At 37.5% G+C, this 144,179-nt stretch overlaps 1 protein-coding gene across 2 annotated transcripts; it reads right to left on the reverse strand.

Annotated features, from left to right (window-relative positions):
* Positions 1-437: 437 nt before the first annotated feature.
* Positions 438-67,040, reverse strand: TAB3 (TGF-beta activated kinase 1 (MAP3K7) binding protein 3). 2 transcript variants are annotated; one of them, XM_084791075.1, is made up of 10 exons: positions 66,765-67,040; positions 58,079-58,146; positions 45,849-45,951; positions 34,443-34,639; positions 28,635-30,090; positions 27,405-27,565; positions 22,263-22,356; positions 19,661-19,744; positions 15,329-15,430; positions 438-12,227 (listed from the first exon to the last, which is right to left on the reverse strand). In XM_084791075.1, exons 4-10 carry the CDS (start codon positions 34,542-34,544, stop codon positions 12,079-12,081), a joined length of 2,148 nt encoding a protein of 715 aa, XP_084647201.1. In that variant the 5' UTR covers positions 34,545-34,639; positions 45,849-45,951; positions 58,079-58,146; positions 66,765-67,040; the 3' UTR covers positions 438-12,078. The 2 variants fall into 2 exon arrangements, with proteins under 2 accessions (XP_084647201.1, XP_084647200.1); XM_084791074.1 differs by lacking the exon at positions 58,079-58,146.
* Between the last annotated feature and the right edge of the window lie 77,139 nt (positions 67,041-144,179).

Consider the following 144,179-nt stretch of genomic DNA (forward strand, 5'->3'; position numbering starts at 1 on the left):
AATGTTTATTTATCAGACATGTAGAAATTTCTATTTATTTAAAGAAAAGATTATTTATAATCCATCTGTGGTGATTCCTCTGCAGAAAGTGGAAAAGCTCAGAAGACTCAGACACATGTGTTAGGGCCTCTGATTTTTTTACCTTTGAAAAACTAGTTATAAATGATACTTTAAAGAAAAAGAAATCACTCATTTTTTGTAAATAATGTAGAATGGAATGAAGTATTGGATTTTCTGTAATTTTCCAAGCATTCTATAAAACCTATTTATCTATGCTTGGACCATGCTTTCAAGTCAGGGTTAATGGGTACCCAACACGATACTCACTTCAAACCTAACCCTAAAAGATGGGAAATGTACCAATTAGCTCCTGCAATGCAGAACCATGAGTATTTAGAATCAGAACTAGTTCACAGAAAAGATGCAGAATGTAAAGCTTGTTTTTAGTTTATTAATTTATTTTGCAGGTATCTTTGACTTTCTGAATATGTACTGCTTGGAGGTACGGTGCATGCATAGCCTTTTAATATGCCTTTGTACAATTTCTTCTCAAAATAATGTCCTTCACAGCATACACAGAAATCTAAGAGACATGGTATGTACAAGATTGAATTAATTTCTTGCTGCTTTAATGAAGAAACTGACCAATTCTTTTACAGTAGGGAAAGAAACATGGACAATGGATGTTGTTATAAATAACTCAGAACTGTTCAGTCTCAAAGCAACTTTTCATGGCTTTAGAAACTAAAATTGACTCACCATTCTGTTATCTCTGAATGCCCAAGCCATGCACAATTCTACATTTACTAAATATTTGGGGATGCAAATAATACAGAAAAAACTGGTGAATGTGAAACATTGTCAAAATTAACTTTCACAACAGGGAAATACTGTTATTTCTTTCAAAAAAGATACAGTAGTGGTGCAACACAGGCAGTGCCCAGTTCTAAGCTTTTAAAGTAAGATTTCAATTGTCATTTCCCTTTCTCTACAAATATACAGACACACACTGCAACATGGATTCATTCAAGGTCTAACAGTGGTACATTATTAAAATAATTCAATTTGTAATCTTAAAAGGACATCTTCACATTCCAGGATACATCGTTGATATTTCTAAAAGACAGTTCTATGCCACATATTCTTTCTCTTCATACTCTTAGAAATACATAAACAATTACTTTTTTAAAAGACAATATAAAATTGAGTTGCTACAAAGAGTTGGATATGAACCCCTAAATAACTGTGACAAACCAATGACAAAATTTAAGGAAACATTGATTTCTTTTATAATTAGAAAGTACTCAAGTTGAGACCAGCTCCTTAAAAATTAAACTGCATATCACACTTCCCATTTCTTCCTGGGAAATAAACAAATAAGCAATACTTTCCTCCACCATCAATTATCTGTTCTAAAACTACATATTTGTACAAGCATTTCTTGTTTCTTTAATATCCCCTGCCTCTATCTTCTCCCAAACTAGATCAGTATCAATCCAAAACATTTTACAGTGCTTAGAAGTTTGTGGCTCCTCTATTTCCACTTTAAACTTTAACAACTCCAAAATTTCAGGGGACGATTTTTTTTAAACACAATTGCAAACATGCTTTCTAAAAATCCAGCTTACAAAAACAGTGAAATGTAAAATGTAGAGTCAGGTTTGTGTTACCAGATACATCAAGCTAGTATTTTAAGAAAGCAAGCCTCTTACACGAAGAGTGCATCAATTGATCCAAAGGGAATGGACACCTCAGCAGCAGGAATCACCCAAGTTCTATCCTACCATTATATGCCACCCACTTATGTTTACCAATCTGATCAGGAGATCATTCTGAGAAAAAACAAAACCACCTGGAAGGTTCAGTGAGTTATTTGAGCTGGTCGTTGGTAAGGAGCAGTCTATACATGGGACGTCAGTGTCAAGTTGTTTTATTTTTAGGAACTGAATAAAGCCTATGTGGGCATATGAAACTTGTGAACAACTACAACTTAACATGTTCAGAACTTTCTTAATGTCCCTCTGATGTCTCATACCTACCTTCCATACCAAGCCCATCAACTGTTGTTTCTTTTTTTTTCCTGGCAGGTCAAAGAAATGACTGACTAGTTACATCATCAAAGGACTGAAACCATACACCTACTGTATGGTAACAGCTTATTGTCCTTGGTGTTTTTTCATGCAATAGTTTTAATATCATCTAAATGGTTTTAATAAAGCATCAGACTTTTCACAATGCTACTTTCATTTTCAACTGACAAGTACCACACTGTTGGTATTTAAGCATCTTACTTACTCTGAATACTTGTCCATCTTTTAGGTAGATACACGAAGTAGTGTGTATGTTCCCCTAACTTGTTTTGTAACAGCAAGTGGAGTGTTCCATTATGAAGGAAGATATCACACAATGGCAAGGGCACCTTAAAGAACAGTAGGACTGGAAGAAGATTTATCCTCTTTTAACTTGACTCATTGCTATTAATATCAGAATCCATGTCTCAGGAAACCCTCAAATCTTCTAGTGTTCTCCTTGCCAAGCCTCCCTGGGATTGTGACTAAGCTTGGTCTAATCCTTAGCTGACTCTTAACCCAAAAATACACATGAAATGGACTCTTCTTATTCTTATAGTGACAAGAATGGAGGAGCAGAACTTCATGGCATCTTGAATTTCAGCACCCAGCCTGTGGAGTCCTTTGTGTGCGGTTGTAATATTTATTCACTAGAGGTAGCTGATCCAAATGAGCAATGCTCCCCAATTTTTCATGCAATTGAAGCAGGTATTAATTTGGGGAATCTACTAGACAGTTGTCTGCTGACACTATTTCTACACTACGCACATGAGGGTAACCAACAGGCATTTGAAAATAGTGCTGCACGCCGGTACCTGTAAGACAATGGTTTAGTTTTGAAAGTACTGGAGAACAAAGAAAGTAACAATCTTCATGAGTTTTTCCCTATGACTGGTCTAGGGCATTGGACAAAACAGGCACTCTTAACAAGGACCAATAATGGCTCTTCTAGGCGAGGCCCTTATGGCATCTGGGTGCCACGGTTCCTTGGGGCTTTCTGGGAACTATAAAAGAAGTGAAGTTTCCTCCAAGCCAGAGGAATACTGACCAGGTAGTGACCCTGGAGCAGGATCAGAGGCACTGGTGCCTTCCTGGTGCTCATAGAGGCTCTTGGATGTCCAGTGGCCGGATGAGGCATGGGGCGTGATGGGGCTACAGGCCTTGGGGTGGGCAGCCTAGTAAGGATAGAAGTGTGTGCAGGCAAAAATCAAATCCTAGCAGTTCTGCGGATGCTCTTGGACTGCCCTTCAATCACCATTCCTGGCCCCTTCTTGAGTGCACCTGAAAATGGACAGTACCCACAGGTCAGGTTCCCTCAAGGACTTGACTATGGTCTTCATGTGTTAAGAGTGGCAATATCTGGGCCCAGTGCAGTGCCTCTTGTACAGGGACATGATACTGGAGAATTAAGAATAACCTTATCTCAGCGGGGTTTCATATTAACAAACCAGATGTGATCCTAAAATTGGATCAATGAGAAGAAAGAGCCTTGGATAGTGGGAGAATCACAAAGTCAGAACATTTGAAGTAATTTTTTAGTCTTCATTAACAAAATGATGCCAGAAAAAGCCAATCTGTTTGAGAAAACAGTTGCTCATGACATGGATATTGTTTGAGAAAAAAAATGTTCCGTAAATATGATCCAGGTGTAAATGGCTTAAAAACTAATTCAGAACAAACTGTTGCAAAGCAAAGCCAAGCAATGGGAACTGCTGAGCAAGATGGAGTGGGACGCCACCACCCCACACGAAGCCTGACAAAAGTCACTCTAGGAAGAAAATATACAAATGTAATGAAGTTAGGGATGTTAGGAGCGAAGGTAAAGATGTCACTCAACCCCAGAATAACAAGTCTTTAACCCCACTCTCTGAACATAATAAACGTGGGGAGCCTTCTGAGGTGTCAGCCCACTGCAGAATGAAGGAACACACTGAAAGGAAGAGAAATGAACTAAGTGTAGGAAAACGTTTTCTAAGAAGTAGACCCTCATTGTACATCAGAGAATGCATACAGGGGAGAGAGACCCTATGCTTTTAATTACTATAGGAAAATTTTTGTATAAAGGCAAGCCTCACTTGACACCAGCTAATTCATACCAGAAAGAAACCTTACAAATGCAAAGAGTGGGAATCCTTCACTGACAAATCTGTCCTCACTGTGCATCAGAGAATCCATGGAGGGGAGAAGTCTTATAAGTATATCAAATGTGGGAAGACCTTTGGGAAGTCAGTCCTGGCTGAGCACTTCAGGACACACACAGTAGAGAAGCCTTATAAATGCAAGGAGTGTGGGAATGCCTTTGGCAAGAAAGCTTACCTCACTGAGCGCCAAAGAACTCACAGGGGAGAGAAGCAAGTGAATGCAAGGAGTGTGGGGAAACTACTTCTGTCAGCTCTGACAGCACATCAGAGAATCCACACAGGGGAAAAACCCTATGAGTACAACGAGTGTGAGAAAACTTTCTTTTGTCAGCCGACCCTCAACATGCATCTGAGAAGTCATACCAGAGAGGACTATAAGTGTCACCAGTGTGGAAAGTTCCTGTGAACTAACTCTGCCCTCATTGTGCACCACATGAAAGAAGTCTTTGGCATGTAGTAAATACAGGAAGCTTTTCTACTTAAGTCAACACTCACAGCACATCAGAGAACTCACACAGGAGAGAAGCATGCAGTGCTCAGTAAGTGGGGCTGAATGGCCACTGGGAAGGCAAACTGTGGTGAACAGAAAAAAGTAGATGCAAAGGAGAAGCTTTATAAGGCTCACGGACACAAGTGTATAGCCCACAAAACTCACGCTGCTTTGTACACAAGAGAACCATATGGGAGAGGTCTTCCAAATGTTTTGAATGTGGGAGGACCTACTACTGGAAGTCAGCCCTCAGGCACCACCAGAAGACACACACTTGAGAAAGGCCCTGTAAGTGTAAGGAGTGTGGTAAAACCTGCCAGAAGGTCTGTTTTACTGAATCAGCGAACTCATGCTGGGGAAAAACATCATAAATGCAAAGAATGTGGGAAATCTTTCTACCATAAGTCAACCTTAACAGTGCATTGAGAGAATTCACACAGGAAAGAAACCTTATGGATGTAATGAATGTGGGAAAAGCTCCTGTTGGCTTTGGACTGACTAAACATCAGAAAATACATGGTGGGGGGAGAAGCCCTAGGAATGCAACATGTGTAAAGAAGACATTCCGCCACCAATCAGACTTCCTCCTACATCAGAACACTCACAAGTAAGTTCAAGCAGGTTGACAGATAATTTACGTAATGTTCAAGCCCTGAATTACACATAAAAGAATGAGACTGTGTCAGCACAGGGACAATTGGAAGATTTTTTTTTCAAAGTCAGCCATCTCTAAGACCAGAGAGCTCATGTAGATAACATACATAGTTTTTTAAATGAATGTCATACTTTCAGTGTTAACTATGAACACATTCAGCATTTCAGACACTACACTGGGTGTGCTTGCCTCCCCCCTCAGATCATGAAGCGACATTAAGCTCTACTTGTTTAGCCTTCATAGTAGTTAATTTATAGCATGTATGTTGCCTGCTGGATGTAAGGAGCCAGTGCTGACTCCCAGGTCATTTCCAGTTGTTCCTATGACAACTGAGTGCTTTTCATTTATAAGTTTACAGTATTAATAGCTCAGACTACATGACCTGTTCATCTTCTGTCCCATTGTCTAATGACAGACTCTAATCCCCTTAGCTGCAAAGGTGAGGCTGACAAACCATTGTTCACTTGCCCACCTGTAGTGACTCCTACACAGAAGCAAGTGAACATTTGCTAAAGCCAAGTCACTCAATTTTGTCTGATGCAGGTAGAAAGGTACAAGGTAGCTTGTAAGTGCCTTCTGGAGCTTCCAGAAAGAGCAAGAAAACCACAGTTGCAGTTACCATAACAAAAACAAAAACAAAAACCAAAACCAAAACAAGTAACAAGCAGATTTGAATAACAAAGAAGATTGGGGAAGTGTTTGAGTCAGAGCAGTGTCTTTGCTGTTAATGTTCTTAGTGGTTTGATTATGTCAGTGTTGTTTTAAAGTCTCTGTTTTCTAATAAACGTGTTCAGAGGGGTATTATTTAGAATTTACCTATCAGCTTCTTAGAAAAGCTCTCTGTAGTGCCAAATAGAATCACATAGTGTGGATGAGTGCATCTAGCCAGAATGTCTGCAGCTGATAGGGGCTAATGTCAAGTCCTGGTAGTGGAATTTTCCACAGAGCCAGTCCTGCTCTCTGATGTGCTGTGCATGTCCTAGAACAGTGAAGTGAGTTTATTTCATTGACAAAGCCAGAAAGAACCACTGGGCATCTGGCCATGGACCTTACCTGTGACTAAGCAGGCAAACCAACCCTTTGAGTGACCAAAGTAAGTTGTATCGTCCAATTCGGTGATGAGGGTCTCATGCTGCTGTGTGTGCTGCCTCTGCTTATGATGTTGGGTTCTTGGGTTGAGAAAGCTGCCCTTTGTTTGAGACCCATTAGAAACTCCAATATGAACAAGATTATCTGTTTATTCAGTTCTTATTTTCTATCCTTAAGTAAGGTAAACATATTTGTGAATGAACATGTATTTGATATACACTAATGTGCACTAAAACATGAATATATGTGTACATCAATAGTAACCTTTTCTGAAAAATTTAATAATTACTTAAAAGATTTGCTTGCTGTTGTGGATGGAATTTTACCAATCTGTTTTTAAAACAGCTGATAGAGGTCTGACAAGGACCAGCAATCAAAGGTCCCTGGTGGTAAAAGCCTGACCACCTGAGTTTGGTCCTTGGGGACCATCTGACAGGAGAGAACTAATTTTCTTACAAGTTACTCTGACTTCTACAAATGTGATATAGCATGTTCCCACATACAAAATGAGTAAATAAATCAAATGTAAAGTGTGTTAAAGCTCACTGATAGGATTCTTAAGCATTTTTATCAAGTTTGTCAAAAATGTATCCCACGTGCTTTTCTTTGCTTGGTCTTATAAAGTTCACAGCTCCTTATGAAGGAAGTTGGTGGGCGGTCTTGTGTAGGTAGTTTTGCTTTCTGAAGCTCTGTGCCCTAGCCATCTAGTTGTGCCTTCTGCTTGCCATGCAACAAATCACAATCCTGGCATTACTGAACTGTTTACCTTTATTGGTTTGACTTAGTATAGAGAAGGAAGTGCTGTTTGCTGGGTTTTTTTTTCAAGTCTGATGAGCCCCAAACAGAAAAATCACAAGACACATCAATGTAATCCTGAAGGTCCAGTGAGAGTGCTCAGCTGGTAAAGGTGCCTGTGCTGCAAGCTGGCAGCCCAGGAGACTTGTAAAGGTGGATAGGGAGATGGGTCTCCACAAGTTTGTGTCCTCTGACCATACGTGGACTGTGGTGCACCTGTACACACATACAGTAACAGTGTAGTTTTCAAAGTTGTTTTTTAACTTTAAGACATAAAAATCAAACTAATTAAATGTAAAAAAAAAACTTTAAAAACAGCTGAGGGAAGAGCAACATGTAGGGTCTATGAGCATCCTACAGCCGCTGGAAGAAACTGCCACACTGATCAGAAGAACAGATCTCCTAGGACCTAGGAGACAACAGACACTCCCTTCTGGTTGCCAAGGCTGCCTGGGCTTCTCTGGCATGCTCTTCCTGAAGCTTGTGGCAATGTGACTTCAGTTTTTGCATCTGTTCTCACTGTGAACTCTGTCTCCATTTCCATTTTATCAGGACACACCTGAATAGGGTCCCACCTAGGGTCAACCATGACCTTAACAGCCTACTTCTATAAGATCACATTTGGAAGTATTACAGGCTGGGAGGACTTTATCTGTTGGTACTCTAAAAGTTACCCCTATGTTTACCAGATTAAAATTACAGTAGATGTTTAGAAACAAAACAAAACATTGACCAATAACAACATTGAACAAAGATGCACAGGACAGCTGCTGTCATTTTGCAGCCTTTTTCCTCCCTAAATCAGTTGTAGGAGAGAAAGCATGTCAAGAGAAAGCAAGCAAGGTCTTGCACCAAGTTGCCATCCATGCTGAACAAGGGCTGACAAAATACCCAGCAAGTTGGAAGGCCACAGGCTTCATGATTATCACTTTTAGAATAATGTGGGCAAGCTTTAAATTTAAGTTTCTACTTATCTACCAGGGTATCAACGTGGAGGCAGGACATGATGCTGATGACATTAGTATTACAAACTCCACTTCTCAGGTACGATTCTCAGGACTGCTGATAGTGAAAACAATGTTAGATCGTATCTTGCACCATGAAGGTGACCATATTATGCTCCATCCTTTAGTAAGAACTTTTCAGGTAAGGGCCAAAGTCGACAGTTTCTGCCTCACTTTGAAAGGACTAGCCAGGCATAAAGAATATGCCCTTTTTGTTTGTGTCCTTGTCTGGGGTAAACAAATTGGAGCATGGATTTTTTCCACAGTTGTCAGCTATTGCATTAGGAGTTGCCATGGCTCATGGGGGGCACTCTGGCCTGAGTCACTGTTGGAGAGCAGGATCAACAATTAATTACAGGAGGCAGCAAGTGAGGCTGAGCACAAGCTCCAAGAACATGCAGAAGAGCAAAAGATCAAGAGCCTGGGTTTGCATCAGGCTGAAATAAAAATCCACAGTGACTTTCACCGGAAAAAGCATGAAATTGGGAGCCAACAAGCTGAAATCATATTGGCAACTAAGCATGAGAAGCTCCAGCAATTGGCCACCGCAATCAGCAGTGCAGCCATGGGTGGGCTGAGTCAGCCTGCAAACCCATTCACCAGTTTGCCTCCCCAAATGCCCCCTACTAACTTCTCATATGTCTCAGACTACCATAGTGGAAATATTGAAACAAATCTTGATCACATTCTAGGAAGTAGTCCTAGGTGTGAAGGGAAAAGCAGCAGTGGCACTCCACAAAAGGCACCAGATGACTCTTATCCAGATTCTTGATTCAGACAGTGAAGAGGGTGAAGGGGAAGAATACCAAACTCAGTCCAACCCACCACAACTAGTACTTGATCTAGATTTGGAACAGAAAACTCTCTCAATATTTTACCATGTGACCATTCAGCTTCAGAATCTTTCACTTGCTCCCTACATGATCACAATCCAACCCTTTCTCACGAGAGTATCTTTAGTTCCTCAAGCTGGCCTCGATCCATGGGCAGGCACCCATGTTCAGCCAGGGGCATAACCCTTAACAACAAATGATGGACAACTGCCAACAATTCCAGAGTCCCTTCAGGATAACTGGTACCAACTTGTCCTGACAGAACCCCTGCCCCTGCCAACTTATCCATTACAGGCTAAAAATTGTTCAGGTCCTTGTTCACTATTCCTGTATCCCCTAGTGTCCTGAAGCTGTCTCAGAGTGAACAACAGCCTTCCCAGTATGAAACAACAGAAGCATCAAGTCTTAGTTCTGAGCAACTTGAGGATGTAGAAGTAAATTATATGAATATTCTAGACCAGGAAGGGGTGCAAGCCACCTTACTCTATTATCACACCACCACTGGACAACCCCGCAATTTCATTACCCTGTTTGGTACCCTGTTGCAGTACCCTACCAGTCTATTAGGAGAAGTTCCCATTATCACCTCTGAAAGTTGCAGCACTGGTAACAAGAAAACTGTCACTATTAATGGCCAAGAACAAATGGGGGTGACTTAACAATACAATGTCGTTTTGATTACTGTTATGAAAACCTGTAGTGTTGCCATGTTTGTGAAATAAAGCCTACCCACTAATCTTGACAACTTATTCTTATAACCCAAGCCTGGTAAATCCCTTGTTGATTAGCAGCCACTTTCCTTACTGTGTGAATGTTACTATTTCATGGCTATAGCCAAAGATTAGCACAGTATTAGGCTATTACCTCACTTGGTGCCATCTTGAGTCTTGAGCTCCTAAGGGCTATACCTCACAATAGGTGGCAATCATTCCTTTGGGTGGCACTCTTACCTCTTCCTCAAGCAGCTACATACTTAGTAAAACATTAAGAAAGAAAGAAAGAAAGAAAGAAAGAAAGAAAGAAAGAAAGAAAGAAAGAAAGAAAGAAAGAAAGAACAGAAGGACTGCTACTGGTACTGGGGATTGGCAAGAGACCTGTGTCACAAAAGCCTTTCACTCCTTCCAAATCCCTGGTTTTGAGCCTGTCTGCTTTTCCACCATTATTATTTTCACAGTTTTGCCACAGTTGTGTGAGAGATACTTACCAGTAATTACATAATCATACTCTTCATGAGACAAATGGATGTATTTTGGGGCATTCTCCACATATGAAGGCTATATGCAATGTGTAAGATTATGATTCTGATAGAAACCTACACTGAGTTATGCCTTTGGTTTCAAAATGCTATTGAGTGCAGCCTTTTTTTCCAGGTCTGACAGAGATTACTGCTAAATGAGAATATAGTGACAAAGTGGCTGTGTATTCAGAAAGTAGGGAATGGACCTGGTATTCCTACGGTTATGACCTCAGGTAAAATCCTTCAGGACGGGAAAAAACCTACTTTATTGCTGTCTATGTTCACCAAAATGGGGAGAAATTCCAAAATTCAATTTTGAGACAAGAAGGAAATTTAAGGCAAGGAACCTACTTAAATACACTATTATTAATTTTCTCAAGAAACATCATAGCAAGTGGCCTGATCTATTTTTTTCTTCAGTGTATCCACACCTGCACTGTGTTTTTAAAGTAGTGCTTTATATTCCCTGAACTGCCAGAATTCAGTATGATCTGTCTGTTCAACTAAAAAAAAAATTCAACCCCCCTGTATACAACATTCTTTTGATGGTATTTTTTCTTTTTCTTTTCATACCTAGAGCACCTTGTATATGCTAAGCTACTGCACTTACACTGAGCTGCATCCCCAGCCCAGTGTTATTTCTTGAGTAGTCTCTTGTTCTTCCAATAATGCAACTTTATGATGTTAGCCACCTTCAATTTCCCTCTCATTGGCTGGTTAACAAATGTGCAAATAAATAGCTCATACTGACTTTTTCAGCTAAATTAGGACTATGGTACAAAGTATTTTCTGTGTTGTAAACATTATGTATTCATCACAAACCAGAAGTGGGAGCCCTATATACTGCAAGCATTTCTTAAGAACCACAGCCGAGCTTAGGATTTCCAATGGGTTTTGGAATGGATTTGCATTTGGCATACATTCACTGTGCTACTGGCAAAGCACGGTTTTATGAGAATGTGATTTTATAAAACCATACTTCATTACTTTTAAAGTCAATAACCTAAGAAAGTATACAATAATCTATGTGGCATAAGTAGGTCTTAGTTACCAGTGTCAATGCAGCTTGATGAACCATTGTTCGAGCAAAAGAGGTATTACTACCTCTGATTGTACTTCCTCACAAAGGGCATGATATGCCTAATTCCTGACTACTACAAATCACATTTTAAAGTATCCTGTTTGAGTAATGAATGTGTTTGAAATTACCCCTGAAAAAAGCAGCAATTACAAATAAACACATTATTTTGCAAAAAAGAAAATAAAGCATATCCTGGGTGCTTTTCCTGTCCATCTCTTCACAGGAAGCAGCAGGCAGAGGCACAGGGAGCCTTGGTTTCCAGAGAGCTGTGACCAAGTAAGTCTGCTCTGGAATTCACAGTTTGTCTGCATAAACTGTAACACATCCTACCATAATCCAAACTTCACCTTTAGAAAGTAAGAGCCACTCAGCAGTAACTTTAACAATTGGGATTCCACAGAAGAGCCCTTAACTTCTTTGTATACATTCTTTCAGGAGCAAATCCTTTCCCAGTTTCAAGTATCCCCTTCTACCTCTCACTCTGTAATGAGTAAGAAAGGAAAAAAAGAAAGACCTCCCTATTTTTCCTTTTGTGAGCCCAGTGGCCAGAGTGCCATTCCTCCTCCTCTCTCTGTGCAATCAAGAAATGAAAAGGCTGGGTAGATGAACACAATCCCAAGGTTTCCTTTTCTTTCGGTGACTGCTCAAAGTTTCACTCTAAACCTGGTGCCAATTCTTCTGAACTCAGGTGTACCGTGGCATCTCACACTGCTCACAGCGATTCAGTGCAGGGTGGTTGAGAAAGGTACAGCTGTCACAATTCCATGGAGCTCCTTCATAATCCTCATCTCGGGGATGTGTCCGAGGACTCTGTTTACAGCCACCTAAGTGTTCTGAGGAGAGAAAGGGAACCAGATCAAGCTCTTTTTCCAAGCACAATCCAAAATGACCAAAACTGAAATGACAACCACCACAAAGACAAAAAGGAAAAACTTCCTACCTTACCCACTGATTAAGCTAATTAGTAACCACACTACTGAAAAACCATAACTGCACTAAAACTAGATACATGTTCCACTTTGTTCTAAACACACTGATTTTTGTGCTCTAAGACGAGGATGTGGAGAGAAGTCCAGAATAGATGGCTTTCTAGTTCATTACCCATAAATAGTAGATAATTAAGCTATACTCTAGCCAAATGAAAAAAATAGAGAAATATTAGATAGCATATTCAGCAAATTCTGTCTTCTCTATGACTTTCTTCTAAGTACTGTTCATAGAATAATAAATGACTTGCAAAAATGTATACCTTCTTCCATGTCTATTAGCTTCGAGAAATATACATGTGTGTTTTATATTAATGCTTCATCAATGGTGGATAAAATTTAAAACAAAGTTGTTCCCAGAGTAGTGAAAAAAGGAACAAGGATCTACAGCTATTTATAAAGCTAAGATTCATTCTATATATATGATTCTTTTGCTCTCAGAATTATTCCTCTTTAACAAAAAAAAATTGGTTGATCATATATTACTTTTTGAAAAATGCCTATACCTGGCAATATCAAAAGCCAGCAACCCTAGGTTGTTCTTTGGGGTTTTATAGAAACTCAAAACCTGTATTTCTGTTAAAGTCTTAATTCTCTCTGGCCCTAGACTCAAAAGGGATGTGCTCCTAGAGTTCCTTTGGTGACTCTGCCTATTAAGAGTCACTATTAAGCCAGACTTGGTGGCACACACCTTTAATCCCAGCACTTGGGGATGTAGAGGGAAGCAGATCTCTTTGAGTTTGAGGCCAGCCTGGTCTACAAAACAAGTCCTGGACAGCCAAGGCTACGCAGAGAAACCCTGTCTTGAAAAACAAAACAAAACAAAACAACAAAAAACAACATACATATAAAAAAAGAAAAAAAAGAGTCCCTATTGAGGAGGGTCACTAAAAGGAAGGCTACAGAGCTAATAGATTAGCCCTAAAAGTTGAACACAATGTAAGGAGGCTCTGAACACCCATCTAGAGAACACTGGAAAGACTTCCTATTAAGTGGCAATAAAATTAAGGTCTGAGGTAATACTTAATATCCATCTACAAAGTCCAAAAAAAAAAAATGATTACTTGGTGAGGCTTCAGGAGTAAATTTGGACTAATTTTATTTTCCACTCAAAACCAACTAGGTAACTTCCAGTGTACCAAATTATCTCTTTTGTGACTCCACAAAGTCAAATAAACATGTTTAAACCTTGAATTTTGTCCTATAAAAAGATGCTAAGCCTTGATCAGAACTATGATCTTATGTTAGAATAAGTACACAGGGTTATTCAGCCTATGCTTGTGACCATAATTAGCAGCTGGACATGTTTCAGTTCCACCTTTAGCTGCCTCCCTAGTTATTAACTACTGCTATAGATTTTTTTTTGTTAATAAACAGGCTCTAAAATTTCCAATTTTAGCTAGGTGTGGTGGCATATGCCTTTAATCCTAGCACTCAAGGATGCAGAGGCAGGCAGATCTCTGTGAGTTTGAGGACAGCCTAGTCTACAAAGCAAGTCCAGGACAGCCAAGGTTACATAGAACAACCCTGTTTTTAATGGCCCTATTGAAACAATAATAAAATAAAATTCCCAACTTTACTCTTAGGACATTATATTCTTTTTATGTCAATTTCAAATGTAGTCTTCGAAAATAGTATTCAAAATTATGTAAATAAATAAAAAGCCTCTTTGAGCCTTGCAAACTTAGTCTGGTGACTCTCTAAACTGTTAAGTATCATGTTGACTTAACTTAAGTCATGAATCACTATGAGGTAACTGACCAAAAAAATTATTTGTGGTTCTAAGAAACTATACAACTCATTTCAAAGAGAAGCACTATTTTAGAATGCTTATTTTGATTTGCATGAACAAGCCTCTTTATAGTTTACTTAAAAGTAGTTTGCAGACTACCTTGTATAAAATATTTATTAAAAAATAAGAATATTAATATATAAGTAAAAACTAAAGTGAACAATGGGGAGTATGATCAGTGGACATGTATGAAACCCATTATTTTCTACAACAAACACTAAAGAGTGTATAAAGAAATGAAGTAGAGGCTGGAGAGATGGCTCAGAGGTTAAGAGCACTGACTGTTCTTCCAAAGGTCTTGAGTTCAATTCCTAGCAACCACATGGCGGCTCACAACCATCTATAATGAGATCTAGTGCCCTCTTGTAGTATGAAGGTGTACATGCAGGCAGAACATTGTATACATAATAAATAAATCTTTTAAAAAAGAAATGAAGTAGGTTTCTAGTTATATAATAATCTATATTTTCATAAAAATGAAAAGCCTCAGAAGTACTTTACTCAGTATTGCTTGGATAGTATTTATAATACAGAAGACAAACTGTTCAAAAGCATACAATTAAAAATAGTAATAAGAAAAGGTTTCAACAGTAAATGAAAAATTTACTTTTCCTAACATAGTCTAATGGTAAAGGAAAAAATATACTCCATGTATCTTGTTTCTTCTTACAATGTTACCTTTTCATTTGCAAATTAAGGCTGATTTAATATTTATCACGTGGAATACATAAGCATTCCAACACAAAGATGTATTACTATTTTTACAGACCTGCTTTCAATTGGATGGCAGAATATAAAGCTAAAAATTTATTAGACATTTGTGTGAGGAGGTTATAAAATCTAGGACTTAACAACTTATTTGAAAACTATTTTGCCTTGCTTTCTATGTACTATTACTAGAGAGCTGGCCTGTCCAATAAATTATGCATGTGTGGCTACCGAACATATGAAATGTGGCTACTACAAATCAAGATGTGCATATAAAGCACGCAGAAACTAAGAAAAATATCTTTTGAAACAATCTTTAAAAGTACCAAGGAGATACTATTAACATTTAACACTATGCTTTGAACGGTAATTTTCAAAGGTAAATCTAAAGTGTATTTTAGTTATGATAACTTGTATATGTTGACACACTCCAGAGACAGATACAAACCATCTGCAGCTGCTGCCTGGGATTCATGGACATCTGCCTGTACTTTGGAAGTCACACTAATTCTCCGGGCTTTTCTCTCAATTGTACAGGGGTCTGAGGAGTCTGCATAAGAAAAAGCAAAGGTAGTGAGAGGGGATGAACTCATTCTTCAGCAAGAAAAAGGACTGTTCCTGCTACCCACGCAGTTGTGGGAATTTACCTTTTCTATCACTTCATATTACCTTACATTTGGTTCTGAGGTTAAATGCTAAACACAATACTTCTTTACAAGTCACACAGAACATTTGTCCCAAGTAATAAGACATGATGAAAAATTATATTTAGGGTAAAAACTCAGTGACAACTAAATAGAAATGTGAAAGCAAACTGTACTTTAATGATCTTTTGATTAAACCACTCATTTAAAAAGCATTGCATGAAAATAAATTACACATAAAAGGTTGTCTGCCTGGGTTATGTGGGAACCTGTCACAAAGAACCAAAAATAAAAATAAAAAGAAAATGAAGAAGGAAAAAGGAGGAAGAGGAAGGAAGAGAAAGAAGGAGAAGAAAGCAGAGAAGAGAAGGAAGGAGAAAGAAAAAGAAGAGAGGAGAAGGAAGAAGGAGGAAGACAACAAAGCCAATAATGACAACAAAAATACATTCTTGTCATCCCACTATTTAGGAGGCAGAGACTAGACTGGAATGCATAGAAAATACTGTTTCTTGAAAAATGGGAGCAACTCAAAACAATACTATGTAGTAACAAATATGGGCTCCCAACTTACTTCAGGGATTTCAATTTCATGCTACAGTACTGTCCTATATGTTATAAACTTACAGGATATTCATGAGCAACTCTTGCATTAGGTAAAAACAACTAGCACATTACATATTTGCCTTTAAGACCAAAAGAAAAGACCTTGCATTTTCTAATCAGTCTTGGATCCTATATGTAATCTTTTAGTACAAGCCACCTTTGGAAAGCACTGCTCCAGAATTCTAAGAATGGTGGTCATGCACTTAGATGAAATGCTCTTGGAAGAGTAAGAGCAGAGTAAATGTTTCCTTAGGCTGCAAAGGTGGGGGAATCCCCTTTTCTGAGAAAGGGAGGGGGAAGAGGGAGATGGGACCAAGAAGAGAAGAGGGAGGGGGCTGTGATTGAGATGTGGAGTCAATAAATAAGGAAAACATAAAAGAAAGAAGATAATGAAGCTCTCTCTTAGATTTGGAATGCACCTTAACATCACATGCCTTCACTGAGTCACACAGGTCAATCGGTATTTGAACAGATCACCTCTCTGTGATCTAAATATGGTCAGCTAGGCCACTGCTCAGGTCCTATGACACCTAGGTCATTCATTGTTCTTGCAATGAGGGTACAGAGAGATTTGCTGAGTTACCCAAAGAATTGTATTGTTTAACTGCAGATGCCAATCCAAAGATTTCTGTTACCTCTTTTTCTTCTGTCCTCTAATTCTCTAGCACATTCATTATTCAATCTTATAGAGTGTTCTTAGATTTCCAACATATATCTAATTATTAGCAGTTTAATGTTTGGCTTTTAAGTGAATGGTACTGCACGCCAATTTGCACTACTTTTAGAAGTACTTTCAGAAAAATTATGCCAGGTATGTTGGTGCACATCTGTAAATCTAGTAGCTAGCATATAGTTTATGATAAGACTATTTTAAAAGGGGGAAAGGTGCTTAACAGAAAACAAATCTGATTTCAAACTGAAAGCTGTTCATAAATATATGAATGTTTAAAATCACTTGGCAAAAAATAGTACCATTTTATACTCTCATCAATAATCAACAAGACGTACTTTAAGCCCATCTCAACTAAATTTTTAGTAGAAATTCATTCATAAGGACAGATAGGAATTTACATGTAGAGTATAAATTCCTTGGGACACGAGTGATAGTAGGATCACATATATATATATATATATATATATATATATATATATATATATATATATGAAATCAATGTAACAATTGTGTATTTGATAAATATTTAAGAAATTACTTAAAATTGGACCCATTAGAACTATAAATATAACCCAACCTCAGGATTAGTAAGTTCCACTTGCAATAAATTTGTCATGAAGCAGAGCACTTTACATGCAACTCTAACCTTTTTTTTGTAGGAATGGGTATATAATATAATATTTTTTTTCGAGACAGGGTTTCTCTGTGTAGCCTTGGCTATCCTGGACTCACTCTGTAGACCAGGCTGGCCTTGAACTCACAGAGATCCTCCGGCCTCTGCCTCCCTAAGTGCTGGGATTACAGGTGTGCACTACAGCTCCCATCTTGATATATAGTATCTTTATGGGTAAGGTTTTTAAATCAGGCTCTGCTAACTTCATTAAGAAAGATGGATTCCAACAATGAACTCTAAGATAAATTAAGCTTTGGATATAATGGGGTGATAGGTCCATCAATTTTAACAAATACTTTGCTGGGGAATGTTGCCTAATACAGAAGGTGGGTGGGATGTCAGGGGGAAGAGTCATCTGAAAGGTCAGGGAAAAAAATGGAAAGCAGTTTTTCCTTTTTTAAAAAATTTATTTACATTTATTTTATATGCAATGGTGATTTGCTTGCATGTATGTCTATGTGAGAGTATCAGATCTTGGAGTTAAAAGACAGTTGTGAGCTGCCATGTGGAGATGGGGATTTGAACCTGGGTCCTCTGGAAGAGTAGTCAGTGCCCTTAACTGTTGAGCTATCTCTCCAGCCCTAGTCTTTCCTTTAAAAAAATAAAGTAAAATTATATTTGATATTGTTTTCTTTCCTTTTTAAATGTTTGAAAGAATCTGCTCACCAGCAAACTGTGGTTCTGAAATTGTGTTTCTGAGACTTTTTAAAGTAATTTATTCAGTTTTATTTAGTATATATACAGAGCTATTAACATTTCTTCTTTCACCTATTTATTTTTAAATATTGGGCCTTTTATACTTTGTTGTTTTTTTTAAGAAATGTGTTTATATACATTGCAGTTCACTGGTTTGAATATATTGATCACATTTCTTCATTACCATTTTAATGGATAACCCATCTTTTATTTCTATTTGTAATAGCTTGTATTTTTTCCTCTTTGTAGATCAGTATACCTTGAAATTTCCTGATTTTGTTTTGCTTTTCTCTATTTCATTTATTATAAAATTCTACCATCAAAAAGAAACATCAAATTTCCTTCAAAATAATTAACAACTGAGGGTCAGAAAGACTCAGTTATGATGATCTTCTTAGTACATCTGAAGCCCTGACCTCATTCCTAGCACCAAGAGTAGTTCATTGTCCGTGTACAGGGAAAGGTACGGGTTTGTATCCAGGTCTTAGAGATGACACAATTCAAGAAACTTCAAGATTTTACGTGTGGTGGACCACTTGGATTTTTGGTCATTTCTGATGAGTTTAGTCAATTCTTTTATGACAGCCCTTGAATCATTTAACTATAGTTCATCCACTAGGCTATTTGTAAGATATATCACCTTAGAAGGCACTGGGGCTAAATCAAGTTTAAAGATGCATATTTTATGAACCTAAAAGGCTAAAATGATCAATGATATATAATCCAGAGGCTTTCATCTTGAAATTACATACAATGTTGCCACAATGCCAAATCTAGTATGTGGCAATCATCCACTAAAATTCGTTTTGAGGCATTTTTAGAAATCACTACACTATTTCAAATGTAGATTACATGAAACATTCACAGAAGTATAAAACAATAAAGAGACTAGCTCCTAAATTGCAATCCATAAATGAACTAGAATTTATGCATTCTTTACTATTCACTATGTCTTCATAACCAAACTGTCTTGAATTGCTTAATACAAAAGGATTAAAATATGAACTTTAAACATTAGTCATATATTGTGACTTATGAAACAATATATAGGGTGGAAAAATGAGTGATCAATCTATCTTCAAAACTCACTGTAAGATCTTGAAAACAATTTCAGACTTGTTTTGCTCTTGATGAAAAAACATTTGTGTCCCTATCATTTAGGCTTACTCTCTGTTAACAAGCAGCAAAAGAATTCTTATGTACAAATTCTACTAAGGATTTTTCAAGATACTCATTATTCTAGAAGAATTTTCTTTCAGGAGTGTAGTTTTATTATGTTAAAAAAATTGCCATTCTAACTTAGAATAATTCTAACATTAATTTTAATGTTTTGCAAAAAAAGAATAAAGTTAGGGACTATTTCATTACTGTCACATTATTATGGATAACTTTTTAAAAATGAGGAACACATTCTAATGAATAGTTCAAACAGAAATTTTTTCAGAAATTTATTTAACTTCTACAGTATTCATGCTATGAGCCCCTACTCACCTTTTTTTGATGGCTTTGGTGGTACAACTGGGCCAGGTTCTATGTGGTCATAAAAATTACTCATGGCTTTTGGATCAAAGTTTCCTACAAAGAAAAGAAGAAAACCACAGGTATTTAGGAATCGTTCTTTTGTGATTTTATCTTTTAAAAAGAAAATACATTAATGAAACATATGGGAAGAGAAATTGTTTTCCACGGTTTCAAACGTCATACTATCCTATCCTCTTTTCTTTTTGGTTGTGAGCAAACCAAAAAACCAGTGTGTGTCTACAATGTATTACCTAAAGGAATATTTCTAATTGTAAAGTTAGCACCCTTAGGCTGGATCCAGTACATGGAACACAAGGAATAGCGGACCTGTTTGGTCTAATGAAAAAACAATGTAAAAGAAGACTGTGATTCTTCTTTTCATAATTTATCATAAAACCATCTAAGGAAGAAGCCAAATGCATATGTTACATAACCCTGAGGGCTTACCAATGATGATATTGTGCAAATTTTAGAATAAAAAAATCCTGGGGAACTGTTAATACAAAAATTTCCCTGAACATGCTCACCTGCTGGCTTAATACTTTATCAGTGATATACCCCCTACTGTGATTCCTTCAAGGTCAGACTGCATTAGATGCTGGTTCTGATTCTCACCTTCACTCCTATACTCTGCCGGTTATATCCAAATCCACCTGAACTTGGATACAGAGGATGCTGTACTGTGAGTCTCCTGTTTTTAAGTATTGACTGTTCCTCCCAATGAACAATTCTCTTACTACAAATCAAATATAAGCTGTTTTTCATCAACTCGTGCAATGATTTATTTGCATCTACTTGAAAATGTACTCCCCACCCCGTTGCCAAACCATATTTGGATACTTAAGTATTTCTAAATCTTAAGTACAAAAAGACTCCATTTGGTCAAAACTACATCTCCTTCCATAAAAACACCTTAATAGGTCCTATTAACCAATGTTTCATCCACTTGAATAGGCTATTTCAAAGAGAATATTTAGGAAGTTTTATAGCTCACAAAAGCCACAGTGCTACTCAATATATTAACTGCTGCACGTGTATTTCTTCGATCACTTATGTTACAGTTGATGTTCTGATATGCAGTTCAGAGAACGCTTACTGTAAACACCCTAATCAAATGTTATTGATTTTCACTTTGCTTAAAAAAAACCACATCAGTTTTAAAAAGTTGATGCAATCAGATAGTAGCAGTGGTTGATACACCCTGCACATTATGCATAGTGTTTCTTTCACTGCTTAAATCTAGTAGGCTACATAAGAATATCAAGGCTTTTGAAAATAAGAAGCTGGCTTGATAGCTCAACTTTCATGTTCAAATCGTTCCATACAGTTCAATTGTTTGGCACTGTATTATACATGACTGTTAGGATACTACAGGAGCTCTCTTAGCTGCCATAATTTAGAATATTAAAGTATGGGAGAAGGCAGATTCAAACAAAGGACTGTTATGAAAAATCACACATCATCTTTACTGTAACATAAATACAGCAGTCTTTTCTGTCTTTCTTATGGAATGTTAGGGATTGAAATTGCCAGGAACTGTTTATACTATGCAAACATTCATCACTGCACTGTAACCTCAATACAGCAGTATTTTAATGCTTAACAAAGATATTTCATACTGTCTTAAACAAACTGTTCACGATAACCTATAGCCAAGTGTCATCAAACTTTCTGTCAAAGAGAAGATACTAACTTCAATTTTGTAGACTTTCAATACAATCTGTTACAAGTATCCAATTCTGTCCTTGAAACACAAAGAAGCCATAGACACTAGGTAAACAATTGAACATGCCTATTTCACTAAAATTTTTATTTATAAAAGCAGGCACAAGGATGTTAGTTTGCTGAGCCTTGATTTATAAATTTTGTGCTTTGGTTTCTTCAGAATGCAGTATGTGATATACTAAGGACACTTTCTTACAAATTCCTGTTTTCTACTTGTTTTCATTCAAATCTAATTTATGGTTTCTAGAATTTTATGCTTGGCTCTATATAAAAGCCAAAGACAGGTTTTAAAAGAGAAGAATTCTCATGAGTTCCTGTCAGTTATGAAACATTAATTTTAACTGCAGAAGTATAGCTAACTAGCATATGCAGCACATGCAATCAATGGGAGCAGCAGTATGTGGGAAAGAAAGACCTCTAATCTGATGAAACGGCTAGCTGAAAGGTAAGAGACATTTGACTGTAACCTAGAGAATTTCTTTCAAAACAAAGAACTCAGACATTCTACTATGGGTTATCTTTTGGTCATGGTATTATGGAAGACTATCATATAATATAAAGTATGTGATATAAATAATACTCATCAATTTATTAAATATTCACACTGTGACTAAAAGGATAAATACAATGAATGAAACAACACAAAATGAAGAGAATAAATGATGAAACTGCCAAAATATCATTATTTTTGACACCTTGATCCACAAGTATGGGAATCTCTTTAAAGCCATTCCTATAAAGGATAAAATCTTAAACCCTTAAATCTAGGAAACCAAAATTATTGCCAATTAAGCAGTTTAAAATACCACACTATGATTTATGGTTTACCAAATAATCAAGTCTATACCTCTAGATTGAAGGAGATCAACTTCTTTCAGTGTACAGTCAACATTTATCTGGAGTTGTCTGTTCATGCTTCTCAATCTTGTCATTTCCTCAGGCTAGTAAGAAAGCACCCAAAATAGCAATTGTGGGAAAATCATTATCAAGCCCAACATTTAAGAATTGTGTTTCACGTTAATTGATCTGATTGGGTATTACCAAGAATACTTCCTTGTCTATAAGAAAGCATGACGATGTATGTTCTTGAAGTAAAAGGTATACTTTGAACATTGACGTGGTCACATAGTAACAAAAACTGCATGGTGGCCACGTACAAAAGTGAACTATGTTCTATCATAAAATATACTATCACTATAATAATAGAGCAAATATTTTATTTATGTTTTTGTGGTAAGGTAAAGTGCAACAAACAACCTTTTAAATTAGCAATGTTGATAATTCTAGTCTTGTCTAACCTGGTACAAATTAGTGCTTACTTAGCTTCTAGTACTGGGTTTACCAGAATTCTCTCACTCCTTCTGCTAAAAGGACTTTTAAAGTAGGTAGTATTACATGGATTTACTGATGAGATAACGGCACACAGAGGTTGAATTTTCCAAATGCATAAAGGTAGTAATTGGTAGAGCCAGGACTTAGACAAAAGTTCGATATAAATTCATACAGAAATATTTATTTTTCTAGGTCAAAGAAGTATTTTAACACAGAGAAATATCAGGTACCAATGGCTCATCTGTTTCTTCTACTTTAGCCTGTCCAGCCCATTCCAACTCTTAGGGTCTTTCAGTCACTGAAACATAAACTTCAATTCCCATACAATTCTTAATTTCTTTACAATTTCTGTGTGTGGACTCTAGTGGCATGGATACTGAAGCTTTTTCTTTACAGCCCAGGCATTAGCTCATTTACAAGGGTAATTTCAACTACATAAAGTACAATGTTAAATTACCTATTGAGAGAGAGAGAGAGAGAGAGAGAGAGAGAGAGAGAGAGAGAGAGAGAGAGAGAGAGAGAGAGAGAGACAGACACAGACAGACACTGACTGACTCTGCTAAAAACATGTATTTTGTCAAAGACTAAAAAGGTTAACAGTGCATTAAAAAAGAACAGAAAAGATACTGTATGCTGCTGGGAGATTGCAATAGAATAAGTGGGGATGCTCAGAAACTAGCAGGGACAAAAAGTTCAACACAGTGATGTGAAGAGGTGTTAGAAGCAATTCTGGATATTGTTTGGACATAACCTACTTATTTAAGAGCATTTGATGACTGTTAACTTTTTTGAAAAAGATTTATTACTTATACAATATTCGGCCTGCATGTGAGCCAGCAGGCCAGAAGAGGGAAACAGATCCCATTACAGATGGTAGTGAGCCACCATGTGGTTGCTAGGAATTGAACTCACCACCTTTGGAAGAACAGCCTGTGCTCTTAACCTCTGAGCCATCTCTCAAGCCCGATGATGACAGTTAATTTTACATGGGCCCACTTATCTCACGCCCTCACGAAAGACTATCCTAATTTCATCTCAAATATTTTGAAGAATAAATATCAAACTGAATTTTAACAACAACAAGATCTAAGCCCTCAGAATGCTAGAGGAGCAACAACAAGAATCACCTGGAAACACTGAATTGCTCTTTTTCATTTCTATGGGCAAAGTGTGTAATGTTAATGTGTAAAATGCTTTGCCAAGTGATATTATACAGTTGTAGAACACATGCTTGAACATTAACATAGATGATTTTATCCTAGGAACACATAAGCAAACCCCAACTTTGTGAGTTCAGTACCTTGGTGCTTATCCTTCCTATGTATTTTGCAATAAAAAGAAAGAATTTTTTAGCCATAGTGGCCCCACATAGTGAGTTTTTGTAACTAAGCATGGGAATATTAATAATACATGCTATAGTCAAGAGGTTCCTACTCATTTGCTTTTAACTGAAACCAGTCTCATCAATTCAAATATAGAAATACTTGAATTCACTCAACTTATGGTTTACCTGTTAAGATTCTCTTCTCATAGCTTTGGATTAAACAGGGAGATGAATAGCTGTTTCTGAGAATGGTCATTTACCAAAAGTACATCGTGTTTGCACAGAAGATTCAGATCCATCATAATTTATAATTTAGACTTAAAAGTAGGCCAACAGAATGTTTGTAGCTGACATTTCCAAATAATAGATTCTATGTTATTTTGAAAAGGGAGTAGAAATCCCTTAAGTCAACTGTTTCGGAACTTTAAAAACTGGTCTCATATACACCAATATTGAAGATCACTGATGGGTTTTGGTGCTTTGGCCCCAATTATACATGTAGGACACAGAGCAGTGGGGTAGCACCAAAATTAGAATAGGATGGATCTGGATAAATGACTAACTTGGTGGAGAGAACAATTGGCAGCTCTCTGCATATTAAAATCTTATTTATCTTTCAAGGTAAATGTTAAAACTATCTCCTGTATGAATATTATTAGCAAAAGACTAACATTTTTTCTCACATTCATACCTCTTTGAGAGATGACATATTATTAAACATTTCATAAAATGTGATAAGTAGGCAGGTAAAGAAAAATGACACTATCAATACACTTTTGCTATTATTTGAAAAACATTGTTTCACTGCTACTCAAAAATTTTACAACTATACATATAGCTGGTCAGAAATGCAAATTCTAGTCTCATTAAGCAAGCATTTCTGTCCTATTTTCATGGAAAACTTGGCAAGAAATTTTGTTTGAAACCTGAAAGCAGCAATTCATACACGTTACCCAAAGTGTCAGTTTGATGATCACAGAAACAGCCAGCTCCTTGCTAAGTATCTGATGCCACCTAAGGCACACTGTCTCTTATGTGGACAACATCATAACACACTTGTGACAACTCCCTTTAACGAGAAGTCACATTGCCAGCAAGTGCCACAGGTATTCTCATTTCCAACCCCTTCAAATGATACGCAATTCAAAAACTGGAAATTCTAACTAAATTATGTGTTTCTTCATTTCTTTTCTACCTCTTTATGTGGAAATAAGTTACCTTATTGCTATCTTAAAAGAAAAATGATTTTATAAAATGCTTCAGATTTGTTAATCTATTTCAAGCAAAGATTTTCAGCATTTTTGTTACCAAGCTACTTTATAAAGACTCTTGCTATTTGCTAGACATTGTATAAATGTCTTAACATACTTTATAATTCTAAAGGAAACCCCATGACATAGATATTCTACTATATATATTTTAGAGATGAGAAATAAGCATAGATGTTATTTATCTGAGGATATGTGACTGATACAAGTAGTGGGAGTAATATGCAAATTTGTACTTGAAAACTCACTCACAGTCATAACCTTCATGTACATTGTATGTCCTACTGTTTTCCAACTCACTCTGCGTGTGCAGTCTAAACATAAGGCGCTGAAATGAACTGTAATTTCTATAGGTGAGGGATGGCTACACTTGGTTGATTAAACTATTTTGCTTATTTTATTTATTTTTACCTTTTAAATTATAAGCCATAAACTACAGTCTAGGGGAGGTCTTCAGTTCCTTTCTAAAAGCAAAACCAAAACCAAAAATAAAACAAAAAAACAATGACTTATCAATAAAAACTCCAATTAATGTCACACTAGATAGTTTTCTATTTTCAATTAAAACCAAGGTTTCATTTAGCAGGAGCTATAATATACCACATGTTTCAAAACAAAACTTTGACAGAAAAATAACTACTCTACTGATACCTAAGTGATTAGAAGTTGCCCAACTACCCTTTGCTAGCTTCCCTCAATAGAGGAACCAATGAAGATATTAGAGAAAAATCACAAAAGATATTTGATTTACATTGACATCACTCATTCATTCAGCTTTGTAATTTTTCCAGTGGTTTATATAATTAAAGCTCTTCCTTATAACATTGCCTAAACTGAGGAAAATAGTTATTAGTAGAAAAAGTCATTAGCTTATTGAATATGTCTCTTTCTCAAGCATCTTCTTCCTCAAAAATCCTCTGTTTGTTCCTTGACATAGCAGAATAAAGTTCAAGCACCTTGACACAGTGTTCAAGGTCTACACATCACTCTGCCTTTATGTACATTAACCTCTGTAAACTCAGAAATTTCAGGCCTAGGCAAGAAAACTGTAAAAGTAAGACCATCTTGACTTCAAGCCCTAATTAGCCTATATTCTTTTCCCTTCAAAAATAACTCTCCCTTTCCTTTCTGTCTATAATTCGGGGCAAACTCTCCAAGAAAGTAGCTGCAGCCATCCTGAGGACAAGAAGCCTTACATATATGTTCAAGAGCCAGATCACCCCAGGTTTAGAGAGTGGAAGAAAATGAACACCCTTGAAGACAGACAGGATTTAAACTTGAAGATTTGGAAGGTCATTCCAGAATGATGTAAGAAAGTGGAGATGTGCACCAAGTAGACTCATAAGACAGTTAGTGCATGATTTCTTTCATTACCTGTGAGCGAATACAGCAGTTAACAGTGAAGTCTACTTCTCACTGGCAGATAAGTACTAAGCTGCCTAACAAAGTACCATATTCATTAAGCACACAGAATACAGATAATGAATAGTTTGAAGATCAATTAAATCACAGAAAAGGTGACATTACATAGGAGAGAGATTTTGTAATTTTCAAAGTTATGTGACATTATTAAAACTCAACCTTATTAACAGGCTAAAAATATAGAAAACTCTTTCCCAGAGTATTCTCCTTTATGATTGTTAATGGTCCACACTGAACACCTCAGTTTCTACAGTTACACACTATAAAACTACCATACATCAAGACATTCTACCACCAATACTTTCTCAAAATTAGTTTTTAGCTTATTTAAACTCACTTGAAATACTTAGAATAATAATATACAACTTATGCTTGGGAGAATAATTTATGAAGCCTTTTGTCATCACTCTTGCAATAAATACTGTTCTCTAATTATAACTGTCACTCTTTGAAAATAATCATGGGCCTGTGTAAATGCAAAGGTTAAGAAGCACATAGCTAATCTGACAGTAACTGCTGGGGGCAAATCTCTTGCATTCATTTTTTAAAACTTCAGCCAGGAATAGAATTTAAAAGAAAAACAAATGACTTTTGCAGAGAATGTCCATATTTTCCTATCATTATATTACAACAGATCACTTACCGTGGGGATTGCAGTGGTGCAACTGACCCTTCTGAGCCGTCTCTGCATTAGGTCATGCTCCATACTGTTAACTTCAGCCTTCAATCGCTCCAGCTCCTCTTTTTCAAGTTTCAATTGCTTTGCTAACCTCTCCATTCTTGCTCGCTGATGTAACAGCAAGGCTACAGCATTATAGATAAAAATCATTGTAGAAATCAAGCAAATAATATGCACTGTTAATAAACAGAAGACTTATCTAATCTAGGCATCAGCATTTGCTCTTATGGTATTAGTAATGCTGTGACACATCCATTTCTGCTTTAATTTAGTTCTGAATTGTGTCCAAAATGGCATCATCTGTTCATATCTCTTATTCTGTCACATTTAGTTTTCGTGAGAGCTTCTCTATCTATACTTGTGTGTGTTAAAATGCTTATGGACCAGTGAGATAGCTCAGTAGGTAAACACACTTGCACACAGGCCTGAGTTCCACCTGCAGATTCCACAAGGTGGCAGAGAGAACTGATTCCTAAGAATGGTCCTTTGGCCTTCACATGTGTCACAGCAAGTCCACATTTGCACTCACACACACAGACACAGACACACTTAATAAATAAATACAAGGCTTAACATCAGGCTTTCTGAATCACAATTATATTCTCAAATATTGAAAGAATGCTAAACTGTAATATATTCTGGTACAATTTGAAAGAATAATGGATTTTTTAAACTTCGATTTCCCTAGACAATACAAATTTTTTCATTAATTCCATTTCCTAGACTATCACTTCTAAATAGCACTTAAGCCTTTCCAATGCGGGAGGCAGAGGCTGGCGGATCGCTGTGAGTTCGAGGCCAGCCTGGTCTACAAACTGAGTCAAGGACAGCCAAGGCTACACAGAGAAACCCTATCTCAAAAAACAAAACAAAAAGACTTCATAAATCATATTCCAAGTTGTATGCATCTTTTTCACAATACTCATTATATTTGTCTATATTCTTCTCCAATGAATGATATTCCCCCAATAAAATCTTATTTAGATTACATGGTTACAATGATCAGACTTGTAGTTTCGTATTTAAAAACAGCCAATAGACTCTGAAACAGTAATTTTGCTCATGGTAGTGCTATCACCCAACATTTAATATATACTAAGCATTTACCTGAAACTAAATAGCCAATAGTGTTTTATTTTCAATCAATTACCATACATGACTATAAATAGTAAATTACATCAGTCTAAAGTTTACCTTGTGTATAGGCATAGTCATCTGATCCAGAACTAGAACTTCTCTGATACTTGTGGGTCCCCTTTTCTCCCCCGGAGCCTGGTATCACTGAAATGGGCTGAATAGGTTCTGGTGCTGCAGAGCGTTCTTCTTGGTCCACTAAATTTAAAAGATTTTCAGTTGTTGCTCGGCCTACAGTAATTTTAAAAACTGTGGTTGGGTTTGGTATCACCCGAGGAGATGGTGATGGAGCACATGAAGGTCCAGTTGGCTGTGTATATGTAATATACACAGGATTAACACTAAATGGAGGTTTGGGCTGACTAGATATTCCTCTTGACGGGGAACTTGAAGGTGGCGTGGTGGCTGTATACAGTGAGTGCTGGCTTCTTGGAGATGGTTGATTACTGATGGGTGAAGGACTCCTAGTTATTGCTGTCCCAGGTCGTTGAGAAGGTTCAACTGTAATTTCTATCTTCTTCATGGAACCTTTGGGCAAGCTAGATGCTGGGTAAGGGAGATAGGCAACTGAATGACTTCCTTGTTTCTGATAACTAGGAGGTCCTTGTTGATAAAGGTGAGGTGGAGTTGTTGAAGGACTAGGCGGCATAAACACATGAGAGCTTGGGTGGCCCAGTTGGGGTGGCTGTACTTGATGCTGTGGAGAGCTAAAGGGGGAAGGACACTGAGAAGGAGGTGGTGAATGGTAAGCTGACTGAGGAATCTGCTGTTGTTTGGGAGAATACTGAGAAGGCTGATAGTTCTGTTGATGTGGATAAACAGGTAAAGGACGTTGGTTGTAATGAGGCACAGGGCCTTGTTGTGAGGACTGCCATGGAGCATTCTGAGGAGTCTGCCTTCCTGATGAACTCTGAGATGTCTGTCTAATATAAATAGAACCAGGAGATCCGTAGAGATTGCTTGGAATTTGTGGAAGAATCTGTAAAGCTCTTGGTACAGTCTGTCCAGAAGGGAGGTTTTGGGACACTGTAACAGTAATTGGATTTGTACTATACCGAGGTATGTGCATGTAGGACGGAGGTGGCGGTGGTGAAGGCCCTTGCATAGCAGTTGGATTCATTCCTGTTTGCATGGAAGATGGCTGCTGAGGTGGCTGTGAAGGAGGAGTAGCTGCACTTCTGTTCTGTTCATTCATAAAAAATGGATTATAGTTGGGAGTAGCAGCCACAACAGCTGGAGCTGAGTGTGGTTCCTGAACTAAACATATCAGCTGTTTACCTGCTGTATGCTGAGGATCAATATGTCCATCACTTGAGCTATGTACCAGTGTTCGACCACCATTGAGGTGAGCTCCATCTCCTGGGTGGTAGCTACTAGGAGAATGGATACCCAGATTAATATGCAAAAGGCGATTTCTATTCATTCTATTGTCTTCTGGACTATGGTATTCCATATACAAGTATTTGCTGCTCTCCTGGGAAAGGGCTCGGCAACAGGCTTCTAGGTTGTTGTTATTCTATGGGAGAAAATGGTACAAACAACATTGGCAAAATTAACAAAGGTTAAGAGAGCGGAAGTCAGTTACATAAATACTGTCACAAAGAAGTTGAGAGGAGTATTTTAAGTACAAAAATTGTCATGGTCATCTGTCCTACAGAAGGAATATTAAACAATTTAAAGTATAAGGATTTAGCCCACATTACTAGTACTACCACTACTGCTACAGAAATGTAAAGCACCTACTAATGAACATTGTGACTCAACCCCAAGTTTCCTCATTCCAAATCCAGGGCTCATTTTATACTGGATACAGCTCAACAACTTAAAATGTTGTGCTACTCTTGGATTCACCACAATTGCTGTAACATCCATCATTAATGTTTAACCTGATAAAAATGAAAATAACCGTCCTTTAGTTTACAAAAAGCACCAGAAGCACCAAAAAACAAAACAAAACAAAAACAAAAACAAAACTCCCAAAGATTTTAAACAATAAAAATGTAACAGTCTTTACTTTTCTTTTATCCAAATTTCTCCTCATTTACTTTAACCTGTACCATTAGGAAAGATGTAAGCAAAATAAGTAAAATAAGCAACACACAAAATTCTATTCTTTGACCCAAGCCTTTATGATTTTGCCAGAGTTAATGAGAATTTAACAAGCAACCATATACAGATTGCTTTAATGAATTTAATATAACAAGTCTGTACCAGCTCAATAGTGATTTAATATAATTAGAATAGCTTTTTAATTATGCACAGATAGTAATCAAATGCTTAGCTTAAATTTTTTAAAAATATTACATCAGTTTCCATTAAAATACAGAACTCTCAACTATTTTATTAGAGTAAAACATTCATCACTTTTGAAATAATTAACAAATTTCTTAATGAACAAGGCTGTGTCTGTAACTCAAGCATACAATGTTATTATACATAAGTGCATTTTACATAAAAACAAGAGAAAATACTTGACTTCTGCAGAGAATCAAATAAAATATTGTCTACCACAGGGCATGCAATGCAGTGCTGCTATGTAGTGTTGAGACAAATTTAGAGCTCATCTACAGTCCCACTCACATTGCCTGACATAGAAAAAGAAGCCTGGGAAGTAGCGTGACTTTGTATGAGGCACTGAACTAGTTAACAGTACCAACAATTCTCAGCTCTGGGTCTCAAGTAATTTCAAAAGAAAGGAGTGTGGCTAAAGGACATTACTAAGTTGAAACTTTAGGAAGTCAATAAAAAACCAAACCCATAGTCAAGCAAACATTTGTAAAATGAAATCTAAGGAATTTAAAGAATTTGCTTCATAAAAAAATCAGGTAATTTTATTTTCCTTATACAAAGTATTTGAAAAGTACTATAGAAAAAAGCACTAATTCAAGTTTAGGAATAATTAGACTGCAAAATTAATTTTCTTGTCCTACCTGAAAATCATGCTGAGCAAGGGTGAGAAGCTACATATTAAAACCAGATATGGAGTGACTGGAGACATGGTTCAGCAGTTAAGAGCACTAGCTGCTCGATCTGAGGACCCAGATGCAATTCCCAGCACTCACATCGTAGCTATCACTCATGTAACTCCAGTCCCAAAGATCCAATGCCGCCTTGTGGACTCCATAGGCACCAGGTATGCACATGGTACAGACATGCATGTATGAAAATATTCATAAGCATAACATAAAAGTAGCTTAAAAATAAAGCAAATCTAGAGGCAAAGACTTCAAGATGACTGCCAACTAGCATGTGCCAGTGATAGATACTGGAAAAAAATATTTAAAAATATATCAAATTTATAGCAAATGTATGAGATTAGGGGAGAACATATGTTAGTATTTGGTATTTTTTTTTATGAATAACCTTGAAACTTTATGCTTTACATAACAAAGCTGGGAGCCCAATAGTAGCCTTGCAAAAAGGATCCTAATTCAGGCAATAAAAAGGAAGGCTGCCAGCACATTCACAAGCATGCCTTTGAGTAACTATAAAGAAAAGTTTACACCACAAATACAGACTATGGAAATATTATTATAGAACCACTGTAAAAACAACACTAAAGAGTAGACTCAAATGTCATATTGACTTGCTAAATGTTTTAACAAAAATGAATAAATATGTCTTACTCTTTGTTATTTAGTTGGATAAAATGGTCATAATTTTTAATGAAGAATTAGAGATTGAACCTAGGATTTTATACATGTTCTATCACTAAATATATCCCTAGCTTTCTTTTTTATTTTTGAAACAGGGTATCATTAAGTTCCCCTGGTTGTCCTCTAACTTACAATCCTTTTGCTTTATTCACCCACATAGCTGTGATTACATGTCTGAACCACTGGTTCAGTAACAGGTAAGAATATTTTAAAAGGCTATATCTGGAAAATTGTATGGCTCAGTGGGTAAGATCACAGACTCTGTAAGCACAAGGACCTGAGTTGGGATCCCAGTATCCACATAAAAAGCTGTGTGTGGCTATGTATGTGCCTGTAATCCCTGTGCTACAAGAAATGACAGGAGGATTACTGAGGCATGTTGACCATCAGCTCAGCTTAACATGCTATCAGCTTAGTTCCAGATTTAAGGAGATACCTTGACTTGAAAGAATAAAGTTAAAAGTGATAGAGTAGGGCAAATGATATCCTTTTGTGGTCTCTGATCATACACCAGCATCCACAAACTTTTAAAGGCATAAATAAACACTCCTAAAAGAACTAAGGGAGCAAAGTATCATACTTGTAAAAAGTGATGTAAATTAAAGGAAGATAGATAGTCCAGAGAGGATTTAAGGCCTGTGTTTCAAAAGCAGGTTACTGGGTTTATGTATGTCACTGTATACACAACCACTTTTTGAGTGGTGGAAATTGAGACAAAGTCTTGATATATAGCCCAAGCTAGCCATAAATTTACAGCACTCCTTCTGCCTCAGCCTCTTGATCACAGGCATGTACCATCCCTTAGAGCTTTAACATAGGTACTTCCTAGAGGCAGTATATGGTCAATGTCCACACCAGCATTCTGTTAATATCAATGAAAAAGCAAAAGATTTAGGACAGTGTTCACTGAGCTGAATGTCACATTATATTCCTTTATGTTATGTGGCCATGATAATGTAAATAATGAAAGGCCAAATAAGGTACAACCATGTTGGAGCTAGAAGGGGCCCTCAATAGGTAAAGAAAGTCAATACTAGAGAACAGCTTCAAATAGAAGATTCAAGTCTCGTTTGGGTTTACTGCACTGGGAGGTAGCTTTTTCTCAACTACAAACATAAATGGGCCTAAAGAGCTAAGATTCAGACTGGGAATATGTTACCCAAAACAACCATCTACAGCACAATAATCTTGGGCCCAAATGCTGAGACCTAGTAAAGGATTTGTAAACAGAAATCCTTGGGTTGTCTGTTTTCCACTTGTAATTAGCTTTCCCTATACATAGATTTATGTTATATCCTCAGCTTTTTGCATTGTAGTAAGGGAGTGTGAACATGCTCCCAGTGTCAACCAAATAGGGATTTGTCACAATCTAAAACACTTAGAGATATAATGAAGGAGATAAGAGACAGCTCAGGAAACAGTACTATTTTTTTCTGTTGTCTCTTGAGTAAAAATACAGTCTGTCACTATGAAATAAAAGATTTCAGGGTTGAGAAGAGAAAAAGGGATTATTTCTCAACACAAAGAGTAGTCATACATTTAAACTTAGTAAGGACTTATGAATTAAAAAACTGAAGAAAGGGAGTAACTTAATGAGTTTTAAGGTAGACTTAAAGTATAGACTACTACAGAAGTTGACAGAAGTTTGGAGTTTAAAATAGAACTCTGGGGACTAGGGGTGTAGTTCTGAGGTAAAGATGCATGAAACTTAGGGCTTGATTTCTAGGAATGAACAAAAAAAAAATGAACGCTAAGGATTCAGGGATTAATGGTAACCCCTTTGAAAATTCTTTATTCATTGCAAGAGGGGAATATGCATGTGGAGGTCAGAGGAACTTCTGGGATAGGTACTTTTACCAACTGTTTCTTCTTGCTGGAGGATGGTTTAAAGCTACATATGCTTATTTTTTCCCAATATCAGAAGATTTTAAGTGGGTGAGATTGCATCTCTCATGGACTATGTAACAATTTATAAAGTCATTTTCCACTGTCAAAATGATAAAGATGCTAGTGCTCCATGGATAGAACTCAGAGAAGATGAGAATTTACAAGACAGAGCCCGCCCCTGCAACACAGAATTATCTACCCCACAATATCAAGAGCACCAAGTTTCAGAAATCCTATACAAAATGCACTCCCACAACACAATGTCAGCTCTTCAGGGAAGAATGGAAAATTCTTGTTCTAGCACCATCACTGGCAGAAACTGTACCTGTAACATGCATTGAGATACCACGCTCTCTGGAATTTCAGGAAACCGCTGTCGGAGATCATGGAGAACCTGAATGTCAAGCTGTGGACTGCTTTGCGCCATGCCAGAGGAAATGTTGGTCACGTATCTCTTAGGAAATGGATATTAGCAGATCTCCCAAAAGTAATAATCTTCCAACACCTCTGTCATTTTTTTTACTAAAAGAAAAAAAGATTTGTTAAGTCTAATTCCATATTTTTACTTTACTCAGACACCATCAATTTATTAAAATAACAAAAACTGAAATAATTATACCTAGGCCCAATGTTAGAAAATGGACAAATTCAATTTAGTTCTTTTGATATAATATATCCAATGAAATTAGTGTTTAAAAAAACAACAAAATAGAGAGCCTAAAATCTGCAGTTTTATTTTAATGATGGAAAAAGTAAAGCAATAGATTAAAACCACACTGTATTATATTACCTATCTTATTATTGCTATTGTTATTATTATTCAATAAGACTTTTTAGTCGTCATCATCATCATCATCATCATTCAACAAGGCTTTTTAGCCTTGAGAAATTCTATTTATGTACAGTCACTCACGTTTTCCCAAGGTCTATAACATCACTCTCCAAAGGCAGAGACATCATTTTGATACTTGGAAAAATGAACAGAGAAAAAAGAGCCTAACAATAGTGCCACTGAGAAATTGTACAGTTTGATTTATATTCTCCCTATACTCCGAAGATAAAAGATTTAATAAGTTTGAAATTCATGTCAAGGAAACCCTCTACCTAAATGAAACAAACTTGGAAAATATATTTAAATGTATGAACTTTGCTTTCAAAATGATGCTGGAGACTCATTATTAGCCAGACCTGACGGTCTAGACTTTAACATAGTTGTGATGCCAGTGGAACAATTACTGTAGATGCAGGATGTGTGAGTAGGGTCTGGATAATCAAATGGTCCCTCAATAGTCCCTAGAATTACTCAGACTAAGCACCTATAATAAGACAACTACTGAAACAAATGCTTCATAAATCAAATGGAAAAGAAAACGAACATTTCTTAATTTATAATTATCATCTTTTTTAAAACTAAAAAGTACACAGCATATACTGTGCAGTTTTATATTTCTGCTGTGTTCAGTGACTTATGGTAAAGGAAAAAATGAAAATAAACATCTGCATAGAACATGTGAAGCTTTTTGGCAGTAAAGAACATGCAAGTTACTCATATATATATATGAAATATTGTATATGTGTAAGTACACCGACACTTTTTTTTTAAAACACCAATGAAACAGTCAGTTTTAAGCATTAGAACATTTCAGGCTTCAGATTTTCTAAGTGGGAATATTCAACCAAAATATAAACTCTGTGCAAATACTACAAATCAGAAGAGAAAATTTAGAATCCAGAAAAGTTTTTGGTCCCAAGAATTTTGGCTTAGAGTGATACAATCAGTAAATCTTTTCAGCATATATAACTGACTAGGTACAAAGCCTAGCAGACACTAGGTGTTCAGTAGATTTTAAGTGAAATTAAGAGGAACGGAACAAATTTAATAAGAATGATTTTAATCAAATTTGCTTGTATTTACAGAACTGGTAACAACTTTCTTACCATTGAGGGACTGCCATATTAAAAACAATTCATGACTACTTAACTGAAATTTTAATGAAGAATATCTGAAGCATCCAAAGGCTTAGGATTTCATAGTAGCTTTGAAAAAATTGCTTTTTAAAAATTTCCCGACCCTACTTAGAAGTTCCTACAATATATATAAAGCCAGCATAGTTGTCTTATTACGAGAAAGAAGAAAAGACGAGAACTGCTTTCAAGTGCCGTAACACAGGCTCCATCCATATAGTTTAGAGTGCTCTGTCAGCACAAACTTTCCATTCAATTTATCACTATTATTAGCTCTCATTTACTAAACAACTATGCCCTCAAGGGTAACTATAATTAGCTACACTTTGCAAATGAGAAAATGAATTCAGAGAACACACTTAGGGCAAAATTATAACTCAAATCCAAAGCCTGCATTCTCCATAGTCTGGTTTTACACTATTCCTGGTAGGTATCATTAACAATTCCAGTATACATACTCAAAGATGATGTCCTTTCTCTCACTGGCAGGGAAGAAAAAAGAGAGTGAACTCTCATTGGTTTGTCATCCAAACCAAAGGGAATTCTGGGTACGTCAGAAGGTGGAAGTCTGGGAGCAAAGGAAAGAATTCTTGTACAAACTAGTTAGCTGATTTTAGAGGCTATACAAAATACAGAACTAGAGAAGATACCTTTTGTAACAGGATTATTCACGCATTCTTTATTTCTGCTTTTACTTTTTTACTGTTTATATTTTATTCACTTTTTATTTTTCTAGTGAAAATAGATTTTTTATCAGTTTCCCTTTCTCCAACTCCTCGTCACTTTGCCACTCACTCAAATCTATAACTCTTTATCATTCTCATTAGAAAATCAACAGGCAACTGAAAGGAAAAAAACGTGAAAAAAGAGCCAAAAGTATAGATATGAAACACATACAGATGCACACACACTCGTACATACAGAGATCCAATAAGAACACAAAATCAGAAACCATAATATATAAGCAAGAGACCTACCTGTAAGGTTAAAAGCTATGTATGTGTATGTGTACACACACACACACACACACACACACACACACACACACACACACACACACACACACACACACACACAAAGTATTATGAGGAAATTACTCTCTGTAGACCAGGCTGGCCTCAAACTCAGAGATCTGTCTGCCTTTGACTCTGCTAAGATTAAAGGTTTATGTACACTGTTAGAATTCTGCTGCAGTCTGTTTACTTGTGATATCATTGCCTACCTGCCATGGGGGTGTGGCCCTGCCCAGGGCTATATAAAAGGACAGACCCTCCTCTTGGCTCTCTCTCTTATTCTTTCTCTCTTTTATCCCCTTACTCCCTTGCCCTCTACCTCTTTCTCTCTTCCTCATCTCTGTCTCTCTGTCTCTTTTTCTCTCTGGGGTACCCCTGGCCCTTTCTTCTCTTCCCATGCTCATTTAATAAACCTCATATAATCTAATATCTGGTACCTTATTATCTTATTACCTTATCATATTATTAAATACAAAATTGGTGCCATGACTCATAACTTCTTATCATTTTCTTATTAAACATAAAATTGGTGCTGAAACCCGGGAACACACCACCACCCAAAACAAAACAACAGCAACAACAAAGAAAAACACGCCAAGCATACCACTAAGTTGTTGGCCATCTACAGCTGCACATGCGGCCTGTACTTACATGTGGTTGTATAAACAGTGAGACTCTGCTAGAGAAAATTAATTTTCCTTTGTGAATGGTTGTCAACTGAAGATAGCTTCTGGTAAGGATCAGGGCTTGTGTTCTCTTTCCCTCTCAATGCTGGGACCCCACATGGCTTAGAAGTGTGCATGCTCTGTGCATGCTGACAGTCTCCATGAGTTCATATATGTATCAGTCCTGTTTTGTCTAGAAGGCCCTGTTTCCTTGGTGTCTATAATCCCCACTGGCTCTTAAAATATTTCTGCTTCCAGGGCCTCATGGACAACTCCCCCCCCCCAAATGCAGGCATAAAAATGCCAACATTCAACTTTTCGAAATCAGACTACTTAGCACCTATTGACAATAACTGGCCGAAGCTGAGATATATTTCACCAATTATTTAGAAAGACCAAATCCACTCCAGTTCTACTTGCCAAAAACCACATATATACAGCTCTGTCCTTGCTTCACCTATCTATATGCCTTCTGGATTTGTGCTACCTGAAATGTGTTACAAAGACAGAATCAGTTCAGCATGTCTAATGGTATATTATAATATTGATGCAGCAATGTGAGGAACAGCAATTCATTATATCAAGATTGTCCTATAACAGGCAGACTATTCAGTACACTGGCCCCTTCCATTAGAAATCTCAGTGGCATCGATGTTCATCAGAGAAATTGGTCTGAGATCGGGAATACAAGGCACTTTCCTCAACATAATAAAGGCTATATATAGGAAGCCAATAGCCAAAATCAAAGTAAATGGTGAGATACTTAAGGAAATTCCTCTAAAATCAGGAACAAGGCAAGGCTGCCCACTCTCTCCATATCTCTTCAATATAGTACTCGAAGTTCTAGCCAGAGCAATAAGACAACATAAGGAGATCAAGGGTATTCAAATGGGAAAGGAGGAAGTCAAATTATCCCTATTTGCAGATGATATGATAGTCTACACAAGCGACCCTCAAAATTCCACCAGAGAACTCCTACAGCTGATAAACACCTTCAGCAAATTGGCTGGATACAAAATTAACTCAAAAAAGTCTGTAGCCTTCCTATACAAAAATGATAAGCTTGCAGAGGAAGAAATTAGGAAAACTACACCCTTCACACTAGCCACAAGCAATATAAAGTACTTAGGAGTTACTCTTACTAAGCAAGTGAAGGACCTGTTTGAAAAAAATTTCAAAACCCTAAAGAAAGAGATTGAAGATGACATGAGAAGATGGAAGGATCTACCTTGCTCATGGATAGGGAGAATTAACATAATAAAAATGGCCATCCTACCAAAAGCAATCTACAGATTCAATGCAATCCCTATCAAAATACCTACACAATTTTTTAAAGACATTGAAAGTTCAATTCTGAACTTCATATGGAAAAACAAAAAACCCAGAATAGCTAAAACAATCTTGTACAATAAAAGGTGCTCTGGAGGAGTCTCCATACCTGATCTCAAACTGTACTATAAAGCAATAGTAATTAAAACAGCATGGTACTGGCACAGCAACAGGCCGGTTGATCAGTGGAATCGAATCGAAGACCCAGATATGAATCCACACACATATGGGCATTTGATTTTTGACAAAGAAGCCAAATCCATTCGATGGAAAAGGGATAGCATCTTCAACAAATGGTGCTGGTCTAACTGGATGTCTATGTGTAAAAAAATGCAACTGGACCCATATTTGTCACCTTGTACAAAACTCAAATCCAAGTGGATTAAAGACCTCAACATAAAACCAGAGACACTAAATCACTTAGAAGAAAAAGTGGGGAAGAGCCTGGAACATATTGGCACAGGAGACAACTTCCTGAACAGAACACCAACAGCCCAGGCATTAATGTCAACAATTAATAAATGGGACCTCATGAGGCTGAGAAGCTTCTGTAAGGCAGGTGACACGGTAAAGAGAACAAAGCGACAGCCTACAGACTGGGAAAAGATCTTCACCAACCCCACATCTGACAAAGGTCTAATATCCAAAATATATAAAGAACTCAAGAAATTAAATACCACCAAACCAAATAACCCAATCGAGAAATGGGGCATGGAACTAAACAGAGAATTCTCAACAGAGGAATATCAAAGGGCTGAGAAACACTTAAAGAAATGCTCAACCTCCTTAATCATCAGGGAAATGCAAATCAAAACAACGCTGAGATTCCATCTTACACCCATCAGGATGGCTAAGATCAAAAATTCAAGCGACACCACATGCTGGCAAGGATGTGGGGAGAGAGGAACACTCCTTCATTGCTGGTGGGAATGCAAACTAGTACAAGCACTTTGGAAATCTATCTGGTGCTATCTCAGAAAAAAGGGAATAGGGCTTCCTCAAGACCCAGCTATTCCACTCCTTGGAATATACCCAGAAGATGCTCCAGCACACAGCAAGAAAATTTGCTCAACCATGTTCATAGCAGCATTATTCATAATAGCCAGAACATGGAAACAGCCTAAGTGTCCCTCAATAGAAGAATGGATAAAGAAACTGTGGTACATATACACTATGGAATACTATTCAGCTATTAAAAACAAGGAATTCCCGAAATTTGTGGATAAATGGATTGAGCTAGAAATGATCATAATGAGTGAGTTAACCCAGAAGCAGAAAGACTCAAATGGTATATACTCACTTATATCTGCATATTAGCCCAAGGGGCATGTCCCACGAAAGACTTCACTTACCAGGAAACTGAGACAGAGGAGAGAACATTCTAGTGGGACTCTAGATGAGAGAATCATGGGAGAAAGGCAAAGTAGAAGGACCCAGAGGGTCCTAGAAGTCTACAAGTAGAACATTATGATAGGCAGATTTGGGCCCAGGGGTCCCGCTCAAACTAAGGCACCAGCCAAGGACAATACAGGCGGTAAACCTTAAGCCCCTACCCAGATCTAGCCAATGGACAGAACACTCCCCACAGTAGAGTGGAGAGTGGGATATGACTTTCTCACATACTCTGGTGCCTCACCTTTGACCATGTCCCCTGGACGGGGAGACCTGGTGGCAATCAGAGGAAGGACAGCAAGTTACCAAGAAGAGACTTGATACCCTATGATCATATAGAGGGGGAGGTAATCCCCCTCAGGAACAGTCATAGGGGAGGGGAATAAGGGGAAATTGGGAGGGAGGGAAGAATGGGAGGATACAAGGGATGGGATAACCATTGAGATGTAACAAGAATAAATTAATAAAGGAGAAAAAAAAAGAAATCTCAGTGGCAGCAAATGACCATTAGAGAATATCCTGGCTGACCATCATGACTGGTGAGGCAAGCATTTTCTAGGTTTGAAGGAAAATATACTTTGTTACGAGAGGACTTTTAAGATATTTTTAAATGAATGACTCATTCATTTTTCTCTCTTCTTCTTCTTTTTTTTTTAAGGCAGGTTTTTTTGTAGCCCAGGATGGTCTTGAACTCATGATATTGTTGTAAGCTTTGAACTAATACTCCTGTAAGCTTTGAACTAATACTCCAGCCTCTATCTTCTAAGATATTACAAGTATGCTACTATCTTCAGTTAAGATCCACTCATTTTTGGACTGTTGTGGCCAAGTAATAACTACTGTGCAAAAATCAAATATATATGTTAGCATAATGCCTTGAAACTTTCATTCATTTTCATGCCTCAGTGGAGGTTTTGATTGAAACAGTAGTTATTAAGTCTTATCTACATACCAAGCATTGTACTAAGTCCTTTACCTCATTTAATTCCCTCCCATGAAGGAGGTAATAATACTCCCCCTTTATACATGCAGAAAATTTGAGGTGCAGAGGTGAGTACATAATATTATTAAGTCACAAAGGATAAAAGTAGAAGTTTATGCTCTTAGCTATTAGTTTCCCATCCTGCTATCTGGTAAGATCCTGATGACTCCTTAACTTCATAAAGGAAAATTTAAAACAAATCTTTCTTAGAAACAGGAGTATTTGTACTAGACTGGACTTTTCTTATTAAATGGCAACAGGAAGTGTCTGATACTGGAGGAATTTTTAAAAAAGCAGATCTTTCAAGAACATAGTTCCACTTTCAGGAATTTTTGCACAAGTATGTAAAAAGAGATAGGAAAATTATCATTGTTGTTTCTCCTAAAAGGTTCCCCAAATAATTTCCAAAATAAGCATCCCATAGATTTTCATTATAGTGAAAACTAAATTCAAATAGTCACAGATTTGTCGCACATAACCCAGAGTTTCAAAATAAATGAAACCAAAATAGCATTTGCATTAACATGATCAACTAAACCACGTTCCAGTTAAATATAGCCCGAGAGACAAGGAAAATCATATTCATGTTGAATTTAAATCGAAAACATTCCCAAGTGATTGTTTTTGTTATCTGTAACCTATATGTTGTAATATTTACACATTTGCTTCCCTCCCCCTCTCTCCGTGTGTGTGTGTGTGTGTGTGTGTGTGTGTGTGTGTGTGTATGTGTGTATACAAAATATATAAAATAGACCATAGAATTCCAGCCAGGAAAATCAAGAACAGTAGTTCTCAAGCTGAGGGTCATGACTCCTTTGGAGGTCTAATGACTCTTTCATAGGAATTGCCTAAGACCACTGGAAAACAGGTATTTTTAATTCATAACAGTAGTAAAATTACAGTTATAAAATATTAATGAAAATAATTTTACGGTTGGGAGTCAACACAGCATGAGGAACTGTATTAAGGGGTCACAGCTTAGAAAGGTTGAGAACCACTGATCTAAATGGAATTGACCACATCTAGCAACAAGCCAAGTTTCTAGTAGTACTCTCTAACAGAAGGAATCACAACCCTATAGAGGAATAGATGATTCTAGAACTTGGTCAGGGATTATACACAATAAGCTTGAAGCATCTTATAGTTCCAGGAAGTAAAGAAGTACTCAAAAACCATAGTCCCACAATGACAGCGTCATGTCAAAATAACACAGCAGACAACTGAAAGAACTCTTAGTGACCACAGCTAAAAGAATTGGAATATCAAAATAAAGTAGTATTAGATTATGAACCGGAGTATAAACTAAATTCCCATAAGTGTGCACTGATAAAAGGAAATGCTAAAATAATGAGGGTAGGAAGATACATCTCCCATGCCTAAGAATTCTAAATAGTTTATGCAGATCACTTCTCTCCTTATGTATCATGTAAATACACTACTTTCTCTCCAAAGATCAAAATATAGAACAAGATGAAGACAAAAGGTTGGTGTTACAGCAGAGAAACATGGCAAACACTTTCCCAGCCAGGTGAATCAAGGTCAATATTAGCCATGATAAGCCATACTGATAGCACACACTCTGGATATGATTTAAAAAGAACATCAAATGGTATTTTATCTTTATAGCCGTTCTCTAAAGTAATCCATAACCTCAGTCTAACCATAAGGAAAACATCTGAGGAATATTGTACAAAGTACCTGATCAATTTCCTCTTAAAACTGTCATGGTCTCAAAAAGAAAAAGGAAGAACCTTCAAAAAGTGTCATAACCAAGAGGAACCCAAGGAGACTAAACATCCAAATGTTATATAGTTTCCTGTATGGAAGCTTAAAACAGAAATAAAAATACACATCTAGCTAAATACTAAAAAAAGAAAAAAGAAAAAGAATAAAGCGTAGACTATAGGTAATAATGATATACGTTCACTGGCTCAAAGAAAGACACCATGCTAATGTATGCGGTTAGTAATAGTAGAAACTGAGTACAGGGTATATGGACACTCTGTACTGTACTCTCAAGTCCTCTGTGAAGTAAGTCTGTTCTTAAAATTTAAAGTCAATTTAAAATTAGAGGAAAAAAATACCTCAATAAGATTTATAAGTCCTAGAACAGTTTTTTATTCACATCTCCTGCTCTGAAATGAGATTCTTTTCAGTAGTCCAGGAATCTGAGAAAATGTAAAGATAGTTCTCCTTTTGCTAATTTCCCAACTCAAAATATACCATGGCATCTCTGAGATGCCTTGTGACTTAAAGGGCAGATAAGATGCTACTCTACCTCTTTGCCAAGTATCACAACAAGCTGACTTGTCTTTTTAGATAAATTTTATCTATAGTAATTGAATTCTGCATTGTTTCACAGAAAAAGTTGCAGTTCAAAAGGACAAGAGAATAGTCTACTGCTGGTTTTCTTGAAGCTTTGTGGCACCTGGATGTAACTTACCATTCTGAGCTCTCATTATATCTAGATAAGAAAGGATTAAACCTGGGCCTATGATTAATACTTAGCTTTGAATTATGAGTGACATATTTAATTTGAGAATGCTATTACATGTGACTGTGCCACAAAGAATGATTTACATAGAGAATAGTAATCTCATTCACTTATTTTGATAGTGAACATTTTCCGTAACATAAAAATTATCTTTAGTCTCAGTAAACTTAGTAATTCAAGGATGATATCATATTAGAGTAAGTATCAAATTATATTAAAGATATCACACATACAATTTTCTAATTAATCTTCTGAGTATACCTCATTTCATAAACACAGAAATAAAATATCATATCTCATTTATAACATATTACTAGAACTTTAGTATATATTCTCAAAACTTCTCACTTTATCTTGAATAAAAATGATCTTTATGTATAAGGTACAAGTACTAATCATCCACTTTACTGCTATTTCTACCATATGCAATAGCATCTGATATAATACAAAATCTAGGACACATCGAGAAATACAGTTTCTCCCCTTTTAAATGACTATAAAAATTACCAGCCAGGCGCTGTGGTGCACATCTGTAATCCCAGCACTTGAGGAGGTAGAGGTGGGCAGATCTCTATGAGTTCAACACCACCCTGATCTACAAAATGAGTTCAAGACATCAAGAAACCCTAACTCAAACAAACAAACAAACAAACAAACAAACATTACAGAGTGTTGGATTATTACTTTCAGAATTTCACATAATTTGTATTCTCTCCTAGGTTTTATTAATATAAATTTTGAACAAGACAAAGTACTTGGCTATAAAAGTTTATACATACTCATTAAAAATGTCAAAATAAAGGATTTCAAAGTAGTTAGAAATTTGATATGCTCAGGTTAAGGTATCCTAATATCTTTGTTGGCTCAATTCCTAAATGACATTTTCACAAGGAAGAAAAGAGAACCTATTAGTAACATACTCTAGTGGCAGATAATCTTGATCTTTTATTACTTGTACTTTTCAAATGCTAGGGTCATGACTTATTTCTATATTAGACAAATTTACTGGGTAAGAAAAAAAGATAACAGAAAATAACAAAATACAATTCATATTGACAAGTACTAAATAAAAAACTGGATTCTAGTATGCATATATACATTAGATATAATTAAAATGTGTTTCTTAAAGTTGGAGGATTTGGTAACTGACCCAAAGTGTGATAAGTTAGTCTAGGTTGCTTAGAAGAATATTTACTGGTTTCCCTGCTTACTTCTTTTAAATAAGTAGAAGCTTTCTATACTTGGTTAAAAATCCTCTATGGACCAGTGAGATGGCTCAGTGTTCAAAGGTGCTTGGCTCTAAACCTGATAATCTGAGTTCAATCCCTAGGACCCACATGGTAAAATAAGAGAGCAGACTCTTCCAAGTTGTCCTCTCATATCCACATGCATGTTGTGGCACATATGCACACACATACACACAAATAAAAAATGTGATTAAGAATGTCTGAATAGGTGCCTCATATCTGACCATGTCCCCTGGATGGGGAGACCTGGTGGCACTCAGAGGAAGGACAGCAGGTTACCAAGAAGAGACTTGATACCCTATGAACATATACAGGGGGAGGTAATCCCCCTCAGGAACAGTCATAGGGGAGGGGAATAAGGGGAAAATGGGAGGGAGGGAAGAATGGGAGGATACAAGGGAGGGGATAACCATTGAGACATAACAAGAATAAATTAATAAAAAAAAAGAGTAATACAGATCCACTGTCCATTTGAGGGGACAGAGACAGGTGAGGATCTCTGTGAGTTTGAGACCAGCCTGGTCTACAAAGCAAGTCCAGGACAGCCAAGCCTACACAAAGAAACTCTGTCTCGAAAAACAAAGACAAAATGAACAAACAAACAAAACAGAACCACTGTCAACAAAGATATATTAATGTCTTACCTTCAACTTCTCAATTGTCAAAACTCCAACTAAGACACCTTGTAAAGTTGAACACACTATAACTCACGGCGAATAACTTGAAGAAAATGCTGCCAACACTGTCCTAAAAATGCAAGAATGACCGAAGAGGTAAGGTTAAAACAGCAAAAGGCTTAAAAGGAGCATGAATAAATGATAACCATGTGCGATGAAATGAAAGGCTATAAAAATGTAAACAGTCATTTGACTACATGAAATTCTATTGAATTAAGTTTACGTTACATTTAATCACCATTGAGGAAAAAGTTCCCTTGGCTGCCTGAGATAGGTTGCTCCCATCAGTCACCTTTAGGGCCCAAGGCAAAGGGCCAAATTGCTAAGGCACAGAGCTTTGCTGAGATTCTGGCTTCAGAGAAAGGTAGCAAGAGGAGTAAGCCATCAAGGGGTCCCTGCAGCTTCCCAAGATAAAGTAGTCATTAAAATTTAATGCATTTGATTACAAAACTGTGCTGGGGCCCTTTAAAGGCCACGGGTCTTTAAAATTTAAATGACTTCATAGTGAGCTTGATTTAGTCTCCAGTAAATTACAGGACTTGGTGCATTCCCACAGCTCAAATGAGCACCATACCCTAACTGCAAGGCAGCAGCATGAAGTAGGTACAAGGTGTTTTCCTTCTGTTTTGGCCATTCGATCTCAGTAAAATAGGATAACTCACTCAGAACTAAGAGACTAGACACTTCTGTATAACCCACAAAAATCAATGATATGCCATTTTTGGAGTGACTGTTAACTCCTTTCAGAAGGAAGAAAATTACTTTACCATAAACTTTAGTGAAACAATACAAAGCATTAAAGATGAAAGCAGTCTTTAGTTACCCAAACTAGTACTTTTAACAACTCATAACTGACAAGAGATGGCCTGTTAAACAAACAGCATGAGTGAAGGAGAATAAGGATCTTCCACAGAGAAAAACATTAGCTAATAATGACAGAAGTGAACAAATTATATATTATGTGCTCTCAGGTATGATGTTAATGAAATGACAGCAAGTGCCTTTACCACATCTCCAAATATATAACCTGAACCTAATTAAGCAGATAATCACCAGCCCATTTGAAATACAGAAACTAAAATAGCAAACTAACCCTCACCAGAATGGGACTCTATAAAAGAAGTGAGAGCTGATACAGATCATAAGAAAATTATGAAGAGACTTAACTGGGGAAACTTTCAGATGGACTAGGTGTTGCCTTTGCTGCTAGGGTATTACAGGTATGCTGTAATAATAATGCCATTGAAGTTATGTAAGAAAATGTGTTGAGAAGCACATTAACTTTGGTGTACAATTATGCTTATTTATATGTTAAGTTCTTGAAAAAAGAAAAAGCAATGGGGAAAAACAAATATAGTAATATGTTGCCACCTACAGCAATTAGAAGTTTGCTGAACTTTTTATTTGTGTGCATTTGGAAATACTCATTAAGTTAAAAATGAAAAGAAGTAAGAGTCACTATAGATATTAAAGAAAAAAAATACACTTCAAGTAATATCTGAAAGATGATCATGTTAACTGAGCGTGGTAGCTCATACTTATAATCCAAGTAATTGGGAGGCTAAGGAAGGGTCAATATCATCTTCAAGACCAGCCTGGGCCAAATAGAAAGACCTTGACTCAATGTAAGAAAAAAAATGTAGAAGGAAAACAGATCATTTTAATTACCTCATACAGAATATAGAAAAAAAGCTAGGAATAGAAAAAGCAAACCAGTGTATTTAAATATTTGTTAGAACTTCAGTAAGTCACTTGTCTCTTGAGAGTAATCAAGAACTGTCTAATTGTACCCAAAACTCATTCAATTGGAAGAAAATCAAGTATGGCACAACCTGTGGTAAGTTCATGGGCCATACTGGAGAGCCTACTACTAGCACGCTACTTAAGCAATATAGTTTCTAACTTCTTCTAAATACTTATTCTTACTGCTAGATAGGTACAGCTCTTGTTAATGCCTCTTCAAAGCTTTTTTTTTTTTCAGTAGGGAGAGGCTATGTGGACAGCGGTCCACAATTGACCAACCAAAAAGAAGCGAATAAGTGATCATGGAGTACCTAGCCCCAAATGGGACACCTATAACACAGCTACACCTATATAGTTCAGGGAACACTGAGGAAGAGGGGGAGAAAAACTAAGAGCCTGGCATTAAGATAGGACAGGAACGTGGTAGCACCTATAAACTCCCAGCAATATGGTGCCTATTTAAAATCTGCAAAGACCACACCAGTTAACATACAAAGATGGATAGAGGAAAAATTCATGAGGCCCCATCCGCAGATAAAGTACTATAGGCAGTCAATAGCTGTTGAAGGAAGGAGAATTAGATTTCTTTAAGAATGAGCTCCAAATCCTAAGTGGTCAGCTCCAAACACTTGTGCATTCAACTTAGAGGTATATGTGCATACTTCTATAACATACAACAATAATTATAAAAGAGGTCATGAATTTAGTGGAGGAGTTGGAGGGGCAGAGGGAGCTGTGGGAATGATGAAGTACAGTGTACTCATACATGGATTTCTCAAATAAACTTGCAGTAAGTGATGAGTCTCACAAGTATAAACTGATTCTCTTGAGCTGGTGAAGTGTAGCACACTTTGTATGCTACTGAGACAGACATTTATGGAAGGGAAAATTTGATTCAGTAAGTAAGTTTGCTGAAGGAAAATAACCAAAGTAACCACAGAAAAAAATGCATGATTAAAGGGTAAAAAAGGCACCATGTAAAAGCACCAAACCAGTATATTCAAAAGGATTTGGTACAAGTTAGAGTGTTTTCAACACTTTTAAACATAAGTGCTTTGCTCTCACAAAACACGGGAACATGTGAGAAAACTAATGAATGTACATCCCTCCCCAACTCCCTGCCAAAGAATCCTTAAACATGGATAAAAAATATTTCAAGAAAGAACCGAAATACAGAATTTAGAGGAGAAAGCATACCCATATCTTAAAACTGCAGGAACTGAGTGTCATGCTGTTGAATATATGGCAAGTAAGTAAAAGCATCAATGTACACAGGGGTAATCAGGACTACCATAGCATCAGGGCTACCAGAGCACAGGAGGTGAAAATGAGACATGAGGGATACTGACCTCAAAGTACAAATACCACCACACATACAGAAGTGTTAAGTATTGCTGGAATAGTTGTCAGAAGCAGCTCAGCTTTTGGCTGTTACCATTGAGAAGGATAAAACAAACGGGATTTTGGCTAAGATTCCATTAAGAGTGGCTGAAGAAGCAAACAAGGAAGGCTTACATAAGATATTCATAAAGATAGGAAGGACATCTGAGTTTAACCATAAAGGTGACAAATGTAATGGAAAGCAGGGAGACAGCATCTTTAGAATTGGACATGGGGAAGGAGTGATGCATGCTGGGAAGAGAAGAAAGAGTAGCACAGCAAGCTTTCAAACAGGGCACAAAGGTTGGTAAACCTCAGAGCCAGTAAAATAATGCTCTAGAAGTAGGGTAGTATGAGGGTCAGTGACAATAAGATAGCAAAGTGTCATTTCTTAACCATATCTAACTTTAGGACATGAGTCATGGGGTCTTGATATTAGGGTTTACAGTGGAAAAAAACATAAAAAGATAAAACTGAAGTCAATGAGTCCATAGAAACTGAAATAAAAGCTGTACTAATAAAAGACAACATATGTCTTTTCCCAGGTGTAGGGCCACAGATAAATTACTTGCTTAATACTACACCTAATTAGACACCAACTTCAAATGCAATTGTAGAAATTAATATACATAAAAGAGATGTGATTGGTAATGTGTCATATTTATTCACTGTGTTGGGTGCTCCTATGGTAGCAAACCTAAGCCTCCCAGAATTTCTTTCTATGTTTTATTTCTTACAAGTAGATGTACATTATAACCACATAGAGGTGCACCAGCAAATCATGGTAAAAGGATAAGTAGGATAGTATTCTTCTCCTTGAGAGTAATAAAAATTGGTTGCTGTTAGGCATCCCCATTTTAAAAGCAATCCAGAGGAATTTTACATTCTGATAATCATTCCAGATACTATGTTTAGCTAAAATGTCAATATAATAAAGTTATCTATGCTAAGGACTAGGAACTGCCACGGTTAAAAGGACTCAAAACTGTTGATGAACAGTCAGGAAATAATTTGCTAATATTTATACATATATAGAATATGGTAACCTTTGAATAAAATTATATAATTATACATATGAGTACAGCTATTTAAAACAAAGCTTATACACAACTAGGAAAATAGCCTGAGGTCTTGGAGAAAAGAAAGTCACTGACATTCATAAGTAAAATCTGCCCATGAAGACTCAATCAAAAGCCTTCTCATCCCTAAGATACTGGGTTATTTAAATCAATCTTCATACCAAAGACAACTAATAGAATTAGATAATACATTTAAAAAAGCTTTTTCTTAAAGGATCAAAGCCATATTAGTAAAGTACTTTGAGATTTAGCAAAGTAAGGAATTTATAAACTTTATCTGACAGCTTGATAGGCCACATCCACAAGAGTGGTGGGCACTCTTTTCCTACCTTCAGCTTAGAACCAACACTTTAGAAATAAATGTAAATCAGAAATTAATCACAGAATATAATATGGTCTTGAGTCATCTGACTGACTTAGCATTAGAATGCTTGCTTAGCATGTACTAGGCCTTAGATTCAATCTCTAATACTACCACTACCACCATCAAAAATAAAAAAATAAAAATAAAAACAAAACAAAACAAAAAAAGAAACAACAAAAAAAGAAGTACCTGAAATTTAGTTAAGTAATGTCTGGATTTGCACAAGCAAATTCACGCACACACACACAGAGACACACACACACTTTTCTGAAAGGTATCAACCTTTGGTTTTAAATGATTTCTAAAGTAGTTCTTGAATAAATGTCCATCATAAAATGAAAGAAAACCAAGCATAAAAGATGACCAAAACCATAACAACCACTGCCACCACTACCACCACCACTGCAAAAACAAACAGATCAGAACAGATTCACAGGGGCTGCAGTTATTATAGCAATATTGGGCTACAGGTTTTAAATTATGCTTGCTATTTTCAAGACCAAAACCAAATAAACAAAAATGTCACCAGCAAACCTGAAAACCATAAAAAGTAGCAAAACAAAACAAAACAAAACAGCGAAGTATAGCCATTATGTTACAGCTAAAAACACAGAGAACTTTTAAGATATGAATCATTGTATAGATGATGTACATGCAAGGTAACAAGTCTATGGCATTATTGTACAATATAATTTTAAGGTATAGAAACTGTATACATAGTTGGAGCATGACTGCCACAAATAATAATATGCACTAAATGATTATAGATTTTTTAAAAAGAAAAGCAACTGTTTCTAATAGCCCAAAGCTCACTGAAATCCCAAGAAGGAAAAACTAAAGAAGCATTATGTACATGACTGAAAAGTTTCCAAAACGGATGAAAGATGTCAAACCTCATACTTAATAATTTCAATAAATTACTGGTTGAAAGATTCACAGAGGAAAGAAAATTTAAAAGCATCCTTACGGTTAAGAGGCTGCTTTTGAAGAAACAAATGGCTAGCTGAAGGCTTTATTCTTGGGGGAAAAAACCCTTAAAAACTGTGTATCTAATCCAAGATGAGACTTGACAGCCTATGACCATATCATGGGGGAGGAAGTCCCCCTCAGTCTTAGATCTTGGGGAGGGGAGTAGGGTGAAAGCGGGAGGAAAGGAGGAACGGAGGATACAAGTGATGGGGTAGCAATTGAGTTGTGATCTGAATAAGTTAATAAAATTAAAAGAAAAAGAAAACTGTGTATCTCCAAAGAGCAAACTTATCCATGAAGAATGAAATCTCAGGACTACAACTGCAGTATTCATGTTTCAAATTAAAAAAACATAAAAATAAAAAGAATAGATCTCAGTGGTTATCTATATAGTACCCATGTATGAATTTTTTTTATTTTTTATTAATTTATTCAGATTACATCTCAATTGTTCTGCCAGCACTCATATCCTCCCGTTCCTCCTACCCACCCAGTCTCACCCATTTACCCTTCCTTAGGTTATGTGGAGAGCAGGGACTAACTCTGACAACATGAGATGCGGTGCCCTATATTTGATGACCTCCCTTTGGTGGGGAGCCCTGGTGGCACTCAAAGAAAGAATAGGCAGACTACCAAGATGAGACTTGTTAGTCTGAGACCATAAAGTGGGGAAGGAGAGACCCATGTATGAATTTTTTAAAAACGAATTTCAGGGCCCAAGTGAGATGGCTTAACTGAGTAAAAGTGTTTGGAATACAAGACTGACAACCTGAGTTTCATCTGACTTCTAAAGCCCACCATGAAAGGAAGAACTAAAAGTTGTCAGGCGCAAATGCTAAAGCACATGCTCAAGCACACGCATGTGCATGCATACACACAAACATGTATACTCCATATATTAATATATTTTTAAAAAATGAAACTGATACACATTCATAAATAAAAACCGAAAATACAGATAGCCAATCCTAACTAAATAGTAATAAAGCTAAACAAAACTGACCCAAGAAGTGTAACAGATGCAAAGTAAGGAGGCATATGAAAAATCTAAAGAAACAGTGACATCACAAAACAATTAGTACCCACAGAGTTAAAAATGCACATAGAATTACAGGACATCTGCATAAATGTCAGGAAAAAGATAATAAACAGAACTAAAGTGCTGCAATGTACTTGCCCCAAACAGTAGGGAAGCAAAAGTATCATAAGACACATGCTGGAAATGCTACAGTAATTTCATAAAGAATATACATGAATATATAATATTAAAAGTAATAAAAGAAATATGACATAAAAAGAATCAGAGGAGAAAAAGAAATAGAGCTACAAGAAACAGGGTTGTGATATGTGGCTCTGGCTAACTTGGCATTCATTATGTAGCCAGAATAATCTTGACCTTGACAGTCCTCTTTGCTTCCACTTCCTAAGTGATGGATTCCAGGCATGAAGTACCTTCCTCAGTTATGTATTGCTAATGACTGAGTGGAGGACATCATGCATATTACTCACTCTACCAAGCAAAGTCCCTAATCCCTACCAATACAGTTTTTAAAAACTGAACTTGTGACTGAAGTTTCCCATAACATAACTCTATATCTAAATAGCTTCACTACTGAATTAGCATGCACTAAAAAAACACAAAACCAACTGTAAAACTCCTATGAAGAACTTCTTAAAAGTATACTCCTTAATTCATCATACATCACTCAAAATGTGACAAGAATAGGAGAAAAACCAGTAATTCAAGGCCATCTTGCTCATGAACAAAGATCTAAAATTCCTAAGTAAAGTTAAAAAAAAATGTTTTGTTTACCCAGCTGGGTTGTAAACTTGATTTACCAATTGGTAATCAATAAATTTCATTTGAGGAACAAATTGATATGGTTATTTTGCCAGGAAGAGTACCTGATGAGATTCCATCACTCATAATATAAACATTTACTAATATAAGAACAAACCAAAGCTTCCTTGTTCTTAAAAAAAAGCTAGGAAAAAATTAAACACAAGTATCTTAAGGCAAAAATGGGAATTTTTTTCTTTGAGAAGTGAAACAAAGCCAGTACCCACTAATACTAATTCTAGTCAATATCAGAGAACTTGCCAATGCAGTAACACAAAAATCATAAGAAATTCGAGAGGAAGAGTAAAATTTTCTTTATTTACAGATAAGGTGATGGACTACCTAGTAAAAGATTCCAAAGATAAGTACTAAAGGTAATGAAAGTTTAACACAATGGTTATACATAAGGTCAGCATAAATATACAAACACACTAACATGAAAGAATCAAATATCTAAAAATAAAAGTTTCTGGAGAATATTATAAATGCCCTAGGGGGGAAAATAGAGTAATGTTCTACGGTCATGAAGTTGAAAACAAAGATGTTATTTCTCCACAAAATGATCTTTAGGGTTCACATAATCATAATCAAAGCATTAACACACTGTGTATGCAAATGCATGTCTATGAAACATGATACTAAAATTCATATAAATGTACAAAGAGCTGACAACAGCCAAGATGTTCTGAGGACAAGGTGGAAGAACTTGTTCTACTGACTGGTGAGACTTATTATGAAGCTTTAATAAACAAGCCAGTGTGGTGTCAGGACAAGATGATACAAACAGAACAGAGAACACAGAAACAGAACAATAATACATATGCATACTTAATTATTCTCAATAGTATGGAAAACCGTGTGCGGGGACATCTTGCTATTCATATGGAGAAAAGGAAAGAAAACAATCAGTTTCAGGTAATCACCGGATCCTTGTGTGAACATCAGAGCAGCAGAGCTTCCAGATGAGAGACAATATGTTTATAATCATGGGATAGGAAAGAACATTTTAAACTGAAATCTCTAGCTACTTTAAACATCAAAAAAAATACTAACATTAGAAATGAGAACTTTTATTTCTGAAAAAGACTCGTGAAAAATGAATGAGCACATCACAAAGTGACAGAATATTTGTAACCAGCAAGAGCTCATTTCCAGCACATAATGAAGAATTCCTACAAATGAGCAAGTGGCAAGAGACAAGGTATATATGACACTTTCTGAAGAAATTCTACCTTATAGTTATGAAAGCACAAACTTTTTTTTGTCTAGCTTTTGCTTTTTTTACAATTTTAATTTATTATAATTTATTCAGATTACATCCTGAATGTTATCCCTTCACTTGTATCTTCCCATTCCCACCCTCCCTCCCTCTTCCACCTTATTCCCTTCCCCTAGAGCACTGACAGAAGGGGACCTCCTCCCCTAGGCCATATCACCCCGCCTACCAGGTCTCATCCAGATAGCCTGTATCCCCTTCCTCTGTGTGCCCACAGGGCCTCCCCAGCAAAGGGGAAGTGGTCAAATAGGGTCCATGTCAAAGGTAGTCCCTGCTTGCCCCACGACCCTTGAGAATGAGCTGTCCACTGGCTAGATCTAAGCAAGGGGTCTAGTTTGTTGCATGCATTGTCCTTGGTTGGTGAAGCAGTTTATGCAGGGCCTCCAGGGTCCAGATCTGCCAGCCTTGATGGTCTTCTTGTGGAGCTCCTAAACCCTCTGGGTCTTTCCATCCCCCCCCATTATTCCATACCACTCTCAGTGTTCTGCATAGAATCTAGCAGTGAGTCCCAGCATCTGTTGCGATCTCCTGCTGGGTGGAGTCTCTCAGTGGACATCTATGTTGGGCTAATATCCACTTACAAGTGAATATATACCAAGCGTGTCATTCTGGGTCTGAGTTAAGCTCACTCAGGATGATTGTTTCTAGTTAACTTGTACATTTACCCAATGGAATACTACTTAGCTATTAAAAACAAGCAAATCTTGAAATTTGAAGGCAAATAGATAGAACTAGAAAGCACAAACTTCTTTTTTTTTTCGGGTGAGGTTATTTCTTTTTCTTTTTACTTTTTTATTTTTATTAATTTATTCTTGCTACATCTCAATGGTTATCCCATCACTTGCATCCTCCCATTCTTCCCTCTCTCCCATTTTCCCCCTCCTCCCCTCCCCTATGACTGTGACTGAGGGGGACTTCCTCCCCCTGTATATGCTCATAGTCTCTTCTTGGTAACCTGCTATCCTTCCTCTGAGTGCCACCAGGCCTCCCCATCCAGGGGACATGGTCAAATATGAGGCACTAGAGTACTTGTGAAAGTCAGACCTCACTCTCCTGTCCTGTCCATTGGTTAGATCTGGGTAGGGGTTTGAAGTTTACAGCCTGTACTGTCCTTGGCTGGTGCCATAGTTTGAGCAGGACCCCTGGGCCCAAATCTGCCTATCATCATGTTCTTCTTGTATGTCTCTAAGACCGTCTGGATCCTTCTATTTTGCTATTCTCCCATGCTTCTCTCATCTAGAGTCCCAATATGTCCTCCCCTCTGTCTCAGTTTCCTGGTAAGTGAAGACTTTCATGGGACATGCCCCTTGGGCTAGTATGCAGATATAAGTGAGTATATACCATTTGACTCTTTCTGTTTCTGGGTTAGCTCACTCATTAGGATCATTTCTAGCTCCATCCATTTGTCCACAAATTTCGGGAATTCCTTGTTTTTAATAGCTGAGTAGTATTCCATAGTGTAAATGTATCACAGTTTCTTTATCCAGTCTTCTACTGAGGGACACTGTTTCCATGATCTGGCTATTATGAATAAGGCTGCTAAGAACTTCTAACTAGAACATTTAGCTATACTATTGATACTCTGCCTAAGATTTATATAATAAAAGTTTTTAAAGATTTTTAAAAAGCGTGTTAATCTGGGCATGATGGTGCCCACCTATAATCTCACCACTGGGAGACAGAAAGAAGTGGATCTTTGTGAGTTCCAGGACAGTCAGAGCTACATACTAAGACTTTGTCTGAAAAGTAACAAAATGATTCAATGTTCATATTTCAAGAAAACAGCTCTCCTTCCTCCTATAATCTGAGCACTAAGGGAAACAATCGTCAATGAAAAAACTTGTTTAAGAAATCTGCCAGCTAGGCATGGTGGCACACGCCTGTAAGGCCAGCACTTGGGGAGGCAGAGGCAGGTGGATCTCTGTGAATTAGAGGCCAGCCTGGTCTACAAAGTGATTCTAGAACAACCAAGGCAACAAACAGAGAAACCCTGTCTCAAAAATAAGAAGGAGGAGGAGGAGGAGACAACAACAAAGAAATCTGCTTACTCTAAGACAACCAAGACTCTCAAACACTGGTATTTCAATAATATCCATCAGCAATAAATAGTGATATACACAGAAGTATAGAGTAATGAGACTAGTTTACAATTACATACTGATTTTTTTCCATTCACTATTTTACTGTGAAGAAATCAAACAGAAAGTATACAACCTGATTCCATTCTTAAAAAGTACAAAAGCTGGTAAAATTGGTCTCTGGTGGTAAAACTCAACAAAATAGAAGGTGGTATGGCATGGTAGGCAAGTCTTCACAGTTGTTTATGATACTCCGTTTTTTGATCTAGGAGCTATACACAAATGTGTGCTTGGCTGATGGATATTCACCGAGTTGTTCACTATGGATAATGTGTACTTTCTATTAAAGCTGGGTAAAAAGTCTTTGTTTTTTTTTTTAAGTGAAGGAACATAGGTTTCAAAATTGCTTAAAAACTATGACATTAAAAAATCTTGAGGTCCAGTGCTTCAGATCAAAGCACAAACTTCAAGTAATTATCACTTCAATTAATATGCTAATAACCAAAAATATTCACATAGGTGTCAAAACAAGTGCCTGTCAGTGTTAGCTGTAAATTATTTGAATCCAAGAGGATAATTTGACTTCTGTCTAATTACAGTGACAAGTGCTCCTTCCTAAAGAACTAGAATTACTTGTAGTTTCCTGTTAAGAGTATTTCTTAAATCTTAGAAGTTAATAGATTGACAAAGCTAGTCAAATCCCTTAATTTTACAAGTAAAAAAACTAAGGTCCATTAAAGTTAGATGATCTGTCCAAGGTTATGACAAGATCTGAGTAAGCATAAAACAACTGAAACTACTCAATTATGTCCTCCCCTTCTTAATTTGTTTTTCTAAGGAATTTTTACATAGTAAGAGAATTTACTGGGAGTGTCTCTCAATATATGCCATATTCTTTTGAAACATTTTCATCCAACCAACCCAAAATTATTTTCTTTGCCATCCACGAGTAATAGCCAAAAGTTATTTCTGTGGCAAAGAAGATAAGACTTTGTAAAGTCTGTGATGTGCAGCCTACTAGATAACGTTCTGTTTACACCATGACGACTTTGACATCAAAATTAAAGCATTTATGAAAATTCAGAATAAAGGAATCTCCACATACGGCATTCCTGAATAAAACGTTTTTTTTTTAACCAATTATGGCCACAATTGAAACCAAGGGGTTTCTAAAGGCTCATGTAAATAATCAAATATGTTACCTTGCTGACATTAAATGATTATAATAGCTTCTTATTAAACTCCTAAAACGTTAAATTCTCCAGTTCATCCCTAGTTATATCTATGTTCACAAATTAGCATGCTTATGATTTTAAAAGAATGTCCTGTCAATCTGAAGCTAAAAAGTTCAAACATCAATAATACAAATAGCCCATTTACTCTTGTGGAAATACTTTTAAATTATAAAAGTGTTTAGTCTCAACTACAAATCCAGCGAGGTTCATTTCACTGTCACTGAAAATCTCACCTTTTGTCCAAAGATGAATCAGTCTCTGGCTTTGCTAACCATAGAGGAAACACCTGGTCTTTCACAACCTGCATGAAATTTGAGGAAGACAATGGTTTTATGCAATATATTTTTTTAACTAACAAAATGGAGATACCAACGCAAAAAATAAAAAATGGGGCCAGTGAAATGGTTCAATGGGTAAAAGCACCTCCACCACACCTGATAATCTGAATTCAAAACCAGGACTCACATATGGAGAGTACGAAGTCCCACATGTTTGTTTTCTGAGTTCCACACAAATGTTGTGGTGTGCACACACACAAAAGAAATAAATACATGTAAAAAGTTACCTATGTAATGACTAAATGCAACATGACATCTTGGAACATAAAAAGGTTAGTAGTGGAGTAAAATGATAAAAATTAAACTTTGCAGTTTGGGTAATACTAATATAGTCCTAGTTTTGACAAATATGACAGGATTTGGTAAAGAGTATATGGGAAATTTATATTATCTCTGCAATTTTAGGTCTAAAGTTGTTCCAAAGCAAAAATAAATAAATAATGGTTTTGCAAAAGGCACTAAAAACTGAGGAATTTATGCCTCAATTGGACACAAACAAGTTTCCACATTCACTTAAGGCCTCAATGAAGTGAAGCTATAAAGCAGACTTTTAAAAGATTTTAAGTTGTTTATTTGTTTGTTTCTTATGGGTGTGTGTGTGTGTGTGTGTGTGTGTGTGTGTGTGTGTGTGTATGTGTGTGTGACTTGAAAACATCACAAAAGCACTCTGTATAGTTAGTTCTTTCCTTCTACCTTTCCATGTGTCCAGAGGACTTAACTCAGATGGTCAGGCTTACATGGTAAGAGCGTTCACCCACTGAGCTACCTTGCTAGTTTGGCACCCAGCTTTATGTGGATTTGAAATTTGAAGTCAGGTCCTCCCTCACATTGGCATAGCAGATGGTTTCACTACTGAGCCAACTCTGTGGTCCATTCTGTGTGTTTTTGATTTTTTAAAAAGAATCTCCCTCTAGTCCAGGCTGGCCTGGGGCTCAAAGACTGTCATTTTTTATGTGTGCAACAGGGAGAGCCATCCCTTTATCTGTGTACCCTAAAGCATTTAAAAGATTGTCATGAGATCCCTTGCTATTAGATAAGAAAGGAAAAGGATATATGAAATGCTACTTTGCTATAGACAGGTGCTAAGGCGCATTTGAGGTGATCTGGTCCCTTATAAAGCCAGCTACTGGCAGGGGGTGGGGTGGCAAAAAGGTGGAGATTTAATAACATGCCGCCAGGAAGGAAGGAGTCTTGAAATGCTGGTTATTTTCTTAACATTATACAATCAAACCCAAAAGGCCAAAAGAAAACAAAACTCATCTCAATTTGGATTGAAACAAAGATGAAAAGTCTAAATCCATTCTTCTATGGAAAGAAGACAAGAATCTTACTTTTAGGTAGGAGAGAAGAATACTATTTAAAGTACACCAAAGATAGGCATTAGACAACCAAATAGTGGAGGGTGTTCTAGACCTTCTAAAACAGTAAAGCTTAATGAAGATGAGTATATAACATTTCTTATACAAATCCACCTTCAAGAAAGACATTGATTATATGCATTTCACCCATTACCAACACATGTAATCCTTCCACAAGCCTTGTAAGGAGAGTGCTACTTTCACTGTATAGATGAGACTTTCTGTCAGTAGTAGAACAGAGATTTGGAGGAAGGCCCTCTGGATGCATAGTCTGTGGTCACAGACACTTACTAGGCCATAGAGTCTTTTGAGAACACAAACCAGAAAAATGACTCGTCACTATTTACCCTAGCCTCAACCTCTACCAGAAAAGAAAGCTCTTCCTCAAGGAATGCTGTGTCTTGGCTGTTCATTCGGAGAGCGAGCCCACTGTCTTTTCTGCAAGGCTACAATCCATAATCTTTTAGTACCTGATGTTCTGCATGCATATTTTTGCTGATAGACAAAAGTTAGCTTTTACAGTATTATCAATATTCAAATTCAGATACGCTGAACTGGCCTGGGAAGCAGAACACCATATACATTTTTCCCCTGTGGGAAAGTGGTGTGGATTTCAATTTTTAAAAAAAGTCTTTATAGAAATTGAGGCTGCCTTTCTACAGACTCTAGCTTTATAGATGCCAATAGCATTAAATTTTAATAAAGAAATTATAATTACTCAATCCTATTTTGCTCATACATCAAAGGGGTACAATTCTTTATACTTACCTTAATAGAAATGGGGCTACAGAAAAAAAAATCTTAATATTCTATGAGTTTCCTGAACTCTGACCAATTGTGGGGTAGATATGGTTGGTGTTTTTTTTTTTTAATGTCCACTATCAGTTATCTTAGCTTTTTATTTATTTATCTACTTTATTTATATGAGTGCTCTATCTGAATGTATATCTGCATGTCAGAAGAGGGCATCAGATCACATGATAGATGTTTGTGAGCTAGATGGATGTGGTTGCTAGGAATTGAACTGAGGACCTCTGGACGAGCAGGTACTATGCTTACCCACTGAGCCATCTCTCCAGTCCCTAGATCTGACAGTTGTTATACGTCTAGCCTGGGCCGCTCCATAAACTTTAGCCCTGAGTGTTACTATCAAAGTAGTAAGGATATCTTACAGCCACTCCTACCAAAACAGAAAGCCTAGCATCTCAGAGGGATACTCAAGTAGTAACAGCAATGATAATGTTAGTAACAAAAGCAGTTCTTCGGTACATTTACCATTGCTAGCCATGCTTTAAATATAATATATCCTCTGGCCCATTTAATCCTCACGAGGTAAATACCACATTATCCTCATTTCAAAACTGAGGAAACAGGTCAGAGATTAAGCAATTTGCCCCAAAACACAGAGCTAGTCTGTGTCAAAAGATCTAGTTGCTTGAGAACTTTTTGCCTCCAGAGATGTTTTTTAACCCTCATACTCTGCATGCAATTAGAGAATTTGGTAAACTTAAAATGAATAGAGGGTGTAAACTGAAATTCAGTTTTCAAACAATGGCCTGGAGCAACCCTTTTTATTTTTTCTTTAGTTCTTTTAATATATATATATATATATATATATATATATATAAATAATTAATTTATTCTTGTTACACCTCAATGTTATTTGTATTACATCTCAATTTCTATCCCATCCCTTGTATCCTCCCATTCTCCCCTATGACTGTGACTGAGGGGGACCTCCTCCCCCTGTATATGCTCATAGGGTATCAAGTCTCTTCTTGGTAACCTGCTATCCTTCCTCTGAGTGCCACCAGGTCTCCCCCTCCAGGGGACATGGTCAAATATGGGGCACCAGAGTTCGTGTGAAAGTCAGACCCCACTTTCCACTCACTTGTGGAGAATGTCTTGTCCATTGGCTAGATCTTGGTAGGGGTTCGATGTTTACTGCATATATAGTCCTTGGCTTGTGCCATAGTTTGAGCAGGACCCCTGGGCCCAGATCTGCCCATTGTAATGTTCCACTTGTAGGTTTCTAGGACCCTCTGGATCCTTCTATTTTCCCATTCTCCCATGCTTCTCTCACCTAGAGTCCAACAAGATGTCCTCCCCTCTGTCCCATTTTCCTGGTAAGTGAAGACTTTCATGGGACATATCCCTTGGGCTAGTGTGCCTGGAGCAACCCTTAAAGCCTTGTCTTGCTTTTTATTGGGACTATTTCCTTCAAGCAAACTAAGGTTAAATACCTTTATGGAGAACAAGTACAAAATAAATTTAGTTTTGCTTTTCTCACTTTGAAATCTCTCACAGAATTGTCTGAATACCACAACAGTTACAGCATGTATCACAACAGACCAGTAAATACTTTAAAGGTTTTAAAACACACCACCCCCACCGACTAGTAAATAACAGCAAGATGGCCAGTGCCTTTGAAAAGCTTCAAAACATCAACAAGAAATAGTGTGAACAAGATATTCCTTTAATGACAAACTGGAACTCTGTTGTTCTAACATGACCATAGGTCTGCTTTAACAACAAACATTAACCTGAGATGAAATAAACAATTCTCTTTATTTAAAAATGTATACCCAAATTCAGAAAACTTTCACTGGCAACCTAAAAGACCCTATTAGGGGCTAGAAAGATGGCTCAGTGGTTAAGAGCATAAGCTGCTCTTTCAGAGAACCCAAGTTCAATCCCCAGCGCTACATAGCATCTGAGAACTTTTTGTAACTTCAGTCCCAGGGGATCTGATGGTCTCATCTGGTCAACCTGGGCAGGTGGTACACAGACATACATGATGGCAAAATGCCCGTATCTATAGATAAATACTTTTAAAGACTATAGACTTGGGCTGGAGAGATGGCTCAGTGATTAAGAGCACTGTCTGCTTTTCCAGAGGTCCTGAGTTCAATTCCCAGCAACAACGTGGTGGCTCACAACCATCTAACCTGGTATCTGATGCCCTCTTCTGGCCTGCAGGTGTACATGCAGGCAGAGTACTCACAAAATAAATAATCTTTAAAAAAAAAACCTATAGACTAAAAAACAAAACAACAACAAAAAAAAAACCTATCACATTATTTCCCAGAGCCATCTAATCAGCATAACTACATGAAATTTAGATAATCAAAGGTGGGCTACCTATTGTTCTCACAAAAATCAGGTAACCTCCAAGGATTTCTGGAACAAACAACAACTTTAATATTCTATTAGGGTTTTTTGTTTTTTTTTTTTTTTTGAGATTTTCAAACAATGTGTTTTGATCATATTCACTTTCCCTCCACCAACTCTTCCTAGATTCCCTGCCCTTCCCAACTTCATGTCCTTTTAAAAAATCCTATCAAAACCAGTGTGTGCTGCCTAAATATTTCTGGAGTCTGGTCAGTTTACCAGGGTCTACTGTTAGAGAACACTAACTCTCCCTCTCCAAACAGCTAACAACTGCCAATACCTTTTGTGCCCAATTGGCCCCCTAAGCTGGGATGTGGTCTGTCTTGAGCTTGTACAAGTCTTCTGCATGCTATCACAACCACTTGAGTTCATAAGCACAGATGCCTTGCTGTGTTTTTAAAATCATCTATTTGAACGTCAGGTGTGGGCTTCCCAGGAACAACGAACAACTTGCTACACTTCTACACCAACTCATGAAGGTCTAAACATCCATAAGGTAACAGAGGTACACAAAACACCAAGCTCTGTGGGCAATGGTTCTATGGGAAAACCCATTTAGCATTCCAACTCAGTAACAACCAACAAACACTGCTCTATTAACTTCTGGAAGTAGAAGGAAATCTTCCCTCACCAAGAAAAAAATCAGAATTTCCTTAAGAGCTGATCAAAGCAGAGCAGGAGAAAGGGCATGAAAATGGACAAACGTCAGAGCTGGGAGTAGGGGAGAGATCAGAGGCAGAGAAGGCAGAACCTAGTTAGAAGGACAGAAGTTGAGATGACAGCTTAAAGGAGGGAATGCAAATATCAGTGGCAGGTAGTAGTGAAGAGGATGAGGGAATAGTGCGCACTTCTGTAACACACTTGCTTGTTCTACAAACTTAGCTTCTTGACTCTTAAGGAGAAAGGAGATGAGAAATCATAGCAAGAGTCTGCACATTGCCTCCCTCAATCTGTTACTCTCATTCTCTTTTTAAAGACACAATCTGATGGACTATGGGGTCTTAGCTGCATTCCTCTTGACCTTCTAGGGCAAACGAATTCACCCGGAAGGAGAATGGGCTTAAAGGCTTTGTAGTCCTCTTCACTTTTCATGTACCTTACAAAAAACTCCAGAGTAAACTGAGAACTAAAGGAAAGATCCAGGTAATGGCAAGAACGGCATCAAGAGAGAATATGGGTTTATACCAAAGGTATGAAAACACATTTCTAGACCCATACAATCTCCTGGTGTACTTTTTAATGTAGTGACAACATAAATCAAGCCAGAAAGGCTTTCTGTTTACTGGTAGGTAGGCTTTGTTATTTGTCAATATTTCTCACTCTAACAAGCCAACTACCAGGAGTAATCACCTTCTCAAGTAAAGTATATTTCATTCTTTCTTGGGAGTACAACTGTAATTAAAAACTTGCTACTTCAGCCCAAAGATTGTCTGTTAAGATTACAAGGTGTTATTTAAACCAACCCCACACTCCATAGAACACATACCCAGACATATACTGCAGAAATCCTTTTTCCATATCTGTGAGACAATACTGTTCCACAAAGACTCCTATAATACTTTATATCTTTAAATATCCTGAACTGCATAACATTTCTAGCAATTCCAAAGATAATTAACTACATGGTTACCTCTGACCAAATGACCTGCTGTAGGATGAGCACCACCCTGGTGTCATCTTCCTCCCTACCCCACCCCCCAACTCCTCTGGCTGTTTGTCCAGTTGAACTCTACCCAGACGTGGGGCCTGTCTCTGGAACAGAGATAAGAGCTAGGAGGACAAGCACAACAGTACAGCAGAGTTCTAACAGGAGAGGTCAGTGGGAGTCAAAAGTGATGCCTTCAGTGACCTAACAGGTCTGCAAACTGTTCCCGTGATTTCACCAACAGCTCAGCCACTCACTGCTCTGGAATATCTAAAATCTGTCCATCCCTTAGCTCATACAAGAATCCTACTGTTTGTCTTAATATTGGCCCTATTTTCTGCAAAACACAATCTAACTCTTAACATTTGGGACTAAATGAAAAGAAGAAAAGCAAAATTGTCTAACAAGTACTGAACTGAGGTCTAAGAAGTGAACTGTATGTGTATGTTACCATAAATTTCCTGTAAAGCAAATTGAGGCCCCTGTAAATAGTTGCTCTGTTACTTTAGTAGAGCAATTTTAAATACTATTCAAGATCAGAGTAAATAAAACATTTAATCTTTAAAGCATCCTGGGTATGCTAAAACAGAAGGTAATGTTATCAAAATCATGAATTTCACGTATAGGTCACTACTAGCTACTTAGAATCTTTACACATCAGCTCAAAGCATACCTCTGTCTACAAAATGGACACATCTGAAAAGAAAAAAAAATATTGGAGATTATCTTTTGTTAAAGACACATGAAAACTTTTGAATGATTTCTTTACAATAAAAAATTTCCATTAAAAATTTGTATCAGCACATAAACAAGAGTATGCAGAAAGACACATGCTCTAAATCAGACACACATGAATCTAAGCTCCAGCTTTGCACTTTACCCACAATAGATCCTCAGCTATGGAAGCTACAGAAAAAATACTGGAGGTGTATGTTATCTGTGTGACAGGGACGTTATCTTTAGCAGAGAAACTGTAAGGAATAAATTAAAATGCCCACTTCCCACCAAGCCTATACTTGGTACACTGCATATACTCAATGGTAGCTCAGTTTGCTCCAACACAAACTGTACAGGGTGGTCTACAATTGAAGAAAAGAATGTTTCAAACAGAAGAAAATTCAGCGTGACTGAACATTCATTATGCCCTGTCAGATGTAACCACGGTAATCAAATATTTACTGTCTACCTTCACTAAAGTTTGCCATGACGAAACCAGTTCTAGGCCAAAAGGGAGGGGGGTTTCTAACCTTGTAAAAATTCATATAACACACTGATTTAAAATTACGTATGTGTAGAATTTAAGAAGCACTTGTTCTTGGTTCTTCTTGTTGCAGGTAGTTTATTGTACATATGTGTAACAATATAAATATGCACGTAAAAATAAAATAGTTAATAAAAATAAAATTAAAAAAAGAGAAGCACTTGTATTCTTCCAGTAAGAAAAAAAAGTTACCAACCCAAGAAAGAGCACTAAGCAAGTTCCGTTCATCAAGTTTTATACTACTCATAATTTTCCTTTCACAAATTCGTAAGTTAATATACCATGCGGTAAAAATTGACAAATGTCACCAAAGAACACAACTGAAGAACCCTGCCTTGCACTACAGACTGGAGATTTTCTCAAAAAAAAAATCTAAATGTTATGATTCAGTACAGACAATGCTTTATATTTCAACTCATCTAGAGTATAAACTTTTGGTTCTGTATTGTACAGCTTACTTCCTAGTTCACCTTGTCTACATCTTACCTTCTCTACCCACCCTATTTAATGCACTTTAGAAGCAGATACATGGTCCTAAACTATAAAACCCCAACTAGGAACAACTCTAATCTGCTGTTGGACCTCAGAGGGCTGTTTAATGTGATCTTTAAAAGAAGGCAATGTCTTAGCTTTACTCAACACATGCCAACAATTATTTGCAAACCTCTTCCACAACAATCATTACTATCACTACTAACCTGGCATGCACATGTCCCAACACCTTCAAGGGAACCAGCCTTAGTTCTGCAAAGCCCTAATCCCCAAACACCTGAGACTTAAAACCTCTCCACAGAGGCTCACTCTACCTGAGGTCCAGGAACTCCGAAGAAAGGGCATCATCCCCCTTCACCCGAGCGCTGATAGCTATCAAGCCCCCACCCACCAGCAGCCACTCCCTCTCCCCTTGGCCTCAGGGCATTTGGGTCGTCCAGGCGGGCGCAGCCTCCACGACAGGCCCTGCACAGACTTCCCGCAGCCCGGCACTTAACCGACCCTGCTAACAGCCGGAGGCCGAGCCAAGCCCCGTAAACACCCACAGTCACGCACACGCCCAATGTCGTGGGCGCGGGGTCACTAGGAAGACCCCAGGGCACCCCTAAAGTCCTGGGCTCGGGCAGGTGCCCAGGCCTCCTAGCCAATACTCACCGAGCCCTCGCAGTCGCTCCAAGCTCCACTGCCTGGCCCCCCACACCCTCTTCTGGATCCACGGGGGGTCCGCGCGGGCGCTGCTTCCCGGGCCGACCCCCCTCCGGTGCGCGCCGCACCGAGGGCAGATCCGGTGTGAGCCGCCGCTGCCGCCGCCCCCTTACTCCCTCCTCCCTCACGGGGTCCCTCCCACTGAGGCCCGCCTCGTATTTCCTGGATCCGGTCTCAGGGAGAGGTTGGACCAAGAGCTCTGGGCTTCAGGGCTTCCGTCGGGCGCTGTCGCTCGCCAGACACAAAGATGGCACCACTGGGGACTGCTGTAGGCGATCTCGCGAGGCTTTCCCCCACAGGAGCCAGAGGGCGGGGTCCCCACAGGAAAGGTGATAAAGGAGCTCCTGCAAACGCTTGCCTACATCGGAAATGGGCCGTACGTGGGAATTTTACTGCGCCTGCGCGAGACCGTGGGTCTGCCGCTTCCCAGAACTGCCCCTAAAGTGAGATCCTGGCTCTGAGTTTACCTGTTTCCTCCTGAGGTGTGGGGCGGAGTAACTCAGAATGAAACCCAGTAAAGGTCTTGGCACAATTAGGTGCTGAAATGAGATGTATCTCTTATGCCTTGGCATCCCACATAGCTCACAAGCTTAAATAAAACACGCTTAGACGCTCCCAGAAGTCCTCCAGCCCTCTGCTCCTCCCTATCTCTGAGGTGACAGTGTCGTTTATGCTCCCTCATTCTGTTGGTTTACATTACTATGTGCTTCACAGAAAACAACTGCTGTTAGGGTCACCCCCACACACACACACACAAATCACTCTTTTTCTAGCTTTATTTTTTTCTTGCCATTCATTTAGTCAAATAAGTTTTGTTCAGTTTCCAATACACCTACTATTGAGAAAACAATGCTCTACTCACACACACACACACACACACACACACACACACACACACACACACACACACTTGTCTGAGATGGAAGACAGAAAAAAATTTGTGGTATAAATAGGCAGAGATGGGATTCAAAGAGAGATGTCATATCTCAAAAAAGAAAACGAACTAGAAATAGAACTTCCATATGACCTAGATATATCATTCTCAAGTATATACCCTGGGACTCTAAGCATACCACAAACATAGTTCCACATTCACATTTACTACAGCACTACTCACAACAGCTAAGCTATGGAACCAGGCAAGACGCTCATTGACAGATGAGTGGATAGAAATGTGGCATGTAAAAATGTGGAATTTTATTCTGTTATGAAAAAATTTGATATGTAATTTTTAGGAAAATGGATGAAACTGGAGATCATTATGTTAATTGAAATAAGCAGTCCCAAAAGACAATAGTGTATATTTTCTTTTGTATGCAGAATCTAGATTTTAAATGGTATATGTGTGCATATTGTACATGACATAAAAAGTAGAATAGGAACTATATGAGGGGGAAGAGAGTGTCTAACTCTAAAGGGAACAGGAGGTGGAAGATAATGATAAGGAAAAAAAAGATGAATATTACATGTTCTCATATACAGATTTAAGTATATATACTTATGTGTGTATAATATGACATGACAATAAATGAGGGATTGTGTGGGGCAAGAAAGAGGTCCAAAGGAATCATGAGACAGAAGATAAGTGAAAGGAAAAATAAAAACAAATATTACATGGTCTATCTCAAATACAGAACTTAGATTTAAGCATCTATACATATATGTATGTGTGTGTATGTATATGACATGGAAGCAAAAGGAGAACTATTTGTTTGGAAGAATACCAGCAGAAACAAAGAGAGGGAACAGGGAAAAGTGGTCAAGGCAGAACTACTCAGAACAATGGTATACATGTATGAAATAGCATTAAAATCCCACTATTTATGCTCACTAAAAAATTAATAAAGTTAAAAAGACTATCTCATACAGGAAATTCTTCAGGATCATCCCATAGAATTTAATCCAGGGAACTAGTTGGAGTAATGTCAAGAAACATACCATCCTGGTTATTTTTTAATAAAGCTGTAATATAAAAGGTTATTATTAGGCAGCTGAAACGGCAGTGGAACATAGTGTTCCACACAGATAGCATGATGGTTAATCTTTATTTGTATCTTGGGAAGACTTAAAACTACCTACCTAACAAATCTCTAAGCATATCTGCGAGTCGAACATTCCAGAGAGGTTTAACTAAAGAGGGAAGAGTTACCCTGACTATAGATGACACTATTCTATGAGCTGGGCTCCTGGACAGACTAAAAAATCTCAAAACAACTGGTTAAAATGCAGAAATGAACTGACTGTGGCATGCCCATCCCTAATTAACATATTTACATCACAGCTCCTACACTTAAGGCCCAGGAAACATCACCATTCGGGAAAAACGGGGAAAAATATTGTAAGAGCCAGAGGATCAGAACATCCATTGGAAGATAGTCTCTTCAAAAAGAGGGGGGAGTAGTGGAGGAGGGGTCAGTCTGGGAAGAGAGATGAGGAGTTGAGGATTGTTGAGGATGGTGAGTATGATCAAGAAACATTGTGCGAAAGTCTCAAAGAATTAGTAAAATATATTATGAAAACATTTCAAGTAGAAAGCAAGCCACATGCCAGCATTCATCGCTCTCTGCATCTGGTCTGTGGATGTATTATGACTAGCTACCTCAGACTTTTACTCCCATGACTAAAATTACTCTCCACACCATGTCTTCCTGATAGTGATAGACTGTGCCCTGAAACTATGAGCTACAACAAACCCTTTGTACTTTAATTTGCTTTTGTCAAGTTATTTTCTCAGTTACATGAAAACTACCTAATGTGAGTAGGAACTGCAGGAAGTAGCTACAAAATGTAGAGTGAATGGGAAGAAAGGGAAAGAGGGATTGTCCAGTTTAGACATTTAGAAGAGAATTTGTGGAAGCAAATCTCAAACTTTTGAAGAGAGGGCAGCTTTTCTTGATCACAGGGTCTGAGGAGAACATCTGACAGTGGGTTTGCATGTGCTGGGAAACTGCAAACTGGATCCAACTGCTGCTAGGGAAGGGGAACGCCACTCTCCTAAAATGTTTCAATTTCTCTTCAGTCTGATGAAAATGAGATGTGAATTATAGCTGAACTTGATCCTTATCTTCCAGTTTTGGAAGCTATAGGTGTTCACAAAAGAAAAGAGTCACACACTGCTATCACATAATGCACATAGCAAAGAGTACTAAGCTAAATACATTTGTAGAAAACCTGCTCCAAGATTTGAGTTTTATGACAAATGCAGCTCCAGCCAACTTTCAAATCTTGGAGTGGAAAATAAATGTTTAGGGTGGGATAGTACTAAGACTTTTGATTGTTACATTCAAAAGATGAGCTCATACAGCAGCTCTACTCTAGCATAAATTGAGGTGGGCCTCCCTCTGTCTTCTTCTAATATCCCTAGTGTTATCAAAAGTATTACATTTTAGTCATCAAGAAGTGAAAACTCCTTCTTTCTGTTAAGAGAGTGACCAGAAGTTGTGAACACCACTTACAATTACAGTGCAGAATTTAATCATATTGCTATATCTACCTGCAAGAGCCAGGGTGGGGTGGGGGTGGGGGAAGTAAACTCTAATCCTATACCTTGCTAAACTTTTTATGATGTTGGGAAAGGAATATGGTGGCAGGGAAGGGAAAATAGCTGGTAACTTGCTAAAATAATCATCCAAATATCCGAACTTGATTTAAAGTTGTATCTTGGAACTAGAGAAATGGGTCAGTGGTTGAAAGCTGCCCTTGCAGAAGATCCAAGGACAATCCCCAGCATCCACACCAAGCATTACAGAATCTCATATCCTCTTCTGGCCTACATGGACACTACACACACATAATATATATTTATATATATACGTGCAAGGGCAAGCGTGCACACACTCATGTTGATACCAAAAAAAAAAAAAAAGAGCCAATATATCTTTAAAGTTGTATCTTACCTGCTCTCCTATTTGAATCTTGCCACCAATGACAAGGGAAAACCCTTCTCTTTCTGTGCTTTGTGTCTCTACATCATTCCCTACCCCACCCCCAAGCTTGCTAATTTTAGCTGCTTCTTCAGGAGCAAAGAGGATGAGAATGGAATTGACCAAGTTATGACTTCACCAATACCATCTAAAGATGGTTTTGTCCTCTGGGCATGACAGATGCTTAAAACTGGTCCTTTTTTTTTTTTTTACTGATTTATTTGTTTTCATTTATTCATAGCCTTTCACCAGGAAGAGTCATTGGAACATCCTAGGACACGAATGGTGCTTTTTTTTTTTTCTCTGCCAGAGCTCTCTTCTGAGGTCCTTGTTTCCTTGACTTTTCACTGCTGCTGTAAGTCCTCTCCAAACTGGCAGTGTTTTGTGTGTAACTGGGATGCAAGTGTTCACAAAGACCAGCATAGCTCTTCAAGACCCTTTTAACTACACAGTTCTTACTTATGAACTGACTTGGTCTTCTAATTCTAACTCTGTCCCCATTTCCTCCAAAATACCCACAATTTCTTACTGTCAGAAACCCCTTAGCCATTAATAGGTCCTAATGCAGGATACAAGCAAATGCCTCAGGCTTCTTTTTTCCTTCTGAAACACTCATCTGATCCATAGGAAATTGATATATGCTCATTATGCTGAACAACAAACAGGTTGCCCTGTTGTTGATCCATTAAGATTCCTACCTTCATGATTCTCATGACGCAAGCAGCTGTGTCTATATTGATTCAGGCCTCCGAATTCCAAAGACATGTGGCAAGGTCTCCCTAAAGCTCATCAGGTATGACCTACAGATATCTATAGTTCAGTAACGAAGCAGCTGGTGGGTGATACATCTTGAAGACAGCTCTAATTCAGCTCAAAGGCCACCTTCTGTGGCCTTCCCTTCCCCACAAAGAAAGAAAATCTGTAACAGTCCTTCAAATGTGAGAGTTCACAAATATTTCCCTTGTAGCCTTCTCTTATTTAGGGTAGAGGAAGTGTATGAGTGATAGTCATACAACCGGTTTTGCTACCTCTCCCTGGGTCCTGTGCAAAAGAGCCTAGAATCCCTTTTTAAACTAGGAAAGAATTTATGATATATTTTCTTTGCCTGTGTCAGACACATCTTATTTTTAGGTATTGCTTGCCCACACCTGTTGTATCGAGAACCTATTTTCATGTAACAAACCACTGCAAAACATAACACTTTAAAATAATAATTTTGTTTGCTGCTTATGCAGTGGGCAGCAACTTGGAGTGGATTCAGCTGAGCATTTATCTTTCTGGTCCCAGTTTAGATTTCACATGGTGACTAGAATGAAAGCTATTCATGAGACTAACAACATCTGGTGTCCCCAACAACTCCATGGGATATGATACAAAAGCTTAAAAATATAGCCACTACTTTTGAATGGGCTATCTCATTAAGCTGTCTGCTTCTTAGTAATTAGGTATGTGATAAGAGTGATGGTTCTCATTGTCATATGCAATTTTGCAGTCTAATAAATCCATTAGTTTTAGGCAATACTATGCAGCATATCATGTTGGTATGTGACCATATTGTAAACTTTTGAACTGTTATGCTGGTAGGGAAACTGTAGATGTGGAAGGACAACTCTTATTGACATTATGAATCAGTTCTGGAAAGAATGAATTGCTGTCCAATAGACATACACACCCTGTGGAAGGGATCCAAAGTAATTACTCTGACAAACTGGATGGCTGGTCTCCATGAGAATGGTGCTATGTTGTAGACTCAGTATTGGTCAGTGATGCTGGTAAGCACCTAAGTGAGCCTTGGTGAGAGTCCTTTCTGGGCCTGAAGAATGACTGGATCCCATTTAAAATATCCCTTGGACATTTATCCTGTGATTATTTTGTGCAAGCCTAAAAGAAACTTTGTCAGCGGTTACTGTCCTTGTCCTTGTCAGGCTGTTTGATGTTAGCCAATTTGAGTTTGTGAGGCCAGTTGTTACAAGGTATCCTGTGGGACTTTAGGGTTCATGAGACACTGCAATCCTCTGTAAGCCTCATGGGAAGATGAACTTGGATGTGTTTCCCTTCCTTCTGAGGAAGGCCATATCTTCTATCTACATAGGTTTTGCCTTCAAGGCAGCATAAGTTCTCAGGCTCCCATTCAGATAGATCTGTTTATGTTAAAATATCTTTTTTGTTATGTTAATTTTATATTATGCAGGCACTTTGATGGATCTTTACTCTGTGATTCAGTAATGTTCAGAAGAGAAAGAAGTCCCCCATCATACAAAATTTTATACGCAGTCTATGAGCAACTTTGTTTCCCACCTGACCTTCACTTTGTACTTCCTAGCAAAAAACATTATGGTATAGACTTATAACCACAGGCTTTGGCAGGCAGATGCAGGAAAATAGTGAAATTAAGGCCAGCCTGGGTTGCATAGCCAGAATTGACCTCAATAAAACAAAAGCAACCCCCCTAAACACAAACAAATAAAGAGGGGGGAGAGAGATAGTCACAATGTCTTCTCAGCTTGATAGAAGAATTAAGTGCTGCATATTCTAATATTTTCTATCAACTTAACTAAAATCATGAAAGTAGAGCTGCCCAAGACACTAAAAGAAGGAATACGTTATTAGTAAATAGGTGAAAAGCATAGAGAAGGAAGAAACAGGAGTTTTGTATCACTCCACCCTTTTCACTTGTAGGCCACAGTAGGATACAAACATTATATCACATGTTTTTCTCTGACTCTGGGGTTATATAGCTGTTGGTAGGTAGTGGATTAGTGTTCCTCTTGATATATAAAGTCACATTTACTTACAATGGCTCTTTTTGGGATAAATCAAAGAGTTGAGATTGGGTTTCAGGCATTACCTGAACTGGACACTGATCTCAGCAATTTCAGTTACAAAACGTGATAACACCTTTCATATCCCTTTATTTCCATGTTAATCTATCACTCCTAGCCATCTCTGTCCCCAGTCAGTGGCTGAAGATCAATTTCCCACTGTCTTGTCACTATCAAAGCTATCATATCAGGAATGGGAATCTATCTCTGAGAAAAGTTTGATTATAGTTCAACTTCTTTTTCTGGTTTATGTTGGTTCACCTTCCTTTTCTTGGTTGAAGTAAAAGTTTAATTAGTATTTGGAGTAAAACCATTTGAGGGGCAGTTCTCTTCAACAGAACAGGGTAATTTCTAATTCCTTTTCTAAATACACGTTTCAGTTAGAACACATCTCAAGCTCTTAAATTCATTCATTGTGGTGTTGTTTCTTTCCTTAATGTTGGATAAGCTCAGGGGTGCTCTATCCTAATCTTCACTCATAGGCCAACAGGTTCCCACTTTCCTTAACTTCTAAGATCGAAGATTAACAAATTTGTTAGACAGTTTTTATGCTAATGGGACAACAAAGTAGACTTGCTATCAAGTCATGGGTGAATATTGGGGTTATGGAGGGGGAAACACTGGTTTTGGCAAGGCAAAAAAAATCTAATGATTAGGTAGGTGAATTAGAAAGGGTTCCTGTGGACTAACTTACTTTATCTCACTAAATGACATGTGCAGTGTATAGTGTGGTACTCTCTAGCATCCTTGCTGGTTCCTGAAAGTTTGCATCTTTGTCTCTAAGAAATGTTTTCACCTTCAAAGAACTGTGTGACAAGGGTTATGCACTGTCACATTGGTGGCCCATAGCCAGTGATTGGCTGATATGGAGATAAAAATCATCCAAGAACTTTTGCCTTAATGTGGGATAGCTCTGAAGTGACATCATCTTCAGGCTCCATGTAGTAGAGTCTATAGTCCTTGGTTAAAACCACACCATGGTTTAGTATTTTCCTTTGAGCAATCCTGTCCTCCCTACCACTTTACAGTTATTTTTCCCAAGGGAATGTCTCAGTATGCCCTCTGCATTCATATATATCAAAATCTTCTCCCAGAGAATCCAATCTAAAACATCCTTATAGTGAAAGCTGTGGTCTGAATATGCCCTACCAAACTCATGTGGAATTTGAATTATCATTTTAAGAGATGAGACCATAGAAGCTCCACTTTCATGTCACTCACCTGGAAATGGCTCATTTGAAAAGCAATAGCTGGAGATGGATCATGCTGGCACATGTCTTTAATCCTAGCACTTGGAGGCAGAAGCAAGTGCTAGGAGGCAGAAGCAAGAAAAAAGAAAGTCGCCCCAAATTTGGGGACAGCCTTGTTTATATATTGAGTTCACTGCAAGCCTGGACAGACTATTGAGCTTCTGTCTCTAAAAAGGTGGAAAGCTACTTTCTCCCCCTTTTCACCATCTCACCATCCTTTACATGGTAAGAAAGCAAGAAACCCTTCCTAAATATTGGCTCTTAAATATTAACATATGTAGCATTCAGAATGATAAAAATGTCTTTTCTATTTTTTAGATATTTCTATTACATTTATTTATTTACTAGGACCCAACTAACAGGAATCCTTCCACTGTGTACTTTTCGGGGATTAAATTTATCTTGTCAAGATCAGCAGAAAGTTCTTTTACCTTCAGAGCCAACTTTCCAGCTCCAAATTTCTATTCTTTTTTGATTAACCACTCTCAGATACTTGTTTCAGTAGTACAGAAATGGGCAAAGCCTTAAGAAGGATGGGCTGCAGAATAAGATGATTTAGTGTCTATTGCCTATCAGCCCTTCTAACAGTTGCCCCAGATTTGTATTAGTGAGTTGGAGAAGACTGCTACTATCTTAAAGTTTATGTGCATGTGTGATGAAGTAGTTTCCAACTCAGTCCTGGTCAGTCCCAGCCTCCCAATCCTTCAAGCTACTGTAAGTTGCTCAGGAGTGAGTCTATGATTTAGACATAGATACATATAAGGGTTTGTTCCTATTGTCCTAAAAGGAAAAATATGTTTGTACCGGCTGGTACAATTTCACCAACACAATGGGAATATTGTCTAAAGAATTATTCCAACCTAAAGCAAGTAACGTAAAAGGTAAGGATCAAAGGACTGACAGACCAACTAGGTTTGGAGGATAATATTTGAACTCCTCTGTGATGGGACGCCTATAACCAGCCTTATCCCTGTAACACTATGCAGTTACATTTCCTTTTATATAACAAGAGATAAATTTCTACCACTTGTGAACAAGACACTAAACTTATAAACCATTAATTAATAAATTTGAAAAATCAATGATTTAAACATTGAAGACCATGATTTGAAGAAGGCATTACATTCACAAATTTAAGAAGAAATCTAATTTTTGCCTAGAGCTTAGGGCTCAGAGTATAATAGCATAAGCACTCAAGATGTAAATGCTTAAAAAGCCTCTAATATATTAATTGTAATTCTACAAAAGGAAACAAAATTGGCAAACCTAAGAGGATATAGTGAATTTGAACACAGGAAAGATTTAAACCTATCAACTCAAATATCACATAAACCAACGATTTAAGTATCACTATTGCTTTCAAAATATTGTAGATAAGAGGTCTCTGTCTGTTTGTCTCTGTCTCTGTCTCTGCCTCACTTCTCTTCCCCCTCTCCCCCTCTGTCTCTGTTTCTCTGTGTCTGTCTCCGTCCGTCCGTCCGTCTGTCTGTCTGTCTGCCTGCCTGCCTGTCTCTCTCTCTCTCTCTCTCTCTCTCTCTCTCTCTCTCTCTCTCTCTCTCTCTCTCTCTGTGTGTGTGTGTGTGTGTGTGTGTGTGTGCGCATGCGTGCATGTGCGTGTGCATGTGTTTACCTGTGTGAACATAGAGGCCAATTATTGACTTTAGGTATTGTCGTCGATCACGCTCCACTTTATTTGAGACAGACCCTCTCACTGACAGTGAAGCTCAAAGGTTTGGCTACACTGGGTGGCCAGTGAGCCTGGGATCTGTTTTTTACCTATCCCACAAGCCCAAGGGTTACACACACATGCATACTACTATTGGACCCAGCTTGTACATGAGTGATGGGCATCGAAAGTTACAAAGCAAGCACTTTTCCTAGGGAACTATCTCCCCAGCCTCATATTTTTTTTAGTTTTGGCAAGACTATGGCTAAACTTTATAATAGATATAACACTGGTTTGTTTTAGCTGCTTTGTTTTCTAGATGGTCCTTAGGTCTTTGTGGAGCACAGTTTCCTTTTCATAGCAAACATGCAATAGTACAGAAGCATTTGACAGATGAAAATTGAGGTTAAGAGAATTGCCTAAGGTAGTAGGTAACTGGTCCAGCATACAAGGAAATTTGGCACTTTCTTTCCCCAATGTAATGAGCCCTCTGCCAGGAATACCAGAAACAGTGAGAATCACTTACTCATAGCCTTAGGGATTCATTCATTGTTCAACAAACACTCACAGAGCTAGGCTCTGAGGATACAGAGACAAAAAGGACAAAATCCCTGGCTTCACGGTATTTCCAGAAGAAAATGTCACATAAACAAATAAGCACAAAGAATGTTGAAAATGAAACAATCTTTCAAGCATTTGGTGTTGTAGAAGCTATGAGTCTAGAGGATGTGTTTGAGAGAATGGGGGTTAGAAAAAGTTATCAGATAGATAGAATTTTCTGAGGAGTTTTTCCCAAAGAAAAATAAATGTAAACTTGTGATAAAAATGAGTAGGAAGGCCGGTTTGAGGCCAGTAGGGCCACACAATGAACCTTGTCTCAAAAGAATTAAAAGAAAAACTTGTAAAGGTGAGGCAGGAAAACCTCAATGTTTAGGCCACCCTGGGCTGTACAGCAAAAACACTGTTTCCAAAAATAAAAACAAAACAAACAAACAAACAAATGGGGGCAGAGGGCATATCTCTCTTTTTTCCTGTTTTTAAGAGGTATAATTCCAGCTTAAGAAAATTATAAGGTTGTTAAAGCAACTTTCAATCCTATAAGAGGGGTTTGAGCAAACACTGTTTATAATACTTAGCATATTTAGTTCTGATGTACACCTGTAATCTTAGGAGGCAGAAGCCGAGGCAAAGGCAGGAGAATTGGTGCAAATTTGATGCTAACCTGATCTACAGGCAATTTCCAGTCAACCAGGGCTGCGTAATGAGAACTTGTTTCAAAACAAATAAAAAACTGCATAATTGGTTAGAAAATTATGAATAAAACATTTTATAATAAAACTACATTGATAATTATTTAAAATATTTAATAAAATTATCTTTAATTATACCATTGCAGCATATCTGCTTTCCTTCTTTCCTCATTTCTTCAATCAAAAAGTAAATAAAGGGACTCAGTGACTGTGAGATCTTGTGCCAAAAACTAGAATTACAGCAGTGAAGTTACCCGTCTTTGTGTAAATTTGCGATATACAGCCGATTGCAATCTGGTCTGATGATACAGATATAATTACAAAGCAGACTTGGAAATTAAGTTTAATTTTAAGTGGATACATATGCAACTCAAAATTCAGTTAGTATGGAAGAAACAAGGGTATATTTGAAAAGAACTATTGGCCTCTGCTGTTCTGCTGCTGTGGCCATGCAAACAGCTGTATGTATCCCTTTTCCTACACCTAGAGTATATTGAGTCACAATTGGGGAAAAGCCCAAAGTACAATCCTGTTACTACATATTTCGCAATATAGTACCTCTGGGTACGGCAAGATTTCCTGTATAATGCCACATCTGTTTCCTAGTGATACTGAATTTTATTTTTAAGAAGGCGCATGCCTGTGTCCCATCTACAATGTAGTGTTGGTGTAGGAATAAGGTAAAAAGACAAAAAAAAAGATGTTGAAAAGAAAAAAGTAGAATGACTCAGAGCCACTGACTTATAATAATTATTAAGGGCTAATTGGCTTGGAAGTACAAAAGCCCCTTGTCTAGCATTGTATTAAGTTCCTTAGTTATATATCTCTCCTGACAGCCCTTTGCTTTGTTTTCTGCCCTCCAGATAGTTCATTTCCATTGATTACTAAGGTCACATCTGCAGTGGGCTTTCCTTGGCGATTGCTCAGCTTTGACAAGTTATTTCCTGCTGAGCATCTGTAGGGGCCTAACACTATTTGGGGAGCTCTAGCCATGACAAAAATTTGTAAGCCAGGCTTTTGGCATCTTTGCCTGTTGGATCCATTCTAACATAATTGGATTCTGGTCTGTTTCCTACTTGTCAGTTACACATAGAAGTAATCCTAGCCCAAGATCTCTTCCAGGCAAATTATCTTGTTCTGCCACCATCTCTGTGCTAACTCATTTTCTCCTCTTCAGCTTAATTGCTGCTTCCTGAAGGTCTTCCTTAATGATTCTGTCTGAGAAGTTAAAATCTCTAATATGACCTTTCCTAACCCTTACTCTCATTTACTGGCCAAGAAGGAAAGTGGCTTGGGGAGACACCATTATCAGTTGCTAAGGCCTCCCTTTTGTGCAGGCTTTATAAATTGATTCACTTTGGAGACATTGTAAGTAGTAGCAAGTGGTTGGCTTTTGCAATTACATGGAGGTCTGACATTGCAGGCCACAGGCAAAAGGATGTATTCCTGACTGAGCTATATCCTTTTTTATTTTGGGTTGTCTGGCTAGCTGTAACCAGAGTCCAGCCCCTATAGGGATTGCCAAAGCTAGCAAAATATAACATACATTACCCCAACATTTTTAATCTATTTTACTTCCACCAGGGTTGTGACTTTCAATATTTGTGAGCTTTCTTTTAATATATTGTTGACTTTTTTATGCTATGCAGAATAAAAATTTCTAATTCCTTGGGACGAAGATAAAATGGATATTGGAAGAATATTATCAGTCTCTGCCACAAATAATTTGATTCTTTATTCTACTCCATCCAGTGAGTCAGCAACTTGTACAAGGCATGGGGCCAGTGAAATGGAAAATTGGAATCCTTGGATTGCCATATTGTATGGTATGAAAGAACTCACTGTAAAAAGGAAATCCAGACAGCCTCCCCCACATGAAAAAATTATATCTAAATGTTTGCTAGTTTTTCATGACTCATATGAATGCCTAAAGATTATATTGTAACTAGCAATGGAAATGAATTTATGGGTCCTGTCAAAAAACAAATGAAGAATTTGATTTTGAAAGGCAAGCAAAACACATGCTTACTTTAAAATGTACAAAACGATCAAACAAATGCACCATTATAACTTGTCAGTGTGCCTATCAGATTACTGAAGTTACTTGTGAAATAATTTTCTCTTCTCTCATATTTAATGCACGTTTGGAGCTTATGATGTTCCAAATGCTGCATGATGTTTTTTTCTATTATTACATTAGAATAAAATCCTTTAAAGAACATAAAAAATTCATGATTGTCACAGATATTATTTCCTCTCTTCTCAGCATGCTCCTCTTCTTTATTATATGTAATTTCCTTGATGTTCATTTCTTCTAATAAATGTACTCCAGATGAATTTAACTCAAGTGCTAAAGATACCTTCCTTAGTCTACCCTGTCAAAACACAAACTAAACAGCAATTTGCATTTAAGAAGGGGAACAGTGACCATCCTAAGCAGAAGTTCTGGAACAAAACCAATGGAGTTTAAGACATATATGTTATTATAGTTATGTATAGTATTATGAAATATAGGAAGAGGTTGTTTGTTTTTGTTTTTGTTTTCCTCACTGTTACATAACTGCCACCTAGAACTCAGATGGTGGAGACTTAATAGATATTTAATTTACGTAATACAATTTATTTTCTTTGGCACTGTTTGTGTTGTGTTTTGTTGTTGTTGGTTAGCTGATGGGTTTTCTTTTTTAAAACAAATTCTCACTGTGTATCCCAAGCTGACCTCAAAAACACACCCTTGTTGCCTAGGATTACAGCCATGAGCCATCATGCCTGGGTTTTCTTTGTAATAATCCTTAAATGCACTAAGAAACATTCAGCAAAAGAAGTTAAAAGAAGGTTATATTTTTTCAACAAAAAAGCATAAGAGGATTATATAATTTGGACATTAAAGTCATGAAAGCCTCTAGAGATGATTAAAAGGCATTTAACCCCATTTAATGTCTCCAATATTCGTACCAGAGGAAACGAGTCAGTGCATAAATTGTGAGAACACAATTATGTCATAGGATGTCTCTGATAGAAGATAGTCAAGGAGACACTGATCTAAATGACTGGAAACAGTACCAAAATAAGCATTTTCAAGTGTTCTTCATATACACACTCTTTTAGTTACAAGAAAAGTTGATAAGTGGTTTCTATTTGTTCTAGTTTCATTCTGTTCCTGTGATAAAGCACTCTGATCAAGAGTAACTTGGGGAGGAAAATGTTTTGCTTATACTTATGGGTCACAATCCATCATTGAGGGACATCAGAGCAGGAACTTAAGAAGAAACTTGACTTGTATCCCATGGAGGAAGGCTGCTGGTTGGCTCACATTCTAACTCACTTGCACTTAGCTAGCTGTTTTTAGACAGCTTAAGACTACCTGTTGGAGGGGTGGCACTGGCCACCTTGAGTTGTACCCTCCTGTAAGAATCAACGATCAAGACAATTCTTTGAAGACATGGCCACAGATGAAACAGTTCTAACAATTCCTCATTTGTGACTTCCTCTCTAGGGCGACTCTAAACTGTCAAGTTGACAACAAAGGTTTGTTATGCCTGAGTTTTGAGAGACTCTCTGAACAGACCACCCAAGAGCCGAGTCCAAATGCAATGGCAAGGAAGTCTTTATTGCAGGTTCAAACCTGGGCCACCCCTCCCATGCACTGGCACAGCAGATGCAGGGAAGTGGCCTCCAGTCTCAATTGAGAGGGATTTTTAAAAATAGGTTTTAGACAAATAAATTGATTTTGCAGTATATGATTGGATGGCATTTGGGCAGAAAAGCTGCATGCAGGGAGTTATAAGGCTTGGAGTTTCATGGTTGGGTAATAGGTGTAGGGGCAAGTTGGCCTATAGAAAAGACTGGTTGAGGCAGTCCTGGAGGCGTTAGGAACTTTGGCCTGGCTTCTGCTAGTTGGTTGTTGCTATGTGCCAGATCACCTGCTGGTCAGCTTTACCAGCAGAGGGTATATTTGGACTTTCCCAAGGTGAGTTGATTGTGTTGCTAGGGAATATTTTTCTGTTTAGACTAGTTTTTGGGTTTTCTGGAATCTGGGTTTGGCCCTTGGCTAGGTTTAACACAAAATGGAGGGTTTTTTTTTCAAAATGGAGTTTGTCTGGTCCTTACAGGTTAACCAGGATGCTGTTGTCATTTTCATTTTACAAATGTAGAGATTGAGAGGCAGAGACATAACCTGTCTAAGTCATGTAGCTATTGGTTTGTTAAGGTAAGAAGTGAAAGCATTTAACAATCAGGGCATGTTAGTTTTTAGAAAATTATGTTCTAGGACTTTGTGTTTACTGTATACAAAGATTTTGTTTTGATCACAAGTACCAGTAAGATAAAAAAAGAAAAAAGAAAAAAGAAAGAAGGAATTAATGAGTGAAAGAAAGAAAAGTTGCAGTTAGGTTTTGCTGAATTGGCCTTAGTAGTGTTGGTACCAAAGTCCAGAATTCTCTACTAGCAGCATATAACGTTACAGATTTCTAAGAAAGTTATTTACTAAGAGTACCAAATATTTGTATGCAACTAGAGCTCATATTTTAAAGCCATAACCTCCATTATGATGGTATTTGGTTATGGGGCTTTGGATGAGTTCATGAAAGTGAGGCCATAATCATGACAGTGTTAAGAGGAGGAAGATCAGAGGAAAGAGGAAGAGAAGGAAGAAAAGAAGGAAGGGAAGCAGAAAGAGAAGAATGAAGAGGAGAAGGAGGATGAAGTGAAGAGATCATTCCTTTCCATCAGCACCCTAAGTAAAAAACCCATGTTAGAACACAATGAAAAGATGGATATCCAAAATGCACGGAGAAAGTCCTTACCAGGAAGTAAACCAGCGGACACATTGATCTACGATGTTCTAGCCCCCAAACTGTGAAGAAACACACTTCTATTGTTTAAGTCTCTCAATATATGGAATGTTATGATAGCATAAATTGATAAAGATGTACTCTAAACTGCTTTGACCTTCTCAAAGTAGACATCTCAACCCAATGGAGATAGATGGGGTTCATTGAATACTTTTGCAGACTGGTCTCAGTGACCATCTCTGTGTGACATTTCTCCTAAGCCTGAACCTGGTTTCTGTTCAAATCTCTATAAGGAATTTACCTGGGCATAGGAGCTTACATTCTACTTGAGAGAGGGTGAGGAAATAAAGGTGTATGGTCCGTTTTTCATGTCAGTTAGAGAAAGAAGTCAATAGTCAGAATTTGACCAACAATCTCCAAGAAGCAAACATAGACAAAGAAGAATCCCTATGTCATTCATAGAGTTAATAATTTTCTAGCTTGCCATAGAAGCTAATTAGTGCCATTGATTTGAAATGTCTTTTCTTATATTGTACTGTAGCTTATTTTCTTCCAGGCATGACTTTATTGTTTGTTGTTGTTGTTGTTGTTTTTGGTTTTTTGAGACAGGGTTTCTCTGTGTATTAGCCCTGGCTGTCCTGGACTGTCTTTGTAGCCCAGGCTGTCCTTGAACTCACAGCGATCCTCCTGCCTCTACCTTTTGAGTGAATTTTAATTTGCCATATTTTCACTTTAGTGTTCCAAATACTTTCCCGTTTATCCTTTGGAGGGAGACTTGAAACTCTATTCATAGATGAGCAGCTATTGGCATTTGATAGCTACTGGGAGAGGGACAGTCTATTTTCTTTAAGAGTGTAATCCCTAGTAGGCAGACTACTCTCTAGGGCAGGCCCCACACCCAGGAGTATTTGGGCAACGCAAATTGAACTCCATGGGCTTAAGAAAAAAGAAACAATCCAAAGTTGAGTGGGTAGAGAGGTGGGGGTAGACCTGGGAAGATTTGGAGGGCAGTGAAGATTATCAAAATACATTGTATGAAATTCTCAAAGAAGTAATGGAATACTATTTTTTCCTCAAGTAAACACAAAGTGCCATGTTCAGAGAGTTTTGGGGTTATAAGATTTTCCAAAAGTATATTGGTAGTGCTAGTTGTAAAAATTATGTGTCTATGTGAAATTCCTAAAGATTGCCTCATTCAATATAAAGATTCTTGAACTTATTTTGCAAAACTTCCAAAGCAATCTGAAGCCTGCTATTTGCCAAGGTGTGGACTGAAGGTGAGACTTGCCCTCAGCCCTTACAGGAAAACACTTTTGAATGCATTTCCTTGACATGAGATTGCTTTCCCTGAAGCAATTTTGGAGGGAACATTAAGTGTTATAGAACTGGAATTGGAAAGCTGAGCCCCACAAAGTGTTTTTAATCAGAGCTATGTGGGAGCACATTTAATCATTGTGTAATAGAAGACTTTAAAGAAATAACACTTTAAGAGACATTAACTAAAGTTAATTTAAACTGAGTCCTTGGTCTCCTTTTTGTCTTTTTGTCTTCAGCTTTCCATTTTCGAAATGTTTGGCCATTAAACATAATACTTCGGTTTGGTAGTCATTCTGAAGTCCACTCACGGCACCCTGCCTCCAGCATCAGTACTTTGAACTATACGTGGAAATTCACATGATTTGGGTTTTGTCCTTGCAAGTTATAGTTGTCTCTGACAGTTCTCTTATCATTTGAAAAAAGTCAGAATGGTGTTATGTATTTTCAGTCATAGTCTCTCTGGTATCAAATGTCACAGCTCAGTTGCATGCAGGTTTATTTGTATTATAACAGCATTTCCTTTAGAGCTCAAGGGAACTCCATCTCTAAAATCACTTGTCTGAAGGAACTTCAGGGAGAATCACTTGACCTTTTTAAAAGCAAACTTTCCAACTCAGCATCTCCTTTGGATCTAGCTTCAGATGATAGCTGCATGTGTGTAGGTGTGTGTGTGTGTGTGTGTGTGTGTGTGTGTGTGTGTGTATATGTGTGTGTGTGTGTGTGTGTGTGTGTGCATGTAACTCAAGCTTTTATGCTAATGTGGATTCTAACTCTTCAAAGTGATACTTCCAAGAGTCAGCTTTTGCTGCTTGTGATGAGTAAGCTACAAATAGTTGTTAATATTGAGACCATAGTGCAGATTCTTCCATTCCATTTTTTCCTTCCTCATTTCAGCTTAATCAGTTGTTTTATATACCTTCCCAGAAGAGACTTAAGAGTTTATTTGTGAAAACAACTAGGGTGACTAACTCCTTTACTCTTTTTTTCTTTTCTTTTCCCCTTATCATAAACTACCACAGACTGGACAATTTGCAATGAAAAAAAAAACCCTTCTTTTTCATAGTTCTGGAGGTTGAACAATCTAGTATCAAGATCTGGCATTTGGTGAGGGTCTTTATGCTATATCATAACAAAAAGAGATTGTGCCACATGGTGAAAGGCACTGGATAAGTTCAAGTCTCTGTTCCTCTTCCTGTAGTGAGTACACATCTCTGTGTCTTTTCACCCTAATTACTTCCCAATGGCCCATCTGCAAACACCATCAATATATAAAACTGCTGATTAAATTTCTAGCAGAAGAACCTCAAGGGGCACATTCAAACCACAGCACCAACTGTTCTACTTTGCTTAGTATTTTAAGGGTGGGGAATAGTACTTAAAACAGAACTCTTGGTGATAAAAATCAGAAAATTCCCCCCCAAGCCCAGACAAGTTCATCACCTTAGGCAGAAGTCATACATGATACCTCTCATCCTGAAATGTTTTTCTGAATTCTGAATTCACTGAAAACAAGCATCCTTAAAGGCAAGAGGAGAAAGGTGTGCTGTGATTATGTATATTTGTTTGGCTGGGTGTAACACATGTACAAAAAGTTCACAAATTAATTTTGTTCAAGTGACCACACACATGTAAGACATATCCAGATCAAGAAAGAGAATGTTTCCAGAATCACATAAGCATCTTTGCATGTGTTTTTCAGTCGCTGTCCTCTTGAATAACCATTATACTCACTTAGAATACTTCAGATTACTTTGGCTTGTATGAAACTGTACAATTAATACTCTTATTTCTGGTTTCTTTTATTTAACATCATATTTATAAAATTCATCAGTGTTGTTGCTGTTATTTATTGGCTCATTCATGTTGTTATATAATATATCATTGTATAACTATATCACAATTTATTTATCCATTCTATTTTTGATGGACATTTGGATTGCTTCCACTTGGAGGCTATTGTGAACTGTGCTACTGAATATGCATATGCTATGAATAATTTTTGATGATAAGGAGAGAGTGGGTGGGTAATTGGCAAAGTCTAAAGGACACAGAAATACTCAAGGGAGTCAGCACAAAGTATATATAGGAAGACTAAACACCAGTTATTAATAGCTTCACCTCTAAATTCTGTGATCAAAGCAGAGGATGAAAGCAAAGAATTGTTATGTGTCAAAGAAAATTCATATTTTGACAACAGATCAATCAGCCATAAATAACTAAAGGCTAAGGGCTTCAGACAGTCAAATAGTGATGCTAAGGGCACAGACTTCCAGATTTCCAAATCTCCCCAAAGCTCTAGTGTCAACTACAAGTTCAAACATTTTCATCAAACCACTCTTGGCTTCCATAATTTAGTAATTCAAAAAAAGTCATAGAACTCACTGAGACAGATCATACTCAGCCTCATTTGTTATAAGAAATGGACATAATATAATCAAATGAAAAAATCAGTGTGGGAATGTATAAAACACTTTCAAATGTGAAGTTCCCATAGCTGTCAGCTCACATTGATGTCAAACAACAATCACAGAGTTTTGCTGATGACATTATGTTCAATTGTCAAATCATGGCTTTTATCTGAACTTCAGTGACCAAAATTTCTGTTGGGATTTTATTATTTAAGCATGACTTGATAGTGGTGAATGAAATCTCTAGCACCCACACTCCATCACACTGTTGTTCATTTCTCTTTGTTCAGCCCCTATAGAAAGACTATCAGATGTGGTATGCCACATTCTGAACATACCTCCTTAGAACAGATTAACAGTTACAGCCCATATGACCCTTCATGGGTAACAAACACACTTCCGTCACTCCAAAAATTCCAAGCATTTCGTTTACCTCTAGAAGTCAGGACAAAGGCAAACTTCTCCTCAGGAAAAGTCTTAACTACATACAACCCTTTCCCCCTGTTCTGATGAGGTGCCTGGATTCTGATGAAGGGATTTATTGCAATAATGATTGAGATTATCTCTTCAATGGTTATAGAGACTCAAAACAGAATTAAAAGTGATTTGTGGAACACAATGCTTGAATATGTGAGGCAACATATTCAATAGTTTGCAATAAAAATTAGTGTGATTTTATTAGTAGTGACTTCTTTTTACCCTACAACATTTTCTTTAATAAAATGGGCAGAAACAATATCCTCAGTCATCAGGGAAATGCAAATCAAAACAACTCTGAGATTCCATCTTACACCTATATGAGTGGCTAAGATAAAAAACTCAAGTGACAGCACATGCTGTCTAGGGTGTGGAGAAAGGGGAATACTCCATTGCTGGTGGGAATGCAAACTTGTACAACCACTTTGGACATCAATTTGGCCATTTCTCAGGAAATTGGGAATAATTCTACCTCAAGACCCAGCCATACCACTCCTAGGGATATACCCAAAAGATGCTCTACTATACAACAGGGATATTTGCTCAACTATGTTCATAGCAGCTTTATTTGTCATAAGATAGACAAAATCTGGAAACAACTTAGATGTCCCTCAACTGAAGAATGAATAAAGAAACTGTGGCACATTTACACAATGGAATACTATTCAGTTATTAAAAAAAGGAATCTTGAAATTTTCAGGCAAATAGATGGAACTAAAAAAGATCATCCCGTGTGAGATAACTCAGACCCAGAAAGACATGCATGGTATATACACACTCAAAAGCGGATATTAGCCACATAACACAGGATAACTACACTACAATACAGGGACTGAAACATCAACCAAGGACCATGCATGATGTGGACTTAGACCCTCTACTCAGATGTAGTAGCATAGCCTCCTTTTGGGTCCCATAATGTGGACATGGACTCTGGCCACCAAACTTTGATCACTTTCCCCCAGGCAGAGTGGTCTTCCCAGGCTACAGAGGAAGAGGTTACAGCTAGTACAGATGAGAGTTGATAGGCTGAGGTCAGATGTTGGTGGAGGAGGATTCCCCTTTCTGAGGACTAGGGGAGGGAGGTTTGTAGATAGGGGTTGAAAAGAAAAAAGGGGGACTATAGAAATATATAGGGATGATAGGAAAGAAGTAGATTAGTGAATCTACTCCATAACTTAATGCCTCAGTTGTCACTCATGTTATTTTTAATTCATTGATATAGAATTTTGTATATAGATGCAAAATAAGTTTCATTTTATGTACAGTGGTATAGAATTCAAACGTAAGATTATTCTTTACTCACATTATATATATTATATACATATTATATATAATAAATATATATATATTTCTATTCTAATATGAGGTATTGTAGCCATATAACTCAATTATAATACAAGGTTTACTTCCAATACCTTGAAAATGCTATTGCAAGCTGTTTAGGATAAATAAGTTATACAAGTTAATTTTTAGTTGACCAAATCATGGCCATGTCAATGACTAGTCTACTTTATCAATATACATCTTAGATGCAGCAGATAGATATGATTCTATAGAAAGGTAAGGTAGGATAGTTAGATAAGTTCTTAAAAAACCTCAGAGACATGCAGAATACGGCATTTAAAATGTTTTTATTATTTTAAAAATTCACTGACAATGAGACAGGTTAACTCCTGGCAACACCCAGCCTACCTCAGAGCAGATGGTGAGCATCAAAGAATCTCCTGATGGAGATGGCTTCAAATGTGGCAAATAAGCCACCGGACAAAATGTCTTCAATGTCTTCATTTCTACAACAGACAGAATTCAGCTTAAAAGGGGCAATCTTGCATGCAGGCAGAGTTGGAGGCCAAACTCTGCCAAGACAGGGTAAGCAAGTCTTCAATAGTTCCTGCCTCACAAATATGTCTGTCAGATATACTGGGCCAGAAGGTTGAAGAAGATGCTCCAACATTATAGAGAGATGGGGTGACTCTTCAGGCATCAATTTGTCTTTGTCATTTTTTTTTTTCACTTTGGAAGCTGCTAGCTAACCTGCACTTCGTCTTTACTCAGGTAATTAATTTTCTTCTTTCTCAAGTCTCTGATGGGGTTGAAGACTGGGTAGTCTAGTTTTACAATTAAGCTTAGTTGTTTTGTGGTTTAGATGGTTTTAGGTCTAGATCGATGTTTTAATTTGGTAAAGATGAGATATGATAGATATTGATTTACTTTTAGAATTTTAGATGCACCAAGATAGAAAAGATGTTATCTTCAAGGCTCCCAAATACAAATAGCCAAAACACTATGAATGTAACATTTATATAATTCCCGATTGTTTCATGGTTCTTCTTGTTGTAGGTAGCTTATTGTATATATATGTAATAATATAAATGTATATGTAAAACAGAAGAATATTAACAAAGAAAAATAATAAAATGAGCAGAAATAAAAAAGAGAAACATTTTGTGCTACAAACAGGCTTCAGAAGCCTTTTGCAGAGATGTTTTTATGAGAGAAAATGTTCTCTTGGCAGGAGTTGTTCAAGAGCCTCATTGGTTTTAGCCTACATAGAGAAAGATCTAGGAGACTACCAGATCAATCAGTGATGACTAAAGTTATACAGAAGATCCCAAGTACTAGCAAAGTAAAGAGTCAGGAGGGAAAATGAAATATAGAAATGTGTTCCTGAGATGGATTTCAATTCTCAAAACACACTCCATTATCCCTGCATGAGCAAAGAGAAGGAAAGGGCAAATGAATAGTTAAGAGTGTTTATATAGTAGAGACTCTCAGTGCCACATCTTTTGACCTTTAAGCCTCATCATTTCAGTGTGTTCTTTCCACTGACCTATACCTTCATCTATGAATCTTAAGGTCCTGTTGCCTCCCTCCTCCACCAATAATTCTGTGTGATTCAGAGGTCACAAGTGCCAGGAATCATATCTGAGAGCAGCCTTATTAAAGCTTATTATAATTATACTCCCTATTAGAATGATATGCCTTTATTAAAACCCTATAACCTTATACCTTTCGTGGGATATTCATGAGGTATGTGTTTTATTCTTTTCCTCCAGAAATGCATCATGGTGTTAAGTTCCAAGTAACCATTTAATGAGTATCTAAATAATCTACTTTGTTTGACTTACTAAAGAGTGGGCAGGATGATATGCAGGCAGTTTGTATAGCCTCAATTCATGATAATTAAACTTGTATCACACTCACCAAACACACATCCTCATGCGAGTGGTTTGTATATCTGTCATAGCAATACTTTCATCATATGTCAGAGTTTGCTTTTAAATCACCTAAATTGAGAGATAACTCTTTCTCTTAAGGATTTTTATATTTTTTTTGTGTTTGTCTATGCTACATATATGTGGGCACTTCCAGAGGATAGAAGAGGTCATCAGGTTTTTTGGAGCTAGAGTTACATGTGTTTGTGGGCCACCTAACATGGTGCTGGGAACTAAACTTTAGCCCTAAAGGAGCTACACGTGCTCTTAACTGCTGAACCATCTCTCTATTGTCAAGGTACAACTCTTCCCAGTAATCTTACTCCAGTCAAAATGGCTTAGATTACAAAAACAAGTGGCAGTAAAAGTTACTGTGAATATAGAGCAAGAGGAACATTTATTCACCATTGGTGGAAGTGCAAGCTGGTACAGCTACAATGTAAAATAGTGTAGAAGTTATTTATTAAGCTAGAAATAGATCTAGCACATAATACAATCATACTATTCTTGAGCATATTCCCTAAGAACTCTATGTCCCGCTAGAGAGATAGGTGCTCAATCCATGTTCGTTGCTGCTCTACTCACAATAGTTGGGAAATGGGAACAGCCTAATGTCCATCAGCTGATGAATGAATAATGAAAATGTGGTACATATACACAATGGAATATTATTCAGCTGTAAAGAAAAACAAAACTTTTAAATTTGCAGATAAATGGGTGGTGCTGGAAATAATCATTATAAGTAAAGTGACTTGGACCTAGAAAGACAAATCTTCCATATTCTCACTCATATGTGTACACTGTCTTTGAATCTTTAGATATATGTTTAAATGTATGTACCCATAGAAGTAAGGAAACTATTAAGGGCCCATGGGCAAAGGTTAAAGGGGAGGAGATAAAAATATGTGGTACAAAGGAGAAAAGGAAACAATGGAAGAAGAAAGTTAAAATTGGATGGGAGTAAGAGGGCCATGTAAAATAAGGAGTATGATTAGGGATAATGAACACTAAAAATTATTGAAAATGCCATAGAAGCTTGTTGCAACATTTATATAATCATTTATATAAAAAAACCTTTAGAGGAAGTTATTCTATAAAAAATGGGACAATGTCTCCCACAGACACATAGTCTATCAACTAAATATCCCAGGGCCAGGTTACCTCTTTTTGAACAGTCAGTCAGTGGTTGAACCATAGACCTTCCCAATATTACAGGCTATTTGTATTATTCTTGATTACTCTCCAGAACTTGATGGCAAGACTCTATTGGTGAAGGTACATATTTGAGTCATAGGACGTGTAGAAATCAAGCTGGTATTATTCTAGAAACTTCATCACTACTGGTTAATTTTCATAGCATTTAAGTTTCTATGGATGTTAATGGGGAAGAAAAGTAATCAACAGTATTACCCAACTGCAAACATTGCAAGTTACAATAACAACTGGCCTGGCAAGATACACCCATGAATGTAAAAATGACATAAGTGTTATGAGAGTAACCAATTGTTTTCTGGTTGGACTTAAAACCTGCTCCACAAGACAGACCTCATATGTAATACTTTCAGGTGGTACAAAAACCTGTGGAGAATTAGGCCATAGGCCATAGCGAAAACCTATTCTACTAAATGGACATACTAATTAATTACCCTCTAAATTCTTATCTTTATACAGACATATAAGCGTGTAATTCAATCCTTATCAAAGAAACTTATTTTTGTAGTAGATGGTGGTTAATATAGAGAACCACAACTGGTCAACATGTAGAGAATAAGATACTATGAAATGCTCAACCCCAAGTGGGACATTTATATCACACCATGTCTCCTCAAAGTTCAGGGATAATTGTTAAAGAGCTGGTGACATGACTGGAAGAGCCAGAAGTGGTAGACGTCTGCAGTGAAACTTGTATCTACACATAAGAAAAATGCACAAATTAACTCACAGTCACCATTACTGCACACATAAGATCTGTACTTTATCAAACAAGACAAAAATTTCAGCATGGATAGGTGAGGGCCTCATGAAGTTCTAGCCCCAGCTGAGAAGATATTGCCAACTTATTGATTCTGGTTTATGGAGAGTCAGTTTTCCTTAGGGACATGGTCCCTGAGAGGCTACCCATGTAGATACTCCTACAGTCATGAAATTATAGATATCACTTAGTGGACTCAGTGCGTTTGACATATGAGAAGATGGAATTGGGAGAAAAGGTGGTGTCAATAGGGGAGATGTTGGAGGGGAGGAAATGGGTGATATGTTTGAACAAAACACATCATATGCATGCATACATTTCTCAAACAATAAAAAATAAATAAAACCTAGGTGGAAATATTTCTTAATTAAGCTAAGAAGAAGAAAGGAAAAGGTAAAGAGAAAGGGTAACAATTGTCCCTTATATAGCTGTTTAATTTTACTGTCATTGTTTGCAATGGATACATTCATTGATAGTACTGAACACACAGGGCCCAGAGTGCCCTCATATGCTTCCTTTATTATTCTGCAAACTCCTCTTTAGTGAACACCATCTTTCATAAGATTCCTCTGTGTACCCGAGATTAAGCAGATGTTAAAAGTCGATGGTTTTAACATTTGCTTCTGATCTGGCCTTATAAATTTCAGGTTTAAGATCATTTTTTAGTAAGTTCCTCACTAAAGAATGCTCATATTCCAATGTGTTAGAATCAATTTCCAATCCTTATGCAAAGATCAGACCTAGGAGTTTTGGTTTATTATAGGTAGGTAGTTCTATTTATGGTTCTTTGAAGTAACCTAATTTTGTTCATTCTATTTTTACTTTTGGTAAAGGATAGGGGAGCTTCTTCCTAGTGTCTATATTGCTTTAAAGAGACTATTTACAGTTTTTCGACTTCATTTGATTCTTCATCTTGAATGCCAAGAATGTTCTTTTGCCAGTAGGTCAGCCATGGAGATTAATAATTATGTCCAGTAACATAGCTACTTTCTTGTTCCATATATTGGAATTCCCATTTTCAAAGGTATTCCAGAACAGGGAAAAGCCAAGGCAAATATTATATTGGTAAATAATTATTTTCAATTTAAAAATATGACTCTCATAGCAATATAGAACAGACACATATGATATATATTATTCAATCAATGAATGAGAACATCAATAATACGAAGATAGTTCAATATGAGATGTATCAGTTTAGCAGAATGGTAGTAGTAGGTTCTCCTCTATGGTCTCCAGCCATGCACTCTTGGCTGGGTTTCTGTTACCAGGCATGAATTCCCTCCTACTAAGCAGGTTTTAAGTCCAATCAGACAGCTGTTGCTTATTCCTAAATTACTAGTGCACTGTTGGCATATCATGTCATGCCAGTAGTTATTTTGTAGTTAAAATTTTTTTACACTATAAAAACTAGCTGTCAGCAAGGAGGCTCCTTAGACCCATAGATGTGTGTATCTCTTCCTCCTCATCAAAGAACCCCACCCCTAGTAGCAGAGAACCACAACTGGTCAAAACACAAAGAATAAATGATCCTGGAGTTCTTTTTTTAAATACATATTTTATTAATTTATTCATATTACACCTCAATTGCTATCCCATCCCTTGTATCCTCCCATTCCTCCCTCCCTCCCATTTCCCCTCACTCCCCTCCCCATGACTGTGACTGAGGAGGACCTCCTCCCCCTGTATATGCTCATAGGGTATCAAGTCTCTTCTTGGTAGCCTGCTATCCTTCCTCTGAGTGCCACCAGGCCTCCCTATCCAGGGGATGGATCCTTGAGTTCTAATTCTCAAATGGAATAGCTACAACACAATTTCTGTGCTCAAGTTTTGGGAAACATTTAAGAAGAGGGAACAAAAAGACTGTAAGAACAAGAGGACAGGAGAAGAGGACTACTCTGAGAGAGTGTCTTTTGATATAAAGTGATTTTTGTACTCATGAACTCAAAACAATATGGTTGCTTGCACATGATTGCCATATGATTATATCAGTCAACATTCCAGCATGAATGGCTGAAGGGCTCCCAAGGTCTCAAAGCCTAACTGAGAAGTGCTATAGGTACTCAGCAGCTGATGGAGAGAGATTTAATTTCTTCTGGGACAAACTCAGTGAGAGATCACCTATGCCCAGGGAAAAGCTTTATAGCCTTGTGCATGTGGGCAACACCAACTGGATTTAATAGGTTATGTATATTTATATACATGTATGAAGAAGAGGACATGAATTTGATGTGGAGGCATGGAGGAGTTAGAGCCAATGGTGGATATGATCAAAAGGGCTTATATTCATGCATGAAATTCTTACAAAGTAAAAAGTTCAATAGTCAGGAAAAGCTGGCTTAAATTTTGAGCAGTGGTGCATTTTTTAATACTCCAGAAAGGTGCTTTAGAAAAGCTTACAATGTAAGAAACAAAACTGGCTAATGTCCAAAGGCAGTGAAACTTTAAACTACTTTCAGTTATTTTTTTTTTTGCTAGACAAAAATTAACATAGAAATGCAGAGTTTGAGAGCTTAGTTAATAGTTTACGCTAGAATTGCATACTCTCTACCCCTTTAGGTAATTAAATGATGCTTGGGTGAGCCTGTCATCATTTCAGAGAAGTATTGGAAAACATATAACTCATTCCCCCTCATTCCTATGTTTTAAATAATGTCTATTAACCACAGACAGGACACCTTAGTATGCCACACACTAGCTTTCCATATTCTGTTTCTTCACTTGTAAATATGGCTCAAAATTATTCTTTGACTGATTTGCTGCTGCTGCTGCTGCTGCTGCTGTTGTTGTTGTTGTTGTTGTTGTTCTTCTTCTTCTTCTTCTTCTTCTTCTTCTTCTTCTTCTTCTTCTTCTTCTTCTTATTATTATTATTACTATTATTATTATTATCTCCTCTACAAATGGAGACAAAGTACAAATAACTCCTAGAGTGGTTGATGATGGAGCTAAGTGCAACTGATACACAAGACTAGTTCTGGACACCTGAGGGTATTGGGAAATGAACTGCATCCTTCTTATTGTACTTATGGGATGGGAAATCTAGAAAGAAAACCAGGTGATAAGATGACAGAAAATCTAAGCAGGAGTCAAAATAAGAAATCCAGTGATAAGTCCAAGAGCATGTTTCAGCCAAAGGCTCACACAGAATTGGACCTCAAATGAAGCAATGGGGCAAAAAAGAAAATGAGAGTGAATCCTAACATGAATTCCATAAATTGTGCTACTAATCTTTGCCAGTAGAGTGCGATGGCATATCCTTGAAGATTGGGGTTACCACAAACAATGAATAGCAGAAAGGTAGAGATAATTTACATTGGGCCTTTGTTTTGTATCTAAAAATAGCATGTACTTAAGAGAGTAGTAATGATTATACTTTTTATCTGGTTTTCTCTCAGTGGTGGTTATAGGTGAGGGAGTTTTCTTTTTTTTAAAAAAGAACCATGTTGGAATAAAGAATCTATTCCATGTACTATAGAAGGTATTCATATTCCTGATAAAAATGTGATGGACAGATGTTGTTTTGCCTCCTGTGGAAAACATGACAAAAATGCCACTTGCATCTTCCATCTAGAAATAACTTATTTACCAGCTACAGATAACAGTCACCTGATAACCCCCAACTGAAATGTCCTTAGGATCTGTCTCAGCACATCATTGTGAAGCACTCTTCTTTCAAGGCAATGTCTGCCTAATGTGGGTCTTCATCTGTAGACAGTCTTTGTCCACTGGGTTAGCTGCCTTTGTGAGGTCTGCATTGTAGTCTGAAGGGGCTTTCTGGCAAATTCTTCTTCTCCTCCCCATCTTTTGACCCATCATGTGTGTATCACCATTCGAAGGGCATCTCTATTGCTTCTTTCTTCCTTTCATTTCTCACAGGTGTTAAACCCCTCAATTAATTTTTTGCAGTACCTATTCTGTCTCAACATTTGCTTCCCACAAGATCTGAACTAATACAATGATCCTGAAAATGGTCTGAGGAAGTAGGAAAGAAGATGAAGAACTGGGATTATGCCAATTCCCACTTACCTGCCAATGAGGACCCCATCCTTGGTTGTAGAGGGTCCCTTGTCTAATAATCCAGTCTCATGGTCAAAACTTCCACTGACTGTGATTCAGGAGAACTTTCTGCTGGAGGGGGATGTTCTGACTGATGCAGGGACCTGAAAGGCTTTGGTAGAATAAGCACAATGCACAGAAAAAAAATAGAATTCCTTGGCTGCACTATGTTTCAAAGACACTATAGAAAGATAATGAACACTAATAGGTAATGGACAATTGAAAAGCAAATGTGAAGGCCAGAAGGCCTCTTTGGTAGTTTACAAAAAGGCACTTATCTTCTTGAGTGGGAGAACAGAAAATCTGAGAACAAAATTGATATTTCAATTGTCATATTCACTGTTCTTCAAAAATGTTTAAAGGCTTGGTTGAGTCACTGTATTCTACCAAGGCCAGAGCTCTGAGAAAATTTTGGGCTTTGAAAGGTGAGATTGAAACACATGTGATGCTGAAGATTCACTTTCAGAGCTCGTTTGAACAATGTATCTTCATAAGTTGCCTACTTCCCATCATTAAAAGCTTATATAATACTTTGCACAACTGATACTGTTAATAGAAAGAACTTAATGCAATGCCACTCAGATGATGATGTGATGGGTTTATGGGGTGAGGTGTATCCAAAGTAAGCTGTGGGATCTATTAACCCTGAGCTTAAAAGAGCTATGAGGTATCAGTAGACTAAAATTTGAGGGTTATTTGGTCAATGAGGCAAACAACTGTGACTGATAAGGGGAACTTGTTGACTTCACATTACTGTACTATCACACCTTGGAAAAGAATTGAGGGAGATGAGACAAACTCACTGCCTAGTGATTCCTAAATGTACAAAGAAAGGGGTAGCCCAAGCTGAACTAAGCAGAAATAACTAAATTGTTATAACAAATGATAAAGAAAGGAATGAGAAGTGTGAAAAATGTACAAACAGCAATGTGTTCATTATGCAAGGCCAAAGGGGTCACCGGTAGATTATGCCCTATGGAAAAGACACATCATTTGCCAATGATAGCAGTAAACCACTATTGAGATGGCTGTCAGTATTACTAAGGCACTTTGCTCTTGCTCTGGCTGCATGTTGACCTGGGTTGCAATGGGGAGGCTGCTACAAAGACTGGTTTGTTCATAGCAACAGGGATGGTGGGGCTTCAAAATCAGAGAGGTGGTAGTGCTTAATCAGCAGAAGCCATGGGGGGAGCAATTATCATTATGACTAGAAATCACTGGAGTGGCTGACAAGGAGTCTTAACCAGCAGCAAATTGTGATGATGGTTGAAAGATGTAGTTCTCTAGGGGCAAAACCAGTGGGTATCCAATCAGGGTACTGCTTAATCAAAAGGAAACAGAAGCATAGGCAAGATATGTATGGAACTTAGTATCACTCTACTAGAAAGTCCAGACTCAGGGCCCATTCCTAAATTCAAGGCACATTTTGGAACTAGAACCCACTTTCTGGTCTCCATATCCCTAGAAGAATGCATCCTGAAATACTATGGTAAGTACAGTATCAACTGGGACAGATGTCATAAATGATGTTTAAATTGTAGAAAGGGCAAAATGAAGAAAGTAGAAGAACTAATAGATTAATAGCTGAGTTGCTATTGAACTCCAGAAATCCAGACTATTATCACAGTCTCCTCTTTCAGTATAAATGTATGAGGGTTAAAGTTTAGCTACCATGTTTATATTTTTTGGACCCATCTGATTTGAACGGATGAAAGAGAAAGAGAGGTGGCCAGTAGGAATCTTATGTTTCACTAGAACAATTAAAGATCCAGAGTTTAGGACATGATGATACATCCTCTGTAAAGTAAAATATAATTGGTGAATCTAACATACTTCCCATTAAGAATGGAAGACACAACACCCAATATCTTTTTTTAAGACTTTGAAGCAACACTTTACATATTTAGGAGTACCATTCTGGGGATATATTGGGTAGACACATGCAGTACAACAAAGAAATGTGCAGCAGGTCCAGGCTACAGTGCAGTCAATCTTACTGATCCAAAGGACTTAGAGTTGAAGTGTCAAAAATGTATGGAACTTATGGCAACTCATAGTGGAAGGATTATAATGCATCTATGTCATTTTGAAGTAGGGTGGTAGGCACTGATTAAAATGAAGTTGTTGATCATAGGCTATAAAGACACTAGAAACTGACAATAGGAGTTAGATCTTGTCAGACTTATAAAGCTATAATCTTAGGTGGACTCAGCAACAATACATTAAAATATGGAAATTGTACATCCAGAATCAAGCCCAAATAAGCCCAGATGGTATGAGTAAGCTATATGAGCAGATAAATCAGACATCAAGTTATCTACTATGATTGTATCAGGACACTTTCCTCAGCTCATATCTATGGCCTTATGTGGGCCCTATACAATAAAACCACCTGAAGGAGGAGAAAAATATCTGAGTGTAACTAATTATAGTTCAATTTAATATATAACTGCAAGCTAAAAATAGATAGTAGTTACTTATCACCATGTTTGAATGCCGTTAAAGACGGCAATGAAGGAAAATGTCAGTAGGCAGACCTTATACAGAGCACCAACTCTGATCTTTGTGTAGAGGGAAAGAAGCACAATATGAAAGTACATTCAGAATTATGGACAGTAGAGAACAAGCTGGCTGTAAAGAAGCTAGAAGGGAGAAGAAAATGAAATATTTGAGAGCAAGGAAATCTGGAGTAGTGACATGAGGATTAACCTGTAAAAGTGGGCACAGAGATACAAGAGAAATGTGTTAGCAGGTATGAGCACTGATTGCTCTTCCATATGACCAGGATTTGGTTCTCTGTAACTCCAGTTTAAGGAGATCTGATGCATTATTCTGGCCTCCATAAGCACTACACATGTTATATACAGACATCTATGAAGGCAAAAATCCTTAAAAATAACAAATAAATATGAATCTCAAAAAAATCTAGATGGACACACAGATTTAAAACTTTGTATCACAGCTTGCTGTTCACTGGGGAACATATACCATGGGAAAAAACACTGAGTAACTAAGGAGACAGATGGCAGGCAATGTGCACATAAAACCATCTCCTGTGACTGTGGACTTTGAGGTCTTATATGCTCAATCTAGGCCTAGTGTGGCAGTTCTCCTTCTGTTGCTTGAGGGTCAATATGTAGAACATGTAGCTTCTTCTCCCGCACCATGTCTGCCTGCTGCCATGCTTCCCAGCAAGATGATAATGGACTAAACCTCTGTAAGCAGGCCCAATTAAATATTTTCTTTATAAGAGTTGCCACGGCCATGGTTTCTCTTCACAGCAATAGAAACAGTAAGACAACTGCTAATACTGTTGCCATAATATTTTTCCTTTGTCATATAACTCATTATTTTGGCTTGTTTCCATAGACAGGCTTGCAACTAAATGAGGGTAAAGTAATGTGATGGACTGATTGGACTGAGAAACATCTAGGAAACCAATAAAGTATATCTCTGGCTGTGTCTGCATTCCAGTGATGACTAAGGGGGTAATACCTGCCCTCAATGTGGATGGCACCATCCAATAGATTGAGGACTCATATGGAATAAAATGAAAGAAGGAAGAAGCCTGCCAGTACATGTATACCTTTCTCTGCTTCCTCGTGCCACGAAGTAAGCTTTGCTTCACCATAGCCTTCTGTCATAAGGTTTGACCCTATCACAGCCCAGAGACAAAGAAAGGAATTAGTTGATTAAGGACTGCAGCCTTGGAAAGTGAGAGGTGAAAAATGACTTTTCTTTTTTAAAGCTTGTTTCTTTTTGGTATTTGGTATTTGTCATACTGATGAAAAAGTCTGACTTACACAGATGACTGATAACTATTATATTAACTGTGGACTTCTATTTCAAGAAGAAGCCATAGAGTTTGGGGCATATGAAGGCAAATGGCTTACACTTTTAGTTTGGAGTGCCTAGGCTATAAAGAAATACAACCAGATGTGATTCCTCTACACAATGATGGAACTGCAAAAACTGAATAACTGAATAGGACTTGAGTTTCTGTCAGACCACAAGTGTGTGTGTGTGTGTGTACATGTGAGGAGGACACACACACACACACACACACACACACACACACACACACACAAACACACACACCCCTACCTATTTTCTCTCTTCTCTTTACCAAGAGAGCCTACAAATGTTAGTAGGGTGTGTTGATGCCTGAAAGAAACACTGCATTTCTCAGGCTCCTTTGAAGTTAGATGAACATTTTAGCTAAGTTCTAGCCAATGCATTTAAAATGTGTGATCACAAAAGGCAGAGCAAACATCCTGAATTATTTTTTATTGAATGAAAAGTTAAATAAAGATCAAAGCTCAAGTAACAGTCTTGGGGTACAAGCTATATTTTAATGATGGTCAAAGAAAATGTTAGGCAGGTCCAAGTTCCCTGATCATAATTGTGCCTCTCTATGAACACAAGACTCTTTAGGATTTACTTCTGTTCAAGGGAAATAAACCCAATTAGGTTAAGCTAATGTTTGTAGTTTCTGTCACTTGTAGCCAATACTTCTCATGACACAGTAATGGTGAAATTTTAGTACTATCGATCTTAAGATATAATTCTGCAGATAATTACATAACACAACTGTTTATTGATATTGTTGTCAGTTGAAGTCAATACAAAACATAATGATCCTTTTATTTCATACTGGGAATGAAAGTGAGAGATGATTCTTGCTTTCTTAATAGAGCTTTCAAACAGCCAAGATAAAAGTCAAGGGAAATAGGGCAACAAACATCCCTGTGTTACACTACTTAAAATAACAAGCTTTTTAAAAATAGCTAGAACCAACTTTCTCAATGGTTCCAGGGGTGGGTGCTGAGTGTGAATAATAAGGGGTTCATAATGCAATCATAGAGTTTTTGTTCATATCTGACTATCAATATTTAAGGAACAGTCAATTAAGTAAACACTGCAATTTGACCTACTATTATTAAATTATCAGAAAAAATCAGAAACCTGAACATTCTTATGAATAAAATTTGTCATGTAGAAAAAGAGAAATTAAATTCCATATACACAGACCTAGTGACTGCAGCTGTGGTTGGATAAAGGATTACTCATAAAATAATTTTATAATAATGGGAAGAAGCTTGAGCCAGGAATGCTAATTAAGATGACTCAATAAAATTGCAAGGAATCAAGGAAACTTGCTGGTTGTCAATTGAAATTTGAGCAGAATTAATCTGGTTGACCAAATTCAACAGATGTATAGCATCCACTAATCTACATATTTATAGCATCCTCTAATCTATATGCATTAGTGCTGATAAAGGCCTAACCTGGGACAGTTGCATAATTTCACAAGGGTATAGATTGCTTATACATTGTTTTTACTTAGTATATTTTGTGTTCATGCCCCAGTGATGATGCCTTATCCATGGAAATACAGGCAGCACTAATTAGACTCAGTGGATTACAACAAAAGGAGAACAAGTTAAGAGGAATTTATGTTGGTGAGGATGGGAGGGGGAAAGGGGACATGGGTAAGCTCAAGAAATGTGGTATAAATGTATAAAATTTTCAAAGAATAGAAATGTATAACATATTCTAAACTCATTATTTTAGTTAGGTATTTCTTAGACAATGAGACATATGTTAATGATAGTTAACATTAATAAATACCTCCAAGAGTACCTACCTTTCACATGGCCCCTTTGTAGCATGACCAAATTTGCATTTTCTTTTGTAGCATCCCAACAAAACTTGTCAAACCAAAATTGGAACAAAGTCAGAACCAAAAGTTTAATAGCCAATATTCTACTAGAAACAAAAAGGGATGCTCCTATCTATAGGCATTCTGGCAATTTCAAGGAAAATGAGGGAAGACAACATATACTACAGACACAGGACTTGGACTGACCTGGTAGCCTCCTCTCTGAGACTAACTGACATAGTATTATAAGGTGCTGTGCCAGCTACCAAGGGGCAAAAGCAATCAGTAATCCTATCTAGCTGTAAAACTGATGAGCCACAACATTGAAAAGCCTAGCAAGATTTACACAAGGGTATAATAGTGGCTTCTATCTTGGGGTTAACAACAGCTCTCAACTTAGATTTAAGGCCCACTCAAAAAAAGGTAATTCGCGAATGATGCTGTAAGCTTGGCCAACTACCAGTGGCTGGTGAGGTCATGAAACCTAGAGGAAGCCTACTACTTCCACTTTCTAAAGTAAGAAAAATTTTTCTGCATCCTAAATGCTTATCTTTATAACACAGATAAGTATAACTATTATCTCTTATCAAAGAAGCCTCGTTTTGTATGAATACTACTACAAGAAATCTACAGCTAGTCAAAATGCAGAGAACAGCATGTGGGGTTCCCAATTCCAATGAATACAATGCAACCTCCATATCTAAGGCTTGGAGAATGTCATAAAATGGAGAAAGACTACAAGACCCAGAGGATAAGGGCATCTCCTGTAAGATAGTGCCTTCTATATATGACTGGGAAATTGTACTCTTGTAATCTTAACAATATGGTCACCTAAACCATATCTGCATAATCACAACACCAATTGACATACCAACATGGATAAGGAAAATCCCACAAGGCCTAGATGAAAAGTTATAGGAAATTAATGATTGTGGGGGAGGAAGAATCTCTGTTCTCCAGTAATGAATTCCCTCATAGGTTATCCAATCCCAAATGGTCAGCTCTGAACAGATATACATATGAGTAATACTAAGTGGAGTCAGCAGGTTGTATTTATATATACATTTAAACATATATGCACCAGTAATAAAAAAAAAAAAGTCATGAGATTGAAAGGGAGTGGAAGGGACCCAGAAGGAGCTTGAGGGGTGGAAAGTATGTAAATACAGTACCTATGTATGAAATGCTTAAAAATGAAGCAAAACAATGTTTTCTATTTTGGAGAGAGAAAGTAAGCGAGCATCAAGTTGGGAGAGTAGGAAGGTGAGGAGAATGTGGAAGGAGGTGGAGGAAGGAAACAGGATTAAAATGTATTTTATGAAACAATTTTTACATAAAAACTAAATTAAAAAGTGTTCAAGATTATCATTCTCAACTTTTTGTTATTCTATTTAGACTAATTGGATTCTAGAACAAGTTACTAGTTGGAGCAAAAATTAACTTCCTAGTTTATACAGGGTTTAAATATCTATAACAAAATGAATTACAATAATTTTAAGGCTATATATACTAATTTTTGAAGATGTATCATATTTCTTGCCACTCATCAACATACAATTTATAAGTAGTTTGTTGACATATTTTTGCTTTTAAGTAGCTACAGTTATCTAAAAATTGTTTATAGAGAACCAGTTCTAGCTGCCTCTGTCAGTTGTGAATTTAGAATTTCAAATATTATAGAAGGTGATAAAGACTGAAACAAAAGCCACAATCTTAGAAATACTTAAAATGTATAATGGAATAGATTTTCTCAAAACTGAAAAGTAAAAGTGCGGGTTTTTTAAAATCAAAAGATCTACTTAAATAATATTTTGTAAGAATATGATTATATAATTGAACAGAGACATTTGTAAAATAATATTTTGAAGATTTGATTATGATAATAAAATACAGAAAATAACATTTTAGAGGATACAATAGAAATTCAATATGTTACAGAATGATGATAAAAAGTATAATATACTTAAATATTTAAATAAACAGTCTCTATAAGCTGGGAGCGGTGGCACATGCCTGTAATCTCAGTACTCAGGGAGGCAGAGGCAGATGGATTTCTCTGACTTTCAGGACAGGCTGGTCTACAAAGCAAGTCCAGTACAGCCAAGGCCACACAGACAAACCCTGTCTCCAAAAACCAAAACCAAGCCAAATCAACCAAACAAAAACAAACAAAAAACCCAATTCCCCCAACAAAAACACCACCAAACAAGTAAAGCAAGTTACTATAATAAAAGATATTAATGACATTATTTTTGTAGCCCGAGAATAGAAACTAGGACCTTGTGTATACTAAGTGTTCTATCACTGAGCTATATTCCCAAGAAATTTATGATACTATTGAGTGGATATAGAATGTAAAAACATACGAATCTACAGCTATGATTGTTTGGACAAGACCTGCTCAAGATCAAGGCAGTCAAAATCTCTTCATGGTGTGGGAGGGGCTTTAGAGGTCCTCCTCCTAGTGGAGGGTCTATTGGCAGTTAATGTCTACTAGAGGAGGGAAGAGTCATTTTTGTTCTGTGATGTGGCCACTAGTAGGTTGCCAATGCTCATGCAGGAATCACTAACTGGACTCAGTGGGTTATTTTTAAAAAGACATGAAGTTGAGAATGAAACATGTGGATGTTAGGCTTGGAGTTGGAGATGGATATGAGCAAGACATATGTGTGTGGGAAATCATTGAAAATAAAATGTGTATCAAAAGTACTACAAATCCCATAAGTGCAATATTGCTTAAGACATTTTCTAGAATTATCTATTTAATATATTACTCTCTATATATGTATTTATATAAACAGTACACGTAATATGTGGAATATATGTATATATATTACATATATATAAACATGGCAGTTTTGCATTCTTAAAATGTTATAGAAATGTTATAAAATAAATATTCAGGAACTTCTAACTTTCTGTGATTGTTGAGAAAAAAGATACTCTTATAAACTATCAATAAAAATATAAATTTGTGTAGCCTTCATAGACAATTAGTATGGAAGGTCTTGAAAAAATAAAATTAAATCTTTCATGTAATCCAGTCATCCTACTTCTGGACATATACCCAAAGGAAATAAGGCCAACACATCTAAGATATACTTGCTCACAAATACTTGTTGTAGCACTATTTACAATAGCCAAAAGAATGGAATCAGCCTAGGTTCCCATCAATAGATGAATGGGTTAAAAGAATATGGTGTATTAATCCACAGTAGAGTTTTATTCAGCAACAAAAGAAGGAAATCCTATTATTTACAGAGAAGTGAATGGAAATGGTGGATATTATGGTAAAGAAAAACCAGCCAGACACAGAAAAAACAAGTACTATATGTTCATTCTCTTATATGGAAGTTTAAAAATGTTTACCTAACAGTATTATCATAAGAAAGAATGAGAAGGGGAGTGAGTATGGGGATTAGTAATTTGATTTGTTCAGTGCATGCTGCATATATTTACATAAATATCATAAGGAAGTCAGTAACATGTAAAGAAAAATGTGTTGATAAGAGTATTTAAAGGAAAAAATGAAAAAAAGAGTATTTAAATGTTGCATCTAATTTCTCAAAATAGGATTATATTAGCCTAAAATTGTTTAAAATACAAAATACTATATTTATAAATGCTTAGAGATATTCTGATATATAACCACAAATGAGAAAGAAGTATGACACGATTCCCTGATATACAATTCCTGTGATACTTCCTGGGCATCTTATCTCTGATTTCAAGTTGAAAGTTATACATGTTTGTTGTTTCATTTCTAGATCAATGACTGGGCTGCCTGTGATCCGAATATATTAAAAGTTTGGTCAATATTTTTGTAGGGGAGTCTTCTAATAATTAATTACAGCAGACATAAGGAAAAAATGTACCATGAAACTAGTTTTGATACCTAGAAGAAAAATCAACTGTTACTGTAGCTAATGAAAACTTTCTGCAAAGGGGAATCATGCCCTACAGAAAAAGAGTATTTTGTTGAAGAATATCAGGAGCAAACAACTTTATTAATGTGCATTTTAAGACCATCAATTATAGAATGCTTTGCTTTCCCACTCCTCAAAAAAATAGTTTGAAGAAGTACAAAATTCAAATTAAGAAGGTATAATCTATTATGAAAATCGTAGTCGATATACAACCCTGTGTTGTAAAAGAAGTTTAGAAATTTTAAGGAACATTCATTTCTATTTCACTCTTTTTATTGTTTCCAAAGTGGAGGAGAACATGAATTTTATTGGTAAACACCAAAGTGGATAAGAATGCCTGATAGTGAAAAGGGAGTTTCTGTACCATACCTTGTGGTGATTCCAGTGGGGTACGGAAAAACTTGAATTTCAAGAAGAGACAAGGAGTTAGAGATTAGTGAATATTCCCAACAGTCCTGAGGCTTCGTTTGCATTCCATGGCGTGCCTTTGAAATGGGAAGGATTGATACAAACCTTACATAGGTCTAGCGGTATTTGAAAGCAGATAGAATTGTGCCATACAGTGTAAAATGTAGCCAGCAGACTGAATTCTAGCATAGCAGCCTCTCCTATACCAAAGAGAAGACATAGACTGAGAGCAGTAAGTGTCCAAGTAGATATAACTTATGTGAGTTTCACAAATGTCCATGCATTAGCCTCTTGTTAGGAAAACAGGTGAGTGTTTCTAAGGCTTCAAAAGTTTCAGAGAGGGCTAGAGGAACTGAGCGTGCCTAGGGTCAGGATGGAAACATTTCAGAGTTGTTTTCTAGGGACCAAGGGTCATGCTGGGATTATACTCAGTGACTAAAACCAGATAAGAAGTTAAATTCTAATACATTCTGAGGAAAGATGTGACCTCTGTATCTAGAAACTCTCTGAACCCTGACCTGCATTAAGCCACCCAGCAAGAAACCAGCTTATTTGTGGGGCGATTAAGTCATAGGAATCACTCAAGGGAGTCTGAATTGCAAGGTAGAAATGGCTGTTACCTAGGTGCATACTGCTGAATACCTTGTGACACCCCTCAGGGGGATCTTAGTAGGTAGATTAAGTATAAAGAGAAAGGAAGTTATATTTTTATGGTTCCTTAAAAAGAAATTATTTTTATGTATACGATTTTAGGGCTGATGACTTGGTACCAAAAATACTAAACATATTATGTTTATACATTTAGACACACACACTTGTGTTACAAATACAACCAATTAAAGAAAAAAAGAGCATGTTTTTTGAAAGGGAGTATAGGGGAGAGTTGGTATTCATGGTGCATGGGAGTGATTAGAGGTAGGAAAGGGAAGGTAGAAATCACATAATTATATTCTAATTTTTAAAAACTTTAATACAAAAAAGTCAAACTGTTTTAAGTAATGTATACTTAAAAGCAAACTACTATAAGGACTGGAAATTCTCAACATCCTTTGAGCTTTTCTAATTTCTAATGAAATACTTTTTACAGTAAATCTTAATGTCATGTATTTGTATACACTCCAATTTTGGAATCGTGAATTTTTGCTCTCTTTGTATAGATATAGATCAATTGCACAAGTCAGTTCCCTCTCTCATGGGCAAAGTCTTTCACTCCTGGAGGGACTTAAGATAGGAGATAAAGCCTGAGATGAGGAAAGAGAGGGAGATGGAATGAAAGAGACCAGGAGGGGGTGGGGAGAGAGATTCCAAGGGAGCCTGGAAACTAGCACTGCATCTGCCTGGAATGGTAGCTAAGCAATGTTTTTTCTGTTTTTGTTTTCTTTTTTCTTTTTCTTTTTTTTCTTTCTTTCTTTCTTTTTTTTTTTGGTATCACAAAGCACAGACTTATTCCACGCTTTCTACCTAGGCTTTGATGGTCTTAGAGGCCTACCTGCTTCTAGTTCCCAGTGCTGCAGTGACAGGCATGTGGCTTTTTTTTTATTTAGTTCAGTTGTTCTACTTTCTGTTCAGTGAAACTTAATATTCTGAGCTAAAAACAAAAACCAACCACCACCACCAAAAAACAAAACAAAACAAAACAAAAACAAAAACAAAAAAAACCACAAAAAACCCATCAAGACAAACAAAAATCCGTAAAACAAAACAAAACAAAACAAACAAACAAAAAACCCCAAAACCTAAGAACAAGCATATGTTATATGTTATATTGTGACAAAATAGATTACCTGAGAAAATGAAGGGGACTAGCCATCTGGGATGAATTTCTTATTTTATGTAGCACTGGTAGGAGCAATATGGAACACAGTGAAGACAATGTTAGTTTTTGTTATCTAGAAAGGGAACAACGACCATATAGCAAAAAGCCAATAAATGCCTCGTTGAATCTTGAGGTTGTAATGGCAAGATACAGAGTTTAGAAAATATTCATGTCATGGTGGTCATAAGAAGCCAGTACAGGCTACAGGAGAAGAGGATGAACTCAGTCCTGGTATGACTTGATGAGCTGGGGTGGATGGGAAGGAGGGGCTCCTCTTTTCTGAGGAATAGGATAGGGAGTGTGAGGAAGGAAGGGTGGGGACTGGGACGAGAGGACAGAAGGGGCTATGCATGGCTGGGATGTAAAGTAAGTAAGTAAGCAAATAAATAAATATGGAAAAAAAGAAGTAAAAGCCAGCCCTGGTGATGGTGTGGTCAGTATCCGTGTACTATTACAGAGCATTTCTCAATCTTTTCTCTTTGAGTATAACTGCTCCTGGCTCCTCATCCATAAATGTGATGATAGTTGTTCCCTTGATTGTGTTGCCTTATGCTAAACAGTTTCAATAACTCAGAAAAGGAGCTTTTCTTCTTTGCCTGAAGAAGTGTGTGACTGTATTTTGAGAACCCACATGGGGAGAAACTGGGCAAACCCTAAGTGAGAGCTGCTCCTAACTAATGGGCTTTAGTATTATAATCACAAGGCACTAAATCTGCCATCGAGTACAAGAGTTTGGAAAAGCACACAATGAATTGGATAAAACCACAGCTTTGAATTTTTTTTTTTAAAAACACAGAAAATCATAATATTGTCCATATTTCACTCAAACTGCTGAATCTTTGGCTCAGATGACCTTCCACTCTAGGCTTTGAGTTGCTGGGGCTGTAGAAGGACTATCCTGAGCCTCCTGGCCTGAGTGATATCTTGACTGAAGTTTTGTGAGATCCTAGAAGAAGCCTGTGTTATTCTACGCTTACTCTTTTGATTGAAGACATATAACATAATAAATGTGTGTTATTTAATTTGTTGTACTTGTGCTAATTTGTTGCACAGTGTCTTAGTTAGGGTTTGGAAAACACTGACCAAGAGTAACTCGGGAAGCAGTTTATTTTCTCTTACACTTTCCTATCACAGTCCATCATCAAAGGGAATCAGTCCAGGAATTCAGAGACAGGAGCTGATGCAGAGCCCACGTAGGAGTGTTGCTTACTGGCTTGCTCCTGTTGGCTTGCTTTCTTATGCAACTCAGAAGAGACTACCCAGGGGGTAGCACCAATTACAGTGAGCTGAGTCCTCCCATATCAATCATTAATCCAGAAAAAAAATGCTTCACAAGCTTGCCCACAGGCCAATCTTGTGGGGACATTTTCTCAGCAGAAGCTCCTCTCCTCCAAAATGGCTTTCTTGTTTTAAGTTGACAAAAACCTAACTAGGACATAAAACCGTAGAAAACTAACATGTTAGCAATATTATCCTTGTGCCAGAAGATGTCCAGCTCCACATGCAACTATTGCTCTATCTTGTGCGCTACTGAGGTTAAACCCCGGCAGTATCACACTCCCCAAACACCTCTACCTAGCTTTCTGATAGAATCTGCCGATCGAAAGCAATGCCTGTGATGTAAAGGTGGAGAATTACCAGTTTTCCCACTTTTAAGATGTCTCTGGTAATATCAGCACCAGAGAAATTAGCTAAAGGCAACTACGGAAAGCACTGTGACTTTGTCGTCAGTGAGTATGTGAGGTACTGGTTTCCATCTCAGAAGTAGTGTATTTTTTAAAAAATATTTATTTATTTATTTTGTATACAGTGTTCTGCCTGTGTGGGTGCCTGTATGTTTGCCTGCACACCAGAAGAGGGCACCAGATCTCGTTACAAATGGTTGTGAGCCACCATGTGGTTGCTGGGAATTGAACTCAGGACCTCTGGAAGAACAGTAAGTGCTCTTAACCTCTGAGCCATCTCTCCAGGCCAAAGTAATGTTTTTGTTTGTTTTTGTTTGTTTTGGTTTGGTTTGGTTGGGCAGGGTTTCTCTGTGTAGCATTGGCTGTTCTGGACTTCTCTGTAGACCAGGCTGGTCTAGAACTCACAGAGGTCTGCCTGCCTCTGCCTCCCTGAGTACTGGGATTACAGGCATGTGCCACTGCACCCAGCTAAGTAATGTATTTATTATTTATTTTTTACATATACATTTATATTATTACACATATACACAATAAATTGCCTACAGCAAGAAGAACCACAAAACAATCAGGAATTATATAAATGTTACATTCATACTGTTTTGACTTTTTGTATTTGGCAACCTTGTAGAAAACATCTTTCCTATCCTGGTGTATCTAAAATTCTGAATGTAAATCAGTATCTATCATTTCTCATCATTATCATCTTAAAATATCTATCTAAACCTAAAAACATCTTAATACCTAAACAACTTCAACCCCATCAGAGACTTGAGAAGGAATAAAACTTAATTACCTGAGTATACAGAAGGTGGGTTAGTAGCTTTCCAAATGAGAAGATGACAGAGATAGTTTTGCTGCCTGAACAGTCACCCAAAATCCTCTATAACATTGGAGCATCATCTTCAGCCTTCTGGCCCAATATATCTGGCTGATATATTTGTGAGGCAGGAACTATTAAGGACTTGCTTACCCTGTCTTGGCAGAGTTTGGCCGTCGACTTTGCCTGCATCCAAGCTTGCCCCCTTTTAAGCAGAATTCAGTCTGTGGTAGAAACGAGGACATTTTGCCCATTGGCTGGCTTGCATCTTTGGAGCCATCTCCATAAGGAGGTTCACTGATGCTCATCATCTTCTTTGAGGTAGCCCATTTCCCTTAAAGGGGCTTGGATAGGTTTTTTGGTTGCTTTTTTATGTAATGCATTTTTAACAGAAGTTGTGGCAATAGCAATATTTTCAGAATTTCAATGACAAGTAAAATGTTCATAGACTCTTGACCAAGGGATGTAGCACCATGCTGGTCTCTGAACAATACTATTGATAATCATTTGTCTCTCTCCTTTATTCCTCACATCATACTTTAAAAAAAAGTTTACTTTTCCACCACTCCTCATATTCATTTAACTATCCCCTTGCATTAATCTGCCTTTCTTTGAAGGCTGGAGATTTGGCGCAACACCTAAGAGTGTTTGCCATGCAAACATAAAGATCAACCATAAAGATGGGATTAAGATTCCAGCACAGATATAACAAACTAGGTGTCTGGCACACTCTTACAGCTCCAGCACAGAAAGCAATGGAGACAGTAGGACTGCTTGGGCTTGCTGTATTCTAGCCTAGCTGAAATATGTAAGCTCAAGGTTCTGGAAGAGACTCTGTATAAAAGGAATAGGCAGAGAGTGATAGAGGAGGACTCACAATGCCCTCATTTTGTTTACACAACATTCACATGCACAAGCACCACATATACATGCACACAAATGCCTCGGATTCCCTTATTTGAACACCTAGAGTGGTTTATGATTATTTAAATGAACACTTACTGATACAAAAATTCTGCCCCTTCATTTCACCCTCTGGCCATTCTTAGTTTTTAACTTTGCTTCCAGAGTCTGATTTCCCCAAACTTTAGGTATTCATTACTTTCTCAAATGTAATTCCGATAGATTAATTTTGAATTTCAGCTGTCATTTATTTCTGTTGCTCAGAACCAAATATCTTAATTTTTATAGAAATTTCAGCATTGTAGATTGTATTCTGCACATCTGCAAAAATGTGAATTCAGTGGCTTAAAACAAAAATAATCATCTTACATCTCCCAGAGTTAGAAGTTCTGACTTTCACTGGACTAAAACTGGACTAAGTCTGTAGCACTGCACTCCTTCTTAATGATGCAGAGAAGAATTTATTTCCTTAGTTTTTCCAGCTTTCAGAGGCCATTGTATCCCCTAACTTACAGTATCTTTCCTTATTTTCAAAGCCAGTAGCATCTGATTTCTCTGACACTTTCCTACACCCATGAGTCTCTCTAACTCCTTCTCTTTTTCCCCTTTAGGACTATGATGATTGCCTTGAGCCTGACCAGATATTACAGGGTAATTCATTTTCACGTTAGCTGATCAGGATCCTTATTTGGCCCTTGTTGTGTAACAACAAATTCACAGATTCCGTGTATTAGTATCTACAAGGGAAAGGAAATTAATATGAACAACACATTAAAGCCATAGTTTTTTCCTAGAGTTCATTTATAAATCTAATGTAATATCAATTAGAATCTTAGTAACTGGCTTCAAAACTTGAAGTACAAGAGATAGTGTATGAGAATAATAAAAAAAGAAGTTTATTTCAGCCGGTCTTGGTGGCGCATGCCTTTAATCCCAGCACTCAGGGAGGCAGAGGCAGGCACATCTCTGTGAGCTCGAGGCCACCCTGGTCTACAAAAGCAAGTTCAGGGCAGCCAAGCCTACACAGAGAAACCCTGTCTTAGATAACAAACAAAAAACAAAAAAGTTTTTTTTTCAAAAATAATTTCAACAGATCTTTATTGAATGTCATACTTCAATAGGCATATCTGGACACACAGGTATCTAACAGTGAGCTTATAATCAGCATCAATATTAGGTTCATGGTTATACTTCGTAGTGACTTTTTAAATTTGATTTTATGTCTATTTGTTTCCCAAGTATCTGTTGGGCATATGACCTGTGAATCAGTTACTGTTTGCAGTTAGAGATATAAGGGGATATAAGAATCAGAGCAAATAGGAAACAGAATAAGACACTTAAGGAAAATAATCTTCCAAGGACTGAATGGCCTGGAAGGTGTACATATGTCCAGTAAGAACAGACTCACATTCAAATTAGTATTGCACACACAGCATTAAAACCAAAACAGGATTTAATTCTATGTCTTCATTTGCAACTCTGTCAACTATCAAAAGGATCATCCCATTTTCTATGACTTCAACACATTTATACAGTTCTTTTCTAAGTCATTCTATTGACTAATAAACAACTGCATTGGAAACCTATGTCAGTCCTCTTCCCTTTTGTTTCTCCTCAATACTAACAGAGCACAACAATGAGAGGAACTTATAGTTATAGGAATTAGTGTTTACTGGACCTTGATTCCTTGTACCAATAGTGCTTTAGTCTATTGATTTTTTTTGTGTTATGAAGTCCATTAGGTAAACAGATTATGTGCTATATGTAGATATCAACTCAAGAGTTAATGGCAGTGTAGAATCTGGTTCCCAATGGGCAAAATTCTTTAATATACTGTCTTTAAAAAGTCATAACTACTTTGTAGGTTGTGTGGCCTTGTTTCAACAAATGACTTACAGTTAAAAGAACAGCAAAAAAGGCTTAGCCTGGGCTAGCAGCCAACCCTAAAACTATTGTGAGAGATAGGAAGCTTAAAAACTCAAAACACTAGAATGCCCTGCCCTCTGACCTACTTTCCTGGTAAGTGAAGACTTTCATGGGACATGCCCCTTGGTCTAGTGTCCAGATAAGTAAGTATATACAATTTTACTCTTTCTGCTTCTGAGTTAACTCACTCATGATCATTTCTAGGTCAATTCATTTGTCCACAAATTTTGAGAATTCCTTGTTTTTAATAGATAAGTAGTATTCCATAGTGTAAATGTACCACAGTTTCCTTATCCATTCTTCTACTGAGGGACACTTAGGCTGTTCTCTAGGTGAGAGAAGCATGGGAGAATGGGAAAATAGAAGGATCCAGAGGGTCCTAGAAACCTACAAGAAGAACATTATGATGGGCAGATCTGGGCTCAGGGGTCATGCTCAAACTATGGCACCAGCCAAGGACAATATGTGCAGTAAACATCGAACCCCTACACAGATCTAGCCAATGGACAGGACATTCTCTACAGTTGAGTGGAGAGTGGGGTCTGACTTTCACACGAACTCTGGTGCCCCATAATTGACCACGTCCCCTGGATGGGGAGGCCTGGTGGCACTCAGAGGAAGGATAGCAGGTTACCAAGAAGAGACTTGATACCCTATGAGCATATACAGGGAGAGGAGGTCCCCCTCAGTCACAGTCATAGGGGAGGGGAGTAAGGGGAAAATGGGAGGGAGGGAGGAATGGGAGGATACAAGGGATGGGATAACAATTGAGATGTAATATGAATAAATTAATAAAATATATTTTTAAAAAAGAACTCAAAACACATACTTCTCTGTGATGTTAGAAAGATAAATTAGCATGAAGACAACCCACTCTCAGATGCTAGGTTATTTCAGTTTAGTGATTAAATTTTATCTTTGTATCTTCTGCACTGGCTTTGATAGCTACCTGCTGAATGAAGAAAAAATCCTTATCTGTACAGAAACTTTCCAATGAAAGTGAATAAACTAAAATCTTTATTGACTACACACACACACACACACTCTTTGCAAACACACACATGCATGCACAGGTGCAGGCACAAGAAAGAGAAGCCAGGGTTTCTCTGTGTAGCCCTGGCTGACCTCCAACTCACAAAGATCTGCCTGCCTCTGCCTCCTAAATTCTGGGATTAAAGACATGTACCAACATGCTTGGCCTCTAAATATATTTTAACTGTGTATTTTCACAACGAACATGAAAATACCACAAACAGCCTGTATCTAATTTAGAACTATTGGAATTAAAACAACATAACAACATGTGATTGTATTTCTCAGACTGTTCAATGTACGCTCCCATTCCAGTCTTAATATTTACAATCTCCTTTAGCTGTCAGTACTTCTGATAGTATTGAAAGCCCAGAGAGTTTTTTTTTCTTTTTAGAAAAGGATTTCTCTGTGTAGCCTTCACTGTCCTGGGTTCACTCTGTAGACCAGGCTGTCCTCGAATTTATAGAGATCTGCCTGCCTCTGCCTCCCTAAGTGCTGGAATTACAGGCATGCACCACTGTGCCTTGATGAAAGCACGGAGATTTTAAAACATAGTTTTTGAAAGTGTTCATATAGTGGGCACACTCAAAATCAAATTTGAGACAAAAAAAAGGTATCTCTGAAATAGACTGAGTCCAAATTGAAGTTAGATCACCTCTCTGAAATTTGAGGTTTTTTTTTTTCTTACTTCTAACACAAAATTTTGCCAAGGTCTTTTAGATTCTCTATGTTATGATTTGGCTCTTATTGGATGCACAACCTGAAGCACTTACCAAGCACATGTTACTAGACGTTTATCAGTCTGTTCTGAGCACACAGGAGTAATACAATGTTTCATTTTTAACTCTACCTATGTATCTGGGGCAGAGGCTCAGAGAGCTGGACTCTGTACTTAGCCAAGTCCTTATTTCTGGATAGAGCTACACCTGTAGCTGATTTTATATATAAATGTCATGGAACATTTCCAACAGAGGCTGTACATTTTAGCCACATGATGAAATGTACTGTCTTGTTGCCCAAGTCTTAGCCCCAGAGGTTCTTATTTAACGTAAGTTGATCAGCTGTCCAACTGATTCTAAATAGAGAGAGCTCCTGACAGTGGTGAATCTTAAGGTTCAGCATCAGTCAGTAATAGAAGGATAGATTTGGTGGTTGCCATACTCACTTCATTCCCAAAGTATGGAGTGGAGTCCAAAAATTTGTGAGTAATATTGATGCTTTTGTCCAGAGACCTTGCTTTCTGGACTGTTAGCAATGAGGAGTATTTCTGATACTGTCACCCAAAGTCTTGAGTTTAAAATCACGATTCTACCATTACCACCTATATAATCTTAGGAAATGAATTTATTCTCTCATCTTTAGGCCTTTTATAGCAATACTTAAATTTTGGGTAATACATAGTGCTATCAATGAGTTTAGTACAATTCATGTCACAGGCCACAATAACGAGTACTACTTTGATCTGTTTCCAGGGCTAGATTGTCCATGTAATTACACAAAAAACTGAAGGAGAAGGAAACAGAAATGGCTGATGCAAACTGTCTTTTAGTATTACATATAATAAACAATTATGAACACAGTAAATACTTTAAGTATTGGGAATGAGGAATATCTACAATCAATTTTCAAACTTTAAACATAATTTATGTGGAAGGAGCATCATATATAATCTTTAAGGTGGTAGGAATTCTAGAGTCAATCTATGAAAACATGATTTTAATAATTTATAATGGATTCTTAATACCTCATCTATGATAATTTTAGTTTTCATACAACCAAGAGTAAAACACTGAAGTATTTGTTGAAACTTTAATGTTTTGGTCAAGTGCTGTTTATTTCCGAAGGACACTCAAGTATATGAGAATCCTTATTAACCAATGTTAATTAATTTATTTATGCATATGAACATACAAGAGCTTTCTTTCTCTTGCCATTCATTTCACATTGTGTGTTTAAAGTCTTCAAGAATAAATTTCCAAATTCCAAGGTGAATACTGAGAGTCAAGCAGGCCTATGGGAGAAGCTGTTGTACATGCCACTAGATACAAGGAGAATACCAGGCACTGGGCCTCTAGAGTGCTGCTGGTTGAGAGAAGAGTGTTTTCTGTCGTACTTACAATGAATCCTGGTACTAAATCAGTTTCAAAAAGTACTGAATGGCTTAGTTATGTGAAGGTTGTTTAAAGCAAATGACTCCCTGTATCAATAGTTTACCCAGAGGCGAAGTCTTATTGGACCATTTAAGACTTTCCTTTCCATTCTTCCTTGATGCCACTATACAACAGCCTTCCTTTTCTGAATTTCTTAGACAACTTGCTGGTCATTTGCATATCTTCTTTGTTCATGCAATGTGCTCTATTTTTGCATAGCAATATTTCTTTTCTTACAGGTTTTGTTTATTATTCAACCTAATAGACTCTTAACTTTTTACCTATTTATGAATGCTCTTACTAGATGGTTAGCATCTAAAGATTCTTAACTTGTCCCTTCTTCTATGGAATGTGCTTAAGTGTTCCAATTCTCAGGCTGTTTTATTTTGCTGTATGTAACATAATCAACTTACACATATATGGATAATTCCATTTTAAATGTTCTTTTCTGGGCCTTGGAGTGTGATATCTTCTCTTTCTTCAATGCCTGGAGAGTGGAATATGACTTTCTCACATACTCTGGTGCCTCACCTTTGACCATGTCCCCTGGAGGGGGAGACCTGGTGGCACTCAGAGGAAGGACAGCAGGTTACCAAGAAGAGACTTGATACCCTATGAGCATATACAGGGGGAGGTAATCCCCCTCAGGAACAGTCATAGGGGAGGGGAATAAGGGGAAATGGGAGGGAGGGAAGAATAAGAGGATACAAGGGGTGGGATAACCATTGAAATGTAACAAGAATAAATTAATAAAAAAAAGGGAACAAAAGTTCTTTTCCTATCTGTAACTAAAACATCCTTTTGGATGAAGTCTGTTCATTTCCCATCTTTGAAAAATTATCTCAGAAAAACTAATATGCAACCAACATTTTTAAAAAGTAACTGCTAGACTGTTAGAAAAATTCCTTATAATCTATGTCAAAATAAGGTATAGCCTATTCTGGCCAATATTTGAGAGATAGAAATTGTTTTGTTAAAGTGAAAAAATTAGGGTTGGTTCTACTATCCTCAGCCATCTAAAACCAAGTTAGACACCAAATGAACAGGATGGCTGCCACCTTGCCAATATCCCTGCTGTTCTGTAGCATCCATTCATTTACATTCTATTCTTGCGAGTTCCTCAGAAATGTTCACCAAGTTTCCTTGCCACAGTGCTACTAAACAAAACTTATTCCCTCTCATTCTCTGAAAAATGATCCACTAGCTTACTAATACTAAAACAAGTGTTTAGAGCTTTTTGTGGGGGAGAGTAGAAGATATGAGAAACAAAAACAAACCCCATCACATCACTTCAGGCCTTTTCATCTTAATCAGCAGCAGGCTAATTTTAGGTCCATCCTACCAGGGAGGCAGGCTCCTCCCTCAGAATTTGCCTGAAACTAGAAACTGAAAGCTGCTTAGTACCTTTGAGGGTTCAAGTGCCAGCTTGAGATATGATTTTTCTTTTTCTCAGTAGCATTGATGATTTATTTGGCACATTAGGCCGGTCCATATCAATCCCAGTTGATCCTTTAACAGGACTGTAAAAACCATAAAAGCAATTAGGGTAGTTCAGAGATTGGTAGGACTTACCTTTTTACCTAAAGTTTTTGGAATAGACTGACTTGAGCAGAGCTGTTTTATAACAATTTATCGCATAACCATAGGTACTATATAATACTTGTTCTTCTACCATTTTCAGTTAGTTGCTTCAATTATTATTTTCCAAATGCCACTGATTGAACATTCTCTTTTATACCTAATTTTCCTGTCTCCATTATTTATGATCTTCTAGAATCTCTTAAAGTTCTTCAGTGATGGTCATCACTTAACACTGTATATGTTTTTAACTTGTGGACAAAGACGTACAGACAGGCATAAAAGCAAGTTCTCTTTACAACCAGAACTCATTGTTCCATGAGTCTTGATCATATTGGAAGAAATATCCCTAATCTCTCCAAAAAAAATGTCCATTAGAAACCCAAGAACAAGTATATTTTTTCTCACTTCTACAATTCTCCTTAGGGCACCAATGTTATACTATCATATATGCATGTCTATTACTATATGCATGTATTTGCTTTTTGGAGAAAATAAAAGAAAATATCCACTAGTCTATATCTAATATAGTCATCTAGTTTTATTGTCAAAAAATAAAGGCCACAAACACTTTCCAAGGAAAAGCATTTAAAAATTATCTCTTCCTTTCATGTAGCACAGCATGCCAGCTAAGAATATCGTGGCATCCATGGTGTCAGGTGACTGAGATTTACCTCTTTGGGTGATAGCTGATTTTTTATTGGCAGTTCTAGTAAAATATAGAACTTCTAATTTGTGCTAAGCAAGGCTTCCTCTCATCCCACAACACACCCTAGCTTTTCTTCAAATAATACCTTTACTTCCCCATTAGAATTTGAAGTCTTGGAGATTTTGAAGAGCAAGTGAGGTTTTGGGTGGTAATCAGTCACTTTCAGCCATGTGTTGGCTATGTGAAGAGGAAAGAATATGGAAGAAAGGCAGGAAAGGAGGGTGAGAGAAATAGTTCACTGGGCACATTGGAAGACGGCAAGCATTTCAAATCTGTTTGGCATCTTGAAGGCCCAAACTGCTGCCATGGTGAGGGCAAAAACTGGTAGCAACATTGTAGCTACACCACTTGGCTATCCTTTACCTGGATGTACTATAGATGTATTCTGCCCCTATAACCTCACTGTAATATCAGGGACACAGCATATCCCGTATTATGAAAGAGGTCTATATCCATTACAGCAGGTTCTTTTGGTCTTGGCCATTTTCCAAGAGAAATTTACCACCCTGTTGGGCCTCCCATTATGAGGCATAGTCCCATCCTCTTTGAGATAGCTAATGTAGATGTCATGGTCCTTAGAGGCATACTGTTAGTTTGTCCTACTGATGATGTTGAAGCCCAGCCTTTAGGATCCTCTCATCAGGTTGATCGTTTCCTTGTGAACTAAATAATCCACCTGTCCATTAATGTCTGACTGTTCTTTGGATGGAAGCCTGGAGTCAGCTATTGTTCAGCACAGTTGAAGGTGAATCAAGTTCCGCACTGAGTCTCAGCATCATACTAAAACACTTTTTGAAAAACAAGAATAGTGACACCAGACATGAAACATAACCTAAAGCTAAAGCAATAAAAAAAATCTTGGCAGTGGTGGGTGATAGAAAATACTGTTATGAAAACTGATAACTCATTGGGTTAAAAGTGGAGCCCTTCTGGGCTGGGTAGATAGTTGATTCAGTAACATACTTGCTGTGGAAACACGGGTACCTGAATTTGGATCCTGGGCACCCACACAAAAATCTATATCTATAATCTGAGTTCTGAGAAGGTAGAAACAAAAGGATCCTGGGAACTTGTTGCCTAACAAGTCTAGCTAAATCAATAAGCTTCAGGTTCAGGGATAGAACAAAAAATACAATGGAATAAATAAAATGGAAATATGTATGTGTAATATAATTTGAAAAATAAAATGGGGTTTTTGTTTGAAAAATAAAATGGAACTCAAAACAAGCAGAGACCAAACAACAAAAAGTCCACAAAGAAACATGGAGTATGTTTTGTGTTCATCAATAACTCCTGAGCATGGGTCCTGACCTTTTGCTTTTTTGTTTTTATTTTATATATATATATATTTTTTTGAGAGGGGGTGGGGTAAAGTTGGGTGGGTAGGGACATGGGAACGATCTGGGAGGAGTTGAGAGAGAAAATACACGTTAACCTCTGGTCTACACATGCCTAAACACACACACACACACACACACACACACACACACACACACACATGCACAAACACACCTGTTCTGTACATTAAACAAAATAATTTGTAGATGAACTAAATGTTAAAAAATATGACTTACTAGAAGCACACATATAACTCACAATTTTAACTTTCAGTACTAAATATATGTTAATATAATACAGACATTATTAAAAATAATAACTAAATGATTCTTGATTAGGAACATAATGATGAACCCAGGTGGGGTGGTGCATGTTTTTAATCCCAGCACTCTGGACACAGAGGCAGGTGGATCTCTGTGAGTTTGAGGCCATCCTGGTCTACATAGTAAGTTCCAGTACAGTCAGGACTGTTACACATAAAAATCCTGTTTCAAAGAATAACAAAAGAAAAAAAAAAGAAAAGAAAGAAAGAGAAGAGAAGAAAAGAACGATGAAACCCACTACTTTGTATATTAACCTAAGGAATGAATTGGAAAAATTGAAAACCCAATATAGAATAAATGCATAGGAAAATTTTCAAATTTTAATAACAGTTATTTTTAGGATTATAGGATAGTGACTCCACAGATACCTCTTTTATGTCAGTTTTTCCTTTCATCACATATTTTTGACATAAGAGAAATTTGAAAAAAGCAATTAAAATATCCAGTGATTAACTAATTTGTTAGTATGTATTGGGTCATGCTGTTATTTTTTATTTTCATATTTATATAATATAGGAAAAAACTACATTAAACTTTGAAGTTCAGAAGTCTATATTCAGACCCTACTCATTAATTTAGTTTCTTTTGACAGTGGCTTACTATGTAGCTCAAAATAGCCTTTAATATTTGAGCCTCTACCTTTTGCACGTTTCCACCACACTTGGCTTTTTATTTTCATTACTATCTTTTTTGATGTTGGAGAAATGTTTATTGAATGGACCAGAATGTAGGGAGAGAATGAAGTGTTCTCATTTATGGGAAAGTTAACATTTTATAGTCTTTGTTGTAGATAAACTTAACGGTCATTTGATGCAAGATTATTCTATAAAAATTATAATATTAGACCAGTGAAAGCATTGTTTGTGATACTCTGACAAGAGCAGAGATCAAACCATGTCCAGCACTATTAGTTACACTATTATATTGATCATAAAAGTCTAGAGAGTAGCTTGAAAAGAGACCCATATGATTAGTAGTTCTGGTATCTTAGAGAATGTAGGCCCATGTTTGCCCTAATAGGTATACAGAAGTTATGCAGTCCTATACAAATGGGAAGTGATTTAAATCCCCAGGAAAAATTAAACACATTCCCTTCTCTAGATGAATGAATGAATCTGTTATGGTCTCAAGGTCCAGCATAAATACAGAGTCATCAACAAACTAACTTTTCCCTTGGTGTTAGGACCTTACTTGGCCCCAGCCGGGCAGACTTGACTTCTGATGATATGTCGATGTCTCCTTTTGTCATGATTGTATCTTATTGTGCTTAAATGCAGGCAAATAACCTTCTCCAAGCTTAGTTTACTTATGTGTAAGATGGAAGGATACTGTAATGACTATGTGATGACTGAACATAAAATTAGTTTTTAAACAATGAAGATGCTCAGTAACAATTAGCTCCATTTCATAGTTACTCAATGTGTCTTTGGATGCAGCACTCCTTCACAGGCTTTGATATTCATTTATTTTCTTTATATACAAACTTATATTTTGATTTTTTATCTTGCAGATGTTTAATTTTGATAAATGTTTTAAGGGTTACAAACATTTTACAGACTATATTGTATACCTTGAATCCTTTTACATAATTATGTGAATTTCATTTTGGCTTTCTACAACTTGAATGTCCAGGAATAAGAAGATTGGAAAATATATTATTAAGAGCATTTTCATGAAAATTTGGCCTTACACTGAGCACAGAGACCTTAAGTTTTCTGCTCAAGCACTTCTCTATCAGTTAGCTTTTGCTGTGAAATAAATACTCAAAATCTCAGTGGCTTAAATAGCAAACACGTACTCAGCTCACCTTTGTGATAGCAGTCTTTATGGTATGAACGTGGCTCTGTATACCTGTCTGGGTTCACTTGTCTCTGGAATTGGCTGGGAAGGCTGGGAAAGCTAGCACATACCTGCACAGGTCTCTTATCTTCCAGGAGGCAAAGAAAATTGTAAGAATGGCTGATTCCAAGGGTAGAGAATCGGACTCCATGTTTTGATTGCAGAAACTATAACAGAGAAAGATGAAAAGACTGAGGGCATTTGTAAAGTCTATGCCAGATGCATAGTTAATTAGTGAGTATGCTACAGTGAGAAATCTGCACTGATGACTGATTAGTCTAGACAACTTACAATATATTTTTGTCATAAAACAAAATAAACTGACAGCTGAATGTGTTCCTAATTTTTCCTTGATCTCTTAATGTCTTTAGAAATGAATGACATTCAGTCTAAAGACAAAAGTGAAGTTTCTTTTTTATTTTCACAAGATCTACACACCAAAGTGTTAGCTATTTCAGAAAAGTAGAATGACTTCTTAGTGACATTCTTAAAGAGTCATAGTAAAAACCTGCCTTCTATGGACTGAATCTAGGACAAATTGTTGAAAAAGATGAGGGGGTGATGACAGTATACATAAGGACTTTGATGTCCCCAAATCAGTCACAAATGGAAAGTTAAAAAATACAACACTTTAAGAAGTCTGCCTCGGGCAATCTCAAAAATATTTGACATTTCATTTATTGGAAAAATGTAGCTTTTTGTAATTAAAAAAGTTTTGACAACTGAAAGTGACTTTAAGACCCGGTAAAATCAGGTCAGTGACGTTTATGATCATCTCAACTGTTTAGAAAATGTTAACAGTGAGAAATTGGAAGCTGTGGATTTTTATCTTTATATCTAATAGGTGCTGTAGAATGAAGAGGTACCTCACATGAGACACTTTCAGAAAATCTTAAGGAATCCAAAATAAGTTTTATCTATGTCCTACTTTTATCAGGCAACTATAAAATAAATCAGCATTATTACAGTAGCATTTTTAAAAAGAAATAATTCTTATTTGAATTGGAAGCAATAGTAAGTAGTGTCTATGGGACTGAGATAGCTACCTAGAGAAGATAATCAAAGGATGACTTATGTTTTATGGTCCTTGCTTCTTGGACTGACCAAATTTTATGCATTCTTATTGTGTGAGTCAACATCAGTAGATGCTACGAGGGCTACATCATTGCTTGTGGTCCATTTTTGATAGTCTATGCAACAATAATGGACAAGAAAAATTTGTCTGCATTCCAAACTTCTCCTGACTGATTACTGGAAAATAGGCTTAATTTACTTAAATGGATCTTCAATCTTCAGGATCTTTTAGTAAGGATCTCTGTTTATTCTTTCATCAACTTCTTGTATTTGTTTTTGGTCTCTGAGGGGACATTTTTGGTTCCTTTGCATATGGTAATAGAGACAAAAGATCCATATTTTTTTTTTCAAGACAGAGTATCTCTGTGTAGCATTGGCTGTCCTGGACTTGCTTTGTAGACTAGGCTGGCCTCGAACTCACAGAGATCCACCTACCTCTGCCTCCCTGAGTGCTGGGATTTACAGGCATGTGCTATGACACCTGGCTAAAATTTCTTTTGAATGCTCAATTTCAGTTACAAATATTTCTTATTTGTAAGAAAAGCAAGAGACTACAACCTTACATATTAAAATGAGCTTTAGCTCTTAAAAAATGAGCCTTAGTGGGACAATATGGGGCAGCTACTGAAACCAGAGGAAAAGTCCAACAACCAGGTCTAAGGAAAAGACAATAACCAGGGAGACTTCAGAGATGTGAGACTGAGGATGTTTCCAAGATTCCTTGAAGTTGTATTGGTTTGCTTGTATTACATTAGTCAAAAAGGAAGGCAAGAAGTCCAAAAGGTACTTGAAGACCATATTCAGTATATGTGTGTGGGGTACCCAAGAAACTTTTAATCATTACTATTAAAATGAGGTGATAAGAATGATGAATGAGAAGAACTAGCACATGTGCCTGTACTTGGAAACACTGATTCGCTGGTACATTTGGTGAAATTTCTCCTTCTCCTTCAATCTTTCTTTTCTTTTCTTTTTCTTTTTTAATGTTTCATCAACCCAAAACACTATAGAACCACTTTAGGTGTGTGTGTGTGTGTGTGTGTGTGTGTGTGTGTGTGTGTGTGTGTGTGTGTGTGTGTGTGTGTGTGTGTGTGTGTGTGTGTGTACTAGCTACCTAGATGGGAAGCACAGGTTTTTCTTGTTTCTTTTTCTTTCAAAATTTAGTTATTCACATTACATCCGGATTATATCCACCTGTCTCCTTTTCCCTCTGCCCCTTCCCTTATTCCTCAGAAAAGGGGAGCTCTCCACCAACCCACCCCAGCACATCAAGTTGGATCAGGACTAAGCACATCCTCTTCCACTGAGGCCAGATAATGCAGCCCCACCAGGGAGTCTTGAGGGAAAAGCAGAAACCATGTCAGAGACAGCCCCACTCCAGCTTCACTTACTAGGAGACCCACATGAAGACTAAGCAGCCCACTGGCTACATAGGTGTAGGGGCCATAGCTCCAGTCCATGCATGGTCCTTGGTTGGCACTTTAGTCTCCATAAGCCCCTTTGGCCCAGGTTAGTTTCCTCTGTAGGTCTTCTTGTGGACTTCTTCTCTCTTCCAGGTTCTTCTATCCTCCTCAACCCCTTCTACATGTCTCCCTGGGCTCTTCCTGAAGTCTGGCAGTGAGTCTCAGCATCAGTTTTGATCCATTGCTGGGTGGAGCCTCTCAGAGGACAGCTATGCTAGGCTCCATCTGAAAGCATACTGGAATATTACTAATAGTGACAGAGGTTAGTTCTCTTCCATTTTGTGGGTCTCAGGTTGGGGCAGGCACTGGGTGGACATTCCCTCCATCTCTGCCTTTATCTTTATCCCTGCACATCTTGTAGGCAGGGTAAATTTTGGGTGAAAATTTTTGTGGGTAGGTTGGTGTTCCCTTACTTCCACTAGGAGTCCAGTCTAGTTAGAGGGCATCCTAATCATTCTCCAAAGCCCCTGGTACTAGGAATCTCAGCTAGAGTCACCCCCATACCCTCCCAGAAGCCTACACTACTCTAGGTCACCAACTTGTCACAGAAATGCCTTTACCCAAGAAGGTTTCTCTTCTTTCTGCAGTCCTTCTGTCCTATAGTACCTGCTCTCCGCAGGTCTGACCTCCACTCTCATTTCTCTCTGGATTCTTTTTCTTACCTTGTTCCCTGTCCTCAAGCACTTTTGCTGTCTATTCTACTTCCCCTTCTCTGTGAGAGTTAAAAATCCTGCCTTGGGTCCTCTTTATTACTTATCTTCTTTGGCTCTGTGAATTATAGTATATTTCTCCTGGACTATATGGCTAAAATCTGATTTTGAGTTAGTAGATACCATGTATGTCTTTCTGGGTCTGGGTTACCTCATTCAGGCTGATCTTTTCTGGTTCCATCCATTTGTCTTCAAATTTCAGTATTTCCTTGTTTTTTAATAGTTGAGTAATAGTCCATTGTGTAAATGTACCACAGTTTTAAAAAAATCAATTCTTCATTTGTATTTATCCGTCTGGGTTGTTTTCAGTTTCTGGCTATTACAAATAAAGATGCTATAAGCAAGGAGTTCCTTTTTCAATCCACAGGAACTGGAAACTATTTTGTTATCAGCATGTATGTGCATATATCCAAAGGCCAGAGGAGAACTTCAGTTGTCATACCTTTGATGTCATTACCTTTTGTTTTGAGACAGAGGTCTGTCATCAGCCTGGAAATTATCAAACTGGGTAACCAGTCTATCCAGTGAGGCTCAGGTATTCTCAGTACTGGGATTGTAAGTACACAACAATATGCGTATTTTTTACAAGGGCTTTGGGTATTGAACTCAGGTTTTCCTGCCTATAAGACAGGCACTGTACTGGCTGAGCTATCTCCCAAGCCTGTAAAGGCTTTCCAACCAGCCAAATGTTAAGAGATCATGTTTTGCAATCATTAAACAAGTGTAAGTAGTCTTTTAAAAAATAACAAAAAATTCATGATTCTTTTAGGAATGGAATGATGATACAAGATGAAAGAAAATTTAAGAACTAGAGAACAACTTCCTATTACACTTGGTATTTTCAGGTGCTTCTTAACTCTAAGATAGCATTTGTAGCATAGTACAGACTGCACAGGTCATATTTAGGAATATACATATACACATGTACACATAATGTATGTAACAGCAACTGATAAAAATAAGAGGTCTTGAATTTGAAAGAGAACCTCCCTCCCTCCCTCTTGGAGAGAGAAAAGCAAAGGGGAAAGGGATGTACATTATATTATAATCCCAAAAAGTAGATGAAATATTTTTTAAAATGAAACATTTATCTTACTTTAAATGCAAATGTTTCCAATATAGGCTCTATAAATCTTAAGTATACAACTTTCTAAAGGTCTATATTAATCTCCTATGAAACTCCCTGGTTTTATGAAGACAGTGTCCTTTTGGAGATTTCTTATGATGCTATGTAAATAGATTTCTGAACTTTTCTATTTGCATATGTCAATTACACATCATAATGTTCTTCATTATGATATTTTATCTATGCCTAATTTCTAATCACATTCACCCCCATTATCCTTTCTTGTACTCTTCCAATTCCAGAGATTGCTATGAAAGACCTCTGTGGCTGTAGAGGACTGCTTTGACTGTAGTCTCTTATCATGAACTTCTAACTTGTCTTTCTCTGAAGTTTAGTTCCCAGGTGTTGTCTTGAGTCCTTTCTGAATAGAGTCACGTATAAGAGAATGAACACATAAATAACATTCCTCATTCCATGGAAGCCCTAGGACACTTGAAAACCCACAGAATCCTAGGGAGGCTATTGGCAGACACCAAGGTACAAACAGCAAGGAGAGCACAGCCCTTGTGCAGGAGAGATTATAAAATCACACACACACACACACACACACACACACACACACACGCATACACACACACCATTGATTTCAGTGAAATGTCATATAACTAAAAAAACAAACAAACAAAAGAAATGTCATATAATTAATACTACCATATCATTAAGAGTTGATAGATAAAATGAACACAGCTGGAGGAATCAGACATAGCTTTCCTGAAGTGGCAGGATTAAGCTGGGTTGAAAAGAATAAAAAGGAGTTGGCCACGTGAAGAAAGACCAAGAGTATTCCAGACATGAGACATAATATGATTAAAGATCTGAGTGTGGGGAACACAATATTTTCTGGGTTACTGGGCTGCAAAGGCCAAGGCAGGATGACTGGAGAGATAAGCGACTGCCAAGTCACAGAAGTGCTAAAGAGTAAGACTGCTTTGCAATGAAGATGATGGTAGGGTGTAAAGGAATCATGAAGCTCTTAATTGTAATGGCTTCTCTGGTGCTGGCTGCAGAGACTTCCATATATTCTTGCACTTCATGCTCGAGTTAAGTTAATCATACTATCCAGCCCACAGCAATCATGATCCCATTCGCACACAACAGCTCCTCTGTTTTATCTCTACCTTTTGCTGCTTATTATTTATCAATTTTCCCTCTTTTCCTGATTCTTCATTCTCCTCCTACTGTATCTATCTATCTTTTTCTTTAAAAGACCACATTTAAAACAGTGAGTTTCATATTTTCACAAATAGTAGCTTAATTGTGTCTCTTGCCATATTCATTCAATGCTCTATTTTTAAGGTCTTGTGGCATTGCTCCCTTGTCATCTTAGCATATCTAATACATCACAGTGGATATACTGTGTGTATCTAAATGTTTTGCTATAGCAAATAACTATTTTTATGGGCATCCTCATTTATATTCTCTTGAACCAGATTGAAAAATTTTACCCTTAAAGTTGTTCCACTGGGTATTAATCAGGGCGCTGAAGCAGACACAAGTATGGGACTGTTTGTGTCAAGAAAGAAGAGGACAGTGGTCATCAAACTTGAGTATGTCTCAGGATCCAGAGTAAAGCTGTCAGTGTGTAAGACAGACTGCAAGCCTTAAGGAATCCAGAATAGGTATACTATCAGGTACCACCCACTTATACTTTGATGACTCAGAGTGATCACCTTAATTTGTGAATCCTGTGGCTTTCTTCCTGGCCCTAGCTAGACCGACCACCACACTCAGGGGTTTTACTTAGTAAATAAATAGGTGTAAGGTTCACTTCACTAGCAAATTTCTATATAATGCTGATGTTTCTGGTCTGAGCACCGTCTTTTGAGAACTACTACTCCACTGCTTAATACCTGATGAGCAGCAACATTCACATCACCTAGGAAATTTGGGGACCTGCTCCAAGCTACAATTTGAGTTAGAGAGTTTGCTCAAGATTTCCAGTCATTGGTATGCACACTTAAAATTGGCACTCTTCAGATAAAGAGAGAATATATCTTTGTACCAGGGGAACTATGTAATATAGGTCACATTTTTCCCCTGTACTCTGCCAGAGTTTATTTTCCAGGAAACCAAAGTTAAATCTATCACTTTAGAACAATGCAGTGAGGCATAATCTACTTAGGGTGAATCTCTGGGGCGACATCAAGTATGTTTGCTCTTTACAGAAGGTACTGAGTTTCATTACTTGGACAGAAAATGATCTGATTTCTGTCCCCATACCCTTCCATTCCTTCCTCCCCTTCATGTGTGTGTGTGTGCTATGCATGCATGTAAAGGCCAGAGATTAATGTGATCCTTAATCAGTCCCCTCCTTATTTTTTTGAAACAGGCTCCTTTAAGAAACGTGGAGCTTCTCAGTTTAGCAACAGGCGCCAGAGATCCTCCTGTCTCTATAGCCTCAGGTCTGGAATTTCAGGCATGTGCTAAGTCACCACCATGCTTGACATTTTACCTGAATGCTGGGAATCAAAATCAGGTCTTCCTGTTTGTGAAGTAAGCGCTGACTGGGCCATCACTGCAGCCTGGTCTGATTTTTAAAAATATGTTTCTAGCATTCTCTCCTTATTTTTTTTTTTTTGAAAAAGGCTCTGTCACAGAACTTAGAGCTTATCAGTTTGTCTAGAATGGCTGAGCAACAGGCGCCAGAGATCCTCCTGACTCTATAGCCTCAGGTCTGGAATTTCAGGCATGTGTTAAGTCACCACCATGCCTGACATTTTACCTGAATGCTGGGAATCAAAATCAGGCCTTCCAGTTTGTGAAGTAAGCACTGGGCCATCATTGCAACCTGGTCTGATTTTTTAAAATGTCTGTCTAGCATTTAAATTCACTTCTGGATTCATGCAGTTAGTAGAAAGGCAGGAAGGGCACTTGAGCTGGCTTCTCAGCTTTTCATTTCTGCGCCCAGGACTAGCCATAAAAACGACCAGAGCTTCTCCTCCTTTCAGAGGCATGCACAGACATACTTGCGGGGCTCCAGGGTTGTGTGCGGTCAGCCTGTCCCTGAGATCCTAAGAGCTCAAGTAGTTCCAGATCCAGGACAGCTCAGAGGTGGAAAGATAAAGTATCTCTTTAGCACAGCACCAGAAACTGTAGATAATAATACACCAGGTAGAGCTCAGAATTAGCCTGAGCATGAAATACAAAGGTAAAATGACACACACAAACAAATAAGCAAGTGTTACTCCTACTGTCCAGAAGCATCTATGTTACTGACTTTAAAATGATATCTCACCCAAAGGAAAAAAACTCAAGCCCAAGTTTTGTAAGGATCTAAATCACTCTCCCATTTAATACCTCTCCTTATGAGGCTACTTGTGCAAACTCACCTATCTGCTTGAACAGGAAGAAACAGCACAGGGTAGTGGGGATGGTGGGGGGTAGGGGTAGATTTCAGTAAAGAGAGAGGGAAAGTATTCATTAACATTTCGGAGATACAATCTGTCTATGTGCTTTGCAGTACACAGACAGATTTTCTTGTGGATGGTTGTCTTGGTAAAAAGGTAACATATGTATACTACAGAACAATGAGAATTTTATGTGAAGGAGGTGAAAATACTCATTTACAATGACTGAGGATTATGCTTTCTTATATTTAACCAGATGTTCCAGGTCTGGGAAGTGTACAACCAGCAATTACCCAACACTGTTCCAAAGGGAAAACAGCAGTGCCCCCAAAAGGGAAAAACAGGAGATGCAATGAATTAGTCAAAATGCCCTGGTTTAAATACACTAGCCATACACTTTCATGATTCGGCACTTAGTCACTTAGTCACGTTCCCTGTACCTTGGAATATGCCCTCCTTTTACTCTCTTCCTCCTGATGTGCATTTATGCAATGCCAAGCTGAGGAAATTCTTTCTTTCACAGGGTTAACTTGATTTTCCTTCATTGGAATATTTAACAAGCTCTTAAAGGATGATTTTTCTATTAATCTGTATTCCTCATTATTCTCCAATATATACGTGTGTGTGTGTGTGTGTGTGTGTGTGTGTGTGTGTGTGTGTATAAAACAGTGTATATACATACATATGTATATACAATATTATTAAACAATAATGCCTTATCATTCTCTCTTTATAGCAACTGGTAATTTCTATTTTATTTGTCTTTATTTTATTTTATTTTTTGCTGGGAACAAAAACTCACCATATTTATTATGTGCAACTGATGACACACACAGTGCAGATACCCACCCACACTAGGCTTCCATTGCTAGTACCACAAGCAACCTTATCCTACACTTGCTGACAAAGGCAAAATCTGGCCTCCAAGTCATAGTAACAGGAATGGCCACACTGAAAACAGGGAATTGACAAAGAGACTGCCTTGGACTGCCTCTGGGCCCTGAGTATGTCTAGCAACTTTGGACAAAGTTGCTCAAATCTGTCTCTAAGTATGATGACTTCCCCATAGCATTCCTGGGGGGCAGGGTACAGCTCCTCAGTCAGCTGGCTGAGCTTGGCTGTGTGATGTAGAAGTTTCTTCAGGACCACCAGATAGATATTATTATAATAGAAATTGATTTTTGTGAGGTGGGAGCAGTGGCTCAGGGCAGGCAAAATAGCATTGAAATGACAGTCGTTCATGTCACACTGCTCCAGGTCCAGGGTTTGCAGGGTACTTGCCACTCTCTCTCGAGGAGAACTCCAAGAAGCTCGGGGCACGATACAGGTATAAAATCTCTCAGGTTCAGATGTTTGAGCTCACACATGTTCGGGCAATGGGCCAGGTAATCCAAGTCTGCCTGTGAGAGCCAGCAGGAAGCAATTGACAGCGTCTCCAAGTGGGTGTCCAGATTCCTGAACAACTTTTCAAGGGTGTTCCTTAGTAAACAGGGATCATTTAGAGAGAGATACCTGATATGTTGGGCTCTGAATACAGTAAAAGCCAAAACCTTTATAGTACTCTCTACAGAAGTAGCACGGTTGTAAGAGTTCCTAATTTCCTCTAGCACGAGCATATGAAGATTTGTCATGGTCCCCAGGTGAGACTCAATATCTTGTATGAATTCCAAACACCGCTCACTCAGCTGCAGCTCCTGAATATAGCCTAGGTTCACCTGGCCCCAGATAGACGAGGCAAGGTGTAAAGTCGAGTTCCAGCTCCTCAGCTTATTACAGCACAGATGAATGACATTTCTTCTCGCCTGGGCCCACTCCAACAGGTATTCATCACATTCGTTGAAGCCTTTCTTGATGATTTTAAATTCAATCACCACCATAAAACGTGTCTCCTCCCCAGAGGCAAGACAAATCTTTTACTGCCTGCTCCTGTGTTGTAACTGGCACTGAGCAGTCACCTTCGTAGGACTCAGCCAATATGCTCCAGTAGTCATGGGGCACATCCCTCAGATCGAGTACTCTGAAGATCGACTTCTCAGAAGGAACCTTCTGGGCAGTCATCACATCCAGTCACCCAAGCAGAGCCTTCAGAGTCTCCAGGTGGGGCTCCTCTATCAGCGCTCCTGCAGGGAGGCACGGGAAAGGCCAGGCAGGCACCATAGCCTTCAGTGTTGTTGTCCATCTGCCAGCGAAGGCCTCTTCAAACAGTGCTGGGAACAGTTTCACAGGCAGCTTCTCCAAAGCGGAAATGGCAAAGGCCTCCTCCCTCACCAGACGCTGTCTTGCCAGTCGCTGGAGTGTGGACAGGACTTGACTGGCCATCGAGCCTGGTTTTCAGGGACGACGATCCCTGCTTGGGGCACTTTAGGGCATCATGAAATCGCCATCGTTAGTCATTGACTTCAGTTGTTGGTTATTACATGACCTTGCGTTTCAGGGCGGGAGAACGGCAAGCTTGTGCTCTTCAAGCTATAGAGCAGGACAGCTTATTTGTCTTCCTATTAATTTGATCATTCTGTGAACCACATGTAAGTGGAATCATGTATTTTTCTTTTTTGGCCTGGCTTATTTGATTTGGCATAACACTTTCAAAGTTCATTTATGCTGAACGCATGTATTAGAATTCCATTTTCTTTTAAGGCTAATATATATCATTGTAGGTATATACCATATTTTATTTACCCATCTATTAAACATGGTTTGTTTCCATCTTTGCTTACTGTGAAATTTTGCTCAGAACATTGGTATTTGAGTTGCCTACTTTTAATTATTTTGGTTGCTATTCAGAATGAAATTTCTAAATCGTATGGTACTTCTGTGGGTATGTTCCTCGTTTTATTTCAAATTAAACAAACAAACAAACAAAATGCCAAAACAATAATGTAAGAACTACCTATCCTAGTCAAATACTACAGCTATGTCTTCCAACAATTCAGTCTAATCAACCCAATCCAACCTCTTATACTCTGAGCTACACACCAACTCCAGGCTGAAGTAAGTCCCTCAAAATATACTATCTACTTCATTGGATCTCTAACAATTACTCTGACTACCGATTTGTGCCATTTTCTTCTTCCTCTTCCTCTTCCTCTTCTTCTTCTTCTTCTTCTTCTTCTTCTTCTTCTTCTTCTTCTTCTTCTTCTTCTCATAACCTACCATTTTCAGCATAGAGTCTTCTGTTCTTGACTGTTGGTGATCTGTGACATATTCCTCTTTATAAGCATAGCACTTTCTATACAGGGGGAGGATGTTTTCATGTTTTTTCTACTTCCTGTTCAACCGTATCTTGTAAAGCTATTCTTGAATAGTTGAAAAGTCAACATTTGCAGTCCCTTATTTGCTTAGTCTGTAGTTTTGCTATGCTTAAGGTAGTGTAGAATTTTTTCAGTTCTTGCTCTTGGAATGCTAACATAAATGATACAAGTCACTTCTATGATTAAGGCATAAAATATTCCATGTAATTTATGTGTTTATATATTATCTGAATGGCACAAGAAGGACCTTAGAATTGCAAAGTGCAGGCTATAAACCACAAAGTTACAACTTGGAGGACAGTGGACTAGAAGAAGTGCAAGAACAAAAGTGTTCACACAGTACATTGTGGGAGAAAGACATCACCTTATTTTTATGAAGTCATCAAGATGACTTGCCCTTTCAGTTTGACAACTCTTGAATAAAGACCTAGACATTCTATTAACTATTCTTCATTATTCCCATCACTATATCTTAGCTGAGATGCTCACTTTTGGATTAGCCAACATCTTGGGTCCGCTTGTCCTGCTTTCTGGGGCACTGTCTTAGGAGAAGGCAGGTAACACTGCCATACCTCTCTGGTGATGGATAATCCATTTGGGGCTGCAAGCTCCACTCTGAAAATCCTTCCTAGCATGCTTAGCAAACATATAAATATTATCTCCAATGGCTTGTTGTGTAATCCGCAGGTCTTGAATATGTATAAATTAAGTTGACTTTATGCTGCCTAATTATTCCTTATTTTACAATGGTTAGGTTTGTAATTATTGTTTTAATCACTCATGTCAGAAGTCACTAGCAACTTGAGAGTGAGAATTCTGAATTATTCATTTTATATTTTCAGTAGTGCCCAACATACTGTCTTGAAGGCTGTAGCACTCAGTGAACGATGAATTTAATGAGAAAGACAGCAGGAGGTAGACCAAAAGACCCCATCTTTTCCAGCTTGCCAATGCATATTCATGATGAACAGAGAGGTTCATACAGCATTAACCTTCGCATTCTGAAAGAAAATATTTCCTACACTCTTGCCTAGAAACCAGCATGAATCATTCTGTCAAATTGTTGAGGCATAATTGTGTACATAGTTATCAAGTGTTTAGTTTAGTGACTTTTGGTAAATATAGACAAAATCTTTAGAACCATAATATAAAACAATTCCTCCACATACAGAAAACTCATTTGCTTTCCTTTAAGCAAACCAGTATCTCTTTATCACTGACATTCCTGTTGGTCCAGACAGACATGGATCTTATTTTTGTAACTAAAGATTTTTTTTGTCTATTCTAAAAGTTTACACAGATAAAACTCACATAGCATGTGATGCTTTCGTCTACTTTCTTTCATTCAACTTTATGCTGATTAGATTTACCCAGTTACTGCACTTATCAGCACTTCATTTCTTTCTATTGCTGAGTAGCTCTCCATTGCGCATACACCCCCTTGGTGGAAATTCACATTGTTTCTAGATTTCTAGTAGAGGACTATTATGAATATGGCTATGACTAAAATGCTATTAAACCCCAAACAAATCTCTCTATAGGCATATGTTTCTATTCCTCTTCAATAAATAGTTGGACATGGAACTGTTGGGTCATAGGGTAGATGCATTTTCTAAATTTATAAGAAACTCTTGTACTTATAAACTCACAGCAGCTGTGGTTTCCCGAACAAACCTGTACAAGATCAACTAAGCCAACATTCGAGCAAGGCTATGAAGGGATTCGCGGGTCCTCTCACACCTAAATGAAGATCTATAGACCAGTGCTGGCTGCTGGGGGAAAGAGAATCAGTTTTCCTTGAGGTAGGTTAATTATCCAGTGGATGGTTTCATATCCAGGAGTATATGAGGACAGTCTGGTCTGGAAAGAAAGAGAAGGAAATGAGGAGAAGACATAGCAGAGATGTGGAAGGGAGTGGAGAGGAAAGAAGGAGAATGGAGAAGATGCAAGGAATAGAAAGGAAGGGAAGGAGTAGGTAAGAAACTGAAGAGAAGGAAAGAGGGTGAGTTTCTGTCATCTTCTAATTAGGCCCTTCCTGTTTTCTATTTATTATCTCATCTTTCCTAGAATATGACTTAAATAACTGAATTAGAAGTATCTGGTGTGTGTCATTTACACAAAAAAGTGGGATCTCTTACAATTCATTAAATTAACCACTATTTATTAATGTCCTCATATTGTTTGCCACTTATAGTTCATGGTCATAAGGATACAATGGTGAGCAAAACAAAACGAAAATCTGCCTTTATACCAGCAGGGGGAGACAGACAATAAAACAAGAAATATGTCAATTATAGAAAAATGTTAGAGAGTGATATGTAAGGAGAAGAAAAGTAAAATAATGCAAATGGAAAGTATTCAGGGGTAGGGAAGGAAATGCAATGGGATGATAATGATGAGGACGATGTGATAATGGTGATTATCTGTTAGTATCAGTATGATTGGAGCCAGAATTCATCAGACTGGAAAACTAGGATGCAGCTCACTACTCCTAACCTTGTCACTACCATGACAACTAAAGCTGTCAAAATGTTTTGAGATAAACCATTTTGTACTAGGTTGAAATTTGAGTAGTATTAAATTCTGTGTAGGTAGCGACAGCAGCATGTTTCTTAGAACATACTGGCTATCAAGTGGATGGCTAAGAACAGAAATCAAGGCAACAGCACTGCTGTTTAGTTTTAATGGTGATGTAAATTCCTTCTTACTCTGTTATACAGAGCACAGGCTGAATAATAGCCTGTTCTTATCCATTTTTTTTGTAAATAGCATACCATTCCTAATGCCCAGAAGTATTTTTCATAACATGATTTTATTCTTGGCCTAGTATTTTTCTATGTGTTATGATTGCTGAACAATGCTATTATTTAAGTACACTTGCATAATTTCTGAAACTTCACTGTGATAATATTTCAAGCACATTGGTGGTTTCATCTTTAAGATGATTTGGAAAGGGAAGAACTTGAGATTCATAGGATGGATATACATATATATATATATTGTACATATATATGTTGTACATTCAGAGGATACACATAAGTTTACCGATTTCCTACAAATTATAATTTACCCACTAGAAAACACAAAATTTAACTCTATGACTCTAGATAAATATAAAAATGTTTACTGGCCTATATTCTCACCAATTTTTATATCGCCATTCCTTTTAATTAAGTACTTTAAAAGGAGATTCTTGTCATTATGTTGTTTTCAATCACTGGATCCTTTTTTCTTTTAAGACATGCTTTCACTAAGTAGTCCAGTCTGTACATGAACTTGTGATCTTTCTGCCTCTGCTTCCCAAATGCTTCTTCATTGATAAGACTTCTAAGATGAAAGCTCTCATCTTTTTGTTGCTTGTTTTTAGATAAGGTCTCTTTATTATCTTAGGCTGGATTTGAATGCTTGATTCTTTTGTTTATCTAGAGTCCTTGGATTACAGATGCCACCATGTCCAGAAGGTCATAGCATTTTTATTATTTTTTGTATGTACCACAAACATTTTCTCAGTTTCAGAAAACAATTTTATTTATTGATTTCAGAAAGAGATCTATTGGTGTTTTGATTTTAAAATTAATCAACTTGTCAGTGACTTTCCCTATTTTATTTGTAAGAACTGTATTGGTCACCACCCTAATTATGTAAATATTCCTCCAGTTTTCTTGCAGGTTCTCATTATATAGCAAAACAGATCTAAATTCACTATGAAGACCTAATTTGCCTTGAATTTGAGGTCCATTTGTTCCAGATTTTAAGGCCTGGGATTACAGACATGAAGTACCATGCTTTTCTGTGTGTGCATGTGTCTACATACATAATATTATACATGCATACATGAAACCTAGCTAATAGTATTATAGTAACATCTGAATTCTATTTGCATAGATGTTGATGTAGCACTATTTACTTTCTCTCAAACCCTCATCTAAAATTCAGGCCTGGGATAATTTCATAATGTATATTTGTCCACAAATGTAAAATACTGAAAACACCACAAACTAATTGCTTGCTAGAATTATATGAAGTCATCATTTGGGGGTTAAATTTCACATGCAGTCTCACACGACTTCCTCTAATACAAATATCTTACAAAAGTAAAATTCTCTTTTATTGGAGGATGATAAAGAATTCCACAATGACTGAAAAAACAAGCTCAGTTCCTGAGGAATTCACATGTGTCTATCTATGACATTACCACTAGCAAGAATAACATAGCTAGGAGAAGAAGTTGGTGGGTGGGCTTGACAAACACTTTCATCCCTTAAAGTAAATATAAGTGTTACACACTGGGTTAAAAAAAAAAAAACCAAGTTTTTTCTCCCCGTGGCCATTGGGGTCCACTTCAGACAGCTGAGCTGGCTCACTGAGCAGAGCTTTCCCCGCAGCATTCTTCCCTCTATCTTTTCCCTGCTGGCCTCATTATTGAAAATGTGCGACTGTCACAAATAACTGATGTTGCTCACTAAGAACGCTCACTAGCATTTTCTTTGCACTCTGTTTTTCTTCCAAATATAACAATAAGCCGTTTTGCCTTCGTGAAAAAAGATGACAAACCTTTGTGACTACTCCCAGGCTTGCAATGTGACATGAGCGGCAGCCCAAATGACTGATCCATAACCTTTAGGTACTCAGGCAATTAAGTTGTCCATAAGCTTTGTTGTGCAGGCAGAGCAAATAAAAATACATGGGGAATTCAAATCTGAGTTAGTAAAACTGTCTTTTCATGATACTTTATGGAATAAAAATTTTTCTTTAAGACAAATTCTATAGAGAACAATGAAAATTATTTATTTTTCCATTTGATCACTATGAAGCATAAGCTTACATCTTTTGTCTGTCTTTGCCCATTCCTGCTATTGCCCTGCATTCAACCTTTAGCATTTGCTTCCACAGTCTTTGAACATTGTTAAGAACAGGAATTAAGAAATCTAAATTTCCTGGTCTGGAGATACAGCTCAGTAGCACTCATGAGGCACTAGATTTGATCCCCAGCACTGGAAAAACAAAACAAAACAAAACAAACCTCTCCAGAAAACAAGTTTCTGATGCTCAAAGAAAAATGAAAGTCAAAATAACCCTCACAAAGGAAAGTTGCAGTATTTTCATTCCCACAGTGCTGGGAGTTGTCAATGATTTTATTTTCCCTAATGAGGCAATAACTCAAGAGCTGGTCCTCTTCTGTCAGAAGACAAATATTATGAAACAGAACTGTCATTTGTCTCAGAGCTATGCTTTGTGCAGAGGCGTATGTGTGTGTGCTTGTAAGAAAAGGGACATTTTCTTAGCCAGGAGAGAACGAGATGTAATAGACTTATTACTAAGTAGTTTATCATAGTCTCAGTTCTGGAAAGGAACACTAAAGGTCATATGGTTCATTCTCCTGTCTACACATTTGCTCATTCAAAGCAGAATGTTCAAGTTAACATATTTTAGAAGCTGCTAAACACTATCATTTACTAGGTAAGACCTCTCTTACAAAAATGTTCTATAACACACATATTTTTCAAATTGATTGTCCTTAGAATTTCATGACATTGATAAAAACTGCACACATCCTGGTCTGGGTTGTAATGTTCTTAGGAAAATGATGCAGTGTCTCCCTGACCCCAGGGAAATGACTGGTTAACATTCTTGTTTGGTTTTTGCTGCAATTTACTGGCTGTAAGAAGATAGCACTGCTCCAACTGTTCTGCAATTGACTGTGACAGTAATGTCCCTACATGTTCCACATTACCCTGCCCATGGCCTTGTGTATTTCTCACAACCATACTTCATAGACAATAGATAGGGTATGTGACTTTCTCTGACCAATGGGGCATTTGAGATTATGACATGAGCTGGTAAAGTACTTGGGAATTGAAGACTGCCTTTTGTTCAATGATTTTCCTTTTTGCATGTGCATGTCAGATTGATGAGTGTGTGTTTGATTGTGTATGGGCACATGAGTGTAGGTACATGTGCACCAATTTTCACATGCATTCAGAAGCCCAAGACGATGTTGGGTGTCTTCCCCCACTTGCTCTCCACTTTATATTTTGAGGCAAGGTGTTTCACTTGAACTAAAAACTTCTCTGTGTAGCTTGTTTACTCTACAGATGGCCTACTTCTGTTTCCTAAGCTTCAGAGACGAGCCACCATACCCACCTAGCATTTGCATGTATGCTAGAGGACTGAACTCCAGTCCTCACACTACCATGGCATGGCAGGGACGTCTGCTCCATTGCTGTTTTCCTGTTTTGTTTTTCTGGCAACTCCCATAAGATCCCTTTGCAAGATACATGTGGCACACCAACATCAATAATAACACAGACATGTATGGGATGCCATCTCAGAATATTTTTTCCCAGTTGAGCTACCAGATGACTGAAGTTGCATAAAATAATACCAGGAGGAGAAACCAATAGACTTTGAATCCTCTGATTTTTTTCCCCTGTAATCTTGCTCCCCTAGAAAGATCTAACTTTGACCACAGACAATTTTCATTCTATTTTGTCTATTAGAGAAGCTATGCTTTGCAAGAAAAATAACCCAACCCAATAGAATTTTATTAAAAATTCTATTAAGCACTACTGACTAATTTTATTTCTCTTGAAATAAGTAAATGAATTTTAAATAAATATTTTATACTCTTCACTCTACTGTGGGGAGTGTTCTGTCCATTGGCTAGATCTGGGTAGGGGCTTAAGGTTTACCACCTGTATTGTCCTTGGCTGGTGCCTTAATTTGAGCGGGACCCCTGGGCCCAAATCTGCCTATCATAATGTTCTACTTGTAGGCTTCTAGGACCCTCTGGGTCCTTCTACTTTGCCTTTCTCCTGTCCCCTGGAGGGGGAGACCTGGTGGCACTCAGAGGAAGGACAGCAAGTTACTAAGAAGAGACTTGATACCCTATGATCATATAGAGGGGGAGGTAATCCCCCTCAGGAACAGTCATAGGGGAGGGGAATAAGGGGAAATTGGGAGGGAGGGAAGAATGGGAGGATACAAGGGATGGGATAACCATTGAGATGTAACAAGAATAAATTAATAAAGGAGGAAAAAAATATTTTATACTCTTATGAGTTATTAGTTGTTCTTATATGCCCACATTCTCTATCTCCAGCAACATTGATTAAAATGGAAATATTTTAGAAATAAAATGGAAAGTGGTTGGGATGAATTTTCAAAAAACTTAAAAAACTAAGCTTTGTCAAATAGTGTCAACATTATGTGATCAAGATAGAGAATATTTCTGTCATCCCAGAGGTTCTCTCGTGCCTCTTTGTAGAGGTTTTCTTTTGAGTAAATAGATGCAAAAGAATAGTTGAACCAAAGAATAATAATATTTGCTTAGAACTTATCACAGATATAAGAGGTAGTAAATTTGCCAGCAGCATTGCTGACAGCTTTATAGCAAATTCCTCTGACAAATACACAATGGCTTTTTGCTTGCTATTTCAAGTCTGTGCTACTCTTCATTGGGATACACCCACAGTTCCCCAACAAGTTCTGAATCTCATGCCTTGTGATATACTCACTTCTAAGTTTTCCTTCTGTGGCTGTTGTCTTCAGCCCAGAGATAGTCCCCCAGTTTGATATTCCTCTAGAAATATTTCACTTCTCTTAGTAGATAATTCAGTTACTAGTTAGTAATTATTCACATTAAAAATACCTGTCCAGATTACTGATATGACTTCTGTCTCTTACCTCAATCTAATTATCAGACCTCCCTTTTCTATTGTGCCATAGATGATACTCTGAAAACAAAACAAAGCAAGTAAAGGAATAACACAAAAAGGATGTTATGAAATACCCACGTCTTCTGGTGTCTACTGTTGGTAGCCAAACCAAGCTGCCATGTTTTATTTGAATAAATGCTACAATATCATATTATGCTTCTCTATTTTTCCATTTGTTTTATCCCCAGACATCTGCAACTCATATCTATCTGAAGCCAAAGCAAGCTCCTAATATAAATACATTTATATTATGTATTAAAATTCTACAGGGTCTATCCTATCTAATTGTATAAGGACAATTTAGATAAACTTAACTGCAAATTAATAATTTTTGCTAAACCTTCCAAAAACTGAGGTACTAAATTAACCAAATAACTGCAAATTTGAGGAAGCTCAGGTTCATTTTGGGAAGTTATAAGACATGAATGTTTTGCTAATTTGGGGCAGATACTGCTGCATCTCATGTTAATTGGAATAGGGATCCAGCTAAATGATTTTAGTGAACTGTTAGAAGCCAAGTGTAGGCTAGCTAGAAGACATTATCCTTCTGTGGATTTACACAGGTCTAGCCTCCGGACCACAGCCCTACCCACCATCCTGAGGAGGGCTGCTGGGACCCAGGATCATTCAACCTATGGCCCATGGCTCTAGCGGCCTTCCTGAAAAGACCTGTTGGACCAGACCACAGGATCATCCAGCATAGATCCCCCCACCCCAATCCCCTACCTGGGGCGTGCAACTGGGACACAGCCAGCAGAGAGCTGCTGGCTATACTCTGAGTTACAGCCTCTTGTCTGTGGGTTTACCTGCCTTCCCGAAGAGCTCTGGTGTTCCATGATCATGCAGACTCCAGGCCAAGGCTCTACACTCCTTCCCGAGAAAGCCTGCAGGGGTCCCAGGGACAAATGGTTCTAGCCTCTGGCCCAAGGCCCTACCAGCCTTACCAGGAGGGCTGCTGGACCCCAGGAACATCCAACCTCTGGTCCAGGGCTCTACTCACCTTCTTGGCGAGTCCTGCACGTACCTGAAACACCCAGCCAACACCTGGGACAACCAGATGAATAAACGCCAATATAAGAACACAACCAACAAAAACTAGGGCAATATGACACCACCAGAACCCAACTATTCTACTACAGCAATCTCTGCATATCCTAACACTGCTGAAACACAAGAAAATGACCTTAAATCTCTTTTTATGAAGATGATAGAGACCTTTAACGAGGAAATAAATAAACCGTTTGAAGAAATTAAAAATTACAATCAAACAGATAGAAGCCTTTAAAGAGGGAATAAATAAATAAATTCCTTCAAGAAATTCAGGGAAATATTGTTGGCCCTGTTTCTTAACAATTAGACTTTATTATACAATCTAACTATCCTATATAAGAGGGGAGGAAAAGGTCAAAGAGAAACAAGAATAAACCTTCAAGGATGGATCCCCAGGTATCTCTGGCCTGCACGCTCGTCTGGCCTGTAAGCTGGTCTCCCCAAATCCACCTGTGATTCTGCTCCAAAAACTGCAGCCTTCTATTCTCCTCTCTGCCTGCATCTCTCACATGCAATGGCTGGTCTGGGTCAGGATCCCTCCCCCCATAGATGTTTGATTGGAAACACAATAGCCCAGCAGGAGTCCCCTGGTCCAGTTTCCTGAATTTCAGACCCAGGATGGCTACATCCAGTATACCACAATGTATCCGTGGTGTTTCCAAGGGGCAAAGCCTGCCAAGACTGCTTTCACCTGGAACAAAGCTTACAATCCTTCCCACAAAAGATAATCAGGCAGGTGAAGGAAAAAATAAAACAGTTCAAGACCTGAAAATGCAAATAAAGGAAACACAAACTGGAGATGGAAAACTTAGGGAAGAGAACAGGAACTACATATGTAAGCATCACCAATAGAATGCAAATGATGGAAGAGAAAAATCTCAGGCATAGAAGATACAGTTAGAAGAAAGTGATACACCAGTAAAAGAAAATGCTAAATCTAAATAGGAAGTGGGAGGCGCATCTCTGGGACTTCCTAGAGACCTGGGATAGGGGAGGGCCCAGGAAACCTAAGGAAGTCACCCTAGAAGAGCCTGAAGTGGCTACCTCTTGTAGCCAGCCAGGACTTCCATTTGAGGGATAAGGACACCAACCCACCCACAAAACCTTCTACTAAAATTTGTCCTGCCTACAAGATGTGCAGGAACAAAGATAGAGAAAAGATCGAAGGAATGGCCAATCAAAGATTGGCCCTATTTGAGACACATCCCATGGGAGAGAAGCAATGCCTGACACTGTTAATGTTACTCTGCTATGTTTGTAGACAGGAGTCTAGCATAACATTTGTAAGAGGTTTTACCTAGCAGCTGATGGAAATAGATGCAGAGACTCACAGCCAAAACAATAGTCAGAACTTGAGGAGTCCTATAGAAGAGTTGGGGAAGTGATTGATGGAGCCTGAGGGGGTCAAGGACTCCACAAGAAGTCTTCTAAAGTCAACTAACCTGTGCTCATGGGTGCTCATAGAGACTGAACCACATGGTTTATATGTGTGGTATATACACGTATATAATTGCAACAATTGGGATGCTAAGGCAAGAAATCATGAATTCAAATTGTGAATTTAGGTTGTGAATTTGATGTAAATTTGGGCTACATATGACTTCTAGGCCAGTCTTGGATGCAAAGCAACACCTTGTCTCACAATCCACCTGTCCAAATGGAAAGAAATAATATTCTGAATTTTCAAACACTAATGATTCTCAGAACATAAGAGATTCAAGAAGTTTATAGAATTCCATAACAGGATGAATAATACAACAGACAGTTGTATAATATTCTACATTTGTTAAAATGGTCTACTGCTACCTCCAAATAATATGATCTCATTTCACATTAAGGATAAATAGCACATTTATATACCAACAAATGTCTCCCTAAAAAGAATTATCAAAAATAAAATGTGCTATTATTTACAGATTGAAACTTTACTTATGCACAAAAAGGAATGGAATGATGACATTTGCCAGAAAATGGATGGGCCTGGAGACCATCAAGAGAAAGACAAATATAATTTTTCTCTCTTATAGAACATGATTTAAACACACACACATACACACCATGAAAGTACAAGAAAAATAATTTGGGGATAAGAAACAGACAATTAAGAGAGAAAGGGACAAGAGAGGACAACAGAGTTGTGAGTGAGTATGAACAAAGCCCATGATATAATGAAGCTGAGCATGGTGATACACACTTGTAATTCCAGCACTCTGGGAGGCAGAGGCAGGTGGTTTTCTGTGAGTTCAAGGCCAGCACAGTCTACAAAGTAAGTCCAAGAAAGTCAAGACTACACAGAAAAACCCTGTCTCAACCACCCCCAAAAAGAAAAGAAAAGTAACCAAAATATAATGAAACCCATTC

Source organism: Acomys minous (genome assembly GCF_964271855.1).
Source record: "Acomys minous genome assembly, chromosome: 7".
Lineage (NCBI taxonomy): Eukaryota > Metazoa > Chordata > Mammalia > Rodentia > Muridae > Acomys > Acomys minous.

Excerpts from the sequence above, each read along its gene's own strand:
- TAB3 (XM_084791074.1), bottom strand. The coding sequence starts at position 34,544 with ATGGCGCAAAGCAGTCCACAGCTTGACATTCAGGTTCTCCATGATCTC. Across the intron at positions 22,357-27,404 it reads GCACCACTGCAATCCCCACG|CCTGAGGAAATGACAAGATT; the intron begins GTAAGTGATCTG and ends CTTTCTTACTAG. Across the intron at positions 19,745-22,262 it reads TGATCTCCTTCAATCTAGAG|GAAACTTTGATCCAAAAGCC; the intron begins GTATAGACTTGA and ends TTTTCTTTGTAG.